The sequence below is a fragment of the Mustela putorius genome, unplaced genomic scaffold, assembly GCF_011764305.1.
Source record: "Mustela putorius furo isolate JIRA1106 unplaced genomic scaffold, ASM1176430v1.1 tig00000868_pilon_pilon_pilon, whole genome shotgun sequence".
NCBI classification, from domain to species: domain Eukaryota; kingdom Metazoa; phylum Chordata; class Mammalia; order Carnivora; family Mustelidae; genus Mustela; species Mustela putorius.
In genome coordinates this window covers 2037344-2159239 of record NW_025421502.1, presented here as the reverse complement: position 1 = coordinate 2159239, position 121896 = coordinate 2037344, and the positions used below count along the sequence as shown (strand labels likewise).

General features: G+C 37.2%; 1 protein-coding gene and 1 pseudogene across 3 annotated transcripts; both read right to left on the bottom strand.

Annotated features, from left to right (window-relative positions):
* Window positions 1–20260: 20260 nt before the first annotated feature.
* On the bottom strand, window positions 20261–114623 carry ARSJ (arylsulfatase family member J). Of its 3 annotated transcripts, XM_045085480.1 has the most exons (3): window positions 112950–113033; window positions 105730–105841; window positions 20261–24255 (listed from the first exon to the last, which is right to left on the bottom strand). In XM_045085480.1, exons 2-3 carry the CDS (start codon window positions 105750–105752, stop codon window positions 22851–22853), a joined length of 1428 nt encoding a protein of 475 aa, XP_044941415.1. In that variant the 5' UTR covers window positions 105753–105841; window positions 112950–113033; the 3' UTR covers window positions 20261–22850. The 3 variants fall into 3 exon arrangements, with proteins under 3 accessions (XP_044941415.1, XP_044941414.1, XP_012909405.1); XM_045085479.1 differs by lacking the exons at window positions 105730–105841; window positions 112950–113033 and adding an exon at window positions 26645–26877 and having other exon boundaries at window positions 20262–24255; XM_013053951.2 differs by lacking the exon at window positions 105730–105841 and having other exon boundaries at window positions 20263–24255; window positions 112950–114623.
* Window positions 114624–116241: 1618 nt separating this feature from the next.
* LOC101670101 lies at window positions 116242–116608 on the bottom strand (annotated as a pseudogene).
* Between the last annotated feature and the right edge of the window lie 5288 nt (window positions 116609–121896).

Here is a 121896-nt window from a genome sequence, read left to right as displayed (position 1 = left end):
AACAATCAAGCATAGTTGTCTCATGATAATAAAGTTGTAGTGTCAACTTTTTATTTTTTAGTAGTATCAGAACTTGAAAATGAATTGAGAAAATTAATTTGGTATTTAAATTGCAGCATTTAAATAACATCCTATGTAATTCAAATTTTATTTCCTGATAATAATTTATGGACTACACATTAATATTATTATCTAATATGTACAGAGTCTAATTTGGTTGGCTTTTGAAATGCTTTCTTACTGCCCATTTTAGAGGATATTGGATATTCAGAAGATAAGATCTATGGCTTCTATGTTCTAAGGTGAGCAAATAGGAAATTTTGATCTGTATGTTAAGAAATATTGATGTCTTTTACAAAAATAGTTTCAATATTGAAAAAGGAAGACAGATGTTTTCAGATTTTAAAATTAAATTTCAGATTGTGAGATATGAAGTCACCGGAAAGGTTTTCAATTTTTTAGAGAAAATAAAAATTACAAAACATTTAGCCAAAAATTCAAATAGCTTCACTTTCATGGCAATCGCTCAAAATGTACAAAACCATTTGAAAGCCTAAAAAAAATCCAAATTGAAATTTAATCAGTTACTATTTTAGAATTTTTTTTCTTGCTTTTAATAGAATTTAAGAATAACCTTTAACAAGCAAAGAGACATTAAAGGGTAAATCAAATAGTTTTTAAAAAAATATTTTATTATTTATTTATTTATGTTGGAGAAAGAGAGAGAGTGATTGGAGGGGAGAAACATTGAGTGAAGAAAAAGAATCTGAAGCAGACTCTGCCCTCAGAGCCCAAAAGTGAGATCAGGAATCATGACCTGAGCCTAAACAAACTGAGCAACCCAGGCACCCCAAAGACCTTAATTTTAGCAAAATATTTGACTAGTAAAGCAGAGAATGCCTGAAATAATGAATTAAATGTGGTAATATTTTAAAAATCATCGCTGATGTGGTAGTAAATTCAGAAAAATCATCAGAAGACAGAACTAACAACAACAAACCCCACATACCAGATTGTGATCAGTAGAGTCAGTGTTTGCCAGAGAGCCCCTGCTAATTCTTACTAACTTTGAGCCTGGATTTTTGAGGCCCATGTACCCACAGGGGCTGGAGGCAAACCACGGGCCTGAATTTCATAGAAGTCTGAGTCAGTGATAACTTTAAAAATCTGAGAGCCTGGTTCCCAGAGACCAATACCCTCAGTGACTGAACTTGAGGGGGAAACCCCCTTACAGAAGAAGATATGGAGAATACTTGCACATCTACCTTGGGTATTGTATTTGTTTATTAGTTTATTTTAAAATTGTGTAGTACTTGGTTATCTTGGTGCCTTGCTGATCTTTGGAAGACTACCCTTCCCAGGGCTATCTAATTCCTAGAGCTAGCTAAGGACTCGCCTGTGAGCATACCCTCATACGCAAACCAAGTAATCCTGAGTCCTTAAACTCAGCTGCCTCTTTTGTGTAACTCTCACACAAGCCGAGATTCTCTTTGCTTTAAATCACTTCAACACCAAGTACCCAATAATTAGGGACCACTTCATAGTCCAGAGCCCTCCCCACAGTTATTCAAACTATACAATACTAAGCTTGCTCAGCTTGCCCACCCCTCCCTTCTTACAAAAATCATGATAAAACCTCTGTCCATATTTTTCTCTTGCTCCTTCTGCCTTCTGACCAACCTTGGTGATTCCCCACATGGCTTTGCAAGGCATGCATGGCCCATTCTCTGGGAAATCGTGAGTAAGAAACGGAAGCAAATTGCTTCCACATCTGTCATTTTACCATACTTGATTAAAACAAACTCCAAGCACACATTAAAACACATTTGCTTTGGGTAGAACAGAGTATAAAATTAAAAACAAATACAAGAAGAACAAAAATCTTTTAAGAGTTTCTAACCAGGGGCGCCTGGGTGGCTCAGTGGGTTGAAGCCTCTGCCTTCGGCTCAGGTCATGGTCCCAGGGTCCTGGGATTGAGCCCCGCATCAGGCTCTCTACTCAGCAGGGAGCCTGCTTCCTCCTCTCTCTTTCTCTGACTGCCTCTCTGCCTAATTGTGATCTCTGTCTGTTAAATAAACAAATAAAATCTTTAAAAAAAAAAAAGAGTTTCTAACCAGAATTTTTCCTAACAAGGCTCCAAACCTAGCATGGAGCCCAGTGTGAGGCTTGAACTCACAACCCTGAGATCAAGACCTGAGCTGAGACCATGAGTTGGATACTTAACCGGCCGAGCCACCAAGGCAGCTCTCCAACCAGAATATTTAACATAAATGGAAATGTGGCATGAATTCACACTACTGTGTGACTTTAAAACCAAGCCAATAATTAGGTTAAAATGATTCTGGATTGGTAGTGGCCCCAAGAACCTGACAAAAGAAAACATAGATGTGTTATGGAAAAAAGAACTTCAGAAACAACTTTCAAACATTTCTCAGAATTCCAGTCAATATCATCTCCCAATAAGATGTCATTAAAAACATGAAGAAATAAGCCATAAGCAAAGGTAACAGAAATAAAACATGATGAACCTACCTGCAAAGCCTGTAGATGTAATAATCAGAAAAATGAGAATTTTTTAAATCTTTAAGAGTGAATAAAAAATATAAACAAGGACCAAATTACTATTAATAAAGAACCAAACAGAAGTTCTAAAAATTAAGATATAAAATTAGATTTAAACTGATCAATAGATAAAATAACACATTACACAGTCGAAGAAAGAATAACTCAGTGGAAAATTGATGCAAAGAAATTATCCAGGATCACCAAAGAGAGAGAAAGGCATGAAAATGTGAAAGAGAGGCTTGAGGGAAGAATTTCAGATACCCCAATGATAGTTCCAGAATAATAAAATAGAAAGGGTGGTGAAAAGGACATATTTGAAGAGATCATTGCCATTTCAGATGCTATAAAAGCACCAATGTACCAGTATCAAACTGAGAAAACTCAATGAATTCCAAGGAGATGAATTAAAACAAATATACACCTATGCATGAAAAAAGAAGAGTTACTTAAAGCATCAGGGAGTAAAATTGATTAACCACAAAGGAAGAACAATTAGATTAAAATTAGATTCCTCAATAGCAGAAACGGAAGCAGAAAACAGTAGAATAATATATTCTAAGTACTGACAGGAAATAATTGTTACCATGGAATTACAGATTAAACAGGTCTTTCTTTCACGAATGAGATGTACACAGGCATTTCCCATAAGAAAAAGAATACAAGTTACTGTGGTTATTAATAGATAGTCTATTTTAGAATGTAAATCTTATAACCAGTTTGAGCTCTCCTTTCTTTTCGAAGTCCAGCCTGGTGGTTCGGGACTTGTGTTGGTGGAAGTGGAGCAAACGCTCTTACAATCTTGTCGTTTTTCAACCTCTTAGTCCTCTGGTGTGGAGACAGAGAGGGAGAAGAGTCAAAACGTGTTTCCATGTACAGCTGCCTATGGATAATTGGCCAATGTTCCCTTTGTTAGTTGAAATGCTCTTCCATTACTTAACTCCACCGTGGCAATTTGTTCTGTCAGTTCCAGCTACTTCTCTGTGGTAGGCATCCAAATGCTTGTTTTCTATCGGGCAGAGGTTCCCTGGTTCTGTGGAAAGCCTTAATGGATTCTTACCCTTTACAGCCATGGCTTGGGAGAATCAGAGGAGACTTAACCACTTTCTCTCCCCATTTCTGTCACGGGGATTTCACTTCATTACCTCTTGTAGTTGGGGATTCTTGTTCTAGCTGATAGCTCTCTTGGAGAGTACGAGCAAAATTACTCAATTTCTAACCTATGCCCATTGTGCTTGTGGGAAACAGGAAATCTTGCCACATCCCACGGTGGGGATCCAGGCAATTCCCCCTGGTAGTTGTCTCTCCTCCTCTCTCTTGCCCCTCTCTTCTCTCATCAGTAGCTTTAAGTTTAGGGCAGCAAGTGCCCTGCTGTTCTGCATTTAGAAAATTTCACATGAAGATGATCAGCAGTCACAACTTAGTGGAAAGGGCAGTGTTTCTGACGTCCTCACCCATGTAGGATCAGAAAGAATATTTTATTTATTTATTTATTTATTTATTTATTCAGAACGAATATTTTAAATGCTCCTCCTCGCCTAGGGGAGGAGTATGGAAAGCTGCTCCACAAACTCTCATTCCCTTTAAGGATGACTTCTAGACTTCCTTCTTTGTGTATAGTTCAGGGGAAGTGGAGAAATGGAGAGTTGCTGTAATGGATGGTTCCAGCTGTGCTGAAATTGTGCCTTTCAGAAATCTTTTCAAAGTGGTTGGCCCTACTGCTGGTAGTTTTTGATTTTAGAATTTGATATTAGAATGTGGATTCTGGGCATCACTTCTGGGAAAACAAGAACACACTGGCATTACTTGGTGTCAGACTATGGACCTTTAGGCATTAATTCTGGGAAAGTATGAAAGTTTTTCATTGGTAATTCACAACATTGTGTTATAATAACATAACTTATTGAAGACACAAGTTGCCCACTACATAAATAGTATGCAGACATCATTGAAGATCATTGAATTCCCTGGTCTATATTTTAAAAATTGTGTTTGTAATAAAACAATCGTGTTTTAAAATATGGACAACTGTGGCTGTTGGAGATAACATCAAACTATAAATAGATTGGAAATAAACAATGAAGGTAAAATATGTAAAATATAGGTAAGAAAGCACTCTGGTTTGTGTAATTCTCCAGAATGAATCGTACACAGAGCCACTCAACCTGAGAACTTTAGGGTGCTAATTTCCTAGACAAATTCAATTTCATAATTTTGAGACTAATTCTGAATCCTAAACTATACTGTACTTGGAAGCAAAATTCATGTTCTATTCTCGTTTCTATTCCATTTCGCAGTCATATTAGTAAAATAATTAACAAATTTTGAGTGACTATGACTGTTAGTCTTTTACAAATTAGTACAAGAAAAAGACAGTTCTTGTCACATAAAACATTCAGCCAAAAGTATAAATTAATGAAAAATCCAGTTCAAGTCCTTGCATTCTCATCTGTTGGCCAAGTATTAGTAGGATTTGTTTTTATTTAATGTTTAGTTCTTTATGAACTCTTACTGATTTCATAGTAACAGTTAATTTCAGGTTTTGTCCTTCAATAAGCAAAGAGCAGTTATAATAAATGAAGATCAACCTCGAAGTAATGCTCAGCATATATCTATGAATGTATTCAGCAAACTTGTAGTTGATGTAATTAAGAAAAACAACAGCTCTTGGAAACACAGCTAAGCTTTATGAAACAACTCTTATCTGATGCAACACCTTAAGCTCTTGAGGGAGATTTGATCGCAAACATGTGCATCATAAGAATGGCTGCCAGCTGCAGGAAATTTGGCAATAATTAGTCTGTCCCTAAAGGTTCCAAATAACGTTAAAACAAAGGGCAATACTTTTCACAAATCCACAAAGCCACATCCTAAAAAAAAGAAATAATTTTTGAAGTTTCACTTTATGGAATGTATCTTCAGAATGTATTTCCAGAACTTCATTTTGAAAATGTCTGTTACTTTATATACTATTAAAGTACAAGCATACATGAAAATCATTTCAAGTTACTTTAAGTTTTCCTGTTTCCACTGGATATTTGGCCAGATAATTGATGTGATGGGGTGTCTAGATTTTAACCTTTAAGAGGTGGTAAAAACACAAGAGCTTATGTGTCCTTGTTGCGACATATGAATTACAGCCATGAAAAACCAAATTGTCATCTGAGATCTTGATTCTTTCATTTACAAATGAACAAAACAAAACAAATGCTGTTTTATTGAAAGTAATGAAATGATTAACATCAGAAGGTATAGGCCTTCTGACCTCTTTCCCAGGTCATCTATTTGAAAGCCCTATCATTCATAGAAAGAAACTAACTCCAGTTTAGTTTCCTCAAGTTGCATTCTTCAGTTCTGAATATGTAAGAGGATAAAGCAGAATTCTTTATATTCTACACTATTATAGCAAACACTATTTCTTAATTATTAATTAATTAATTGCTATTAATTAATTAATAGCAAACACTATTATTACTGATGGTCCATTCTCTTCCAGCAAATTCTAGTAGCTGCATATAACTTTTTACATTATGCTAAGAAAAACCAGTCACAAAATTTCACTTTTGTGAACTACTTTTGCCCTTTTAAATTTCCATAATTTTGAAAAGGCTACAATATTATACCTTTGTTATTCGTGAATAGACTTTTCTATTCCAGTATTCAGTGTGTGTAATAACACAAACAGGAACTTCTTGGGTTGGTTCTCTGGTGTCACTTTTCCTACCTCTTGTAATCACATGGAATAGTCTAATGTATGATCTAATGCCAACATATGGCTTCTACTATTTTTCTCCCCTAAAAGTAATGAGGGCAGCTGGGAGTAGAGCTGACTCCACTTAAAATTAGGAAAGTAAGAATAGACTTGAAATGTCTTGATGTTATAAAAAACAAGGACGCTCTCAGAAATACCTGAGGTAGTATGAAAAAGAGATAAAGAGGCTAGTTTGTCAGAGGGGTTCCAGAGGCCGAATATATCAATTTTAGCACCAAAAGGGGGAAAAAAAGTCAATTTAAACTTTTTTTTGAGTATCTTAAAGAAGATATGACTTTATGGTGCAACAAAAAATGCACAAGTTAAAAAGTGGTTGTAATGGGGCACCTGGGTGGCTCAGTGGGTTAAAGCCTCTGCCTTCGGCTCAGGCCATGATCTCAGGGTCCTGGGATCAAGCCCCGCATTCATCAGGCTCTCTGCTCAGCAGGGGGCCTGCTTCCTTTCCTCTCTCTCTGCCTGCCTCTCTGCCTGCTTGTGATCTATCTGTCAAATAAATAATAAAAAAATTTTTAAAAACGTATCACTTAAAAAAAGTGGTTGTTTATTATTTTATTATATATTATTTTATTTTTTGACTTATTATTTATTTGAATTATTATTTATTTTTTTATTTGACTTATTATTATAAGATTTTATTTATTTATTTGACACAGAAAGATGGTGAGAAAGGGAGCACAAGCAGGGGGAGTGGGAGAGGAAGAAGCAGGAAGCCCAATGTGAGGTGCAAACCCAGGACCCCAGGATCATGACCTGAACTGAAGGCAGATACTTAATGACTGAGTCACTCAGGCACCCCTAAAATATAGGTTTTTTTTAAATACGTAAGCTGACTTCTTTTTATTTTGCTTAATGGAGATGAAAAATTTGAGAGAAACATGTAAAAGATGCAAACAAAATCTTGTTTTTAATGTGGCAAAATGTATTTGAATTAGTTAATAAAAATAAAATGTCAGTGAATCAAAGGAAAAAGTGTATAGACCAACAAGACCTTGTGGAAAATGCCAAAATGAGAAGAGGGAAACTGCAGAATGCTTACATCTTAATGACACAAAAGTGAGACCAGACAGGAATACAGAGGGAGTTTGACAAGGTAGGTGTAGGTTTTAAGGAAACAATTGTGCTTTTAGGTTACCCTGGTAACAAGAGTGTCATATTATGCTTAAACATTATAATGAGAAAACCACGTGAATGTGAAGTAAATCATAATTAGAGTGGCCCTATTTTCCTTAGAGATAGGTTTGGAAAAGAATTTGGGACAGGTTTATGCCGTTGACAAAAGATGAAGTCATGAGTGAGAAAATTCGAGTGACATTCTTTTTTTTTTAATTTTTTATTATTTTTTTAAGATTTTATTTATTTATTTAACAGACAGACGTCACAAGTAGGCAGAGAGGCAGACAGAGAGAGAGGAAGCAGGCTCCCCGCTGTACAGAGAGCCTGATATGGGGCTCAATCCCAGGACCCTAGAATCATGACCTGAGTCAAAGGCAGAGGCTTTAACCCACTGTGCCACCCAGGTGTCCCTCGAGTGACATTCTAAAGAAGTTGAGCCTGCGTGCTCACAAGCTTCTGAATATGGCACAAATCTGTTGTTCTACTGATTTCAGTTAAGTCAGGGAAAACAAATAAATTATATACATATATATTCACATCAATTACTATATATTAGTTAGAATCACCCCTGGGAAGGAACACTGGGCTAGAGAAGCTATGGGAGCCATTTCTCAGGGTGCCTGTGGAAGGTGGTTTTGGACCCCAACTATTGTAGCAGTCTGGGCTGTGGACAAGTCTCCTGGCTCTTACTAACACAGAGTCTGGATATGTCCCTCCCATTTAGTGATTCCACTTCTGTTTATTTCCTTCAATAATAGGAAAGACAGGTAGACTTCTGGGTCTGCCATATTCCAGTGAAGGCAACGTTAATTGTTAGAACATTCTGTTTATAATGACCTAAAATTTACCTCTCTAATTTTGTCTGTTCATCCTAAGTTTGCTTTAGAGAGCCACTGAAGACAGTTTAAAAAAAACATTTTAATCTACTTCTGAGCTTTAATTAACTTAAGCTAATGCCTCTTATAATGAATTTAGTAATGATATATGTTTAAATATGGCCCTTAGTAACTGTAACTCTATTAGTAGCCATAATAAATAATAACATATGTCGATTACTAGCAATAATAATATTATTGTATTATTATGTGCAATTAGGTACACACTACTTTTTATTTTTATAAACAAATAGGAACAGCTACTTTCCCTGGATGTGAGTCTCTCTGGGCTGAAAAGTGAGTGTGAGGTACTGAGAGAAGATTGGCTGAACTCATCATTTGATTGATTTCAGGCTTTTGATTATTTGTTGCTCTGTTAACCACCTCTAGCCAAAGGATGATGTGAGGCTCAGGTGAGACCCCAAGTAATGTGTCAAGCTCAAGGGAATCAGTGCCATCTATTTTTAAACATTACGATTTGTGAAAAATCAATTTTGCCTTTTGTTGTCTTGCTTTGATTTAGCCCAACTTCCTTTTTTATAGAAAAATAAATACAAATAGCTGGTTGAAGAGAATGCAGTTTTCCTACAACTTTCTCATGGTTCTCGTCTTGGAAGCAAGAAGTAAATAAAAGATCTGAATTTAAGTGGTAGAATTCTTGTTTTCTCTGTAGAGGATATATAGCCAGCAATGTGAAGCCTCTCACTACCTAGTTCTCTTCCACTTATTTATCAACACTGGTAGTCTGATCCAGAGAAAGAGGGTAAAAAAGAAATGGAATGAAGTTAGTGATGTTTTTATAAAACAAGCATTCTCTCTCTTTTCATACACAGCTATAGGAAGTTCACTCATCAACACTGGTTTAATTTTTGACTCCTAGAGGATTTTAAAAATGACACATGTGAGGTAAGACTTGAGAGAATGAATTTAACCTGGCTAATGGGACTCTATTACTCATTATTTATAAGTGACATATATGAGGTAAATGATACTTCAATGTTCTCAAAGAGATATTAAATAATAATAATAACAATATTAATAATACATTTTTCTTTAGTATCTTTCCTAAGATAAAGAGATGTTAGTACATTTGAACAATAGTTGAAATCTATGTGTTTAAGTTCCTTCACTTCTCAAGGGTGAGATTAAAAAAATGGACTTTGGAAGTCAGTTTTCAGAAATGTATATTTTGTATGTAAATAATGTACATAATACTTTTTAGTGTAAGAGAAAAGACAAACCCTGACAGGCAAAATGTTCAAAGATCTACTTGGCCGTATTTCATGAGCGTGTACAGCATCCAAATCAGCTAATGAAATGCTTCAGCTCAGTAACTGGCTTCCTACAAAGAAATTTTAAGATAAATGTCAAAGAGAAAGACACTTTAAAGGGCAAATAAATTATGGAGTAAATTAGCATTAATAACAAGTTATAAGGAAATTACAGCATTTTCATACTGACAACACCCCCCCAAGATTTACTTAAGAATTATAAATGAAACAGAATAACTCAGTAGAAAAAAATGGTCAAATGATGGTTAGAGGGAAAAGGAGGAATATAATGTGTTAATAACCTGAAGTTTATCATAACTATCCCTTTGTTTTGAATTGAAATAAATCAAATTTAGAGATTGAATTATGTACCTCATAAAACACTATTGTTTTGTAAATGTATCAGTCAACTTATTTAACACAATTTAGAATAATTCAAAATATATTTTACTAAAATTACCCTACAATAAGCATGAGTTAGGTAATTTGACAAGTGCATAAATGCTGAATGTTAGTAGAATCTAATTTAAACTTTCTTGCTTGAATGGATTAATGCAGCTTAATAGAATATGGTGAGACATTCTTTGTTCACAAGTATTTAAAATTAAATCTTACATCAATTTTATTTAGAAAAGATCAAATGTATAAAAATAATCACATGCAAACAAATACAATACAAATACTAATACAAATACTAATAATTCACAATCCACAAAGTAGAGCCTTGTTTTTTGTTTTATTGTGCTGGGCAATAATGTGAATCCATTAAAATTAATTAACATCCTGTCAGCATACATGCCTTTTTCCACCAGGAAATATAATAAGACAAAGTTTTGAGCTACAAATACATTTTCTTATTTAATAGCCAATAACAGCTGTAATTACTTCTGAGAACCTTAATTCAAGCAAACATATGATTATAATTAAACACACAAATATATTCACAACGATATTTAAGAATCTGATAATAGTAAATAAAGTTCTTTTTTTTTTAGAAAGAGAGAGGGAAAGGCAGGTGAGGGGCAGAGGAAGAGGGAGGGAATTTTTATTTTATTTTATTTATTTGGTAGAGAGAGAAAGGGAGCATGAGTAGGGGTAGGGGCAGAGAGAGAGGAAGAAGCAGACTCCCTGCTGAGTAGGGAACCCAATGTGGGGCTTGATCCTGGAACCCTGAGATCATTGACCTGAGGCCAAGGTAGACACTTATCTGACTGAGCCACCCAGGTGCCCCAAGGAAGCAGGGGCATTCATATTTTCTCAGTAGAGTATCATATAACCAGAAAGCTATAAATGCATATAGGTATGGTTCTTTATTTCAAATTTACATTTGTTAGTACTTTTGATTAGAATTGAGTTTGAACTGTGATTATTAAAGATGAATCAGTTGTGAATGAAATGAAATGCATATACAGATAAAATTGCACTTACCATTTAATATGATTATTCACATTGCCCTAGTTTTATGATTTAATTTTAAAGGATTTGGATTTGAATAATTAAAAAAAATAAAATTAGTTACAGCTTCAATCAGTTGAAAGAAACCTGTTAGTATGATACCTGGAGGCCGTCATCTATAATGTAATGGGGGTGATATTTATTTAGTTCCCACTGATTGCTGCATGCTGGTTAACATGGTAAAAACATAATTAAAATACTAGGTGACTCTTTTAGGCCTTTTTTGTTCTGTGTTCCACGTTAATTTTATACCATAGTGTGTAAAATATTCTTCTGGTTACCTATTAGTTTTATCACCAGGTTTGGGCAAATATCTGGGAGTTGATACTGCTGTGTCATAGGGTAGGTACACAGTAGACATGCCTATTTTATACACATATTATATATATATATGATACACACACACACTCAGAGTAGACGTATATTATAGACTCTACATATACAATGAACTCTGGTAGTGGTGCGGTTGGTGTGAAGCATAACAAAAATAAAGTACACAAACCAAAAATGAGTAGCTTAGTAAATTTGTAAAAAATGAATGTACTCCCATAAGCAGCACCGAGATAATTAATAGAACCCCAAAGCTCCACTTGTGCCGATTCCCGCACACTCCTCTCCCTCTATGAAATAACATTCCACAGTATGGATGTGATACTGTGATATAATGAGAAGGGTGTTTTCGTCTTCCTCCAAGCTTCTGAACGAAGTTCCTCAAACCATAATGTTTTCCAAAGTGATAAGAGCCGTAGGAACATTGTTATAATATCGATTCTTGTTCCTGGCTTCTGAAATAGTCCTAGAACCATAAGGTGAAAAGAGCATCATTTTTTGTTCATAATAGGTTCCTTTCAACCACACCTAAATTTAAGTTAATATGTTAATGAGGTAACGTTTGGAAAGTCCCTAGGGATTAGGGCTTTTTGCCAGGGCACCAACATTATTAGTGGAACTTTCAGCCCCATCTCCTGACCTCTGGGGAGAAGTGAGGGACTCGAAGTTAGTTAATCACTAATGGCCAATGATTTAATCCACCATGTTTATGTAATAAAGCCTATATTTAAAAAAAAAAAAAAGAAGAAAGAAACCTAACCTAAGGGATTCAGAGAGCTTCTGAGATGCTGAACACATGAAGGTGTTTGGAGATACGGCACACCCGGGGAGAGCTTGCAAGCTTTGTGCTCTTCCCCGCACTTTGTCCTATGTATCTTTTCTGTCAGGCTGTTCCTGAATTGTTTCCTTTTATAGTAAACCAATACTCTAGTAAGTAAACCCTTTTTCTGAGTTCTGTGAGCTATTCTAGTAAATGATCAAACCTTAAGAGGGAGTCTTGGGAATTCCTGATTTATTGTTTGCCACCAGTCAGAAGTATGGGAGGCATAGACTTCTGAATGGAGTCAGAAGCAGGGAAAGGGCAGACTTGTTGGACTGAGCACTTAACCTGTGGGGTCTGTGCTAACTCCAGGCAGTTTGTGTCAGAACTGAGTTAAATTGGAGGATACCTAGTTGGCGTCCACCAAGAATTGGGGTACTTCTTGGTGTGGAAAATCCCACATATGTGGTGTCAGAAGTGTTGGTGAGAGTAGAAGAACAGAAGTGTTTTCTTTTTGTGAGTATACCATAATTTATTTATTCATTCTACTGTTGATGGACCCATTTGGGTGTTTTTCAGTGTTGACCTAGTATGAATCATGCTATATCCTTTTGTATGACTTCTGGTGAAACACACACACACACACACACACACACACACACTCTCTCTCACATTCTCTTGGGTATATACCCAGGAGTGATATTTCTGGGTCATAGGGATATATATGTTTAACTTTTACTGATAGACCAAAGTTTCTAACACAGTTACACCAATTTACACACCTATGAACAATCTCACCAAGTTGTTCAAGATAATTGTCAACACTTGGTTTTGTCTTTTTCATTTTAGCCTTTCTGGTGGGGGTGTAATGGTATAGTATTATGACTATAATTTGCATTTCCCTAATGTCTAAAGATTTTGAGCACATTTTCAAATATTTATTGGCCATTTGGGTGTGTCATCTTTCGTGAGGGAACTTTATTTCTTTTTTCTTATTGATTTGTAGGAGTTCCTTATATAACCTGGAAACTGATCTTTTGTTAAGTTATAGTTGTTATAAATAATCTTCCCAATCTATGGCTTATATTTAAAAGCTTTATTGAGGAATAATTTACATACTACACAATTTGCCCATTGTAAGTGTGATGTAGGCAGGTCCAGTCCAAGGACGCAGAGGGGGTCCCACAGGACCAGCCAAGAGGGTCCTTGGCTTCTTGTAGTATAGAAATCGAACGGAAGCCAGGAGGACATAAGAGGAGAGTTTATTGAAAATATAGAGAGAGTGCAGATTCAGACCGATTGCCCAGGAGACTTGGAAAGAGAGAGACTGTCATCTTTGCTTAGTGTCTGGGGGTTTTATTGAGGATGGCCATCTGGTGTACGTGTCCTCCCAAGCATCCAGGAACTGGTCAAAACAAGGACAAGTGCTCAGGTGCCCTCCGTAACTCACTTAGCCCTGAAGTCAAGAGTCTTAGCATCAAGGTGTCTGGAGTCAGTGGTGACCTCCTCCAGTTACTCCTTAGATGTTATCTATCATGGTGGAAGACTGCAAAGAAATCAGTAACTCCTTGACCTTCACGAGGAGGACATACATTAAGGCATGTGTAAGGTAGAGGTGTAGGCCCTCGTAAGAACAGGGGCAGCAAAAAAGCAGTCCTTCATGGGGTCCCTTCAATTTCCTACCTCAAGTGTACAGTTCAGTAAGTTTTAGTACAGTGTGCAGTTGTGAAATCATTTCCACAATTCAGCTTTTTATTAACATTATTTTAAATTTAATTTTTTTAATTACGATAGACATTTATTTAAAGTGGTATGTTTGCAGCCCAAATAGTTCTCAGTTGTACACTTCAGATTTACCCAACTTCTTACAAATATCTGAGGGCAGCTGCAACTATGGATTTCCACTCCATGATTTCTCCTTGCCCATTCTTCTCTCTGTTCTGTTTCCCAAAGAACTTCTTTCGGATGGGGTTCAAGGTAGAATTTACCTTCCTCGTATTGCGTCCGCTGCTCATTAGGCGAAATCTGTTTCCTCCTGGTTCTCAGGAAGCCTCATGGCCTCCTTCACGTCATCACTCTCACATATTGTATTACCTCACACTAACACTAGTTTCTTGAACTGCAGCACTGTGATACCATTTCTGAATACCCTCCAGCTCCCCGCTTAATGCTGCAACAGCAGGCCGTTCACCGTTTTGATCCTGAGACCCCATGGTTCAGTCTTAAAATTCTTCCCTCATCCCAGAAGGTTTTCTCCTACCTGTTTACTGTCAATCCTGCTCCAACATTCAGCCACAGGCACCCACTGATCTGTGTCAAGAAGTGGATATTTTCATGGTTCTGCAGAGTTAGGACTTTCAGAGAAAACATTACTGGCACCTGGGTGAAAGGACAAGCCTTGGAAGTTAAATGGTGCAGGTAAATGGTTAGGTAGACCTTGAACCATCTGCTCTCATTCAAAGGGTCATGAAACTTACCTCCTCCACAGCCAAATGTTTTGCATTCTGTGTGGAAGACTTCCTCCTCTCTTCTTGAGAGAATTCATTTACATTCCAAAGGATTGTGAAAGCCTGCAGAACAGAAATTTCTCTTTTTTTCTCAGGAGGGTTGGGGGAAGGTATCCTGCTCCTATATAAAACCACATTCCTAATCTCTGGGTTCCTTTCTTGTGATACAATTCCTGGACATGGAGTCCTAACCATGGGCTGTTATGAGGTCACCTCTGGGAAACTGGTGATGTCATCATGGGTAAATAATAATAATGACTCTGATCTCTAACACAGCAAGGTCAGGGTTTCTTGCAGGATAACTATGAAGAAATATAAATAGTAAAAAGGTATCGGCTTTGCTGAGAAGGATGGGAACCTTTTTGAAACCTGGTTTGCTGGAAGAGACACAGGCTGACTAACGGGATTTGAAAGATGTTAACAGAAACTAGAAGCTGCCATGTTGAAAGGATGGCTGAGGACCAGGAGGTAGGACTAGAACAAGCACCCAAATAGTGCTTTTGGTTTTTGTTTTCTCTTCCAGGCAAGGGAAGAAAAGGCTCAGGAATTCTCCAAATTGGGCTGTGGGTAGGTAGACAAGGTTAGAAGTCTCCATTGCTTTCTCCTCCAGGCTAGATGAGAAAGCACAGGAATTCCTAAAGATGGGCTTTGGGTAGACCCAAAGCAGTAGAAAATACTTTGTTTATTGCTGTCTACTGCAGACAGGAGATGAAAGCGCTAATTAGTTACCAAAAGTGAACTAAGGCTTTGGGCATTGCAGTGTAAGGACCTATTTTATATTTCTATTTTAGCCAAAGGTTTCCATTGAAGTTAAGCAATAACTTTGTTGTTTAACCCTTAAACTGTCCCTGCTCCCCTTTCCTCAGGGGACTTAAAAACAAGTCCCAGAAAACCAGCTCCAGGTGTGGAGGCCAAGAAAAACAAGGCTGTACCCACCTCGAGTCTAGCCCTGACATAAGTACAGCCATCTTGGCAAGGCAAAAGCGGGCACCTTGCACTGTAAGAGTGGGTTAGCATAAGAACGGCCATCCTGAAGGCTGGGAAGCCATTTTACTGAGCGTCCCTAACCAGCCCATGGGGCACATGTAACTTGAGATAAGAGAAAGTAGCTAAAACCTAAAAAACAACTTAATCATATACCACCAAGGCGGTTAGGCGATGGCGCCACAGGGACCAAATGTTAAAGAAAAACAAATCGTTAACTTGCAGAGATCACAATCCTGCAAGACAGGAATCTCCCTTGGTTTGCAAATGTCCTGGTGATTTACAACAAAAAGGGCTATCTCTTCAATGGCCTAATTTCCAGAGACAAATGGCTCAGTTCCTCGCCCTCCCCACCATCAAACGGAAGGGAGGCTGAGGCAGAAGGAAATGTAAATAAAGTTAAATTTCTTCTAAACCTAAATCTCACTTAACCGCCAGGATGGCGCCAGGGCGATGCTGGGGTGGCAAAAGGTTAAACAAAGTTAAACTGTCAAAGTGGGGCACAAGATATGTATGTAGCTATGGGAAAGTACCTTGCAAATGCTATATAAACCCTTGGCTTTGAGTGCTCAGGGTCCTTGTTGAAACCCGCTGTGCCGGGCGGATACTTTGACCCCAACTAGCTGGAAAAAAACCTTGCGGTGTGACTTGCATTATTGAGAGTGTTCTCTGTCTATTGAGGGGTGGTCGACTCCGTACCTTAACAGCAGCTGCTAAGCTGCTCAAACCTGAAGGGAGATGTATCTCACCTTATTCCTGTGGAAACCTTCTTCCTTCCCCCAACTCCCCTTCTACCATAATCTCTGCTGCTAAAGGTTAAGTGTGGGGCTTAGGACTTCCTGTCACCAGTGGGGATGAGGGCAGCTCTACACACTCATTTAAAAGGGGAGGAATCTGTTAGATTCCATAATCTGTTGGACACAAGTGTCTTTGTGCCTAGTTCTGTGGCAGGAAGTGGTGTGGGACTCAGGGATGGATAATGAAGGTACTAAAAATGTAAAATGTGGAGCCATAGAGGACAGAAAGAAACAGCTCAACCATAGCCCAGAAGCTAGGAAGTACACAGGCATGGAGCCAAAGGAAAAAAAAAAACAACAGGGGAAAAACCTCTCCACTTACCCGCTTACCTAGTCTGACTGTCACTGCAGCCACTTCTCCCAGCTGGGAAATAATAGCTTATCTTAGCAACTGTCACTGTAATCTTTGAAAGGCTAAGTTAACTCTTAGGTCTTTGAGCAAAACCTGAAGACAAGAAAGACAAGTTTAATAAAAAGACTGTATATTTTATTTTTACATGTACATGGGCACCTGTACAATTGCTTCACTAGAAAATGAAGACACAAAGAAGTAGCTAGAGGTGAACTCTATGTACTAGGTTAGACAAAGGTAGCAAATTGTGACAACATGACAAAACAAAGGGGTTTGGGGTAGGGTAGTTAAGTGTGGAAAAGTGACTAGAGAGATGTAGATCAGTTGAACAAGTTTGTACAGATTTCTCTCAGTACCCTTCTCTGGTGACAAGCATGTCTTCTTTCCTCTTGTATAGGGAGGGCACTTTTCATGGGAGTTTTATCTCCTCCTTCCAGAAAAAAAGAAAGGTCAGAGGTCCCTTTTTGCATCTGACATTTTAAACTTACCTTTAACTCACCCAAAGTAACCAATATGCCAAGGCAGCATATTTTGGGGTGATAAACTCTGAACCCTTATATTTTGTTGCTAAAATAAGTGTGACTGCAAAGTAGAGATAATGTGGATGATATATGCTTGTAATTCCCTATGTCCCAGGTGCTAGAGGGCATTGATACGCCAATCACAAAAAGCTACAAATAGAGAAATGTTAGTGGGCCATTAGAATGCATCTATCTTCATGACTGATGAATTATGCTATTTTTTTTTTTTTTTTTTTTTTTTTTTTTGCTGAAAAAGAGCCTCTGGAAGGTCTGTGATGGTGACATGAGAAAATACAGTTTCAGATGCTACATAAAAATCAAGGTTTTGTTTTTGTTAACCTTAGTTATAAATTTTTTTTTCTCATAGTTCTTTATGATTTAGAAGTTCAGTTGAAAGTATCCACCAGGCATTCACAACTCTCAAGGCTGAAGGAACATTAATTCTTTAAAGTATGGTTTCCAGAGAGATTAATATGTCCTCTTGAAAATTGTTTTTGGATTTTTATTCTGAAAGACAAATTTTACTTGATTCATAAGATGCTCCTCACTTAAAATTTTCAGCTAAAGAATTTCTGCAAAGAGTGACTATGAGGCATTTCTCATGAGCCTCTGTTGTGTTCTTGCTCCTTTGTGGTTGTAGGGATTAATTTCACACAAAATTGCATAAGCTAATCAACCAAGAATATAAGATTGTAGAAAAATTTGAGAGAAAGGAAATTTCTATCAAGTCATTCATATGAAATGGAAGGTTAAGTAATATGACCGCCTAACTCACAAGGACATTTTAGTGTCCTGGGTTTAATAATGCCATAAGTCAACAGACTTCATAGAGATACTACAGCCAGCTTAGGGAAAAACCTATCTTCCAAGAAGAATTCTGCTCTGCCAGATTGGAGAGGTTTGTAACAGAACACCCAAAGATAGAAGTAATAGTCCATGTGGCTTCATAATTCTATGAAGACATAGAGGTTTATTTGCTATTTATGTTTTTTTCCTTCTATCACTTGCTACAAAAAATTATTCCCAATAAAAGCCCCCACCTCTCCTTTCTGGAAACCCTCATTTCAGTTAATGAATTCTGTGATATTCAGTGTAGTGTTAGAATAATAGTATTCTGCCCTCTTAGGTAATAAAGATTATATAGATTAAAATTGGCTCTCAATTTTGTGTGAATTTTGCTTGGCTTTTGCTATAACACTCTTTTTACAACACACATTATCATAGTTACTTTTTTTATAGTGCTAGAAATGTCTGTATTTCACATTATTGCTATTATTATGAGGGAAAGTATTAGGGATGATGAGTTCTATTTTCAAAAGTAAAATCCCTATATAAGAAGAGAAAAGCAAAAAAAAAAATGGAAAATGGAAACTGAAGCAAATATAGCTGAACATATGGATATATGTGATTATTCATTCAAAATTATATATTGAATGCTGACTTTGAGGCAGGTATTGCTTTATATACTGGTGATACAGATGTAAACAGAGCAGACATAAACCACTTTTAAGAAGCTTATACCCTAGGGGCGCTTTGGTGGCTCAGTGGGTTAAAAACCTCTGCCTTCAGCTCAGGTCATGATCCTGGGGCCCTGGGATGGAGCCTCACAACAGGCTCTCTGCTCAGCGGGGAGCCTGCTTCCCCTTCTCTCTCTCTGCCTGCCTCTCTGTCTACTTGTGATCTCTGTCTGTCAAATAAATAAATAAAATCTATAAAAAAAAAAAAAGAAGCTTGTACTCTAGAGGAAAGAGTCAGAGGATAAAAAAAATATGTAAGTAAAACATGAAATATATTAAAGGGTAAGAAGTGCTGCAGAGAGAAATCAATTAGGGAAGAAGTGTGGGGGAGATGAGGCGGTTCGATTATTCAGTTCGTGTATGTCTCCCAGGAGAATGTACAAGACCTGAAGGCAGGAACTTTGTCTGATGATACTTGTCACCAGACCCTAGCAGATATCATTGCATATGGCGCTTCACAAACGTTGAACGAACAGGTGGATAAAATTGGCGGTGAATGAATCCTCCCCTTTTCCTGATCTACTTTTTCCTTTTCTTATTACTTTATATAGTACCTATATACGGTGGTCCCAAGACCTCCATGAGATGCCTGAAACTGCGAGTAATACCTAACTTGCAGGGTTAACTATATATATATTATATATATACTATGTTTTTTATTATACATACATACCTGTGATACGGCTTAATCTATAAATTAAGTACATTAAGAGATTAGCAGCAATAACTAATAAAAAATAATAATTATAACAACATGCTGTAATAAAAGTTGCTCGAATGTGCTCTCTTTTTCTCTCTCTCAAATATCTTATTGTACTGAACTCAGCCTTCTTGTGATGATGTGAGATGAAAAAAAATCCCAAAGTGTTGAAATGAAGCAAGGTGAATGACAGGCATAGGGACGGCTACTATTGACCTTAGATACAGAATAAGGAGGATCATCTACTTCGGGGCTACAGTGGACTTAGAGTAACTGAAACCACAGAGAGCAAAACTGTGCCTAAGGTGGGGGACTATGTATATAATTTGCTTATTACTTATGTTCATTATTTATTGTCTGCCTAACTTGGCAAAAGCACAAAGGTAAACATTTTTAATCCATTTGTTCATTGATCCGTCCCAAGCACCTAGAATTTTATCTGACAGATAGTAGGATTTAATAAATATTTGTTGAATGAATGTATAAATTTTGAGAAGTAATTTTCCCTAAGAGGGAACAATGGATTTATTAGCTTATGACATAGAATTTTGTGTGCTGCTTTTGGCAAGCCAGCTTATTTCTACCAGCATATTCTTTTTTTTTTTTTTTAAGATTTTATTTATTTATTTGACAGAGAGATATCACAAGTAGACAGAGAGGCAGGCAGAGAGAGGGAAGCAGGCTCCCTGCTGAGCAGAGAGCCTGATGTGGGACTCAACCCCAGGACCCTGAGATTCATGACCTGAGCTAAAGGCAGAGGCTTAACCCACTGAGCCACCCAGGTGCCCTCTACCAGCATATTCTGATGGCTACTGACAAATTCACGATTTGGGTGCTCATGAATCCTATGAATAAAATGCTTAAGAAGCTAATCCTGTTGCCAAATTCATGGACCTTTAGCAAATGCTAAAGTGTATTTACTGTATACTTACTTATTCAACTGTCAGTGGCACAGTGTTTTCTCTATCCTTAAGATTTTCAAAAACGGCCCAGTCAAGCAAACTAACAGTCACTCAATTTTTTGAAAAGTGAGGTTAGATTATGTAACTATAGATGAAACAACTCCTTTGGTAGACTTGACAGACCTGGGGTGGTGGTTTTCACTGGAAAGGCACCAAAAGTGGCTGCTGCCTTGCTATTTGTTGCTTTGTTGCTTTTTTATTTGAATTAACTATTTTATATCCTTTCTCACCCAAGACACATAGCTATATCCACAAACTGCTTTCTGACAAAACTAGTGGAAAACTCATTTTTCAGTCCAGGACTTTCTTTCAGTCTCCTAGTAAAAGGATGAGAGGTTTTAAAGAATTGCAGTTTACACTTGAAAGAGCCACAGACAGCTCTGGAAATGAAGCCTGAGAATCACAGTTCAGGAAAATGACACCCGAGACTAAATGCCCAGTATTAACACAGTTTTAATAATTAGGACGTGAAAGTCAACTGTATAGTATTTTCCTTCCTGGACATATTGAAATACCTAGAGATTTGCTGACAGTATTTTGAAAATATTTTTGTTCAATATTTTTACAGGATTATTATATTAGACTTTAGTTTCTTAAGGGCAAGGCAGACTTAAAAAAAAAAAGATTTTATTTATTTATTTGTGAGAGAGAGAGAGAGAGAGCCCAGCACCTGAGTGGGGGGAGGGGCAGAAGCATGCTGAGTCCCCGCTGAGCAGGGAGCCCAGGATCATGACCTGAGCCAAAGGCAGCTGCTTAAACAACGGAGACAGACTTCTCTTAAATCAGTCTACCTAGCATCATGTGCAGGTGGCAGGTATTCTTACAAATAGCTAATAACATCTGTGAAGCCATTTCCAGATAGAAGACTGTGAGCTAATTTATTCCAATTGAAAAAAGATATGGAAGGGGATGCTTGGGTGGCTCAGTCGGTTAAGCAGCTGCCTTTGGCTCAGGTCATGATCTCAGGGTTCTGGGATCGAGTTCCAGACTGGGCTCCTGGCTCAATGTGGAGTCTGCTTCTCCCTCTGTCTGCAGCTCCCCATGCTTGTGTGCTCTCTCTCGCCCTTTCTGACAAATAAATAAATAAAATCTTTTTTACAAAAGTTGTGGTCATTAATAGAGAGCTTAAAATCACATCCCATCATATCTACTTTATGTAAGAGGAGGATCATTATAAATGTTATAGATTAACAAAAATAATATTTTTGTCTCTGAAATAGCCAAGTGGAAACACCTCTTATTTGCAAAATCTGTATTATTTACTATGGTTGTTAGAAAATCATAGCTTCAATTGCGTTTTTGTAAAGATTTTTCTTGTTAAGATGAATAATATAATTTTGTCTAGAAATTGGATCAGGAAAACCACACTAAATTTGTTAGTGCTGTGAAATAAATCATTTAATAATAAAGACACATAAATAAAATATTTATGATAGGAACAATAAAGGTGTCTCTCAACCCCATACAACACTGAATTTCCAAGTAATTTGTAAGGAATATATTCATCTTTTTACATTCAAAATAATGGTTGAACAATGATGATTATCATTTTTTCTGACTAATTTTCTTTTTCTATTCTATGAATTCACACAGTATTACAGTAATTTATAGTATTACAGTGCTTGGTAATCTTAAAGACATGAAATAAACTTCTAACAGTATATAGAAAATAAAAATAAAAGTCATTTGTATAACTTTAATAAGAAAACAATATTTTTTTCTGTAAAATAAATTATGTACTTTATGTTGAAATGTCATTCTGTTAAAGTGTTTAGAAAATAGTTACATTCACGTTTTGGCAGTGTGCTCAAACATTCTTATTTGCCATTCCCTCATGCGTGATAAAATGAGGTGCAAGCTGTTTACACGGGAGGAAACAGCTTATTTTCACAGGAAAGGAAATGATACATGAAATGGAATTAATTTAGAAAAACCAAGTATCATAAGATAGAGATACAATAATTCACTAAGAAAAAATATTTTTCAAGGCCCTTTGAGGCAAGGCAACCTCAAAACTACTCAAAAGTAGTTTCATCACGCTACCCTGTAACTTCCATCAAATTAACATACTCACTGATTGCAGTTGAAAGCAAGGGTTTGGTCCCTTGACTGAAGCACAACAGCTGAAATCCTTAATGAGCACTTTATAAAGGAGCAAAAGGAATAAACGTCTCTATCCACCTCCAAGTGTGGCATGCAATGGTAGCACCTTTGGCACCAAATAGACCTGTTTTCCTTGTGACCATGACATGAAAATAAGTCTGGTGCTAATGGCAGTGATATTATTGAGCCAGATTTGCTAGTTTACCTAGAAAACAGCTAAAAGACTAAGACTGACTTAAATTTAACCAATTTTGGAAAAAAATGTGTACTTATCCACGATAATGGCAAACACCTGAATGGCAATTTGGAAATGAACCTGCTTTCTGCTGTTTCTTCTTTGTCTTGCTTTTCTTCTGCTTTTTCTCAGCCTTCTTTTTGCTTGGCTTCTTTTTCTTGTATTCCTCTTTATACCACGGTCCCCAGACTCCTCCATTGAGCCGAGGGTTACTTCTTGGGTCTTTGGGGGGGTACCTGACAGGCACTGCGGTTTTGTTGAATTGTGACAGCCTCCGTAGGAGCTGCTTCACAATTCCGGGATACCTGTGAGACAGGTCCACTCTTTCATATGGGTCAGCTGTGATGTTGAAGAGCCATACGCTTTTGCCAGTCGACAAGGTAATTCGTTCGTTATGCCACCGGTTGGGGCCCAGGTTGCTGAAAGACTGGGGGGGAACCCAGTCACTGTAGCCAGGGTTTCCTGTAAGCAGTTTCCAGTGCTGCACCCTGATGGCCGACTGGATGGCGGTGTTCCAGATCCCGTAGCCTGCTGCCCAGGAGCCATTTTTCGCTTTGGTATAAATGGGGTCAATGTTATGCAAAATATCGACCCGGGGCGAACGAAGGCCTTCACTTATGGTTTCCCAGACATCATAGCCATCCAGTTGAATGTCCTCATCAATTTGTCCTTCAGCCAGTGAAATCAGAGTGGGATACCAGTCAGTGATGTGCACAAGCTCCTTACACACTGTGCCCTTGTTTTTCAGAAGTGGACTATGCACAAAGCCAACAGCCCGAATGCCCCCTTCCCAGTATGTTCCTTTGCTACCTCTGAGAGGCCAGTTACTTCCTCCTGCTGTGGGCTGACCGCCATTATCTGAAGAGTATACGATAATGCTGTTGTTATAGAAACCGTATGTCTTCAGAGCCAGGGTCACATTGTTGATTGCTTCATCTAAGCAGGAAAGCATGGCAGCATACCTCCGCCTATTTATGTTGATAATGGATCTATAGTGTTCAAAATACCTTCCAGGGGCTTGCAGTGGTGAGTGAACAGCTTGGTAGGCAATATATAAAAATATAGGCTTTCTGGGGTCATGGGAAGCCAGGATTTGCTGAACTCTTTGAGTGTACATCTGTGTGGAGTAGATGCCATTGTCATAGTCCCAGGCAGCATTGTCATTTTCATACAAGTCATAGCCACACATTCCAGGACTGTCACATTTGTAGTGTGTGTAGTAATCACCACTTCCCAAGAGGGAACCAAAAAAGGTATCAAATCCTCTCTTGGTGGGCATACATTCTTTTCTATAAAAACCCAAGTGCCATTTTCCAACCATATGTGTTGAATAGCCAACCTCCTTCAGCTTCTGAGGTAGGGTTGCATTGTCCAGAGGTAAACAGTTGGGTTGGGTAGGTCTTATGATAGAATGTTGAAGTCCGGTGTGTATCTGATACCTTGACAAGAGTAAAAATTTTGTCAGTGCAGGATAAAAGAGATATTACAATCATTGTTAAATTAAACAATGTTTCTATGAAGAGAAACTTTACCTCAAGTAAAATATGACCAGTTCAGCATTTATATGGTTGACTCAGAAGTTTTATCCTAATTAGCTTCATATTTAACATTTGAAATACATTTGACTCTAAATCAGTACTTTTGAAACTAAGATTTCACCACTTATCTCAAAGCACTTTTGTTTTGTTTTGTTTTGAGAGAGAGTGTGAGTGGGACAGGGGAGGGGCAGAAGGAGAATCTTGAACTTGGAGCACGGAGCTCTACATAGGGCTCAATCTCATGACCCAGATCATAACCTAAGCCAAAATCAAGAGCTGGATGCTTAACCGATTGAGCCACCCAGGCACCCTTATCTCAAGTGTTTTTAAAGTTCTTCTAATGGAATTAATCTGAATAAACTTTAAACTCTTAATTAATTATATGACATAGAAAGCAAATGTGATGAGGGAAAGGATACAAATGTTAGAGGAGTATTATTAGTTTTTAGTCTGGGGATCTCACATTAGCTCCCGAATCATTTCCTGAGATCTATTTCAAGCTAATTCTGAAGCACTAAAAATACAAGCAAAAATTATATAAAAGTCTGCTGTTTGATTGTCAAAATATATTTTATAATTAGTCCCCAACCTGTTAGATCTCTGTAAAGAGAAAGGGAATTTTTCTGGTTCACAGTACATTATTCTGAAAAAACATTTTAGGGTAAGGGTTTTAGCTAATGCTAAAGAAGGATTACATTTTCCCCAAAACAGAAGGAAAAGAGTCTTTTCATATTTTTTCCAGTGTCTCAATTTAAGAAAAAATTAGATTTACTTATAGTCTAAGAAAATAAGGCAACACCTTCTATACGTTAAAATTAAGTGAATGTTAGTTTCCAGCATTGCTCTTGTCCCAAGGATATTTTGCCAAGGACTTTTCCTCAGAGAAGGGTTATCATCACATAAGTGTATGAATTTTCATTTGGGTCAAGATGTGCCTACTAGTTTACAACATTTAAAAGCAATTGATTCTATAGTCATTATATAAGTTCAAAAGGACCTTTAAAGTAGAAAATACAAAAATTCTGAGAAAATGAAGATTGCAGAAGGTTTTAAGGTAGATGTAAAAATATTCTTGGAATCAGGTTACAGAGAGTAATATTGAGATCAAAATTAAAAATTTTAAAAACTGATTGAACCTGAAAGGTCATCATGTCATACATACCTTGGGTGAATAGTGCAATTTATTTAAATTTTCATATGATGGGATAATGTAACTGTGGATTCTTTTGAAATATCAATTGCAGTAACATTGATGGTTTGGTAGGCCCCATAGGGAAATGTGATCACTAATGCAAAGCAGCATTCCACATGGACTTGTCTACTCTGCTGATCATTAAGCTGTCAAAGTTTCACAATGATCACAATTGTGATTTAAAATATAAAAACTCTCTTGGGACGCCTGGGTGGCTCAGTTGGTTGGACGACTGCCTTCGGCTCAGGTCATGATCCCAGAGTCCCGGGATCGAGTCCCGCATCGGGCTCCCAGCTCCACGGGGAGTCCGCTTCTCCCTCTGACCTTCTCCTTGCTCATGCTTTCTCTCACTGTCTCTCTCTCAAATAAATAAATAAAATCTTTAAAAAAAAAAAATAAAATAAAATATAAAAACTCTCAAAGAAATAAGCATTTCACAAGCATTATTTAACACCAAATTCAGAAAATATTGTTATTATCCTTGATAATTTTTGATGATCCAGTTCAGGATCCAAAACATTTACTTGTGAAACCATCGATTTTGTATGAGTACATGACAAATTGGTAACACCTATCAGTATAAGCGCTGAGTAAATTTAAAAATGGAAAAATCTGTATGGGTAAGAATTTTAATGAATTATGAACTAAATAATTCTATGCGGAAAATGTACTTGGTGAGAGTATCTATTCAATTCATTGAATGGCTGACCAATGCGTTTTTAATCAAACTGGGCATTTTCTCAGCTAGTACTAAAGGCAAAAGTAATTGAGCCTTTTGAAAAGCATGAAATACAGAAAACGCTCACATAAAAAAGAGTAGGAAAGAAGAGATCTGCTTCTTTCAGGAGAGGGTACAGTGTTAGCAGATAAATAAGAGACATTAGAACTATTAACTGTATGGTTTCCACAACCTAGAACAGTCTTCATATTGGAAAATTTAGAACCAACAACATTAAGGTTTGGCAGCAGCTCATAAACAGAAGAGAACTTTTCAGGACAGACTCATTAAATGGATTCAAGACTTTGGGGCCAAACTGGTGGAGTTTAGGGTAGAATTTGGGTCATGGGTTAATGGTAGAGTTTGGGGGTCAGACAGACCTGGGATTGAATTTGCTCCACTGCATATTAGCTGTGTGACTTTGGGCAGTACTTAACCTCTCTGATCCTCAGTTTCTTCATCTGTAAAATAGGGATAATAATACATATTGGGTTGTTGTAACATTGAAAGAGAACATAGAATCTGATAAGGAGAGTACATCGATAGATGACAGGTTTTGCTATTATTACCTCCAAGTTCTGAGTCATATGTTCCTTACATATTTGTACAAAGTTTTATTATTTATAGCATTCTTTCACATGCATTATTATGTTTAGTTCTCACTGTAACAGTGAGAAGTAGGACACTTTTATGTTAATTTTATAGATAGAATAGAGATATAGAGATGACCCACAACTCCTCCAGCCTGCCCCACCAACCTGTGAAATTGATTCTTGAATGACAGGAGTTAAATCTGATTCTCTCTCTATTCTTTTTAAGAGTTAAAATCAGTACTTCTTGGATGCCTGGGTGGCTCAGTTAGTTGAACATCTGCCTTGGGCTTGGGTCGTAATCCTGGGGTCCAGGGATCAAGTTCCACTTCAGGCTCCTTGCTCAGCAGGGAGCCTGCTTCTCCCTCTGCCTGCCTCTCCCCCTGCTTGTGCTCTCTCTCTCTATGACAAATAAATAACTAAAATCTTAAAAAAAAGTAAAATGAGTACTTTTTGAAAAATCAAAGAGCAGGGGAAAAAATGTCATCAGTTTTGAGAAGCAAATCTGTTCTAACTTTCTAATTAAAGAAAGGAAGGATTTTTGTAAATCAAATAGTGAGATTTATATTGATCCAAGAGAAATTTGAGAACAATTTTTGAGTAGATGATTTGTGAGTATTTCAAAAAGCTAAATTAGCTTCATTTTTTTTCTTCTCTATGTTACTTTATTAATTAAAAAAATTTTAAGCTCCATTTTCTTTTTAAAAAAATATCAGCATTAGGTAAACAGTTTAGGAAAATGATGGGCATTTCAAAAATCTGATCATTTTCTTAAAAAATAATGAAAAAAAAACCCATATGGTAACATTGTATATTTACCAAAAGAATGATAATATTATACTTTAATACCAATTAAGGCATACAGATAATTTTCATTTACATGAAAATTGTACAAGTCTGTGGATGAGGCAGGAGTGTTCCATTTATTATTTTCATCTAGTAACAACAAAAGCAAAAAACACTGAAACTCAGAGTAATTTAGTGGTTTGTCAAGTTTTACAGCTGTAAGCCTTGAAAAAAAAAATCTGGAATCCAGATTTTTGGCTTTAAAGGCTTTTCCATGAACACTCACAGATTATTGAACAGTTAGACCCATTTAAAATTTGGGTTAGTTTATTTGCATTTATTCATTTGCTCAATTAAGCAGTATACTGAGGTGGGTATTATGGAGGGCACATATTACATGGAGCACTGGGTGTGGTACATAAACAATGAATTCTCAAACACTGAAAAGAAATAAAATAAATTTTAAAAATTTATTTAAAAATTTTAAAAAATGCGTGCCAAGTACAAAGTTGTTGTTTGTTTTTGTCCACTACCTCCTGGTACCCAAAGCTTTGATATCTTTAAGTGAGCTCTAAGTCAAGATCAGTAATGGCAGTGACTTTTATGTATGAGTTCTCTGAACCTTGGGATCAGGTTGGGATGGAGTCAGTGCTTTTAGTCATGGAGAAGAGCACTGAATGTTAGCAAATTATTTTCTTTCAAGGAGAGGGTGCATGGGTGGCTCAGTGGGTTAAGCCTCTACCTTCGGCTCAGGTCATGATCTCCAGTCTTGGGATCAAGCCCCACATCAGGCTCTCTGCTCAGCAGGGAGCCTGTTTTTCCCCTCTCTCTCTGCCTGCCTCTCTGCCTACTTATGATCTCTCTCTGTCAAATAAATGAATAAATAAATCTTTAAAAAAAAACAAAAAAGAAGAAGAAGGAGATGATTGAAATCCAGGGAAGAATCTTTGGCTTGATAGTGACTTTAAGTAGGCAGCTGCAACTAGCTTGATGATCAATAATTCTTCAAAATACAAAATAGTGTATTGATCTATATCATATAGGAGGAAGAGTTGATATTATAAGTGGCCTAATCAAGACTCAAAGTAATAAAAATGGCCTGAAATGTCAAAACAAAGAAAGTGAAATATAGATCAAAAATTAAGGAGGTGCTCAAAGAGTGAAGGGAATACATCAAAAAGATGTAGAAGCCTGAATGAAGGGGATCTCACTGGCTGAATATGGGACAATGTGAGTATCAAAATAAATAGCGATAGTAAAAAATTTTACACACTGAATAAAATAGGGAAACCCTGAGTCCATACTATTATAAATAAATTGGCAAATAATAAAAATTTGCTATGGAATAGGATAATGGTATAGTCTCACAATACCTCCCACAAAACATGTGATAAGAGAGTAACTGTGCAGGGATGCCTGCGTGGCTTCGTCAGTTAAGCATCTGCCTTTGGCTCAGGTCATGATCCCAAGGTCCTGGGATCGAGTCCCACATCGGGCTCCTTGTTCAGTGGGGAGATGGCTTCTCTCTCTGTCTGCTGCTCCCTCTGCTTGTACTCTCTTTCTCTGACAAGTAGATAAATAAAATCTTTAAAAGAGTAGCTGTAAAGTGAAAGCACCTGATAAGCACCATATTAATCTAGTGATCAAAGTTAACATCACCAATAACTGGGACCAACTGTCATGTGCCTGCCGATAGGATGCAATGAGAAGAACACAACGTGGTGTGCCAGCCCAAGATGCAGAACCTGAATCGATGTGCATAACCTGAGAAGACAAGAGGCAAACCCGAATTGAAGGATATTCTACAAAATAACTGGTCTAAAATATTCAGAAGTGTCAAGGTGATGTAAATCAAAGAAAGAATGATTAATTTTTCCAGTTCAAAGAAGAATAAGGAAACACGACAAATAAGTATAACATGTAATTCTGAATTGGAATAGTTATGATAAAGGACATACTTTGAATACTGGCAAAATTTAAGTAGGGTCTAAGGATTAAATGGGATTAACAATGCTAATTTCCTGGTTTTCATAGTCTCGGGATCCAGCATAGAAAGAAATTTTGTTTGTAGGGAATATAAACAAAAGTATTAGAGATGATGGGGCATCAGGTTGGCAGTGAACTCTCAAAAGGTCCAGGAAAAAATGTTATTTGTGTTGTACATGTATGGTACTTGACTTTCTCTGGAATATGAGATTGTTTAAAAAATTTTTTAAAAAGTGTAAGAAAATCTAATTGGGAATAAATGGAAGGCACTGCATGGTAAAAAGCAATGATTTACATGTTTCTTATGGATCTGGGAAGTTGGATATATCAGACTATGAATTTGAAAAAAAGCAAAACAGAAAAGAGCTAAAATGCTAATAAGATCTTACATTATATAAGGGCAGTGTGCAAATTCTAAGAAGTAATAATCCTACTCTCTGCTAATCAGAATATATCTGGAATAGAGTACCCAATATTTAAACATGGTCCCCCAAATAAATGTACACTTATTTATTTATAAATGGCACACATGGACTACTGTACTAATTTTTGAACATTATAAGGATACACAAAACAGAAATGAAAAAGAATGGGATAAAAATAAATATAAATACTGGTATTTGTTCTTGTATCCTAATGAATGATCCTGCATTGCCCTGCGGTGTATGTATTCCAATATGGAGAGAGCTGGTACAGAAAGTTGACTGTGAAGAAATAACAACTGAAACACAGGGATTAATGAGAAGGCTATTACAGTAATGTAGGTCAAAGGGGTGGCTTGGACTACCACCTAGTGGCAGTAAAAATGGAAGTGGATAAATCAGATGTAAAATTTGAATTTAGAACTGATAGGACAAAATCAGTGAAGGGCATGTAGTGGGAAAGGAAAAGGAAAAAATCAAGGACTTCTGAATTTGTGGCTTTCATATTTTGGTGAACAGTGGATGGACCAGCTGATCTCTTTTCTGTTCCAGAGTATACAACTCCGACTAATGGATAACATTACAAAATGGTACATGGCAAGACGACAACACAAACAACAACTAAAAAAACCCCACAACTAAAAAAAGAAAAGAAAAGAAAAAAAAACAACAAAACAAACTATATGATCATCTTCCAGGGAGTCTGTAAAAGATGTATCTGAGGGGTGCCCTGGGTGGCTCGGTGGGTTAAAGCCTCTGTCATGATCAGGTCATGATCCTGGGGTCCTGGGATCGAGCCCCGCATCAGGCTCTCTGCTCAGTGGGGAGCCTGCTTCCTTCTCTCTCCCTGCCTGCCTCTCTACCTACTTGTGATATCTGTCTGTCAAATAAATAAATAAAATCTTTAAAAAAATTTTTTTTAATTTAAAATTTTAAAAAATAAAAAAGATGCATCTGAATTGGGAAAGGAGTGTTAGGTTACCTCTAAGGTGCCTTCTAACTCTAAAAATTCATGAATCAAGGATGACGGGTCAATGTTTCCTTAAAGAATGCTGTGCAACTTCAGAGCAGCTTTACATAAACAAGTTTATAATATTACGTACAGGTATTTGATAAAGAAGTTTCCACAATGGATCTGTATATATTTAAGTTCTTTCTTTGAATAATATAATGTAAGCTTAAAAAATAGCTTTTTCACAAAATATTCCTGAATGCAGTAATCATGACTAAAAAAATGAACTAATTTTGAAATTTAGTCTACTTTTTTTTTATTACCATCTGGGTACCATGTGAAGAAAATTCCATATGAACAATAGTAAATCTAGATTTGATGCCAAAACTGTTAAAATCAATGGCAATCATTCTCACTTCCCTGCTAAATTAAAAGACAAAAGCTAAGTGGGACTTTCAGCTTGCCATTAGAATGTATAAAGACTTTTGTAATCTTTTTAAATATTAATTTATATCACTAGGTTCTGGTAGCGGCAGTTGTTTTGAATTCCCTTTTTTCTAGGAATGTCTAATACAATATTGTTTTAATCCAATTACATAGTTAATGTACCCTTACAAATACAAGATACATATAAAGATAAAATATGAATCCTCATGGTCCCATGCAGACTCCAATGTCTAGTATTTTTGTAGAATACAAAATCAGCCAATAGTGCGGGAGAAATTGGTATTTGAAGGGAAGGAACCAGGTATAAGAGACTATAGCGTATGAATTAAATGTCACTCAGATATTTATAAATTAGAAAAATAAAACTAATTTTCCATATTCTGAAAGATGTTCTTTATCACTTCCTTCCAAAGGACTCTTTTATCTTGAAGACTGCTATTCTATTTATAGGCCTTAATTTCTTTTTTTTTTTTTATTGTGTTATGTTAGTCACAATAGGGTACATCATTAGTTTTTGATGTAGTGTTCCATGATTCATTGTTTGCATATAACACCCATTGCTGCACGCAATCTGTGCCCTTCTTAATACCTCTCACCAGATTCACCCATCCCCTGACCCCCACCCTTCTAAAACCCTCAGTTTGTTTCCGGGAAATAATAGTCTCTCATGGTTCATCTCCCGCCCTGATTTCTCCCCCTTCATAACGTCCTCCATACTATTCCTTATGTTCCACAAATAAACACAACCATATGATAATTGACCTTCTCTGTTTGACTTATTTCACTTAGCATAATCTCCTCCAGTCCCATCCATGTTGATGCAAAAGTTGGGCATTCAGCCTTTCTGAAAATTCCATTGTGTATATGGACCACAACTTCTTTACCCATTCATCTGTTGAAGGGCATCTCAGCTCTTTCGCAGTTTGTCTACGTGGACATTGCTGCTATGAACAGTGGGGTGCCTATCTCTCTTCTTTTCCCTACATCTGTATCTTTGGAGTAAATACCCAGTAGTGCAATTGCTGGGTTATGCAATAGCTCTATTTTTAATTTTTTGAGGAACTTCCACACTGTTTTCCGATGTGGCTGCATCAATTTGCATTCCCACTAACAGTGTAAAAGGGTTCCTCTTTCTCCACAACTTCTCCAACATTTGTTGTTTCTTGCCTTGTCAAATTTTGCCATTCTTACTGGTAGAAGGTAGCATCTCAGTGTGGTTTTGATTTGAATTTCCCTGATGGCTAATGATGATGAACACTTTTTCATCTGTCTGTTAGCCTTTTGTAGGTCTTATAGCCTTTGTAGGTTAATGTCTTCTGCCCATTTTTTTATTTGATTATCTGTTTTCTGGGTGTTGAGTTTGAGAAGTTCTTTATAGATCTTGGATATCAGCTATTTGTCTGTAGTGTCATTTGCAAATATCCTCTCCCATTCTGTGGGTTGCCTTTTTGTTTTGTTGACTGTTTCCTTTGCTACACAGAAGCTTTCTATGAGGCCAGCATTACCTTGATCCCAAAGCTAGGCAAGGACATCATTAAAAAGGAGAATTTCAGACCAATATCCCAGATGCCAAAATTCTCAACAAGATCCTAGCTAATAGGATTCAACAGTGCATTAAAAGGATTATCCATCGCAACCAGATGGGATTCATCCCTGAGGTGCAAGCACAATTCAACATTTGCAAATCAGTGTGATAGAACACATAAATAAGAGAAGAGACAAGAGCCACATGGTCCTCTCAATTGATGAAGAAAAAGCATTTGACAAAATACAGCATCCTTTCCTGAGAAAAACTCTTCAGAGAATAGGGATACGGAGAACATTCCTCAACTTCATAAAATCCATCTACGAAAAACCCACAGCAAATATCATTCTCAATGGTGAAAAGCTGAGACCCTTCCAACTGAGATCATGTGACAAGGATGCCCACTCTTGCCACTATTGTTCAACATAGTACTAGAAGTCCTAGCAACAGCAATCAGACAACAAAAGAAATAAAAGATACTCAAATTGGAAAAGAAGTTAAATTCTCTCTTCACAGATGACATGATACTCTATGTGGAAAATCCAAATGTCTCCACTCCCAAATTACTAGAACTCATACAGCAATGCAGTAATGTAGCAGGATAAAAAATCAGTGCAGAGAAATCAGTTGCTTTCTTATACACTAAAAATGAAACTGTAGAAACAGAAATTAGAGAATCGATTCCATGTATAATAGCACCAAAACCCATAAGATACCTTGGAATAAACCTAACCAAAGAGGTAAAGGATCTATACTCTAGGAATTACAAAACACTCATGAAAGAAATTGAAGACACAAAAAGATGGAAAAACATTCCATTCTCATGGATCAGAAGAACAAACATTATTTTTTTTTAAATTTTTAAATTTTTTATAAACATATATTTTTATCCCCAGGGGTACAGGTCTGTGAATCACCAGGTTTACACACTTCACAGCACTCACCAAAGCACATACCCTCCCCAATGTCCATAATCCCACCCCCTTCTCCCAAACCCCCTCCCCCTAGCAACCCTCAGTTTGTTTTTATTAAAATGTCTATTCTGCCCAGAGCAATCTATACTTTTCAACACCATCCCAATCAAAATATCAATAGCATTTTTCAAAATGTTGGAAAAAACAATCTTAAAATTTGTATAGAACCAGGAAAGACCCTGAATCACCAAGGAAATGTTGAAAAAAGAAAATCAAAGCTGGGTGCATTACATTGCCTAATTTCAAGCTATATTACAAAGCCACAATCACCAAGACAGTATGGTACTGGCACAAAAACTGACACATAGACCAATGGAAGAGAGTAGAGAGCCCACATATGGACCCTCAACTCTATGATAAAATGATCTTTGACAAAGCAGGAAAAAATATCTGATGGAAAAAAAAGTCTCTTCAATAAATGGTGCTGGGAAAATTGGACAGCTATATAGAGAAGAATGAAACTTGACCATTCCCTTACACCAGACACAAAGATAAACTAAATGGATGAAAGACCTCAACGTGAGACAGGAACCCATCAAAATCCTAGAGGAGAACATAGGTAGTAACCTCTTCAACATTGGCCACAGCAACTTCTTTCAAGACACATCTCCAAAGCAACGGAAACAAAAGTAAAAATGAACATTTGGGACTTCATCAAGATAAGGGCCTTAATTTTATCTTTCAGTTAATTATATCTTCTGACAAAGGGTATAAGTGGGAAATAGGTACCATAACAACTCAATGTCTAGATTTTTATCTCATTGATGAGATGAAAAACGAGTCATAGTTTGGAATGAGTTACTTATTTAAAACTCGTTCACCTACCTTTAGCCAGACACTGCTTACTTTGGGGGTCATAAATTTGAAGGAGATGATTCCTGCTCACAAGACACTCAGTTAGCAAGCCCTTTTGCTCAACCATAGACTCCACCAGTTAAAATCAGAAATAGAAAAGATAGCTTAACTCATGCTCTAACTAAAATCCATTGTGCTTATTTCTTATCAGACCTCCTTGAGGCATTAATGAAGCGGTCTGCACCCAAAATAAATTTCTCTCTCTTTTCCAAAACCCCCTTTCTTGAATTATTGGCTTCTCTTGTGACAAGTTTATCTGAGTTTGTTGGGCAACACTGTTGGCAAACCCAGCCAGGAGCTATGCTTTTGATTTGTTGGGATTCCTCGGGATGGAGCAGTTGGCATGGCAACACAACAGGGCTTCCCCTCATTTCCTGAATCCGGGCTATGATGGATAGTTAGGTAACAAGTCTAGTGACAGACAGTCTAGGGACAAGTCTAGGGACAGACAACAATTAGAGGATCATCATAACAGGAGTAAATACTGCAAGAAAGACAACCATAGCATTCTCTGAGTACTCATAGAGGGTTGAGAAATTCTCTCAAAAGGGGCCATGTTTGATCTGTAGTAGTATCTAGGTGAATATGGGGAAAAGGCAGATATAGTATCTAGGTGAATGGGGAAAAGGCAGATATTTGAAACACCTGGAACAATATGGACAAAAGCATGAAGTCACAAGGGAACATGAATCTGAGGTGATTCTTGAGGAAGGAGGTGTCAACCAGGTGAAGAGTTGAAGGGAAGGCAGATTATTTCAATGAGAGGAACAGAACATTCAAATGCACCAAGGGAGAGAATTTGGCCCTCTGTGGATCAACAGTTCCAAATATGAGAACGGAGATTTGGACATATCTTGATGCAAGATGAGACTACAGAGACAAGTAAGTGCCAAGTTACATAGAGTTGTATTATAGCATACAGCTGTACAAAGGTTTTTGTACTTAATGTGATGATCACAGAAAACCACTGAAAAACTTTTGAAAAGACTAATACATAACAAAAGTTCGCATTAGAAAAAACAATCTGTAGTGTGAAGGGTAGATTGTAGTGGAATAAGACAAAGGCAGGGGTGTTTGCCCTAGTGCTTGAGACACTTACAGTTGAAACATAGGCCTGTGACAATAAGAATGAAGAGAGGACTCTAACGAGGCACGTCTGAGAGAGCTACAGGCTGTGTGGAACATGGGACAGTGGATGTTAAAAATGAGTCCCAAGTGTCTGGGCTGGGGTGTGGGGTAAAAGGAGTTCTCTTGCATTAAGTTAAGAAAAGTAGGAAGAAGAACATGAATGAATAAGAAGATGATGAATCCTGCTCTGTGTTTGGTTGGATGCACCTGTAAGATACCCAGCTGGAGATGGAAAAGATGAAATAACTCCTAGATTTGAGACTCATTAACACAAAGGTGGCAGGTGAATTCATGTGAGTACATGAGACCATCTAAAGACAAGAAGGAGACTAAAGGCTAAAGATGGAGCCCAGGAAATATAATCACTCAGAAGAAAAGCAAGAGCACCAGTGAAAGAGTTTGAGATGAAATAGCTGCTGCCTGAATTAGAGTAGTAAAGGGAAGTTTTAGAGCTGACTGCATCACATACGGTAGAGAAGCCAAGAAGGTGAGAATTAAAAGACAACAACTGACTTGGCAATAAGCATTTATGACCTTGTAGGGGCCAAGAGGAGGCTGCCACAAGACAGGCTACTTTGGAAATTTATTTATTTATTTATTTATTTATTATGTTTGACTTATTTATTTATTTATTTTTATTTTTAGAATTTTTTGATTAACATATAGTGTACTATTAGCCCCCCACGGGTACAGGCCTGTGAATCACCAGGTTCACACTTCACAGCACTCAACACAGCACGTACCTTCCCCAATGTCCATAACCCAACTACCCTCTCTCTCCGCCCCCCTCCGCAACCCTCAGTGTGTTTCGTGAGATTAAGTGTCTCTTGTGGTTTGTCTACCTCCCAATCCTATCTTATTTCATTTATTCCTTTCCTACCCCCCAAGTCCCCCACATTGCCTCTCAACTTCCTCATATTGGAGATCATATGATGATTGTCTTTCTCTGATTGACTCATTTCGCTAAGCATAATACCCTCTAGTTCCATCCACATCATCGCAAATGGCAAGATTTCATTTCTTTTGATGGTTGCATAGTATTCCAGTGTGTGTGTGTGTGTGTGTGTGTGTGTGTGTGTGTGTATACCCCACATCTTCTTTATCCATTCATCTGTTGATGGACATCTAGGTTCTTTCCATACTTTGGCTATTGTGGACATTGCTGCTATAAATATTCGGGGGCACATGCCCCTTTGGATCACTACATTTGTATCTTTGGGGTAAATACCCCGAAGTGCAATTGTTGGGTCATAGGGTAGCTCTATTTTCAACTTTTTGAGGAACATCCATGCTGTTTTCCAGAGCGGTTGCACCAGCTTGCATTCCCAACAACAGTGTAGGAGGGCTCCCCTTTCTCCACATCCTCACCAGCATCTGTTATTCCCTGACTGTCAATTTTAGCCATTCTCACTGGTGTGAGGTGGTATCTCATTGTGCTTTTGATTTGTATTTCCCTGATGCCTAGTGATGTGAAGCACTTTTTCATTTGTCTGTTGGCCATCTGGATGTCTGTCTTTTTTCCATTGGACATTCTTTCCTGCTTTGTTGAAGATTAGCTGACCATAGAGTTGAGGGTCTATTACTTGGCTGTCTATTTTGTTCCATTGATCTATGTGTCTGTTTTTGTGCCAGTACCATACTGTCTTAATGACGACAGCTTTGTAATAGAGCTTGAAGTCTGGAATTATGATGCCACCAACTTTGGTTTCTTTTTCAACACTCCTCTGGCTATTCGAGGTCTTTTCTTGTTCCATATAAATTTTAGGGTTATTTGTTCCATTTCTTTGAAAAAAAAAGGATGGTATTTTAATAGGGATTGCATTAAATATGTACATTGCTTTAGGTAGCATAGACATTTTCACAATATTTGTTCTTCCATTCCATGAGCATGGAACATTTTTCCATTTCTTTGTGTCTTCCTCCATTTCTTTCATGAATACTTTATAGTTTTCTGAATACAGATTCTTTGCCTCTTTGGTTAGGTTTGTTTCTAGGTATCTTATGGTTTTGGGTGCAATTGTAAATGGGATTGACTCCTTAATTTCTATTTCTTCTGTCTTGTTCTGGTGTATAGAAATGCAACTGACTTTTGTGCATTGATTTTATATTCTGACACCTTACTGAATTCCTGAACAAGTTCTAGTGGATTTGGAATGGATCTTTTGGGTTTTCCACATAAAGTATCATATCATCTGCAGAGAGTGATAGTTTGATTTCATCGTTGCTGATTTGGGTGCCTTTAATTTCTTTTTGTTGTCTGATTGCTGAGGCTAGAACTTCTAGTACTATGTTGAATAGCAGTGGTGATAATGGTCATCCCTGCTGTGTTCCTGACCTTAGTGGAAAAGCTCTCAGTTTTTCTCCATTGAGAATGATATTCCCTGTGGGTTTTTCATAGATGGCTTTGATGATATTGAGGTATGTAACCTCTATCCCTTCACTTTGAAGAGCTTTTATCAAGAAAGGATGCTGTTCTTTGTCAAATGCCTTTTCAGCAGCTACTGAGTGTATCATATGGTTCTTGTTCTTTCTTTTATTAATGTATTGTATCACATTGATTGGTTTGCAGATGTTGAACCAATCTTGCAGCCCTGGAATAAATACCACTTGGTCATGGTGAATAATCCTTTTAATATACTGTTGGGTCAGTCCTATTGGCCAGTATTTTGGTGAGAATTTTTGCATCTGTGTTCATCAAGGATATTGGTCTGTAATTCTCTTTTTTGATGGGATTTTTGTCTGGTTTTGGGATCAAGGTAATGCTGGCTTCATAAAGTAAGTTGGAAGCTATCCTTCTATTTCTATTTTTTTTGGAACAGTTTCAGGAGATTAGGAATTAATTCTTCTTTAAACGTTTGGTATAATTCCCCTGAGAAGCCATCAGGCCCTGGGTTCTTGTTTGTTGGGAGATTTTTGATGACTGCTTCAATCTCTTTACTGGTTATGAGTCTGTTCAGGTTTTCTATTTCTTCTGGTTCAGTTGTGGCAGTTTATATGTCTCTAAGAATGCATCCATTTCTTCCAGATTGTCAAATTTGTTGGCGTAGAGTTGCTCATAGTATGTTCTTATAATTGTCTGTATTTCTTTGGTGTTAGTTGTGATCTCTCCTCTTTCATTCATGATTTTATTTATTTGGGTCCTTTCTCTTTTCTTTTTGATAAGTCGGGCCAGGGGTTATCAATCTTATTAATTCTTTCAAAGAACCAGCTCCTGGTTTCATTGATTTGTTCTACTTTTTTTTTTTTGGTTTCTATTTCAATGATTTCTGCTCTGATCTTTATTCTCTTCTTCTGCTGGGTTTAGGCTTTCTTTGTTGTTCTTTGTCAAGCTCCTTTAGGTGTAGGGTTAGGTTGTATATTTGAGACCTTTTATGTTTCTTGAGAAAGCCTTGTATGGCTATACATTTCCCTCAGAACCACTTTTGCTGTGTCCCACATATTTTGTACAGTTGTGTTTTCATTATCATTTGTTTCCATGAATTTTTTCAATTCTTCTTTAATTTCCTGGCTGGCCTATTCATTCTTTAGAGGGATGCTGTTTAGTCTCCATGTATTTGGTTTTTTTCCAAATTTCCTCTTGTGATTGAGTTCTAGCTTCAGAGCATTGTGGTCTGAAAATATGCAGGGAATGATCCCAATCTTTTGGTGCCAGTTGAGACCTGATTTAGGACCGAGGCTGTGATCTATTCTGGAGAATGTTCTATGTGCACTAGAGATGAATGTGTATTCTGTTGCTCTAGGATGGAATTTCTGAATATATCTGTGATGTCCATCTGGTCCAGTGTGTCATTTAAGGCCTTTATTTCCTTGTTGATCTTTTGCTTGGATGATCTGTCCATTTCAGTGAGGGAGGTGTTAAAGTCCCCCACTAATATTGAATTATTGTCAATGTGTTTCTTTGATTTTGTTATTTAATTGGCTTATATAGTTGGTTGCTCCCACGTTAGGGGCATAGATACTTAATATTGTTAGATCTTCTTGTTGGACAGACCCTTTGAGTATGATATAGTGTCCTTCCTTACCTCTGATTATAGTCTTTGGCTTAAAATCTAATTTATCTGATATAAGGATTGCCACCCCAGCTTTCTTTTGATGTCATTTAGCATGATAATTTGTTTTCCACCCCCTCACTTTAAATCTGGAGGTATCTTTGGGTCTAAAATGAGTTTCTTACAGACAGCATATTGATGGGTTTTGTTTTTTTGTCCATTATGATACCCTGTGTCTTTTGATTGGGGCATTTAGCCCATTTACATTCAGGATAACTATTGAGAGATATGACTTTAGTGCCATTGTATTGCCTGTAAGGTGACTGTTACTGTATATTGTCTCTGTTCCTTTCTGATCTACTACTTTTAGGCTCTCTCTTTGCTTAGAAAACCCCTTTCAATATTTCTGGTAGAGCTGGTTTGGTGTTTACAAATTCTTTTAGTTTTTGTTTGTCCTGGAAGCTTTTTATCTCTCCTTCTATTTTCCTGATAGCCTACCTGGATATAGGATTCTTGGCTGAATGTTTTTCTCATTTAGTGCTCTGAATATATCATGCCAGTTCTTTCTACCCTGCCAGGTCTCTGGATAAGTCCACTGCCAATCTAATATTTTTACCATTGTTTGTTACAGATTTCTTGTCCCAGGCTGCTTTCAGGATTTTCTCTCTGTCATTAAGACTTGTAAGTTTTACTATTAGGTGATGGGGTGTGGACCTATTCTTATTGATTTTGAGGGGGGGTTCTCTGTACCTCCTGAATTTTGATGCTTGTTCCCTTTGCCATATTAGGGAAATTCTTTACAATAATTCTCTCCAATATACCTTCTGCTCCACTTTCTCTTTCTTCTTCTTCAGGAATACCAATTATTTTAATGTTGTTTTGTCTTATGGTATCACTTATCTTTTGAATTTTCACCTCGTGGTCCAGTAATTGTTTGTCTCTCTTTTACTCAGCTTCTTTATTCTCCATCATTTGGTCTTCTATATCACTAATTTTCTCTTTTGCCTCATTTATCCTAGCTGTAAGAGCCTCCATTTTTTTTTAAGATTTTATTTATTTTTTTTAGAGAGAGAGAGAGAGACAGAGATCAAGCACAGGCAGACAGAGTGGCAAGAGCCTCCGTTTTTTATTGCACCTCATTAATAGCTTTTTAAATTTCAACTTGGTTAGATTTTAGTTCTTTTATTTCTCCATAAAGGGCTTTTATTTCTCAAGACAGGGTTTCTCTAATATCTTCCATGCCTTTTTTGAGCCCAGCTGGCACCTTGAGATAATCATTCTGAACTCTAGATGTGACATATTACCAATGCCCATATTGATTAGGTCTCTAGCCTTTGGTACTGCCTCTTGTTCTTTTTTTTTTTTGTGGTGAGTTTTTCTGCCTTGTCATTTTATCCAGATAAGAATATATGAAGAAGGGTGCCTGGGTGGCTCAGTGGGTTAAGCAGCTGCCTTCAGCTCAGGTCATGATTCCAGGGTCTTAGGATCAAGCCCCATATTGGAGGGGGGTCCCTGCTCAGCAGGGAGCCTGCTTCTCTCTCTCCCTCTGCCTGCCACTCTGCTTACTTGTGTTCTCTATATCTCTGTCAAATTAATAAATAAAATATTTTTTTAAAAAACTGTATATGAAGGAGAAAATAAAGTACTAAAAGGGTGGCAAAGACCCCAGAAAAATGTGTGTGAACCAAATCAGAAGAGCCCAAATCATGGGGAGAGGAAAGGGGGTAAAAAGAAGTTCAAAAAAAAAAAAAAGAAAAAGAAAAAGAAAAAAGGAAATATAGATATTAGACTGGTGAATAGAACAGAGCCACCCATTTAATTTTGGGAGTACTTTTTGTCTCTTAGAAGAAACTACCTCCCAAAACTTTAAAGAAAGAAAGATTATATACATACATACATACACACACATACATACACAAACACACATACAGAAAAAAATATATATGTATATATACAAATATGTGTATATATATAAATATAAAAGTAAAAGTAGACATGATGAAGAGATGGAATATGACTGTAAAGATGAAAAGTTTTTAAAAATTCTAAAAAAGGAGTTGATAAGATAAGTTGGTTGGGAAAAGAAAGAAAAAGAAAGTGGAGAGAATTTGCTCAGACTAGAACAAAGTCCTGTGCTAAATTTAGGGTATATTTTGATTTATTAGAAGAAGTTGTATCCCAAAAGTTTTTAGAAGAAAAAACCCCATGTGTATACAAAAAGTAAAGTTAGATACAATGAATGATAAAATATGACTATAATAATGAAGTTTCAAAAAGGTTTTTTAATGAAAGGTATTGTTAAGATATACTAGTTTAAAAAGATTAAAAGAGGAAAGAGTAAACGTTACAAAAACTAGAATAAGAAAAAAAATTAATTAGCTTTGCAAGACTAAAGAATCATGGGGAGAAAGCCATGAATTCCATGCTTTGCTTTCTCCTTCCCTGGAATTCAGCTGTTTCCTTGATAAGTGAGCTTGGTCTTGGCTGGATTTCTTGCTGATCTTCTGGGGGAGGGGCATGTTGTAGTGATTCTGAAGTGTCTTTGCCCCAAGGTGGAATTGCACTGCCCTTGCCAGGGCTAAGTAACCTGCTCTGGTTAGCTCTCAGGAGCTTTTGTTCTCTGATCACTTTCTGTAGAGTTCTGGTGGATGGGAATGAAAATGGCAGCCTCCCAATCTCCTGCCCAGAGGAGCGGAGAGCTCAGGGCCCCACTCCTCAGTGCCCCTTCGGAGAAAAGCACTCAATCACTTCCATCTCCCTGGCCTCGGGCTGCACATCGAGCTCACCCAGCCTGTGACCAAGCACCTCTGTCTCTGGCACACAGTCCCACATGGAGTCACCAAACCCTGCATATCCCTGCCGCTCTTCCGGGGAATCTCCTTGGTTCTGCCACTTGTGGGGTCCCTGCTCAAAGAGCAGTGGTCTGACTGTGCCACACATCACAGCTGAAGGTAACACTGAGCTGAGAGCTTACTCCTCGGCTCCATCTCTGTGACTAGCTTCCCTGCTCTAATACCTGCGACTTCTGTGATAATCAGAAACCCCTGATCCTTCGGTGATTCCACAGGACCTGAGACCACACTGTCCCCTTGAGGGTTCCACCCCCGCTTAGCCTCTGGAGTAATGTCCCTCAGTGGAGCAGACTATTAAAAGTTCAGATTTTGTGCTCCCATGCTCCACCGCTTTCTGGGAGCTGGCCACTCCCCCTGTCATCTATCTTCCCGTCACTTTGGATTCACTTCTCCACACGTCCTACCTTTCAGAAAGTGGTCAACTTTCTGTTTCTAGAATTGCTGCTCTTCTTCTCTTTGATCCCCTGTTGGATTTGTAGGGGTTTGGAATGGTTTGATAAACTATCTAGCTGATCTCCTGCTACCTGATGTCATCTCAGCCTGCTATTCCTCCCAGGTGAAATTTATTTTGAGTTAAATACAGCAAATTCAGAAAAAGCTCTTTACCTCCCCCACAACTTCCTGGATGTACCAGCAAGAGAGATAGTATCATAATTTCCTTTTTACCTAAGAAACTTTACCATATAAAGGGCAACCTTTATTTTCTAAACATCTCCCCTCACCTTCCTGCTAATCGACTTCCTTCTCTTTTTCCCCCCAACTGTTACCCCTCTCCTTAGCTCAGGAAGTCAAATAAACCTCATGTTGCCTGTCTCTGGAAGTTCATGTCTTGTATGAAACTAAATTTGATTTTTTCCTGTTAATCTGTCAATTTGATTCTTAGTTCAGCTAGAAGGACCTTGAAGGGAAGAGGAAATTCTTTCTTCCTGACAACATAGTAAACCATATTTTAGTAGAAGTCCAGATTTTAGTGACTTGAGACCTGAATGGAAAGTAGAAACTGTGAAATTATTAATTTTCCATGAAAGTGGATTTGGGAAGCTAGAAGGAGCTATACCACTCAACACCAGTTAGAGGAAGAATTGTCAATTATAGACCACAACAAAAGAATCTTCAACAGGAAAGAATGATCAGTTATAGGCCCTACCAGGAAAACATGTACACTGCATCTTCTAAAAGAAATCAAATACCCTGGTTTCTCAGCCAATGAGAAACCATCATCACCCTGAACTCTTACTTTTCTCTGGTGGACCTTAGTTCAGAGCAAACTTTCCCAACTTTCACCTTCTTCTCTATAAAGTAATCTTCCTCTTCTTTGTCTGTTGGATTTGCCTATCTGTGGTTTTGCTGTAGCTTGCAGTTCTTGAATTGTAATTCTTAACTATTCTTGAATAAACTCATTTTGCCAATAAAATAATTGGCTTTTTTAAAAAGATTTTATTTATTTATTTGACAGAGAGAGAAATCACAAGTAAGCAGAGAGGAGGCAGGCAGAAAGAGAGGGGGAAGCAGGCTCCTTGCTGAACCGAGAGCCCAATGCGGGGCTCGATCCCAGGACCCTGAGATCATGACCTGAGCCGAAGGCAGAGGCTTAACCCACTAGCCACCCAGGTGCCCCAATTGGCTTTTTTTTTTTTTGTTGGTTGACAAAATGTATATAGACGGTGAGTATAAACTTAATTTCAAGATGTATAAACAGGAAGAGAAGAGAAAAAAAAAAAGGAATACAGTGGGGTTCCAAGTGCTGATGTGGTGCAATGCTTATGATGTATTGTTGACTAAAAGAACATCTGGCTAAGACAGAATTTCTATTGTATTATTACATTTTTATAATGAAAAATGTGTACATTCCATGAGGGCAGGGACTATACACTGTTGTTCTGCATCACCTGAATTTAACAGGACATTGATAAATATTTATTGAATGAGTAAATGAATGAGAGTGAGTGTATATTCATAGAAAGAGAAAAATGTAAAGGTATTCTCCAAATAGTTAAACATGATTATTTCCAGGGAGATATTAATAAGAAGAGGTAGCTTTCACTTCCTGATATATAAATTTATATATAATTTATATGTAAGTGAAACTTAGGTGAATGGGTGTTAAAATTACATAATTACATATGGGACTAATTTTTAATTTAAAATAAAAAAGAAATTAAATTCTAAATGAATGAAAATGTTCCTCTCATCAAGGAATATTCTTCCTATTAGAGACATCTACTCAGGAGACCACCTTTAGACCAGAAGAAAGGAGATGGAATGAGCTAAATGAATTCTATAATTATCCCTTAGAAGCCAGAGAAGATGATCCATTTAACCAAAAAAAAAAAAAAAAAAAAAAAAAAAAAAAAAAAAAAAAAAGATTAACTTGTCAAGTAACTTAAAAATTCCTGGCTTTGAATGGTCTTTCCTCATCAGCAGCACCTGCTGTTCATCCTTGAAATTGCCTTGCTCATGTACAGTATGTTAACATTTACAATATCAAAGCTTTTGCTACACTGAATACAGTTTTCCTGGTCTCATTAGAAACATGGCTGCAAATAACATGTTAAGTGATTTCTTTCAGAAATTTTTCCTTTTAATCTTAAAGCCAGTATTCATTTTGTCAATTCAGATGAAAGAATGAATATGAGAGATCATATTGCTCCAGGCAGGGCTGGACTGACCAAGGAAACTGTGGGAATGCATCTCTACTCACCTTAAGGTATTAATCAGCACTACCTTAAAGATATAATCACCAGATTCCCCTCGTAACTCTCTAGCATACAGATTCCAAGTCTCTTGAGATGGAAAAGACCTCCAGGAAATCGGACATAGTGGCACCAGAGCACCTGCTAGCATGACTTCATGGGCCTAATCAACGGTGTCCCCCTTTTCAGGAGAACCCCACCCCAAATTTTGCCCTTAAAATCCTTCATTTGTAAGTCATCAAGGAATTTGGAACTTCAGAGTTTTAGCTCCAATTCTCCTGGGTGGAACCATACCAATAAATAGCCTGTCTTTCTTTACTGCAAAAGCTGAGTGTCAGTTTTTACTGGCTTGCTGCACATCAGGTGGATCAAACTTTTATTTGGTTTGGTTACAGTCTTATCTATAGTGTGTGTGTGAATTCTTGGTAGTGTCCATCAAAAGGCAAATTTACTTCCCAGCTAGACGGTCTTCTCCCTTTTTTTCCCCATGTTTTCTTTTCTTCTGAAATTATTCCTTTTGAAGACTGATACTTTCTACTTCACTAAAAAAAAAATAGCCAAGACATAAATAAAAGATTACCAAACACTTGTCTAAATGAATAATCACTTATATAGTTAGCATGTTCCTTTTCTGTAAAATTATTTACAGAGTAAAATTGAACTCCAGAGGTATATTTATAATTATTAAATTTATAGAGACTATTTTAAGACCATATATATTTCATAAAACAAAATGTAACCATACTGTCAAAATAAAATTTTCTAATTTTTTTTTTTTGCTATTCTCTTTACTACCACAGAGTATTATTAAATCATTTTTTAAATGTGCAAGTTCTAATGTCCTCCATTCTAAACAGAAAATTCAATTGAAGGTATGGACCAGAGAATACATAAATGTTAAACCACATTTTACATTATCAACTTTGCTCTAGAGACAGGATGGGTTAAAGAAAATATTCGTGACAGAGAGGGAGAAGCGGTCTCCTTGCTCAGCATGTAGCCTGATATGGGGCTTGATCCCAGTACCCTGAGATCATGACTTGAGGTCAGATGCTAAGCCACCCAGGTGCCCCAGGGCTGCCATATTTAAGTCCACCATTTTCTTTATAGTTCTAACTTTGAACACAAAAAATTATGAAGAGTTTGACATTTATGTTCACCATGTGGCTTCTCTAGGAATTAGCTCCACAAAAAGTGGTAACATTCTTGCAGTCTTGAAGAGAATTACTTCCTCTTAGCCATGGTTAGGAATTACTTTTCAAATAACTGAGTATCTTTGCACTGAAATTACCCACACATAGTGGGTAATTTCATACCCTACATGAAAGTATTTCATGTCAAACTCATGTGGAACTCATTAGTGTCTTAGCTGCAAGTCAGGTGAAAATAAACTCAAAGTAAAGATGGTTTAGCAGGGAATATGTAATCATTATATAATTGTTGGGGAATGTGACAAAAAAGACATGCCTGCCAATTGACCCTTGAGCTGGACATGGGCACTAGGAGGCTCCTCACTCTCTCCCTGGTCCTGGGAATGTGGGTTCCACTTGTCTTCCCTGTTCCCAGAGGCTGCTCCAATGACAGAGCCTGGAGATGGTGATGTGATATTGAAAGAACCTGCACCTTATAGGTGACTGAGTCCAGTTACGGCCTCTTTATAAGCTTTTAAGATTTTGGGGGAGGGTGTAGGGATCCATTCAACTTGCTGCCACCCAAGACAAGCCTTTTATGTAAATTCCTATTGCTACTATTAAAAATGTCACCCCAGCCCCCAAAAATGTCACCTACCAACATGGAGTGGCTGATTTTTTGGGTCTCTCCCTGCTGTCTGTGAATGAGGACAGGTTTCAGATTATACCAGGAAATCTATAGAGAGAGTTGTGAACTTACATTCTTCAAAGCCACTAGATTTACTAACACTTTCAGTTGATTAGCGTTATTTTTTAAAAGATGCTTATAATTCTATCCTACATAGTAGTTTCAACTAAAGAAAAAGAGAACTGTTGAATAAAAACTCCATTAATTGGTAATGACCAAATTCTCAAGGCTAGAGTCATGCATTTTCACACAGGCATCATTAGATTTAGCACTTAGGTGCCAAATGGTATGTATTAGATATTTTTTTTCCTAAAAGCTGAATTCATGGACTTCTGTCTGTGACTTGGCCATTTTATTGGTTTCTCTCTAAATTCTAACAGTGATGACTATTGATTCTATCTTGAATACAGATATTGAATTATTTTGAATAGCTTAGGATTTATTATTAAAATGGCAGCATTAATAAGCAATTAGTCCTGGCAGATAAGAATGTGGAACTGATATTTTATATTCTGAAGTGTTGAGCTTTATACATAGCTTTAAATGAGTGTAGGAAAATTAGCAAATTAGAATGGACCCCTCGTCCTAATAATTATTATAACTACTCCTTAATCAACTATATATATAACAGATGGCTATAGCTGTGTTAATTTTATATAATAATTCTTTTCATTCAACTTTTAAAAAAAAGATTTTATTTATTTATCTGAGAAAGAGGGAGAGAGTGAGTGAGCACAAGTGGGAGAGGAGCAGAGGCAGAGGGAGAAGCAGGCTCCCTGCTGAACAGGAAGCCCAATGTGGAATGTGGAGCTCGATCCCAGGACCTTGGGATCACCACCTGGGCCAAAGGCAGATGTTTGACTGATCCACCCAGGTGCGCCTCAACTTTCTTCTTTAAGTAGGAAAATGAGGGGTGCCTGGGAGGGTCAATGGGTTAAGCTTCTGCCTTCTGCTTAGCTCATGATCTCAGGGTCCTGGGATCAAGCCCCGCATCGGGCTCTCTGCTCAGCAGGGAGCCTGCTTCCCTCTCTCTCTCTCTGCCTGCCTCTCTGCCTACTTGTGATCTCTCTCTCTGTAAAATAAATAAATAAAATCTTAAAAAAAAAAGTAGAAAAATGACCAGAGTATTTGTCATAGTATTCTCGAAAATCTTTGATATGTTTGAAATGTTACACAGTGATAATAAAAATAATGTTTAAAACTAGAAATAAAAAGGAAAAATAAATACACGCTGAAGATCTCTAATAGATTAAAACCTATTGCCTTCTATTTTCAATGATAGCCTAGCTGGATATAGTATTCTTGGCTGCATGTTTTTCTCGTTTAGTGCTCTGAAAATATCATGCCAGCTCTTTCTGGCCTGCCAGGTCTCTGTGGACAAGTCAGCTGCCAATCTAATATTTTTACCATTGTATGTTACAGACTTCTTTTCCCGGGCTGCTTTCAGGATTTTCTCTTTGTCGTTGAGACTTGTAAATATTTCTATTAGGTGACGGGGTGTGGGCCTAGGCTATCATTGAAAATAGAAGGAGAGATTAAAAGCTTCCAGGACAAACAACAACTGAAAGAATTTGCAAATACCAAACCAGCTCTACAGGAAATATTGAAAGGGGTCCTCTAAGCAAAGAGAGAGACTACAAGTGGTAGATCAGAAAGGAACAGAGACCATATACAGTAACAGTCACCTTACAGGCAATACAATGGCACTAAATTCATATCTCTCAATAGTTACCCTGAATGTGAATGGGCTAAATGCCCCTGTCAAAAGACACAGGGTATCAGAATGGATAAAAAAACAAAACCCATCTATATGTTGCCTCCAAGAAACACATTTTAAGCCCGAAGACACCTCCAGATTTAAAGTGAGGGGGTGGAAAAGAATTTACCATGCTAATGGACATCAGAAGAAAGCAGGAGTGGCAATCCTTATATCAGATCAATTAGATTTTAAGCCAAAGACTATAATAAGAGAGGAGGAAGGACACTATATCATACTCAAAGGGTCTGTCCAACAAGAAGATTTAACAATTTTAAATATCTATGCCCCCAATGTGGGAGCAGCCAACTATATATAAACCAATTAATAACAAAATCAAAGAAACACATCAACAATAATACAATAATAGTAGGGGACTTTAACACTCCCCTCACTGAAATGGACAGGTCATCCAAGCAAAAGATCAGCAAGGAAATAAAGGCCTTAAATGACACACTGGACCAGATGGACATCACAGATATATTCAGAATATTTCATCCCAAAGCAACAGAATACACATTCTTCTCTAGTGCACATGGAACATTCTCCAGAATAGATCACATCCTCGGTCCTAAATCAGGACTCAACCGGTATCAAAAGATTGGGATCATTCCCTGCATATTTTCAGACCACAATGCTCTAAAGCTAGAACTCAACCACAAAAGGAAGTTTGGAAAGAACCCAAATACATGGAGACTAAACAGTATCCTTCTAAAGAATGAATGGGTCAACTGGGAAATTAAAGAAGAATTGAAAAAAATCATGGAAACAAATGATAATGAAAATACAACGGTTCAAAATCTGTGGGACACAACAAAGGCAGTCCTGAGAGGAAAATATATAGTGGTACAAGCCTTTCTCAAGAAACAAGAAAGGTCTCAGGTACACAACCTAACCCTACACCTAAAGGAGCTGGAGAAAGAACAAGAAAGAAACCCTAAGCCCAGCAGGAGAAGAGAAATCATAAAGATCAGAGCAGAAATCAATGAAATAGAAACCAAAAAAACAATAGAACAAATCAACGAAACTAGGAGCTGGTTCTTTGAAAGAATTAATAAAATTGATAAACCCCTGGCCCGACTTATCAAAAAGAAAAGAGAAAGGACCCAAATAAATAAAATCATGAATGAAAGAGGAGAGATCACAACTAACACCAAAGAAATACAAACTATTATAAGAACATACTATGAGCAACTCTACGGCAATAAATTTGACAATCTGGAAGAAATGGTTGCATTCCTAGAAACATATAAACTACCACAACTGAACCAGGAAGAAATAGAAAGCCTGAACAGACCCATAACCAGTAAGGAGATTGAAACAGTCATTAAAAATCTCCAAACAAACAAAAGCCCAGGGCCAGACGGCTTCCCGGGGGAATTCTACCAAACATTTAAAGAAGAACTAATTCCTATTCTCCTGAAACTGTTCCAAAAAATAGAAATGGAAGGAAAACTTCCAAACTCATTTTATGAGGCCAGCATCACCTTGATCCCAAAACCAGACAAGGATCCCACCAAAAAAGAGAGCTATAGACCGATATCCTTGATGAACACAGATGCGAAAATACTCAACAAAATACTAGCCAATAGGATTCAACAGTACATTAAAAAGATTATTCACCACGACCAAGTGGGATTTATTCCAGGGCTGCAAGGTTGGTTCAACATCCGCAAATCAGTCAATGTGATACAACACATCAATAAAAGAAAGAACAAGAACCATATGATACTCTCAATAGATGCTGAAAAAGCATTTGACAAAGTACAACATCCCTTCCTGATCAAAAACTCTTCAAAGTGTAGGGATAGAGGGCACATACCTCAATATCATCAAAGCCATCTATGAAAAACCCACCGCAAATATCATTCTCAATGGAGAAAAACTGAAAGCTTTTCCGCTAAGGTCAGGAACACGGCAGGGATGTCCATTATCACCACTGCTATTCAACATCGTACTAGAGGTCCTAGCCTCAGCAATCAGACAACAAAAGGAAATTAAAGGCATCCAAATCGGCAAAGAAGAAGTCAAATTATCACTCTTCGCAGATGATATGATACTATATGTGGAAAACCCAAAAGACTCCACTCCAAAACTGCTAGAACTTATACAGGAATTCAGTAAAGTGTCAGGATATAAAATCAATGCACAGAAATCAGTTGCATTTCTCTACACCAACAGCAAGCCAGAAGAAAGAGATATTAAGGAGTCAATCCCATTTACAATTGCATCCAAAACCATAAGATACCTAGGAATAAACCTAACCAAAGAGACACAGAATCTATACTCAGAAAACTATAAAGTACTCATGAAAGAAATTGAGGAAGACACAAAGAAATGGAAAAATGTTCCATGCTCCTGGATTGGAAGAATAAATATTGTGAAAATGTCTATGCTACCTAAAGCAATCTACACATTTAATGCAATTCATATCAAAGTACCATCCATCTTTTTCAAAGAAATGGAACAAATAATTCTAAAATTTATATGGAACCAGAAAAGACCTCGAATAGCCAAAGGGATATTGAAAAAGAAAGCCAACGTTGGTGGCATCACAATTCCGGACTTCAAGCTCTATTACAAAGCTGTCATCATCAAGACAGCATGGTACTGGCACAAAAACAGACACATAGATCAATGGAACAGAATAGAGAGCCCAGAAATAGACCCTCAAATCTATGGTCATCTAATCTTCGACAAAGCAGGAAAGAATGTCCAATGGAAAAAAGACAGCCTTTTCAATAAATGGTGCTGGGAAAATTGGACAGCCACATGCAGAAAAATGAAATTGGACCATTTCCTTACACCACACACAAAAATAGACTCAAAATGGATGAAGGACCTCAATGTACGAAAGGAATCCATCAAAATCCTTGAGGAGAACACGGGCAGCAACCTCTTCGACCTCTGCCGCAGCAACATCTTCCTAGGAACAACGCAAAAGGCAAGGGAAGCAAGGGAAAAAATGAACTACTGGGATTTCATCAAGATCAAAAGCTTTTGCACAGCAAAGGAAACAGTTAACAAAATCAAAAGACAACTGACAGAATGGGAGAAGATATTTGCAAACGACATATAAGATAAAGGACTAGTGTCCAGAATCTATAAAGAACTTAGCAAACTCAACATCCAAAGAACAAATAATCCAATCAAGAAATGGGCAGAGGACATGAACAGACATTTCTGCAAAGAAGACATCCAGATGGCCAACAGACACATGAAAAAGTGCTCCATATCACTCGGCATCAGGGAAATACAAATCAAAACCACAATGAGATATCACCTCACACCAGTCAGAATGGCTAAAATCAACAAGTCAGGAAATGACAGATGCTGGCGAGGATGCGGAGAAAGGGGAACCCTCCTACACTGTTGGTGGGAATGCAAGCTGGTGCAGCCACTCTGGAAAACAGCATGGAGGTTCCTCAAAATGTTGAAAATAGAACTGCCCTATGACCCAGCAATTGCACTATTGGGTATTTACCCTAAAGATACAAATGTAGTGATCCAAAGGGACACATGCACCCGAATGTTTATAGCAGCAATGTCCACAATAGCCAAATTATGGAAAGAACCTAGATGTCCATCAACAGATGAATGGATCAAGAAGATGTGGTATATATACACAATGGAATACTATGCAGCCATCAAAAGAAATGAAATCTTGCCATTTGCAACAACATGGATGGAACTAGAGCGTATCATGCTTAGCGAAATAAGTCAAGCAGAGAAAGACAACTATCATATGATCTCCCTGATATGAGGAAGTGGTGATGCAACATGGAGGCTTAAGTGGGTAGAAGAAGAATAAATGAAACAAGATGGGATTGGGAGGGAGACAAACCATAAGTGACTCTTAATCTCACAAAACAAACTGAGGGTTGCCGGGGGGAGGGGGTTTGGGAGAAGGGGGTGGGATTATGGACATTGGGGAGGGTATGTGATTTGGTGTGTGCTGTGAAGTGTGTAAACCTGGTGATTCACAGACCTGTACCCCTGGGGATAAAAATATATGTTTATAAAAAAAACCTATTGCCTTGAAACATACACCAGGGGAGGAGATTCTCCCCACTCTGGCTTACCATCAGAACAACGTTATCACAGTGAATCTTCATCCTTCTTGCTGCAGTTGCTCGTCAGCCCTCTATCCCCCCCCCCACCACCCCAGGAAACGTATCCAAACATTACAAGTAAAGTGGAAAGTAATCATTATACAGGCATATTATTTTCCTCAGGAGAGGGCTCACTGCTTATAGACTTAAAAGGGCACTAATGGTAAAGTTCACAGTGTTTATTTCACATGTGCTCTGGCAACAATCCTCTTTATTTTCTCCAAAGGGATTGCCCTGGTGGTCAGGGTTGGGTCTGCAGCCCCCGGTGTCTCATAGGACAACAGCCAGCCATTTCCTGAATAGTAAGTGGGAAAATGTATACCTTTCTATTTGTTAGAAATCAGGTTGGTGGAGGGCTTAGTAGAGGCCATATATTATCTCTGGATGTGGTGCCCAATGACCTGACATCAAAGATGTATTCCAGGATGTATTGTGGAAACAATCCAGCCTATGTGGTAGTACTGAGAAAAACGCACAGTCTTAGGAATCCCAGTGTCTGGATTTGAATCCTCCTCCTTACTGGCTATGTAGCCTTGGGACAGCCACTTAACCTGAACCTCAGTCTCTTCTTTTTTAACAGAGATATGAATACTAGCAATGTGTCAACTCCACAGGAGAGTCCACTCCCTTTTTGGTTAGGATTAAATAAAATGCTTAAAACATACTGTAAAATGTAAAATTTTATACAAATTCTCATTATACTAATTATTACTGCATCTTGTCTTTTCTTGTGCCCTTCCTGCCCATCATCTTTTCAACTCCATGTTCTCCTCCTCCACTGCCCTATTGTATGAAAGTGATCAAACCAAAACCAAACCAAAGCAAACACGTGATTCCATTGCTTGGAACTAGTGAACTAGTATCTTTCCCATTCTCTTTCTTCCCAGCATTTGGACTGGAATTTCCAATTGTCAGTTGTTTTCCCCACAGAGTTTCTTTCCTTTCCTTTTACTTGACAAATGTGTCAATTTCTCTAAATGTTTATGAGGACTTCAAAAAATACAATTCACATTGCTCTATAGTGAGACCCAAGTTCTTGCCAATTACTTAGCCTTATTTTTATGAAATAAATATTCTGAATGGAAATAGTTTGTGATAAGAATGGGTATTGAGTCTATAGGAATATTTACAATATGCTGAGTTATAATGACTTATAAACAAAAACCAACTTATCTATCAGTTGTCTGAGTCATAATTTCCACTATTAATTTAATATATACATCTTGACATATTTCAGAAGAGATAAACTAATTGCCCCAAATTCCATTTTGAGTACTTTAATAATAATTAATGTTTATTTTATCTATCTGAAGGAATATTTGATAGATAAATCTAAGGTGGGATACACTATCCAATTTTTTTCTTATTCTTTATTCACACCATAACAAATAGGCTTCCAACATATTATACAAATCTGCATTTATGACCTTGGGAAAGCACACTCATTATTGAGCATAGGTTTCTCAGTTGACTCTGTTCTGGAAATCTCCCAGAAGGGACCATTAATATTTGTTGCAGTAAAAACTGTTCCTTATGGTACTGCTTCTGCTAGTGCTCATTGCTCCTTTCCTGTGCTATTGAGAGGAATTATATGTCCTCATGCTATACTTTTCCTGACAACTCCTTTAAAAACTTGTATTATAAGATCCCAAACTGTTATCTCTATGTTCTTGAGATTTTACAATCCTAGAGAGCTACGTAAATCCTGAAAACCTATGTTGTTTTAGCTGTCTTCTTACTAGAATCCCAAACACAGATTCTTAAAATTAGATGAAGGTGTTTCTATAGCAATATAAGGGAAAGTGCACACAAAAGTGCAATGTGCTAGATTATATTCAAAAGTTCTATTAATGTAGTTCTTAGATGTCATACTCAGGAAAATAATGTATTAGAAAAAAGTTATCAAAAATAGATCATTCTACTTCAATAGATAATATAATTGGAAACATATTAAGGGAATAGTAAGGGATTTTGCTCTGCTAAAGGAGGGTTATGTTATCTCCCTTTGTAATTTACCAATGTATTATTAGTGTTCCATATGTCATACGCTTTTCAGAAACTTTGAAATTCTATTAATTATCCTTATCATAAATTTATTTTACTTTGAATTTACTATCCTGTGAAAACAACAGAACTGAGCAGAAACATGGAAATTTCATTTCAGAAATTCAGAGGCATCAGTTTCCTTATTTGTATAAAATGAGGTTAATAAACTTTTGTCATTGAGTTACCAAGACAATTAAATGAATTAGTAGATCTAAAGTGCTTAGAACAATTTCTAACAAATTGAAACACAATAGAAAAAAATTATAGAGTGCAATGAGGTTACTAGAATTTTGGCAGACTTAACACATTTTCCAACCTATCGGTTGTCTGATCTCACCTAACACAGTAAGACTTTCTAAGAAACTAGCATTTGTCAAATCTTTGATGTGGTATCAAAGAAGAATATCCGCATTTATCTGAAAACATGGCTCAAATACCTCTCCTTTTCTAACTATATGCCTCCATGAAGTTGAATTTTCTTCATATGCTTCAATAATAATAAGAGATAGCAACGAGAATCCAATTTCCTTCTATTAAACTAGCTGTTAAAGAGATTGGCAAAAGTAAAAAAATAGTGCTAATCTTCTCATTATTATTTTTTGGAAGACTACAGTTATAGAGCAGTCACCCTTTGATTGTAGTTGCACTTTCTGTGGTTTCATTTAGTCAAAGTCCACCATGGTCCAGAAGCTGATGATCTTCTTGAAGTATTGTCAGGTCAGTAGTAGCCTGACACTGCATCAGAACACCTGTGTCATTCACCTCTCTTCATGTTGTCCCATAGGTATTTTATCATCTTACATTATCACAAGAGGACAAATCCAGTATAATAAGATATTTTGAGGGAGAGAAACCATATTCACGTAACATTTTTATAACCTATTGTTATAATTATTTTATTTTATTATTAGTTATTGTTAATCTCTTAGAGAGTTTAATTTTTAAACTTTATATAGGAAAAATAGAATATATATAGGTTTTGGTACTTTCTGCAGTTTTAAGCATCGACTAGGAGGTCTTGGAATATAGTCTCTGTGGATGAGGGAGGACTATTGTACTCATAAAACAATCTTATTTATGTTAACATATAATTGGCTTATATTTTTTAATGAGTTAATAAGCAAATTTTTTTAAATTATCAGTTTTAAATTCTATTACGGTAAAAAAAAAAGTCAATTTATATAAACAAAAGTTCTTTGAGATCCTCAGTGATTTTTAAGAATGCAAGCAGGCCCGGAGGCCAAAAGTGAGGAACACTGATATCATAAAATTCTCTAAATTATTCTATGGTTAAAACTTTCTGAATAGATACATCATCATTCATTATCAAAGCTAAATAAGCAATAATTTTATGAAGCAGCATTTTATAATAAAAAGAATAACTAAAATTTCCAGTACTGAATCCATTATTAACTCTGTAGCAAAATGAAAAAAATATTTTTTTAGTAAGCTGATTGGCAAAATGTACATTAGTTGTGAATATTTTCCGTATCACTTCCTTTAGCTTCTAGATGCTTAAAAACTGAGCCACCCAGGCACCCCCCCTTTTTAATGTTCTATAATATTTATTAAATTGCTCTTAGAGTATTTGATTTTTTTAAGGTTATTTATTTATTTATTTGAAAGAGAGAGAGAGAGAGAGCGAGAGAGCATGAGTTGGGGGAGGGGCAAAGGGAGAGGGAGAAGCAGATTCCCCACTGAGCAGGGTATAGTTGGGTTTGGTTTTAATAAAAAGTTAAAAACAAATAAATAAAAAGGACTATTTTTCATATTTGGGTTGCAATGAAGCTGAGAGACATGAATATGAGACTAGAATATGAGATTCAGCTGACATCAAAGGCTATTGAAGGAAGTGACCATGAGACTGTGAGTTCCTAGTTATTAACAGAAATCCTTGGAAGGGTCTCTGGGGTAGCTCAATCAGTTGAGCCACCTACTCTTGATTTCTGCTCAGGTCAGGATCTCAGGGTTGTTGTGGGATTAAGCCCTGTGACAATGGTCTCCATGCTCAGCATGGAGCTTAGTTTGTGGAAGATTCTCTTTCCTTTTCCCTCTGTCCCTCCTCCCCAACCCAGCCTGTGGTCTTTCCAAGTAAATAAATAAATACGGTCTTTAAAAAAAGAAAAAGAAAAAAAGAAAGTAGTCCAGACTACTTTCAACTCCTAGGTTAGTAGTTGAAATCAATTATATGTAAGTGAAATCTCAAAGGAAAGGGTAAAGTTAAATAATAACAAACAGGCAGGTAAGACAATTTTGCATGTATCCATATCTGCTTCTGCAAAATGGAATAATAATACTCCCCTCATAGGTTTATTAAACAGATTAAAACATGTCAATGCAAATTAAATGTCTATGCAAACTGTAATGGCTGAACAAATGGTTACTGTTAATATTGTTGAAGTCATGACTGGAGCCCTAAATCTGTAATGAGACACAGGGCTTTCACATCGTGCTTCATCATTTGGATTCATCATTTACGCTTCTTAAACCTAACTTTCCCCATCTGTATGAGGTGGAGGGACATGTCTGAGGCTTGTGGACTTTGGGAAGGAGTAGTTTGTGAGGTGAAGAGCCAGGGAAATGGCAGAAACCTGTTGCTATGCAACATGACCCTGCATTTTCAGAAAAGTTAATCATGCCTCAGAAAAGCACTGGGGATCTTGTGGAGACAGGAGAAAGGCTGAGATTTATGGTTCAGTGCAACACAGAGAGGAATCTGGAATAATGGGGCAATGGAGGAGTGCAGGCTGAAAAAGGCAAAGAAAAACAATGGGAATGGCTTTTGCTTGTTCTGACTATGGAAGTAAACTGTGGACTATAGTTCAATCTCTACCTCCTGTGACACCTAACTTTCACTTACTGTGGTCACAATCATACACTTGCCTTTCTCTTCAGATTGTTGTGAAAATTAAATAAGATAAAATATATAAATAACCTCTTTGAAGAATGAAGTATTATGGAAGTTTAGTTATCATTATTAAGTAACAAGACCATGAAGCAAGACAGTCCTGTAGATCTCTCCTATAGAGATAATCTGGTTGTTGAAATAGCTTCATATTTAACAGGAAATCATGCTCTGTAAAATGAGTAGGGTTAAGATTTATTAGCAATTTCTGGTAGGAACTAGAAATGCACTATTTCTATTAAAATGAAGCACTTCCTTTTGAGTATCAAATACAGTGCTCTACATTCCTTTGAATTTCAATAAAAGAGAAGGCAGCTTGATAACCTTTGTGTAAAGCCAATAGCTAGTTTCTGAGAAAAATTAATACTACCATTGTGCCAAAGGTCATAATTACTCTCTATTTCTTGGAATAGGCTAGTTTCAGTGTGAATGAAAACAAAAAGGCTCTACAGAATATATATGTTTCCATGAATGTTGAAGTATCATAAAATATTCTCTAAAAGTGTTCAGTAGCTATTAGGTACAGGTTAACAGGCTTAAAGCACCCTTTCATAGCATAAAGCACCAAACAAAAATCATCCAGTATCACCTCACAACATCTTTGTACACCGTGAGCTATTCATACATTTGCAGGAACAGACCAGAATAACAATTGGCAATAAACTTAAAGAAGCACACTAACCAATATCAGGAAAAACTGTAAAATTTCATATATAAAAGGTGTAGAATTAGGGAGCCTCCAGGACTTTCAGTTCTAACATTCTATGAATAAATAATTTTTATGGGAGTTAAAAGCTGAAAGACGGATGAAATTCTCCTAAGATGAACACTTGTTTAAAGAGAGAAATCGCAAAGAATCCAGAGACCTATATGTCTCTTTAGAGGCTGACTAAAGAGAGTGGTTCATACTTAAATAAAAGTCCATGGAGGGTCATGGGGGGGTAGAAAGAAAAAATGAAACAAGATGGGATTGGGAGGGAGACAAACCATGAGACTCTTAATCTCAGAAAACGAACTGAGGGTTGCTAGACTATGGGGTGGGGATGGGATAGGGTGGCTGGGTTATGGATATTGGGGAGGGTATGTGCTATGATGAGTGCTGTGCATTGTGTAAAACTGATGATTCACCAACCTGTACCCCTGAAGCAAATAATATATTATATGTAAATTTTTTTAAAAGTCCATGGAGGGACATGACTTATGACAATTTACTTGTTTTAACTGCCTACTATGGGAAAGTCAATTGGGTATTTAATATGCGTTATCACATTTTAGAATAAAACTGAAGTTTTAGGATTTTTTAAAAAATATTTTATTTATTTATTTGACATACAGAGATCACAAGTAGGCAGAGAGACAGGCAGAGAGAGAGGCAAAGAGAGAGGAGGAAGCAGGCTCCCTGCTGAGTGGAGAGCCCAATGTGGGGCTGGATCCCAGGACCCTGGGATCATGACCTGAGCCAAAGGTAGAGGCTTTAACCCACTGAGTCACCCAGGCGCACCTGAAATTTTAGAATTTTTAAATAACCCAAAGGCCCGTGATAACTACAAAAGTCACATTTACATTCTTGAATGATTTAATCTGCGAAACTAACAAGGTTTGGAAAGTTCTAGATTAAGGGCAATGGTACCAACAATGACATACTGGAGCATTAACTGGGAATGAAATAGGATGACTGGATGGTGTAGGCACTGTATGGAGTTGAATGAGATTCATCAAAGAGCACAGAATGTTGCTTCAAGTTCTCTGAAATAGATATGCAGATACACATTTTAAATGACCATAACTGTGAAACCAGTGGGAAACCACAGTGTGGAAAGAAAAATTAGAAGCTTTAAACTTTGAGTCAGCTTTGCTTAAAATGAAAAGAAACTATATAGGAAACCATGGTATTTGATGACAAGTCTTGAGAGAAAAGAATCTTGTTGACACACATGTTCTGCAACTTCCATAAACTGTGTGGAGTATTACTCATTCCACCAACAGAAGGAAGAACACAAAGAGCCAGGCTGTTAGGAGACTGGATGGTGGGAGGTGTGTGCAAAAGATTTAAGAAAGATTCTTTTGGTTTTTACATACTCTTTTCCTTCTTATCTTAAATGACAGTTTTTCTGTTTAATGTTTGTTGAGGAGGGGCAAGAGGCTCTCAGAATTATTCACCTGAAACTGCAAAATGTGTTTAATCTACCAGGAATGCAGCTTTTTACCAAGAGCTGGGTTAAACATAAAGCTGATTAAACAGGTTTGCTCGTCCAGGATATAAATGAAGCCACCATCTTAGTAATTATTAACCCATAATTCTAGGAATGATCTCACCAGTCTTGTGTTCATTAAACTTGCCAAATGGCATAGCTTGTCCTGTTAGTCAGAGAGCTACAGTCACTTTGTATTTTGCAAACTACTAAAATAAAGGCTGTAACTCAGTATTTTCTAACCCAAATGCAGCACAGAAGTTCATCTTTCAAACAGCTACATGCAGAGACCTAGTGGACTACACCAGGAATGGGGTAAATTGGTGAAAACTATAGGTGGACAATGAGTCTAAACAAATAGGCAAATATCAATATCAATCAAAATATAAATATCAGTTCTCAAATAGTCCTAAGAATCAATCAAGTAACAGCCATCATGCTTGTACAACATGAACAGGAAAGATTTTTTTCATTGTGATTTATCTTCCCTATTCTAGTGGGAAAGAGAACAATATCAACACCACAATTGGTGAGGAAAGTAATGTCAACTACACAGAAAATCACTTAAAAATATAAGAAATAGGGGTTCTTGGGTGGCTCTCTCAGCTAAGTGTCTGCCTTCAGTTCGGGTCATGATCCCAGGGTTGTGGGCTGGAGGTCATAGGGGTTGGGCTCTCTGCTCAGAGGAGAGTCTGCTTCTCCCTCTCCTTTTGCTCCCCATCTCGCGCTCATGTTCTTTCTCTCCCTCTCTGTCTTACTCAAACACATAAACATTTTTTTTTTAAATACAGGAAATAGCTCTGTCTCTACTTCTGTTTCCAAGGGCAGTCCTCTGCTTAAGTAAAATAACATGTCTTAGTCAAAGATGCTATGTGTTGGAGGGGATGTGGAGAAAGGGGAACCCTCTTACACTGTTGGTAGGAATGCAAGTTGGTGCAGCCTCTTTGGAGAACAGTGTGGAGATTACTCAAGAAATTAAAAATAGAACTTCCCTATGACTCTGCAATTGCACTTCTGGGTATTTACCCCAAAGATACAGATGTAGTGTACCACATGCTTATAGCACAATGTTTATAGCAGCAATGGCCACAGACACCAAACTGTGGAAAGAAACAAGATGCCCTTCAACAGATGAATGGATAAGGAAGATGTCGTCCATATACACTATGGAGTATTATGCCTCCATCAGAAAGGATGAATACCCAACTGTTTGTATCAACATGGACGGGACTGGAAGAGATTATGCTGAGTGAAATAAGTCAAGCAGAGAGAGTCAATTATCATATGGTTTTGCTTATTTTTGGAGCTTAAGAACACAGAGGACATGGGAGATGGGGAGATGGAGAGGAGAAGGGAGTTGGGGGAAATTGGAAGGGGAGGTGAACCATGAGAGACTATGGACTCTGAAAAACAATCTGAGGGGTGTGAAGTGGTGGGGGGGAGTTGGGGGAACCAGGTGGTGGGTATTAGAGAGGGCACGGATTGCATGGAGTACTGGGTGTGGTGCAAAAATAATGAATACTGTTATGCTGAAAATAAATAAAAAATAAATTTAAAAAAAAGATGCTATGTTAGGAAAGTAATGAGCTGAAATCCTTGGTGTGAAATTAAAAACCAGACCAAATCAAATATTGCTATTAAATTTTAAATAGCTCCAATTACTAGGAATTTGTAATCAATGAAAAAATGTAATTTAACATTTAATTTTCATATTTGAAACATAAACAGGAAGATTATTAACAAATATTCTAATTATTCTTTTATGATTAGCTATTGTTCAGTGTTTAATTATAGTATGCATAACATAATATCATCCTATCAGCTTTATTGCTAAGTTTTTTTTTTCAAATATAGAACTATTCTAGATATGTTTTCTAGTTATTTGATGGAAGTAACAGTGGTTTCAACTCCCATCAATCACTCTTGTATTTTCACTATGAAGAAAATGATAACATTTAAAGCAGTCTTCATAATTTTACTCATATATTACAAAAAACAAAAAAGTCAAATTTGGCAATAATAAGACAGCAGCAAAGAGTTTTAGAATACCATGAGACAATGTAACATTAACTCAGAGTGCTCTATCTGGTGATTTATTAAACATGTCAAATTTGTTTGATTATATAAAAGCAACTTACTTCAGTACTAGTCAAATTCCTTTCCAGCATACACCATGGAACAATGTAATTTGTTGTACTGCATACAAAAGTATTCAGTGAACTTTGGGATATTAATTTTATATGTCAACTTGGAACCCAGATATTTGTTCAAACATTATTCTAGATGTTTCTGTGAAAATATTTTTGTTAGATGAGGTCAGCATTTAAATCAGCAGATTTGAATGAAGCAGATTACCCTCCTTCAGCTAAAGTCTGGATAGAAGAAGACTGATCTCCACTGAAGAACAAACTGAGGGTTTTAGAGGGAGAGGGTTGGGAGGGTGCGTTGTCCCCATGATGGGTATTAAGGGGGGCACATATTGCATGGAGCACTGGGTATTATATGTAAACAATGAATCTTGGAACACTACATCAAAAACTAATGATGTACTTACTGTATGGTGACTAACATAACACAATAAAAAAGAAAAAAAAAGAAAAGGAAAAGACAATTCTCCTTTTGGACTTACTGTAACATCAACCATTCCCTGGGTCTCAAGCCTGATGACTTATTTTGCAGATTTTGGACTTGCCAATCATATGAGCCAATTCTTTACAATGAATCTCTCTCTCTTCCTTTCTCTACGTACCCACACTATACCCCTCCCACACACCCCTCTCTGTGCATTTAGTTTCCTTGTATGTAATATGATAATAATAGTAGATTTACTACCTGGGGTTATTTTGAGAATTAAATATTATAATGTATGTGAAGTACTTGGTATTTTGTAAGCATTCAGTATCTATTAGATTTTACTGTTATTGAGGAGGGGCAAGAGGTTATATTACTATAGTCCTTAATCCTAAAATACACATTTTTCATAACTTAACAACTCCCAAATTATGAAGTATTTTATAACTGACTTAATATTTTATGTGGTTTTATATAATATATTGGGTTCTCCACTATTAATGGCATCCTATAATCAATAAAATATGAAATATATTCCCAGAGCAAAACATGGATCTAACATTTGCATATCAAAGTGATATAAAATTCTAAAAGAATCATAAGAAGTAAATTAGGCAGAAACATTGAGATGAATAGCTCAGAACAAAGATAATTTGTTTTATTTTATGCCATAACTATAAAACTTCAGATTTATGTCCCTATCCTTCATCTTATGAAGGTTTTCCAGCAAATATTTACTTTTGTCTGTTTAAAGGTAGAAGAAAAGACCCATAGCTCTTTAGGCTTCTTTAGTTGTATAACTAACTTCTTCCTTCCCTCTTTTACTTATCCCCTCCCTCCCTTCTCCAAAAGCATGCTGCTCAAACAAAGGTGAACAAGACATAGCGCTTTATCTTAAGGAGTTTGTAGCCAAACAATCCAGTGTGTTAGGTGCTTAAAAAGGGGTAATGACAGTGTGATATGAGGACTCAAATGTTTGCAGATCAAGGAAGTTTAAGGAAATGTTCCCTGGGAATATTTAAGCACAGACCAAATGTAGAATGGAAAGGTGAAAAAGGGTGGGAAAGAACCTTTCAGAACAGAGGCTAAATGATGTGAATAAGTGCAGTGGCTGAATTTTAAGTGGTTCAATATGGTAGACAAGTGCCAGGACTGGGGATGGGGGTAAGGGCCTTGCATGGCAAAAGCTTAGGTAAAACTAGCTTACTAGGGAGCTCCTGGGTGGTTCAGTGGGTTAAAGCTTCTGCCTTTGGCTCAGGTCATGATCTCAGGGTCCTGGGATCGAGCCCCACATTGGGCTCTCTGCTTGGCAGGGAGCCTGCTTCCCTCTCTCTCTCTCTCTGCCTGCTTGTGATCTCTTTCTCTGTGTCAAATAAATAAAATATTAAAAAAAAAAAACTAGCTAACTAGGATGTCTGCAGCTATGACTTTGCCAGTAGAACTCTATAGTCTTCAAGATGCTCTAGCTTTCAAGTTACAGCAAATAGAGAGTACATCTACTAAGGAATGCAGAACCATAAAGTTTCAAAAAAATGGAATCTGGAAGAGACAGGTATGGAGCCATGAGGCTATCCACAAAATGAAGTATGAGGCAACGAGGTATACCAGAAGAGTACTGTGCAATGAGGCAATGGATCTTAGTTACAAGGGAGGGAAATGCTGCAATAGAAAATGAGAGCTCTAGAAGCCAACTTCATATACCTTGTTTTTCACAATGTCCAGTTAATCAAAGAAAGTTCCATAGGATGAGGACTAGCATCACTGTAGACAATACAACAGTGTTGGGGGGCACCTGGGTGGCTCAGTGGATTAGAGCCTCTGCCTTCGGCTCAGGTCATGATCCCAGGGTCTTGGGATTGAGCCCCACATAGGGTTCTCTGCAGGGAGCCTGCTTCTTCCTCTCTCTCTGCCTGCCTCTCTGCCTATTTGTGATCTCTGTCAAATAAATAAATAAAATCTTAAAAAAAAATTACAACAGTGTGGGTTACTGTGAAGGGGTGTGTGAAAACAGCATCTTCACAAACTCAGAAGGGGAAAAAAGGAATGAACCCGGTCGAGAACTAAACTACAAAATTAACATGTTAGGCAATAATTGTGGTATATGTAAATCATTTGGTGGGGACTGTTAACTTTACCAATGGCCTTAGCACATATACACAAAAGAATGAATTTGTAACTCAGAATGAGGAACAATGATTTGCAAGTCATCCAAAAAATAAATCAAAGGTGCAGTCTTTACTTTTGTGTCTTTGAGACTGCTCTGTCATTTGGATGCCTCATTTATTGGACTCTTTAATCTGTCCAGTTCCTGAGACAAGTTTATCCCAACAGCAAAAATATGAGTACTTTATCTTATGATCCTGGTTATTAAGAATCTAATAATGATCTAATAATATCAGAAAAAGTTTCATTTTCAATGTAGCGGCTGAAAAATACCACACCTGATCAAGGAAACTTAAAAAGTTAAATATCATCCAGTTAAGTATCAACAATTAAGTACTGCTTTTTAATTTGATTTTTCAATATGGTCCGCACATGTTTCTAAGTCTGCTAACTGTAGCCAATAGAAGTATAAATAAATACGCATAAAAATAAAGACTGTTAATGGCTCAGCTTTCTCTGCTTTGGCCCAAATTCAACATTTTGAGCAAGAAGAAAAATAGTAAGTATGAATTTTTCCTCTTCACTAACAACTTTACACTCCTTTTGGACCTGCCATGATCCAAGATTAAGTGAAGAGGAGAAAAGAATTAATGAGATAACCAAAGCAAGAAAGGGTAGTGGAGGAGGTCAAATTGAGTGAAGAATGGAGTGGTTATTATTTCCACCTGTTTAGAAGAGAGGACAACAACCCCCAAGAAAGAACAGATGTACTCTCCCCAGCTGCATCCCTGATTTTATTATGTTAGTGAACTTTGTTTAAAGTAAATGTCTTCAAGAAAGTATTTTTACCTACTCATGATTAAAAAGAATTTTTAGACTATTTTGGAATTACCAATGTCTTCCCTTTGCAGAAGCTTTGCGTGCAAGCAAGAACTTATGTCAAGAGGCTCAAAAGATTTGTAAGAATAAAAGTAATAATCATAAGAACAAATGAAAAGTAAAAATTAGAATTAAATTGAGAAGAAAAAAATATCTTGATCCAGGAGAAATTCAAATAAACTTTAATGTCAAGACAAACTGAAATGCAAACAAGAGAACAATGAAATTATTAATCTCAATCAGGAAAAAGTGATAAGAAACCAACAGAGACAGAAACTGAACATCATAGCCTCAAAAATGGCAATGAAGAGAATCTGCTAAAAAGTCAGAAAAGGATGCAAGAAATGAAAGAAAAGTTAAATAGTTCAAAGACTTAAACAGTTTGCTATTATTTAGTTGGCAATTTCCTGGTTTTTATTCATAAGCATAAATGTATTTTTTAAGATTTTATTGTTTAAATGATCTCCATACCCAATGTGGGGTTCAAACCTACAGCCCTGAGATTGAAAGTCACCCATTCCACCTGAGACACCAGGTGCCCCATAGTATATATGTGTTTTTAGAGTAATTAAATCTGATGCATGGACCAGAAAATTGGTTTGCTCAGAGAACAAAGTTCCTTTTACCACAATAAAGCTAAATATTATTAGACTCTGGAGAACTGAAGGAAAGTATGGAGAAAAAAATCATATTACGTGAAACTCCAGATTTTCCCATGAAGTCAATGTCAAAACATATGTGAATTTTTGAAACCACAATTATCAGCCTAGATCTGAAAAAACTCATAAAAGACAATCCCTAAAAGGCCTTTTCTTTTATAAGCTAAGACCAGCTTAGGCTAAATTTCTACAGAATATCATCAATTTGCAAATGATCTAAAGCAGAATTTCCTAGCAAAAAGTTAGACTCTATTCTTTTTTTTTCTTTTTTTTTAGTTAGACCCTATTCTTATTCACATTCTACCTTTCCACTTATGAACATCAAACATCATTTGTTAAACATGTTTATTTCCCAACAGTATATTCTTAGTTCTGCAGGCCATATACAAGTCACTCTCCCATACCACTGACAGGTCTCCTCTACTCTCCTGCTCAGCACCAGTCCTTTTTGTCACACCCCAGGGAAAACCTGGGCCTCTCAATGTCTCAGTCTCCAATTTTCAGAAGGCCCTGTATATTCATCTTTCTGTTCCCATCCCGGACTCCCCCGTAGGACACTGTGCCCTCTGGAGCTCTCAACCAGTCATAAGCATAGTCCCCTTTATCTTCAGTCTCCTCTTGAATGTGACCTTTATCTTCTGGTTTCCACGGAAAATTGGCTCTCTTGTGAAGACACTCTATCCCCTATAACCTTCTCAAGTGGTGGCTCTTCTCTTTTTGACACCTCTCATACCACTGGGCCTGGAAGTACCCTGGAATGCAAATACCCAACTTGCACTTCATTACCACTTCCAAATAATTCTCTTTCTTCTCCCTGAAACCCTAAACTTTGAATCCCGTGTTATCAGACTGTAGAATCTACTGTAATCACATTTTTCTAGCACCCCCTCTCCATATCATTCTTCCCTTTAAGTTCTTGAAAATTTTGGCTCTTATCATACCGTGAAACATTCTTCATTCTACTTCAGTATCCACACAAATGTTTCTTACAATGCCTTGGACTCTTGATTGCTTGACTTCCTCTCTTCCCATGGTCTTTTCACCCAGCTACCAACTCCAGTGATCGTCTCACTATCATTTATGGAAACCCCACTCTAACCACAATTTTAAGCATCTCATTCTCTAGTCATAGTTTCCAATTTTTTTCCTGTTCATTCCTTCTAATATCCTAACTAATAAAAAATTGTTCTCTTTGAGACTAGTAACCCATTTATTATATTACCTTTCTATCACCCCTATACCTAATTGCCTAGTTTAAATTCCACGTGCCATCGTTGTAATTACCTTCTTACACACGTGTACCACTCTCTTTCCTTCCCTCTAACTTTATCATACTCTATTGGTAAAACTCCAATTCTGATTAAATCCAGCTCTGCTTAAACCATTTCCAGAGAACAACCTAAAATAGAGAGTACTGGTCTAATGTTAAAGTCATGCTCACTAATCTCAAGTGGGTCCTGATGCTGGCCCTCGTCTTACTTTATTTTCCTCCTTCCTTGCCTCTCACTTTCCTAGATACATATTTCATACCATTCCCTTCACCTCAGATCTCTAATGGCTCCTCCCTCTACCTCCCCATCACTGGCAAAGTTAATTATTTCCCAAAGGAAACAGGGTCACTCAGATTCTATTTAAACTTTCGTAAATTACTCAATCCAATCTACCACCTCCTTGCTTCTGTATTCATAATGCACTTGTCTTCCTTCCTACGTTCATGGCTTATGCCAATCCTTCACCTTGTGCAATAGATCTCATTCTCTCTTACCTGCTCGACAATATCTTTCTATATTCAGCAACAGCAAATTTTGCCTCTCTGTTGAACCATTCCCATCAGCTACCATATGCTATTGCCATTATTTATTCCAACTCACAACTCAACTTTCTCTTGACACTGTTTACTTTTCCAGGAGATTATTCTCTTTTTCTCTTCACTTTCATATCAAAATTCCTTGAAATACTTGTTGATACCTGTTGTCTCCATCTAGTTTTCTCTTCTTTTGCACATATTCTAGTAAGTTTTTCTATTTACCATTCAACTACAAGAACACCACTGACCTCTGTGTTGTTAAATCCAATGATCAATATTCAGCCTTCCTCTCACTTGACCCATGAGTAGCTTTTGACAAAGCTGACCATTTCCCTCTCCTTTATACATTTTCTTCACTTGACTTCAAGAATACACTCTCTTGGTTTTCCCTCTAACTCACTGGCTGACTCTTTTCAGTATACTTTTGGAAATCCCCCTCATCCACTGACCTCTTAACTCTAGAGTGCTTAGGGTTCATCTCTGGATTCCATATAATCTCATAGCTTTTAATGTCTTTCATGTATGTCTTCAGATATAATCTCTTTTCCAAAGCCCAGTTTCTTGTATTTAATTGCACATGGTTTATAATTTATTGGAAGGTACAGTCTGAGTCTTATCATCCTGGTTTCCCATTTTGTACAAGCACAATGAAATAAAGGTGTCACTTTAAAGGTTATTGAATAAATGAGGGAATGAATAAATGAATGAATGTTCATGAATCAGATTGGCAATCAAAAGAAAGAGAATATATTTTTGCCTTAAAAGAAGATATTTAGAAGTAGACAGCAGTAGACCAGATGCATTCTAAAAGGGGATTCTGGTTTAACCAGTAAACATATTGGATGAACATCTGAAAGTACATCTACAGCTTCCATTGGGTTGCTGCCTTACACACTTCACACACGGACACTTGAGTTTGTAATTTCTTGTGTATATACTAGTTACATAACAAGTAAATGAATTGGATGAATACATGTGTGAATAAAACTTGAATGTTAAATAGTATCCTCAAATTAACCTGTTTATTTCCTGTTTAGAATAATCTGAAATTATCTTACTCACTGAGTTATTACGGTCCCCTTCTCCCTGCTTACTAGAAAGAGTAAGTTAAGTTCCAAGCAGGTGAAGGCCTTTTCTGACTTCTTCATTACATTATTATTGGTACATTATACAATGCCTAATGTATAATACCACTGAAATAGTACAGTATGTGTGTTTTAATGTAGAGTCATGGTGGAATGGAGAAGGGAATAAAGTTAGCTTTTACAAATGAAGAAATTTACCATGAAAAAGGACTCATCATTAACAACTGGTACTTCTTGAATATTCACAGTTTATTTTTGGACAGAATGCTATATGGGATTCACCTACTAAATATTAGGCAAGGAATATAAAAAAATTATAGTGTCTTTAACTCCTAGTTCATAAAGACAGTAATACTGTCTTCTTCACTATAACCCATAAACATAGAATAACATTTTTTTCCTTAAATGTAAAAAATTATTTAGAGAATATTACTACATAAAGATATATTTTTTAATATCTAGGATTAAAAATAGTGACTTTTTAAAAAATATTTTGGTTGCTACTTTTTATACTATATTTAAATAATCTAACTATAAAAGTAGTTCTTAAAATTTTTATTTATTTATCTTAGTTTCAAGTTTTTATTTAAATTCCAATTAGTTAACATATAGTATAATATTAGTTTCAGGAGTATAATTTAGTGATTCATCACTTACATGAAACACCCTGTGCTCATCACACTTGTATTAATTTTTTTTTTAAAAGCTAGAATGTATTCCTTTAGAATCAGAATCAGATTCACTGTAGGCTTTCCTTAATCGAAAAATAATTAGAGAGGCACTGTCATTAATCATAGAGGAGAATATATTTTATTATAGCTCAAATACCAAAACTTTTATTTTGTAGTTCATAAAAGCAGAATAATAATGAAGCAAAATAAATAAAAACACACTTCTAAGAATTTGATTATTTCAAATAAATATTAACATATCTTTAATGTTTTCTATTCATTGGTTTATGCCAGCACTTTTATTTATATTGCATTGAAGTCTATGAACACAAGAAAATTAGTGAGTCTAAAAGTCACTAAAACCTCAGTGAGATGGGGTGCCTGGGTGGCTCAGTGGGTTAAGCCGCTGCCTTCGGCTCAGGTCATGATCTCAGGGTCCTGGGATCGAGTCCCGCATTGGGCTCTCTGCTCAGCGGGGAGCCTGCTTCCCTCTCTCTCTCTCTCTCTCTGCCAGCCTCTCTACCTACCTGTGATCTCTCTGTCAAATAAATAAATAAAATCTTAAAAAAAAAAAAAAACCTCAGTGAGAATTAAAAGCAACAGGAATATCCTGAATGCCTAGAAAATGTGAATGAAGATAGAAGACGCAGAGAAGGAGGTAGAGTTACCAAAGATAGATTCCACCCACTTTAAAACTTGGCCTAAAATTGGCTCTAAGAAAGAGTTAAAGAATAAATTCAAAATGGATTATAAATTTGAATATGAGAAATTTTTAATGTTAGATCTAAATATTTTGACAGATGGCAAGCATATTTCTTGAATCTTGGCATATATGTTTAAAGCAAGGCTCTTAAGAGTCCCTTACACAGCTGATTTCCTTGTTCTCTTCCAGTTTCTACAATACCTTTCTGAATTCAACATCTAGGTTACAGTGATAAAGAGCCTTTTCATCTAAGTAGCTTTTGAGGGGTTATCAACAGAAAGTTAATAAATCTTTCCATTTGGTTCCACATCTGAACTTCAGAGCTCCTGACAGAGCCAGAAACAGTGTAGAGGCTCATAAATATTTCTAGAAAGAATGAATGACTTCTTTCTTGATGTAAATGTGATATACACAGTAACATGTGAACAGACCATATTCTGAAAATAAGATACACTTGTTAAGAGTTTCTAGGGACTTTAACATTTAAAAAAACTCACTTCTCAATTATATAAATAAGCAAGTCATAGTAGGTTGCTTTTTGACATCTTAGAGAATTTAAAGAATATAAGAGTCACTTCCTTTATGTTCATGTTTTGATTCAGTGACTATTTACTTGGTTTCTACCATATGGTTTCTTCTAAATGGTAGGAAGAAAATCTACTAGGAATGTAATAGGACAGTGCAAAGTTGAGAAGGCATGGGGATGTCTGGGTGGCTCAGTTGGTTAAGCATCTGACTTTGGCTTGGGTCATGATCTCAGGGCACTGGGACTGAACTCTGCATTGAGCTCTGTGCTCAGAGGGGAGTCTACTTGAGATTTTTTCTCTCTCTTCCTCTGCTCCTCCCCCTGCTTGTGCTCTCTCTTTCAGTCTCTCCTTCTCTCAAATAAATAAAATCTTTAAAAGAAAGATAAAAAGACATGGTCTATAGGCTTTCAAATGGCTTGCAACAAACTAAAGTGTCTGATACTGGCATGTATTGTCCAGAAACCCCCAATAATCATAACTCAAGATTGGTGTGCTGTTAACAACTATAAAATGTCACTTAATTCAAACTGAAAACACAAATATCCAATGTATAAGGCACCATAATAAACCTTGGTGAAAACAAAAATAATATGCAATTTCTACTTTCAATTAAATTAGAACCTAGATGAAACAATAAATCATGTATATAAATTATTATATAGCAAGACAAAATGTTAAATTAATATTGCCAAGTTAGAACTGCAAAATTTAAAAATAAGAATGCTCAAAACCTTTTATTATTTACTTTGGCACAAGTTTGAGGTGGATACTATTGTTATGACAGATTAAAAGTTAGGGTTTTAGAGAAGGAGGGAATGTATTTAGGTCATGGTTTCCGAAAGGGGAGTTGCAGGGATGCTGGTGAGAGCAGGTTAGGGAATGACCTTCCTTAAGTATGACTAAACTGAAGGAGGAAAACTGAATACCAGTTACAAGGAAACTTGTTAGGTAAATGTGTTGAATTTCAAGAGTACAAGAACTGTCAAGTTTTGCTGGAATGGATAAGATGAGAAGTGAGCAAGAAACTCAAAGGAACATCAGTTCACGGGATTACTTGAAGACCTAGTCAAACTATGGATGCAGTTAATGAATTCACATCTCCACCTTTTCTTCTTGCCTCCTATCCCTTTATCCTCAAATTAATTTTTCAGACAGTTTTCAATTCCGTATTTTATAGATATATCACAGTAATAAAATCTTGCTGCTAAAAATCAGTTACCTGCAAAGTACATAGTATAGACAATTCAGTATGTGGCCTTTAAAATTATGGCTGCAAATTTTCACAGACCCAGGTAACTAGCACTCACGTCCTCACTATTCTAAATAAACACAAACAACATTACTCCTGAGATTTAACTTGATATAAATCTTTGTTTTGGAACCAATTCCATATTTAAAGGCCCATTTCATATGCCACTTCTGCCATGAAGCTTTCCTCCTCCCACTAAGGTACAAAGCAAGCGCAATCAACAATGACTAGGGAATGTTCTTAGATTTTGGCAAGCAGTGGATATGAGTGATCTTTTAAGATTTTCATTTTAATTTGGCACATACACAATGCACAATTCTGCTAGAATTTTGGAACTTTTTCTTAAAATGGAAACGTCATAAAAATATGAAAAAAAATACATCACATGTTTACTTAAATAGCACCCAAGTCGTATGTTCAATCATAGCCTAAAATAATTAACTGGTGCAACTAATAAATATATGTGAAGAAAAGTTCTTGCCTAATGAGTCAGAAATGTATCTAGATACTATAATAATAATAATAACAATAATAATAGTGATAATAGCAGTACAAAGCATCACAAGACAGTTATTTACAAAGGTAGGCTTTGAATCTCTTTGGCTGATTCTAACACATATTTTGAAACCCAAACAGGATTTATCTGGGGGCCGCTGACCTCCTTTTGGCCAACATTTATCATGTGAGCCCAGAGCTGCTCAGCTACTTTTTAAAAGTTGACAGAGAGGAGTCAGCATCTTCCACAGACTCCCATTTCAACTTTCCCTGCTCTTATTCCTATCATGGGGCTCCCATGATCCCTGCATCTCTCCTTTACTCCTTGGCTCACATCTGAGGACTTGTACCTCCCAGTCCTAAAGTACCTACAAATGCCCTATGCAGGAATCTTTGCTGCTCTTATGTTCCACGGTACCATGGAGGACTAGACTATTACTGTCCTGAGCCCCATTCCATGATGTTCTCTCACATCACATGTAGCAGTTTAGATTCCTAAACAAAGCAGAAATTCCCAAGTACATATTGCAAATGTATTTTACTAGGGTTTACCTATGCTTTAACAAATATTAATTGAACGCCACTACAGGTATACTAGAGCATATGAACCACAGCTCTGTTCTCCCCATTGGGGAGTCAGATAATAAACAAGCCAAAAGAAAATAAGAAAATTCAGGTAGTAATAACTTCTATGGAAAAAATTAAAACAAGCAATTGGTAGAGTGACTGAAGAAAGGTACATTAGAGAGGGAGCAAGGGAAGTCTTCTTTGAGGCTGTAGCTTTTGAACTGACACCTGAATGAAAAGATGAAGTCAAGTAAGGATATGGGGGAAAGACATTTAAGCAAATGGAGTGATAAAAGTAAGGGTCCTGAGCTGGGAATCAGATAGATGTGTCCATGAATAGAGGGAAAGACAGTGAGGCTGGAACTCAGTTAAGTAGAGAAGATAGTAGGTAACGAGGCCAGGGATGTGGACCAGAATGTGTTGGGCCTTGTAGGCCATGTCCTAAAATTTTTATTTTATTCTAACTGAAATGGTAAAGCCACTGGAAAACTTTAAGCAGAAAAGTAATATGACCCAATTGAAGTTTTTCAAAATCTCTCTGCTGACTTATAGAAAAGGCAATTTTAGTGACAAAAGAGGAAACAGTATGAAGGTTGCTGCACTAGCCCAGGCAAGTGCTGTTTGTGGTTTAGAACCAGGAGACTCCGAGAACTGACACTCAGGGAAGGGAATGATTTGCTCATAGGTCCGACAAGGCTAGAGAAAGGATACATGTTTATGTAGGCTCTGTATGTATATATCTGTGTAGCTTTATGCATTTGAGATGAGGGAGATGGATAAGCAGAAGTCAAAAAGATTCCTAGGATTTGGGATTAAATAACTGTGGACAATAGGAAAACTAGGAAAGGAACACACTATTATATTAATGTCATCGCTCCTCATCAGGTAGGTGAGGCTTCATAAAATGGTCTCATAATTTTAAAGTTATCTAGTCACCAAAAGAGATCCATGACCTAAAACAAAAGCAAAAACAAAAAACAGTGATCAAAACCAATTATGTTTAATAAAATTATATATAGTGAAGGAACTATTTCTCAAGAACAGGAAAGAGGTTTCCAAATGTCCTTTCAGGGTTATGCAGGGAGGTAGCGTGTTCTACCAGATCCTCTGGGGATTATCAATTCTTTAAGAATGTGAGTCTGATTATTGGCTAGGCTATTTTACAGTTCTGTAGGGGTTAGAAGTCAAGTGTCAAAAAACCAAGGGTAATACAAATGATTCTCAGTGTTAGCAACACAAATGAATTTTGTCTGATAGAGGTAGAACTGATGTCTGCTCTACAGAAAAGATGACTCCAAACACTATTGCTCCATGAATACTAACAAGTTTTGTACTTACTAACAAATTCATTTCAGTATTCGCGATTGCTTATTTATCTTCTTCAAATTCTCATTTAAATTAATATTGACATCTCAATAGTGTTCTCCTTAATGAATCTTTCTCCTTAATGAATTTAATAAAATAAATCTTTGACATGTTTATTTTATAGTTGAATGACAGTAGTATTTTTAATTTTTGAAATTATATGTTTTTTTTTCTTTTTTTTTAATATAATTTTTTATTTTTTATAAACATGTATTTTTATCCCCAGTGGTACAGGTCTGTGAATCACCAGGTTTACACACTTCACAGCACTCACCAAAGCACATACCCTCCCCAATGTCCATAATCCCACCCCCTTCTCCCAAACCCCCTCCCCCCAGCAACCCTCAGTTTGTTTTGTGAGATTAAGAGTCACTTATGGTTTGTCTCCCTCCCAATCCCATCTTCCTTCATTTATTCTTCTCGTACCCACTTAAGCCCCCATGTTGCAACACCACTTCCTCATATCAGGGAGATCATATGATAGTTGTCTTTCTCCGCCTGACTTATTTCGCTAAGCATGATACGCTCTAGTTCCATCCATGTTGTCGCAAATGGCAAGATTTCATTTCTTTTGATGGCTGCATAGTATTCCATTGTGTATATATACCACTTCTTCTTGATCCATTCATCTGTTGATGGACATCTAGGTTCTTTCCATAGTTTGGCTATTGTGGACATTGCTGCTATAAACATTCGAGTACACGTGCCCCTTTGGATCACTACGTTTGTATCTTTAGGGTAAATACCCAATAGTGCAATTGCTGGGTCATAGGGCAGTTCTATTTTCAACATTTTGAGGAACCTCCATGCTGTTTTCCAGAGAGGTTGCACCAGCTTGCATTCCCACCAACAGTGTAGGAGGGTTCCCCTTTCTCCGCATCCTCGCCAGCATCTGTCATTTCCTGACTTGTTGATTTTAGCCATTCTGACTGGTGTGAGGTGATATGTTAATAAGAGTAACAATAATGCAGTAAAAAAATCAAAGGGGCATTTTTGAATTCCGAATAAGAAGTGATTTGCTGTGATTAGTTCTTTGGTGGTCTCTCCTAAAATGTCCACTTCTGACATTTAAAGAGGAGATAACAGAAATTAGTAAACTTTGAATAGTTGGAATTATAATTGACCAGTCGAGATGCGGGTAATGTCTTTATTGTGATTGTTATATTATTATTTATTACATCATTGTTGTGATTTATATCAATATTGTTAATTAGTATTAATTATAAATCAATAATTAATAAAATAAATATTATTATTGTTATATATGTGTGTATATATATACAGTTGTTCCTAAGATACTTACATTCCAAAGGATTTTTTTTCATTCTCTCAAAAAGCTATTACGAACAACTATGAGAAAACCAGTTTAATTGCCATTATAAATCCCATTTCTTCAATTTCATAGTATTTTTTTAAAGGAAGGTAACTTTTTTTTAAAGATTTTATTTATTTATTTGAGGGAGAGAGATAGTGAAAGAGAGGATGAGCGGAGGCAGGGGGCGGTGGTGTGCAAAAGGAAAGAGAAGCAGCTCCCTGCTGAGCAGGGAGCCAGACATGAGCCTCAATCCCAGGACCCTGGGATAATGACCTAAGTGAGGCATATGCTTAACCGACTGAGCCAACCGGGCAATTTTCCATTTTCATAAAAAAATCCTTGATGCGGTTTCCCTTTATGGATCTAACATTGATACAAATAGATGAAAGAACTATTGTTTAGAAGAAACTTATATACCTGCATTTTGCCCACTCTTTGATTCTTCTTACTCTCATCCTAATGAAAAGAAAAATAATTCTCCCAGTAATTTCCACATACCTTCTTTTCTGATTTGAACCCATAATCCTCATTGTTGGTAGAGGATACTGGTAGCTTCAAAATATCAATCTGTTTATAGGTTGCAGGCAGCGTCATCTAGGAAAGCAATGTCACACAAACTACTTCTCTTCCACACTTTAAATTTCTTTCCCATAAGAATCACTTTTCCCCCTTGGTATAAAAATAATGTGCCTGTTGTTATTGTGAAGAGTTTTAAGCCTAAAATAAAGGAGGTATAGGTAACTTCTGTGTTCCCTGGGTTGACTAAAAGGAAATAAATAAAATAGTGAGCCAGAACTTACTCCTTCACTCTTCTAGATGTCTTTTTCACAGATTTCTTTTCTGTCTCCTTTACACTTTCTTAAAACTGGAAACAATAGGAACTATGCTCCAAAATTAAAGTGAAAACAAATCCTAAATGTAATCACCATCTTTTAATGACTTGCAAATCATTATGCATAAATATAATAATGCAGACACACATGGAAGTTTCACATAGAGAAGACTCTTTTGCACTTCAAGTGGCATTTTTAGAAGCATTAAAAAAATGTACCTGAGAGAAAAGAATATTCATATTCTAAAGATAATTTAAATATGTTTTACAGTGGATCAGCATTCCAGATTTTGCACATGGGCTCCAACAAACATTTCAGAGTAAAAAGGAAATAAAGAAAGTTTACATTAGGGACACCTGGGTGGCTCAGTTGGTTAAGCATCTGCCTTTGGCTCAGGTCATGATCTCAGGGTCTTGGGATCAAGTCCCTCAATGGGCTCCTTGCTCAGCGGGGAGCCTGCTTCTCCCTCTGTTTGCGCTCTCTCTCTCTGACAAATAAATAAATAAAATCTTTTTAAAAAAGGTTGCATTATATACACACTGTACACAAACACACCCCCACACACATGCATGCACACTCAAACATGCCAGTTTATATGATTTATATATTAAATATGTCAAACTCTCCAACTTCTATTTTAATTTACATAAATTTTTGCATTTCTCCTTGACCTTAATAATAGCAATAATAATCCATTTATAATATTTTGTATTTTGTATAAATAATATAATTTTACTTTCACATACATTATTCCAATTGAGTCCAGTGGGTAGTCCAGAAGGAAAAAAACGTAGTATTAAAATTATTTTAGTGATTTGAATTATAGCTGATTTGTTTTCCTATACAGTTGATTCTAGGTTCTTACTGTTTTTTCCTAAACATAGTTATAATTTTTTTAATTATACAAATTTTAAGAATATTATAATAACAGTTAAAAGTCATTTATGCAATTTAAAATGCAACATAATTAAATTTTCATTTATTAGAAGTGAGGCATCAGCAAAATGAGTGGTGTTTAACATTTGATGACTATGAACTAAAGAAATTGATGAATATCGCTTCTCACCCATTCCATGAACTACATGGAAAACATTTGACTTTCTTTTTCTCAATAAGGTATTTTGACATGTTGACGTATATTCAAAATTTTCAAATTGTGATATGTAAGTATTTTAACTGTGATTTATAAGTAAAAAATGGCTTTTTTCTTTATCCAGTAGAGAATAAACTGCCTTGACAATTAAATAAGGAAATTATACAAACTGCATTTTTAATTAATTTTGCTTTTTGCTTTTGATCATTTAGCTTGAGATACTTTGTGCTTTCTTTAGATAAGTGTAATAGGGCAAAAACATATTACCAAACATATCAGAATACAGAGTATTTTCTTTAACTAAAACATTTGGAAAGTAAGCCTTTAAACTTTGTTATCTAATGAAAATATTTTAAAATATAGTATTTTATTATATTATGAAGTGATGGAATTTAGGACACACTACTCTAAATTATGACACCTTGACATACTGAATGTCCTAAGCTGAAGGAGTCTGAGAAAACAGCAGCAGTAGGAAGGTCATTCTAACTAACACCCCTTCTCAAAAAGCAGGAGAGAAACCTCCCATGCGGAAGGCTCTCTCCCTGTACTAGAAGGAAAAAGGCATCCTAATCACTAGGAATTTAGGGCCAAGAAGGCCATATAAAGAAACCTTGTTATTTCTTTACCATTCTTCCCAAATGTATTCTGTCTTTCTTTAAAAGGTATTTAAAGCTTCCTGGTCTGGTTACTTCTTTGGGTCTTCATTCTCTTGTGGAGCTTCCACGTCTATGTAAAAATTCAATACAATTTGCATGCTTTTCTCCTGTCCCCGCTGGAGATTCAAAGAGGCTGGAGAAGAATGTTTCTAACAAAAGTAATATGCTTGTGAGTTATTTATGGCTTCATTCTACTGTCTTATCTACGAGCCCAGGTAAGGAGTTACTTCTCACAATTTATATTCTTTCGTAAGTACAGATCAGTAAACCAAATAGTTTACAATCACCAAGAAATTTAAACCATGAAAAACTTTAAAATTATTACTCTTTTCTTCAGAAACTTCCTTACAGTTAACAAAGATTTGAACATTCCCTGGAACCTTACAGCCATATGAAAGGTCATATTTTATAATAGCTAAGCATTTTTATTTATTTTAAAAACAAACTCTTATACTTTATTATTTCCTGATAATATCTGCAAACATGCCGAATTCTAGAATTCTTTTTTCCAAGCATATTATTAATGTTATCCTTATAGCTTTGATTTTTATTGCACTTCATGGATTTTTTTCTATGTCTAGACAATCATATTTTAGAACCACATTCTAAAGCACATACAAAGAAATAAAGCACATATTGGCAAACATAACAATTCTATACTACAGAAGCACAAAGAGAAGGGTGCAGTCCTGTGCCACGAACGGACTGGATATAGCTATTCCACATCCTCTTCTATGCTTCTTAGATGGTATTTGGCTTTGCTCTTAGAATTTCCTTTCTGGGTTTTGGGTTTTTTAAAAGATTTTATTTTTAAGCACTCACTACCCCCAGCACAGAGCTTGAACTTGCAGCCCCAAGATCAAGAGTTACATGCTGTTCTACCGACTACGTCTGCCAGGCAGCCTTGCTCTTAGAATTTTCTCTATCTCTTTATCTCAACAGATGCTCAAAGAGTTTCTTAAAACCCACCTTTAAAGGTAACCCATGGAATGGGAGAAGATAATTGCCAATGACACTACAGAAAAAGGGCTGATATCCAAGATCTATAAAGAACTCCTCAAACTCAACACACATAAAACAGATAATCATGTCAAAAAATGGGCAGAAGACGACACTTCTCCAAAGAAGACATACAAATGGCTAACAGACACATAAAAACATGTTCATCATCATTAGCCATCAGGGAGACTCAAATCAAAACCACATTGAGATACCATCTTACACCAGTTAGAATGGCCAAAATTAACAAGACAGTAAACAACAAGTGTTGGAGAGACTGTGGAGAAAGGGGAACCCTCTTACACTATTGGTGGGAAGGCAATTTGGTGTAGCCACTTTGGAAAACAGGGTGGAGATTCCTTAAGAAATTAAAAATAGGGGCCCCTGGGTGGCTCAGTGGGTTGAGCCTCTGCCTTTGGCTCTGGTCATGATCCCAGGTTTTTGGGATGGAGCCCTGTGTTGGGCTCTCTGCTCAGCAGGGAGCCTGCTTCCTCTCTCTCTGCCTGCTTCTCTGCCTACTTATGATCTCTATCTGTCAAATGAATAAATAAAATCTTTAAAAAAATGCAATCTTAAAAAAAAAAGAAATTAAAAATAGAGCAACCTTATGACTCTGCAATTGCACTACTGGGTATTTACCCCAAAGATATAGACATAGTGGAAAAAAAGGCCATCTGTACCTCACTGTTCATAGCAGCAGTGGCCACAGTTGCCAAACTGTGGAAAGAACCAAGATGCCCTTCAACAGATGAACGGATAAAGAAGATATGGTCCATATATACAATGGAATATTATGCCTCCATCAGAAAGGATGAATACCCAACTTTTGTAACAACATGGATGGGACTGGAAGAGATTATGCTGAATGAAATAAGTCAAACAGAGAGAGTCAATTATTATATGGTTTCACTTACTTATGGAGCATAAGGGATAACACAGAGGACATTGGGAGATGGAGAAGAGAAGAGAGATGGGGCAAATTGGAGGGGGAGACAAACCACGAGGTACTGTGGATTCTGAGAAACAAACTGAGGGTTTTGGAGGGGAGCGGGGTAGTGGGTTGAGTGAGCCTGGTGCTGGGTATTACGGAGGGCACGTATTGTATGGAGAACTGAGTGTGGTGCATAAACAATGAATTTTGGAATACTGAAAAGAAATAAAAGAAAATAAAATAGAAAAAAAAAACACCTTTAAGATATGTGCTACCTCACCAATGACACTTTCTTTTGTTGGTTAGAATTGAAGGTACAGTGAATGCCAGAGACAGCCTTTTCCCTTTCTGTTTGACTTTCATCAGAGGAGGAAAAGGAAGCACATGAACAGGAGCTGAGGAAGCACACTCGAGAAGTCATTTCTGAATGCAGCTCAAGATCTGCACATACTGAACTAACACTGGTATTCCATGGTCCCCGCCTTCATTCCTCGGGTATTTACTGATGGTTCCCTCACTACCCAACTTAAAAATAGACAGGAATGATGTTAATAGCCGAGCGTTATTGAGGATTTACCCTGTGCCAGTCCCTATGCTAAGGGTTTTGCCTCCTTCCTGTTTTCTTCTCATAATTACCCCATGGAATAGGTATATTAGTGTCATTTTAAACATGGAGAAATGAAGGCATAAAGAAATGAAACAGTGGCCTCATCACTAATAATATGCTTTTGAAATCTGTACTCGGCTCCCTAAGTGTCGAATTAGCTCCTGACACCTCCCAGCGCCCCTGTACAGCAGGAGATCCTTGTTATTAATGTTCCCAGCCTCTCTTTCACTTGACAGTAGAGACTCTGGAGGGAAAAGAGAAGTGTGGAGATTTTCTTTCCTAGGTTTTCCCAACTTTTAACCCAGGAATGGAGTCAGACACTGTAAATGCAGGATTCTAGGCATCCACAGAAATGCATGCTATACAGATGCAAGAAGCTTGGTTTCTCGGGAAATAAAAACAGCTTCTAATAAAATGTACTGAAAAGTAATTACATAGGGGTAGTAAATATTGGGCCATCTGATAGGAGAAACCTGCTTCTGAAAGAATAGCTTCTCTGTCTCCCTCCCCTTGAAGAGATTTCCGCTGCCTAGAGCTGCCCTGAAGGAAATCCATCACAGAGAAGAAAGGACATTTCTGTTCTACACCCTCCCCATTCTTTTGATGCTCTTCCCAAACCTGCTGCCCTGTGTACCCTCATGGCGGCTTTACTGCCAGCTGGTGAAGAGGAAGCTATTCCTAGCGCCACGGATGTAGGAGGCAGTAGCCAGATGAGCCCTGGACTGGGCAGTCAATTTGGTTTGGTAATAAGGAAACAGCTCAAGAGAAACAAAGGAATGGGACACTCAATCATTCTGCTGAGAAACCCTGTGCAACAGCTATGAGATAAATCTTGGAAGAGAGAAAGAGAAAGAGAGAGAAAAGAGGCAAGAATGGAAAGAAGGAATGACGGAGAGAAAGAGAATTGATTTTATTTTGAAAGACCTGCAAATTCTGAAGTTATATAAACTCTGCTTGGTTCTGTAATGTGAATATCAAAATGCTGCACATAAGCTCCTTAGGCTTATGCTAAAGTGACTGTGTTCTCTTTATTTTCATGGCCACTGAATATAACGGCTTACACGTTAAGAAGCTATGCTTTTCTGATTATACCATAACTGGGAGTAGGAATGGAAATTATTTTCTCTGGAGTCTGGTCTGAGACAGCATCTTATTTCTCAAAGAAATCAGCATACAGTTGAAGCACTGGCATTCGGCCTTGGCCATGATATGCTGTAATTCTGTTAATGGCACTGCCTTATCCAACTCTGCACGTTTGGGAGGAGGGATTGGAGAGTAAAAGAAAATAAATGAGGGTTTCTGGGTGTGAAGAAACAAATGTAAAGAGAGGGAAAGGAAATACAGATCCTAAAAGTTAAAGGTTTATAAGCAAGGCATTAACTACCCCGAACAGTAAAGTTCTAAAAAGCCATACTTGTTTCTTAGTCCTATGGCTTTTTCTAGAACGCTTCTAGTGGCAGAGAGTTCAATTTCTCATCAGACAGCTCATTTTGTTTCTGAAGAGTTTTCTAATAGAAGGTTCTTATTTGGATTGATCCAGGTTCGACTCGTCTGGAATCTTAATAAATGCAGACTCTCTTCTACGTTACAGTTCTTCTAATTCGTGAAGACAGCTACCATGTTTCTGAGTCATCTCAGTGATTTCAGCCAGTCCATGCTCTCTGCACTTGCCAGATCTCCTTGGCACGAGGTTCAGTTTGTCAGTGTCCCTCTTAAAATCTGGCACTTTAAATTGAACATAATACTCCAGATGTGGTATGAACAGTGCAAAATTCAATGGGACTATTACTTTCCTTGATCTCAACTCTACACTTATTAGGACTCACATTAGCTTATTTGGCAGCTTGTCACAGTGTTGGCACACGATGAGCATGCAGGCAGCTGAAGCCCAAGATGATTTTTTTTCATGTGTACTTTCCTTAAGCCAGGTTTCCTGTGTTTTGTCGAAGAACAGTTTAATTTGTGGGTCTACAGAGAATTTTCCATTTCTGGATACTTTCTGTCATTCTTCCTGCCATTTAGGGACCCAGCGGATACTTAATTTTGTCGTCCAATACTTCAGTACTTCCTCCCAAATTAGTTTTGACAACATATGTCTTCATGAGAATCACATGTTAAAGATTTTGAGGGGACAACACTAACTCAGATCAAAGCCTTAGAAAGTGGAGACCTGGAGACCTGCCCTCAGGTTAACTTTGGTTTTTTATTACTCAATCCACTTTGAATGGCTCAAAGTTTTACTTGTCAATATAATTTTTTTTAATTAAAAGGATCATCTTTTCAATAAGCTTTGTTGAAACTAAGATATAGTATATCTATAGTCTCCACTGATACTGACATGCATGCCAAAAGAAAAGTAAAAGTAAATGATTTTGGGGACATAACTTCTTCCTCAATGAATCTAAAATAGATTCTATTGATCACTGATTCCTTTACTAACTTTCTCAATTACAATCATTTCCTAGTCAGGTAGAATTTTTTTTTTTTTAATCAGGGCACTATAACCAAGTAATCAGTCTTGTTTCTAAAATCTAGACTTTTTTTGTCGCTGAGATCCTACATATCTTCAGTATTCTGATACCTTCTCTTTTCAGGAGTCTACTGTGGCTGTTTTTCAATTTTTTCATACATATATAAATGTTTAAAATATGGAATGTAATTTCATCCACTGTGGATTCTCAAATCAGCTGACTTTTCTTACAATCTGAACCCAGGTTAACATGAGTCAGTACGAGGATAAACCACCAAATGAGGTAGTGCTGAAAGCAATCACTAGAGGGCATTAGAGAGCTGAGAAATAGGGACCTCAGTGCGTGACACTTGGTTAAAAGGACCAAGAGACCTACAGGTTGGAGATGGCCCACCCTCTGTAGGAAAGGTAAATCTTTTAGGCTATCCATAAGTTGCAGTTTAGATACGGCTCACATAAGAACTGGGTTAGAACTGTGACATGACCAGTTGGAGGACACAGCAATGACAACATTTTTAGAAAGTTTGATACCAGTGTCAAAAAATAGCTTTGACACCAGGAATCTTGGTGCCACAGTTGAAGTCTGTATTGAAAACTAAGATCAAAATAGTACAGATTCAGCAAAGATACCTACAATTTATTGACCACTATATCATCTAGCAATAACCAACAACATCTCTCATTTTTGGAACAACCTTTGGAAAGTAACAGCATCCGAGCTTTAGACAAAGGATTCCGGGGATTAACCAAACTGAAGTATCAGACATGGGATCTAGAGTGAGGCCTGCTGAGCTCTGAAACTTGTGTTCTCTATGCTGAAAGACTGTACAGTCTCCTGATTAAGGAAATTGGAGCTCTGGGAAGACAGCATGGTAGAAGCTGTGACAATCAGCCATCTCTCTTAGAATCTTTGGGGAGCAGACAGACACCTCTCATTTGTCTCCTGCTACTATTTGCTGGTAATTGTACTTCATCAGTCCCTCAGTTTGAAGTTCATTCTGCTTTTTAAAAAGGATGTAAAACAAAACACATTCTCTTATTACATTCTATTTTCTTTAAAGTCTTGAGATGAACATAAACTTTCATAAAGACAACATATGGCTCTTTGGTTTAGTACAATGGAGTTAAGACAAATGTAATGCAATGAGCATCCTCAATAAAAATTTTAATTTCAAATAGGACCTGCACCTTTTGACCCCAAATACCAGCTCTACATATGTGGTACCAGATCAACCTAGTGGAAATGCTAACTCATTAATTAAGGGAGAAAATATTTTAAAGGATAAAAAAAGATTTTCAATTTAGTATCTATAAAAATCAAAAGAAATGATCAGTGGTAGGACAAGAAAAGAATTTTAGAAGTGCTGAATGTTAAATAACTTAGATGGAAGTAAAGATAAAGTGCTCTGGGGTAAAAAGGATAAAAAAAGTAGCAGGAGTAATGATAAAGTCATTTATATCAAAGGTGCATGACATAAGTTTAAATAAAATTATTTCAAGAAATGTGAGATTCAAAAGGCAATATTTCTATGTATATTAGAATATATTCTAGAATGAGGCATAAAACTAAGTAGTGAGTGTGATCTTTATAGCTTTATTGTTTTGGGTTTCTAATGGTTTTCTCAGACAAGAAGTAATTAAAATAATATATTATCACCAAGATCTATTTTAGGTTTTCTGAAGGGATGGATATCCTCTGGTTTCTTGGTGTCACTGACATCTCATTAGATATGTGAAAATATCCATTACATATGTGAATGTATAGAAATCTATTAGCCATGGCCTGCCTCCTCTTTGCCTCCCTCCTTCCTGGTATATGTAAAATATTCTTTGCAATAACACAGAATTTTCACTGAAAGTAATAAATAATGTTTCCATAATAGCTTTCTCTGATCTTAAAATATATAATCTGTAAGGAGTGTGAAATAGAACAAAATTTTAGGGCTATATGCTTGTTTATGTTTTCATTCTATACGAAAATACAGCTTTTAAATACTTGTAAAAGAAAATAAATGAAATGTTTATTTCAAATTCTGCCTCAGACAAAATACCTAAGAACCACTGCTTCCAAAAATTAAATATCTTCCCTTATTTCATTTAAAGTTAAACAGAGATTGTACTTTAGAAGTCCACATCTATCTCCTTTAACTCTCACTGCACAAACTGTCCCCAGGACAAAGATTTCCAAAGTCATTGTAGGCATTTTTTGATGTATGGTTATTGCCAATAGGTGGGAATTTATCTCATAGCAGTGGGACAGATGAAGCCAGATCACACTGGGCAGCGATCCACCAAAGGCCCACTTGCTGAAAATAGAGCCATGCCTTTTACATTTGCACTGTTTCCGAAAAGGTCTATGGATCTTCAACCCCCAAGCCCCAGGAGCCAGATATCTGGAACCTCTTAGAAAGGATTTTCAATTTGTTCTAATGCAGTAATGCTTCCCCTTTGCTATTCTCTGTGCATTTATCTGTTTTGTGTTATTTTGGTCCCATTCTTTACCCCTACAAACAGAGCTGTGTTCTTTTTTATTCCTCCTCTCAATTTCTTGACTGTTTTCTTTAGCATATGTGAACACACAGCATCTGCTTCTGAGTCTATGCCAGATGGATGAAATTAATTATTGGAGAAATCTGAGGAAAGGGAGATCAAGGTACTTTTAACACAGGAAGGAGATAATGGAAGGATAGAAGTGAAAAACAGAGACACTCATTGTCAGGAACACACTAAACTACCTCTCAAAGTTTTGGCAGATGTGTGCAGTGACACAGCATACATCTAGCTTGAGCAACTGGAAGATATACTATATTTCTCTCCCCCTCGCCCAAATTCTCATCAATGTCCATCAAAGTAAGTGGGCAGACTGGTAATTCTCTACACATTAACTCAACCAATTAACAACTTCTTTTAGGTCCTAAATCTGCATGGACTCATGGTAATCTAAACAATTACATAATTAAACAGAAAACTCAGGAAAAAAAAATCAACAGAATTACTTGGAAGCCCAGGTTCTGCGCCACCGTGCAGGAGTTGCGTCATAGTTTTTATTATAACAGAGAGTACAAGGATGCAGTCCATTTGGTGTTTTCAAACACCAAATTCATATGGGTACAACTTGATAAATACCAAGAAAATAATAATGACTAATATCTGTATAATGCTTTCTGTTCTGTATGTTGCTTTGGCACTAGAATCCTCATTGACAGGTAAGGCAACTAAGGCTTAAGAAGCTAAGATGAGGCCCATTATGATCACATAGCAAAAGACAATGGTTTAAGCCATAACTTTTGATTCCAAAATGAGGTTTGGTTTTTTTGTTTTTTTGTTTGTTTTTTAAATTCTAAATCCAGCCTAAATTCTGCTGTGGTGTGCTGCCTGTCTCTAAAACATTTTATCAAATTCTTCATTGTAAGAACAATAATGTTGTGATTAAACTTTTTAATGTTACTTTTGGAAAAAGTTGTCTTTTAGTATATTTTAATGGTAGGGGTTATGGACTAATAAAATTTGTGAAGATAATATTTCTGAGCCATTTGTACTATGGAAACAGAATTTTTAAGCTGAAAATTGGGAAATACTACTGAAAGTGTTTTAATATTTTAATTTGGATCCACTTGTGACCAAATATATATTTTTTTCTATGTATTGAAATTTGCAGTTTGGGTAGATTGCAGCCATAGAGAAGCCCTAGAACCTCACTGAGGGGTCCTCATTGTTACTGACATGTGCTCTGCACAAATGGGCCAACAATTAGGAGCAATGTAATACCTCCGAAGAAAGAGCACCAATTTAAAACAAAGTGTGCTAAGAACAGAAAGTTTCAAGTCACACTAAATTTGATCACCTTTGATAAAGTTCCTGTCCCTTTTATCAGTGTTTCTAGACTAAAGATGAAGGATATATTCCCTCAGAAGAGGGAAGAATAGATAGCCATGTCTTTAATTATAAAATGTTAATTGCTATAGAGTTTGATGTTAAGCATGTTTGAGCTCACACTTAAAAAACAAAACAAAAAAAAAAAAAAAAAAAAACAGAACCCTGAAATGTTTCTATAGTATAAACATTCCAGGAAAGTTGAAGACAATTATCTCAAATTTTAAGCAAATATATTCACTTTAGTTTGGGGCCAAATGTAAAAATGTTTGATTGAAATAAGGAATAGTTTTATAAAGTTCTGAGCAGCTAAAATAAGAATGCTATTCTTTAAACATTTGCAAATGGAAATTCAGTTATTTTAAGAGAAACAAAGAATGCAATTAACAATTCTGTTTCTTTATAGATTTTGATCTTGTCCAGAGGCCAAAATAAATGTGCTCTTCAGTCATCATCAAACCCCTGGTGGTTTCCCTCCGTGAAAGGTCCAAAAATGACCTAGATAGCTGCCTTTTTACGACACTGCCAAATTCTTCCACTAGGGCACTGGCATCAGGGACAAAGCCCCACACTCACTAGCTGGCCAATGTTAAGGTGAATAAGCCACGGAGGCTCCTGCAGCCTGTGATGACCCGCGGTGGTGCTCCCTGCTTCTGAACACTTGGGCTGGGCTCCAGCCAGGAGTGGGGAAGCCTGCCTTGGAAGCATGGGGAGTCACACTGCATTTGTGCAGGTGTGTGAGTTCACATTTTACAGTAGAGTTTGACGGTCAAAATTTACTTCTGTGGACCTGCTCCTCTCGAACTAGCTCAAAATCCCAAGTGGCTCTAAGTAAGGAAAACTAATTCCATTCTATCCTGGGAGATACACCATTCTTTATTCTGGGAGGCTATAGCCCTCTGTGTCACAGCCTGACTGAAGTACTGAGAGCTACAAAAAATAATTCTGAAATATAAATTAAATCATGCCATACTTCTGTGCAAAACCTTTCAGCAGCATCTCCTCACCCTTAGGTTAAGTTTCAAAATCTTTACCACAGGTTGCAAGGCAGAATCTGTCTCTGTTCTCATTTCCGTCCGTGCTCTGTTCATTCATTGCACACTTCTCAAACATGCCAAGGCAGCTTCAATCCCAACACCTTTGCCACTGCTGCTTCCTTAGCCAGCCCACTTGGACATTTTTTTTTTTTGCTTTTTTTGTTTTTGCTTCATTTCATTAAGGCTGCAAATGTTTCCTCCTCACAGATACTTTTCTTTGGTGCCTTATAGAAATAGGGCAATTCCTTTTATTCTCTTTTTCCTTAAGTTGCCTTATTTTTCTTCATAGTATCTGACACTTCTTGGCATTGTATCATCATTTTAGTAATGTATTAGGTACGAAAGTACCATTTTCATCGGTTAAGATAGGCCCAAATATTCAGGAACTTAATCTAGTAGATATACATATAACCTGTTTATTTTCACTGGTATATTTTTCCTCTACCTGAAAAAATTTCATTTAAATCCACTTCTACTAGAAGAATGCAATGCTGGTTGGATTCGTGTGTTCTATTTTGTCTTTTCTATTCTACCCTGTTTAAATTGAGAGATTATCTAGTGTCACAAAATTTTTGTGTGCGTATCACATATAAACTATAACATAAATATACCTTTATACACCATTTTATAATTTATGAAAACTAAAGTACTTAGTAAACATTTACTTCACATCAGGCTCTCATTGCATGTGTGATCCAGTCATGATGACACAGAAAACACTCTGCGAAAACAAAAGGTCAAGGAAATGAAGGCCAAGGAATGAATTAAGGCATTTATAAGTTCTGAAAATGATAGCTTAAAATTTTGTTTATTTATTTGACAGGGAGAGAGAGAGAGAGCACAAGCAGGCGGAACAGCAGGCAGAGGGAGAGGGAGAAGCAGGCTCCCTGCAAAGTAAGAAGCCCGACATGGGGCTCAATCCCAGGACCCTGGGATCATGTTGTGAGCTGAAGGCAGAGACTTAACCAACTAAGCCACTGAGGCACCCTGAAAATAATAGCTTGGAAGTATTCTAATTCCATTGAATATGAAGAAGGATAGAAGAAGCTTAACTGGAATTCACAACTGGTTACAAAGGAAAACTTACATGCCTGTGTGGTTGAAAATAACCATGAGTTTTTTAAAGAAGGCTTTAGAATTTTCTTCTGTAGAATTTTTTTTTTTTTTAATGAGAATTTTCCCTTGTGGGGATTGTTCAGCTATCACGTAACTCTAGCCTATCATAAGCAAATGGACTATATCCAAAACTACTAAAGAAGGAAATAAAACTTACTATCTAATTATTCGAGGTAATAACATATCTTACTTATAAGAAGACAGAAGATAATCCAACCTCTGCTTATTATATCCTATTTTAATTGGAAAATTAATATATTAGGGGAATACAGCAAATAATTTATGTTATTTAATTTCTATTTAAATAATAATTTATAATAAGTAAGATTAGTGGGTTTCATTCAGGAAGGACAAAACAATTTTATAACTTTAAAAGATTTTTTTTGAAATTTATGGTAGAGGTATAGGATAACTTTTCTCAACAGGATATATGAATGATCAAACCTGAATAGATATAAAATGTCTAAAAAAAATACAGCACATATTTATACCTCTTTGACAACTGTACCCAAATGGTAGATGTTTAGTTTGCAGTTGGATCATTTCTTTTTCCCTTTCTCTTCCCTTTGTCTTTATATCTCCAGTTGACTTGACATAAGCTACACTTTCACTAGCTGTAACCAAAATGCAAATGAGAACCAAGTATTCATTGAACTCCATCTCTTTACCAAGACTGGATAATTCGTAGATGGAAAAACTTAACAAAAAAACTTGTATGGAAATATAATAATTTTTCAAACCAGCACTGGAGAAGTTAAATATTCATTCAAGCAATATGCCCAAGCTGAAAAATAATTATAATATAGTATTTAATTTCTTTGTCTAAAAATATGAGGATAGCATTGAGGATACAGCTTGTACTGATTTTGAAAAAAAGTGAAGCAAAGCCTTCTTTATGAAAACATATATTTAGAATAAAAAATTAGGATCCAAATTATTCATAATAATTAAGGCGCCTCCTCTTCTTACAGGGTGTGGTTAATACATTATTCCCTTAGAACATAAAGAAATACTTATTAGTCATTTGACAGAAAAAATAAAGAGAAAAGGATCTAGGACATTAAAAAATACTAAGAAATACTATAAATATGCTAGAATCAGTGGGAACACACATTCACTTAATAAATATTTATTAACTGTTTGCTATATATGCCGTGTAATCCTACAAGGTGAATTTAAATATCTGAGACAAGGCCTATGCCTTTGAAGAGCTCAGCGTACAACGGAGAATATGGCAATGAGTGCTACAATCCTGGCAAGTAGAAATAAAATCTATGAATTAAAAAAAGGGAAACTCATCTATAGGAATAAGTGAAGGAAGTAAAATTTGATTTGAGTTCTGAAGGATAAATCACATACAAACTGAGAAAAGAGTAAAGAACACCTCAATAGGAACAGCCTGTGGAAAGACAAAGAGGCATGTAAAAGAGGGAAGTTCACAAAATGAAAAGTTCACATGATCAGTCTATCTGGTCATTTACAAAGACAATTCCAGGGGCTTATGGGAGGGATAATGGTGAGAAGAAGAGACTGGTGGCAGTGGACCATTTCATAGGCGATTGTAGTTGTATGGGCAAGATGACCCTACATAATGATATATGTTATCATAAATTAGAGATTCATTTTACTTTAGAACAATTACTGATTTTAGTAATTGTGGGCAGCTCATAAATATGAAATGTTTTGAGGTAAGGCTAGGTTTGGGGAGGAGGGTCTTGAGGAAGATTCATTACATAATAAGTTAATAGCAATGAAGTCTTCAGTGTGACGTCTGATGCCTTGGGATGGTGACAGTTCTTTTATATTCAGTTCTCCAAAAGGTATTACCACCATTTCATTTACTTTATCTTTTTTGTTTTGTTTTGTTTTTTTTTAAATTTTATTTTTTTATTTGAGAGAGAGAAAATGAGCAGGGGAAAGTGACATAGGAGAGGGAGCAGACTCCCTGCTGAGTAGGGAACTGATACAGTCTGGATCCCAGTATCCTTGGTGTCCCCATTCCAATGTCCTTGGATCCAGCATCTCATGGAGCCCGGCATCCCACATCATGCTTCTGTCCTGCAGGGAGCCTGCTTCTCCCTCTGCCTGCCGCTCCCCCTGCTTGTACTCTCTCTCTCTGATGGATAAACAAAATCTTAAAAAAATCTTAAGGAGTGCAGTCAAAGCGCCTGACTTTGGTTTGGGATCAAATCATGATCTCAGGATTGTGAGATGGAGCCCAGGATTGGGCTCTGCACTCTGTGTGGAGTCCACTTAAGACTTTTCTCTCCCTTTGCTCCTCGCAGCCCTCAAATAAATAAATAATCCTTTTTTTTTTTTAAGTTAATTTCAGATACCTCTCCGGAGAATGCAAATACAAAAATGAATCCTTCATAAGTAAAAAACTAATAAGCAATAAATTCTACTAGAGAATTTAAAATCTAAAATTAAGTGGATTCATCATTTATTTGAGAATAGTAATGGGTCTTTAAAGTTCTTCTGCAACAAATATAACTTTTAACTTCCTTGAGAAGGGAAATTTTAACTCAATCTCTCCAGGACAGAATGCTAAAAAAATAAAACACAACCACTCCAAACCTCTCTACCATTGAGCACAACACTATAATCACAAATCCACAACACATGTTTCATAGTTCATGGCCACCGATTTGTTTGTATATTGAACACAATGGTTTGCTTCTTTTGTGTTTCTTAAAAAAAACAGTAACTTACAAGAGAGACCTCAAATCACATACATGAGAGAAAAAACTTAAAAGTCAGAATTTCATCTGCTAGGCTTATATCTTTTAATTTTATGAGGTAATGGAAGTCTTAAAACTTTTATGAATAAATAACAAATGAGTCAAGCACACAGACCTCCTAAGACATCCTTTCTGGATACCATCTTCTAACTTAGCATTCAGTGATTACCATTCTATGTTCCATGCTAAGGTGCTCAAGGAAAACAACTTCTTATTGAGTGAAATATACAAGGACAGCAAATCTTTTAAAATTTGCATGTTGTTTTGGGAACCTTTTTAAAAGGAACTGTAAGCCAGCATATGGAAAGTTATAAATGTGGCCCAACTCTGCCTGGAATCTAATTAGAGATGCCTTCCAGCTGTTGCCACTGCCTGGAGCCTCTACTTCCTTTTACTCGCTCCTTCCAAAACACCATGGAAAAGAAACTGAACAACAGCACTCCTGATGCAACTTGGACTCAGTGAGGTGGCTCAGTGAAAAAAGAGATGACAGATCAGCCACCTTATTGAATGCCCCTGTACATAAAGCATTGCTCTATGAAAATCCAGTCTAATTAGGGAGAGAGCTATAGCACCAAAATTAGGGTTAAATTAAAAATTACATGCATAACCGGTAGTACAATATTATCAATGCTATGACTAAAGATAAAATGTGGTCTAAGGTTTCCCTATGTGTACAGAAATTAAGAAATCCATTAGTAATTTTTCCATTTGTACCATTTTCCCCAAACCAAACACCTGTGATAATTATAGATGGTCTGTAAACCATTTACTCTGACAAATATCAGGCCCCTATGTCACAGATTTTATATATTTTTGCTCTATGGATTTTAACCTGAATATCTCATTGGTAGCTGTAACATATATACAAATGCATGCATAACAGTGCTTAAGGTGAGGAGGGTTTGGAGTAAGGCAGACGGACATTGATCTGGATCTTCAAGGATAAGACTTAAATAGGCAAGAGAAGAGGGCAATTGTGATAAAAATGTACCACTTCCAATTTTTTAAAGATTTCCTTTCCCCTAAATCCCATTTTATTTTCTGCTATATCTTCACCCACATCCTCAAGCACATGTCTCACTATCTTGAAAATACCCTCTCTTTGAATCTGCTACTTTTTAAATCACCAGAGTATTTCTCTCTTGCCTTTGTTTCAAAGTCAAACTTCTCTCACAAATTACACACCTCTCTTATTCCTATTTCACCAGCCCTTTTAGTAACCTCTCCAAAATCAAAGCCATTCATGGTTTTAGTTTTTTTGGGGGGGCGTGTGATAAAAATGATGTTTTTCTTCTTAAAATAGCAACTTAAAAGCACTATAAATTTTTTAAAATAATAACTAGAACTGTCTAAAAAGAACATTTCTTTCCAGGCAAATGTTAAATTAAGTAATGTGCCTGAAATTGCTGTAGACATCTTTCTGAGTGGTTCACACAGAACATAAACCTTATAAGCCAACAGCTCACTGTGGGGGAAAATAATTTCTGTTCACCCTCAATCCAGTGTTCTGTTAACAGCTTTACTTCTAAATACACATAACATTTCCTTTAAAAAACCTTCTGTTTAATATTTCAAATGCACAGACTAGTTCTGATCTAGTGAACTGATTCCCTAATATTGAATCATTCTGGCCAAACATGAGTCAGAGTTATAAAGCTTTCTGAGACAGTTAGCTATTAAAATGTTAGGGACATATGTGAACCTGTGAACAATTTCACAGTCTCAAAGGAGACAGAATTTTTAGCTTTTATGAAAGACCAGAGTAAGAGGGAAGTAAGATTTTACTGTTTTCATGTCTTAGTTTTTCTGAATTTCAACATTTACTAGAGGAACCTCAGTTTGCTATAATTTTTTTATATAGGATTTACAGTGATCATGTGTAGCATTTATACAAAAATTTTACAGACATGTGCTATGTTTTAGTTTATATTTATTTACCATGATATTTTTAGACCACTTGGCAACTACAATGGGATGGCAATGTGTGGGATTAATTATTTCACAGAATGTGTTTATATGGTTGCATTTTATCAAAAGGCATTTGGTTTCTGGAAGCAGAATGCAAATATAAAGACAAGCAGCACAGTTTAAAGTCAGAATATTTGCCCCCTTCCATTTTGATTAATGTCTACTTTGATTAATGGTATATGATCTACCAGCCACCCAAACAGACCTTTCCTGAAGTCTTATAGCTTCTCTTCTTTCATTTCAAGCTATGTTCTTTTGGGGATTCAGCAATATCCATTCTAATACGGATTATCTCTTGAAGTTTTGCTCTCTTTTCCATTCTTATTACTATGTCTTTCCAACTTCTCATTTCTCATTTTTGCAACTTCCCACTGATTTCATTACTACAGAATTACAGACATAATAATGAGGCAGTAGAGTCATAGTAGGCATTTCATAGACTATATAGAAGGAGGAAAAACTTTAAGTACTAGTTCTCAATAAAAGTTCTTCAACACGCTTACCTATAACTTAATAATTAAATAATAGCGTCCTGGTACTCTTTATTGGGCTACTGAAATGGCATTTGCAGACAAGAAAAGAAAAACACCTTGAAAGTCTGATATTACTTGGAAAATCTTCTCTATCCTACAGATATTGTTGCTTCATTATTATTTTCCTTGTACTTCCATGTTCCCTAATAGGATATGAAAGGCTTTCATGCCCCTGCACTATAGCATCATGATACCCAGGATGCTGGGATCATGACCTGAGCTGAAGGCAGCCACTTAACCAACTGAGCCACCCAGGCGTCCCTATTCTCTATTCTTGAGAATGACTGAATTGTCCACAAAGTACTCATTTGTAGCACTAAGTTAGTCACATATCTTTCTTGACCTCTTGGGAAATAACTCCCAGAGTAGATAAAATAGGCCTGAATATCTCAAACCATGACCCAGGAACCCTGGAGATTGGGCAGAGGGGCTCTGAGCCTGCCTTCGAAGGAAGGGGTTGAGGCTAGGAAACTACCAGGCTCTCTACTCTCATCTGTTTTATATACTGAGCTTTTCCATCAAAGGCCTCACTTGAATAAAAAGTTCCACCACAGAAAAAGAGTTTGTAAGTCACAGAACAAGTTTCAAGTCCAACAAGGAAATAAGTCAATTTACATGTGGCTGATAAACCTGTGAATTGGCCAGTTCCTTGAGGTCAAAAGGAAGCCCTGGAACAAAGCAGGGACTATGTGGATCCTACGTAGACCACTGAAGGCGTGAGGCTACAGCCCTGATTCCAGGCCCAGAAAGGCCAGGAAAGTCCTCAGCAATGGGAAGTGAGGCAACTCCTACAGGACAGGACAACATGGCTTCACTGAAGTTTCCCATAAATATTTAAAATAAGGGGATTTTTGAGGAGAAATTTCAGATTGTAAAAGACTCGAGATCAGTGTTCTTTAAGAAATAATTTTAAGGGGCGCCTGGGTGGCTCAGTGGGTTGAAGCCTCTGCCTTCAGCTCAGGTCATGATCCCAGGGTCCTGGGATGGCGCCCCACGTCTGGCTCTCTGCTCCGCAGGGAGCCTGCTTCCTCCTCTCTCTCTCTGCCTGCCTCTCTGCCTACTTGTGATTTCTCTCTCTCTGTCAAATAAATAAAATCTTTAAATAAAATAAAATAAAATAATTTTTAAAATTTCTCTTGCCTCAGTATTAAATTTTTTACAGTGCTTATCCTTCAAAATCCAAGAAAGGGAAAGTGAGGGCTCACTGTTAGGTCAGATGGAGGGTGGACCTCTCAGTCTTTTTTTTTTTTTTTTAAGATTTTATTTATTTATTTGACAGAGATCACAAGCAGGCAGAGAAGAAGGCAGAGAGAGTAGAGGAAGCAGGCTCCCTAATGAGAGAGAGCCTGATGCCTATGCCACTGGATCCCAGGACCCTGAGATCATGACCTGAGCCAAGGGCAGAGGCTTTAACCCACCCAGGTGCCCCTGGACCTTTCAGTCTTAATACTAGGGGGTAACTGAGGTGAATGAACATACTGAAACAAACATTTATCTCACTAAAGATTTATCTCTGTAGCTGCACAGCTTCTAACTCTTTGCCCCAGGAAACAACACAGAAGCCAGCATACAACTTACTCAGGGTGGTTCATAGTTATTTAGAGAACAATTTTATTAACTCAGAGAACAAAAAGAATAGATCAGCAACATGGAAAAAATTTTTTAAATGACTTTTCTAAATATAAAACAGTTGTTCTGTTTTTAACTATTTGTAAACTAGGAGACAAAAGAAGCACACCTGAAATTAAAAAAAAAAAAAAAAAATCTTACCAGAAATAAATCCTTAAAAGTCATAACTCCATAAATGCAGGTGAAGATTCAACCACCAAGTGCCACTCAGACAACTCTGGCCTTGACATTAATCCAAGAGAAAAAAATGAGAATCATGAGTGTGCGCACGTGTGTGTGTTTGTGGTGTATACACCTGACATTTAATCTGTCTGAAGTAGCAGCATTTTCAGTGTAATAGCAATAGAGAGGAGCGTCCAGTTTTTACATTGGCTGTGCTTGTTGGTTTCCTTTCTTCAGCAACCATCTGAGCAACTCTCATACTAGTAATATGTTCTGTACTAATAATGGTAGGGTTTGTGTCTTCAAATCTGAGGTGGCAAAGTGATGGGAAGGGCGGCTTCACCTAGTTAATGCCATTCTGGGCAACTTTGGGGCCAAAGGAGGTCCTGTTGTAGTTCTTGTCGTAACAGAGCCACCTCCTCCACATTCCCCTGTACTGCTTTATCTTTCCTTTGAAATGTTAGTAAGTGGCTGAGCTGGAATTCAAATGCAGATCTTCTAACTCCACCTACTCTGCCCTTCCGCAGACCTACTGCTAAGTGAAAAAATGCGATGTTCCGGCATGCCTTCATAATGTGAAAACTCAGAGTCTGGCGAAGGAGAAGGGAGAACAAAGGCTCTCATGTACTGGTGGGCTTTGAAGTGTAAAATGTAACTGCTGAAGGCATTCCTGCAATTTGTAATCGGTAGTAACTTCACCTGCTTGAGTGAGCCCCCCCTTTTTTTTCTGCTAATAGCGAAATGAACGACCTTACAGTTGTCCTCAACTCCTCTTTTTTTCTCCCAAACTATCTGTACTCCATGAAAATATTTTATCTGCTCTACCTGTGGAGATTCTGTATACTCAGAATCTACTGCTTTCCATCACCCCTCTCCACAGCCTGTCATTTCCCCACACACGGTAATGGATAATCGCTTACCAGGGCTTCCTATTACAAACCTTAAACTTACTTCTACAATCTATCCTCAACACAAGCACTGAAGCAATTCAGTTAAAACCAAGTTAGGTCATGTCACGCCTCCGCTCCAAGCCTTCCATGGCTCCCATTTTGCTCACAGTCCCTATCCTGCCCAGGCCTGCGCTGCATTACAGAATCTGGCTCCTTTAATGACCTGGGCCCCACCTCCTCTAATTGTCCCCTATCCTCCCTCTGACCAGTCTAGCTAGATGGGCTTCTTAATGGCACCAAAGGTGCTCCTACCCCAGGGCCTATGCCTATGCCTCTGCCCTTCTGTCTGCCCAGAGCACCAACACAACAAGACTCCCTCTATTACTTTTTTTTTTTTTTTTAAGATTTTGTTTATTTATTTGACAGAGAGAGAGATCACAAGTAGGCAGAGAGGCAGGTAGAGAGAGAGGAGGAAGCAGGCTCCCTGACAAGCAGAGAGCCCCATGCGGAACTCGATCCCAGGACTCTGGGATCATGACCTGAGCCGAACACAGCGGCTTAACCCACTGAGCCACCCAGGCGCCCCCCTCTTTTACTTTCTTAATGAGGCCTTCCATGACCTCCACAACACTGCCCTCTTAACTTCCATCCCCTTTCCTGTCGCGTTTTCCTTCACAGAGCATAGCGTCCTCTAGCACACTATATATTTCACTTCTTTGTATCGATCTCCTTGTACTAAAATATAAAAGTCATGAGAACAGGGATTTTTGTAGATTTGTGTTGACTGATACATCTCCCGGTGCCTGGAATGGTATCTGGCAAAGAGTAGGTACTCAGTATTTAATGAATGAATGCTAAATGAATCTTGGTGAAATAAAAACAAGAAGCCCGATTACATCAAGGGTGATTACCTCCAGAACCATTAACTGGTAACGGAAAGCTTCATGAAGGTTTACACATGAATGTGACTAGTCAATGCGTAGTTTTCTCCTGTATAAGAACTTCTAAGGGTACGTATTTAACCTTGGGAGACTCCTTTGTAAGACTGAGAAATATTAACGTTCACCTTCCTCATAGATTTGTGGTGAGGCTTAACATTTGTCTTATAAAATTTAAAAAAAAACCTCTCTATTTTAAATTATGTATTTATTTTGTTTTATTATTTTGGCATCTGTGATCACTCAGAGCTACATCAGGAAAGAGATCTGAGAAGTTCTATTGTTAAAACCAAATCACTGAATTATTTTAGCAAATTTCAGACTGTTGACCCAAGTGACCTAATTTCATTTAAAGGTAAATGATGACAATGAATTCCTCAACTAATTCAAACCAGTTAGAACACTTAAAAAAAAATCAGGATATGTCTGAACTCATCCTGAACCTGATGCAAACTAGATCAAATTCTTAATGTATTGATTTAAACAAGACCTCAAAATAAATGTCCATTTTCTCCAAGTTGGCATTGTGATAGAAAGGTTCTAAAAGAGAACAATGTGCTAAAATATCTATATCTCCTAGCACCTTTAATTTCGCGATTTAGTTCTCAGAAATTCGGTTGCTTTTGCTCTTGAGCCAATTGCTTTGCCCAAAATAGGAATCTTTTTTATCATTCATTTTGTGGGAGAGCTGAAAGCACATTAATAGAGAAGCTGTCTCTTCCAGGAGCCAGATCCACATAACCTGAAACAAGTCTTCAGCTACAGAGGATATAAAGAAAACTGCACGAATTAACTACATTTGCTACTTGGATGGCATTTAAATTAAACAGTCTTATGCATATAGTGGCTGTTAAATGGTGGAAAAGAAAAAAGAAAGAAGATGGTAATAAACAATCATGGAGTCTTCGAGACCAAAATTGTATTGCACTGTAACTCCGCACTCATTGTGGTCTCCAGACCAGCAACTTTGTTATCACCAGGCTGTTTACTGGCAATGAGGAATCTCGGGCCCCATCCAGGACCTTTTGAAACAAAATTTCTGGGTGGAGCACAGAGGAATGATGGCTTTAATAAGCTCTCCAGGTAATTATTAGGCATTGCATTATTATGTACATCTTACAGTTCTAAATGTATAATTGTTTATATTTAAGAGGTTAGGGTCGATAATACACATGAAATAAATCCTTACATCTTCCCAAAGTCAAATTTAAACAACATTTTATAGGAGGTAGGTCTCTATTACTTCAAAACATAGTAACAAAAACAGAGCTGGGATTATTTTAAATCCCTTTGGACCATTTAAATTCTTTGTTTCATCTCATTATGAGAAAGTATAGTTTGATTAACAATTTAAGCATTACTAATGTTGAAAGGCAAACTAATAGCGTCATCCTTAATTTAGATATGAAACAAGTGAATAATAAGAACTTATTCCAATTTCTCCAAATTGTATGAGAAAACCAGTTTGAAAATGAGTTTCTGCTTTTTAGAATAGCTATATTTATTTTAGCCCGTTGTGGCTTTACTTGAATAAAATGTTTATTAATTTCCATTCAAAAGAGTAGCTATGCAGCTATACTAAACCCATCTTGTCAACGATCTGAGTAATGTAATGGAACAATCACAGTGTTAGGGTTGGAATTCTAGCCTCATTACTTACTATGGGATTTTGGCCAAGATATTTTACTTCTGTGAGCTTGATTTCTTCATATATAAAATGTGGGTAATAATAATTACCCTTGAGTTATGAGGTCTATATACATATTGGAAGAAAGAGAGATATATACATAAACATATTAGAGAATATATATTATAGAATGATATATATGTGTGTGTATATATATATACACACACACATATATATAATTTCTTAACACTTGTTAAGTGCCAAATAAATGTTACATCTCTATTCCCAAGATTTTATCTTCAACTAAACCTTTTAGTTAGAAAAATTTATGATTAAATTATACTTCAGAGCATTGAAAGACAACCAAACTAGAACCAAAGCAAAAAAAGAAAAAAGAAACCCAACCTGATTTCAAGTATTTGGGATTATATTTTCAAATATGTTAAAAATTATCTAAACTAACAAAACTTTCTTTATTTTTTTCCCTATTGTGAGGGGAGGGGCAGAGCGAGACAGAATCTTAAGCATGCTCAATGCCCAGTGTGCAGTGCGATGTGGGGCTCAATCTCACGACCCTGAGATTATGACATGAACTGAAATCAAAGGTCTTACACTTAATCGGCTGAGCCAGCCAAGTGCCCTAAACTAAAACATTTTAAATTTGATAAGTTCAATACACTCAGTTCACATACTTTTATTACAGCCTTATTCTGTCCAAAAACATGGTGTGTTCAAAGTATATAATACAGTCTTTAATCTTATTCTATTCAACCCTGAAGATAATCTTTTAAAGTCTGATAAAACAATTAAAAAATTCTAGAAGTCTTCAGATCCAAGATTATGACAAATCTTTTTATAAATTTCTAATAAATCACAGATTTATTAAAAATGTTAAAATTATCAATAATTTATAGTATACATTAACATTGTGCTATAGATTATTCATTATTATTTCTGTCAATGGAATTTTGAAGTAAGGTAATGAGCCCATGATTGGCAGTTTGAGGAGATGAGAAATTTTGAAATAGTAGTTCTAAAGAATGCAACATATACTAAAGGAAGTTAAAAAAATCACTGGGCATTTTTGAGTGCCTATTTTGGATTTGTGGTCATGAATTTAATCCAATATTGATTGCCACTCATCTTCCTGATGCAATGTATCTCTTGGCTGGACCTTATTAGAAAGTGAATGCTGCCAAACCATGCTCACAAAGCCTGTGTGGATACTGTACATAGAAGAATCCAATAATCCCATATGGTCCAGTTAGTTTCCTCAGCATCTTTCTCATCTAGGTCTGGTTCCCTTACCCTCTCCAATGACGTCGGAGAACAACCAAGTATTGAGAAAAGCACAAATTATATCCTCAGCAAGGGGACAATGACCTCGTGATTATTTCTGGCTTGTCTTCCCTACGAGGCTCAGATGGTTAGTAGATTGGTGTTGGTGTTATGATAGCGATGTATTATTATTGATTCTATTTGATCAGTGGAAAGAATTCCTATCCATTGTCATAAAATTAAGGGATTGGAAAAAATTACATGTGATATCCCTTTGAATTCTAAGAGTTCTAGCACTGTGTTGGCTGTCACAATCATACCCAAGAAAAGGTGTATAAAGCCTACAAAAGGTAAACCCAAAAGGTTCATGAATATTGTCAGAGTTTTTGGTAAGGCTCTACATATCCCCAATTTGGAAAAAAAAATTTTTTTAAAGTACTTGAAACTTTGGAAATATTTTTGCTTTTCTGTTCAAAATAAATGCCCTGTAGAATTCAGTTATACCTAAAACCAGAATGTATATATTATGTATTATATGTCCTCTATACATTTTCACCAACATGATCTTGTTTAATAGGATAACCAAACCAGAAAGTAATAGTCTGTTAGCTCCTATCCCTCTCATTTGATGAGACTCACCAGGCATGAAGTAACCTATCTAAGGTTTCACTGTAGGAGGGAACTGGTGTTTAGACCCAGGTCTTCCATCCTATGCCTACTGTCCTTCCCAGATAGCACACTGCTCCTCAAATAACTTCTACTTAACATGGTTGCTTTCTCTGAACATGATAAAGTTAAAATTATAGTTGAGCAATTGCTTAAAGTTCTTACCAATCTGAATATTTGTGTCTACCTAACTCTATGAAATATAGTATCAAATCTCAGTTGATCAGCAATGGTGATTCAGTAAAATTATTGAAGAAATATTGATTGAGAGTCTGTTTATCAATAGTCATTATCTGTGGGATAGCTTAAAGTTATCCAGCATGAAGATAATAACCAAGATGATTAAGATTTATATAAATAAATAAATATATTTATTTGTATGTGATAGGTTTCTATTCTCTATGTTCTATGTACAGAATGCCACTTAATCCTCACAATAAACCCTTTGACGTAGGTACTGTAATTATCATGGTCATTTTCCCATGAGAAAATGAGGCATATATAGCTTAAGTTATATGGCTGGTATCTTACAGAATCCTTCCTTTTAATCAGTAGGAATTTGTGTGTGTGTGTGTGTGTGTGTGTGTGTGTGTGTGTGTGTTTTAATAGACTATGTTGTAAGAAGTTTAGAGTTCAGGGGCACCTTGATGGCTCAGTTGGTTAAGCATCTGACTCTCGGTTTCACCTCACAGGTTGTGATCTCAGGGTGGTGAGATCAAGCCCCACACTGGGCTCCATGCTCAGTGCAGAGTCTGATTGAGAGTCTCTGCCTCTTTCTCTCCCTTTGCCCCTCCCTGCTTAAATAAATAAATAAATAAAATCTTTAAAGAGACAGAAGTTTACAGTTTAATGTATTGTGCATTTTGGAATTGGAAGGAAATAGGTGCATAAATAATTACAAATATTATAAAGATATAAAGAGGATAGGCTGTAGGGAAAGAGAAGAATGCATTTGATTCTGCCTGGACGAGGGTAAGAAAATGATCAGAGAAGGATTGGAGAAGATAGGAAAGTAGTAGAGGATCTGGAGGGATGCAACAAATTGGAGAATTAAGGATAGTCTATCAAAGGGAAACCTGCTTAGGTGGAAACAGGGGGGCTGGGAGACATAGCCCTTGTGGGAAAGTATAAGTACCTTGGCCATGATAATCCAGAGAAGGTATAAATGGGAATGTGTTGGGAGATTGTACAAGAATTTTATCAGAAGCTATATTTTGAAGGTCCTTATATAGAAATCTTAGGAATAAGGCTTTAGCCTATAGGTAATGGAAGTTTCTAGAAGATTTTAACCAGGGGAGTGGTGTGATTTTGATCGTGTTGAATTTTACCCGGGTCCTAATATTAGAGGCAGATGCTGCAGGGAATATAGTCATTTAGAAGGTGACTGAAATAGTGGTCACAGAGCATAAAAAATTTCAATTCCCATGAAGCCAAGAGCAATGTCTTAATTCAAAACAACTTATTGAGGACCTACTGAGCTGTAAACCCTGGGTGAACTGGCATTCAAAGCTGAATGAGATATGTTAATGATATTCAGTAAAATTTTAAAGTTGTTTTTGATCGAAGGAATTTGAAATAATTAATCATCAGCCTTTCCATTACCCTATTTCCATTTCTTCTCATTTAGTGTTGTACTCTTAATGTCATTGTTTAAATATGCATCTGCTTTCAGTTGTCACAAGCTTAGCAGGGTTCCATCACATTCTCCAAGTGCAGAAATTGAAAAAGTATATGTCCCTAATCATCTTCCTGAACATCTCAGAACTAATAATATCATGCAAAAAAACTCCTGTATAGAAATGAAAGCATATGAGATTTCATTTTAACTCTTTGCACTGATAGACTGAAATTGGAAGAGATATGACTGTATCACAGAAAACTTAAAAAAAAAACAAACTATTCCTTTAAAGTTTGCATATGCTTAAAAATTATAGAGCTGTAGCTCTAAATTTAAAATAATTTTTACTTAAAAGCTATATCATACTTAAAAGTTCTCACACTGTTTTCATATATTAACTCAATTGATCAGTTTAAGGTTGGCAATATATATATAATAACATTATTCCTTTTTTTTTTCACAGGTGAAATCATGGAATCCTAGAGAGATTAAACTACTTGTTCAAGTTCAGTCAGGAATTTGTTCATTAAATCAGCACTGTAATTCAGATTTCCTCACTATAAATTCTATGCTATTTCTGCTCTATTTGCCTGCTAGAAGGAAATAATCATTTATTCATCTATTCATTCATTTGTTCATTCACTCATTCTTTACACATACACTTAGTGCCTATTAGTAGAAAGCACTGTGAGATTTATGGAGCTTATAAACCAGAGGTATGAGGTCCAGTGACAGCTATGAATGAGGTAGAAATCATGTGTAATAAGACAGTAATAGAAAGGATTATGAAAGGTCATCACTGGAATAAATTATTTCTGGCTAAGGAATCATGGAAAGCTATACAGGAAAGGTAGTATTTTAGGTGAGTCTGAGTGGCTGGCATTTAGGCAAAGAGAGATAGGGCATGAATTCCAAGGGGTGGAAACAGTATGTGCAAAAGAAGGAAGAAAGTGAAGTATGGAATGTGCTCAAGAAACAGTGAATCATCCTTTTTGCTTGAGGGGAGTGTGAAGCTTGAGAGAGGAAAATAAGGCTAAAAACTATTTTAAAGACTAGACTAATATGCTTACAATTTTCATATCAGGCAGAATGAGGTTATGAAAACAGCAAGGGTCTTGTTGAAGATACCCAAGTTTAGGTTCAAATACAGGCTCTGTTGTTTAGAAGCTGTGTGACTGTGATCAACTTACATAATTTCTCTATAACTTTCATATATCATCCATGAAAGGAAGACATCTGTTAAATATTTCAGAACTATTTTTTCAAAATAATAAAAATAGTTTACTTTCAGGATAGGTGTGAAGATCAAATGACAGGATATTTGAAAAGTGACTGGTACAATAAGGTGGTCAGTAAAAATTAATTTCTGGTCCAATGCTGTGGTAGTCAGGGCAACCCAGGGAGGGTGTTTGCTGAGGCTGGTGATGTAATGAGAGTCATGGTGGAATAAAGCAAATATGCTGAGTGAATCAGAAGAGAGAGGGAGTAAATGATTAGAGGAAAAAGTCTTTTCTGCAACAGAGCACAGAGGGAATGAATGTCTCAATGAGGTAACACTACTGGGAATATTTACTATCTAGAATGATAAAAGAACATTGCAACACACTCTAATTAAATCAAAGTAAAATACAGAAAAAGATTGTAGTGAAATTAATTCTGGAATATTGCTGTGGGATAAAAATCTGAATGAAACCAAACTTTGAAATAAAAGAGGCTTTCATACTGAGCTCATATTAGAATCAGGGGCTCTAAGTCTTTCGCTTCTCTCACCTTTGATCTCTGGGAGAGGTCATCTGGATGAAACGAAATGTTCTCAACTCTCCACACCTGGATAAATGTCCACCTTTCAGAACAGCCACTCAGGAAACTCACCCAGGATTACCTGAATAGAAATTCATTTCAGAGGGAACCTTTTTTAAGAGACTCATTTAAAATTAGGGACTTTGATCACAAGAGTGTGCCAATAGCTTACTTGACCATGATTCTACTGTCAGAAAAACCTATGAGGTCAAACAGGAAGAGGCAGCTATTTGTTGAATGGCCTTCTCTGTTGAGCTGTTCTTTTTGAAATGGATATGTGAGGCTTTAAAGCTACCCTCTTCTTTGTTGTTACAGTCATTTTCCAAAGCCAAAGTGAGGCTTGGAAGAAAAATTCTGTTTCTTCTAAACTTCTAACCATAAACATTTTTCTAGATGTTTATGCATTAACTAAATATTTACAAATGTAATAAGCAAACTCTTAGCAACTGATATTTATTGTGTATTCTCAGTATGTGGAACACTACTTAAAACTAGGCTTTGGATAAAAGAAGTGGATGGAAGAGAAAGCATGTATGACTCTTGATGTTATGTTTACAATAGAAGCAGAGGGGAAATGTATGTGGATCCACATACCTACAAAATGGAATCACTAAACCCTACTCTCCTTAGCTTCTGTGTCTCTTCCTCCTGTGAGAGTGGCTGAAAGAATTCAATTACTTTTTCAGGGTTTTCAACATAGCATAATTGTTGACTGATAATCTCGTACCTAGAAACAATACTCTGTAAACTCCCAAGAGACATGTTTCCCTGCCAGTACAGTCCATTGCAGTCTACAGAAGAGGCCTACATGGATCCTATCTTCCTGGACCAGATGAGGCGCCCAGAGTTCCTGACTTGTGTGTCTGACTATATACAGTATGGCTGTAGTAGTTGCTGATGAAGGGTCAGGAGCTCATTCAATCTCCAGAATGAGACTAAAATTAAAACTGAACACTTATCATTTCCTAGGAGATAGTGTAGAAAAAATCCTACCATGCCTTTTGGCACCATTTGTGTTTTCACTCTAACTCCAGTTTTCCCAATGTATTGTCTTTCACACGGATTCTAATCTCTATATATCTCTATACATCTCTACTCTGATTCGACCAATCCCTCTCCACTGCTATCTCCCTAATTTTTGCCAAGAAGCCTTCTGTTACTGAAAGTCTGACATTAGCAAAATGTCCTCCTAGTTCCTCACTGGCACTTTCAGACAATTTTGGCTCTTGCCTTCATTTAAAAGCTCAACTTATTTGAAAAGCAAGGCAACAGGTCATAGACTACCTTTCCTATTTGACTCCTTCACCTACCCAGTTCCAGGCCCTGCACTCATAAATGATTCCAGCACCTGGTTCCCCATCCTCTTGAATGTTGCTTCTCTCACTGATGTTAATGATTTCAATATCTGCTGAAGTGATCTATCCAATAGCTTGCCCTTCTAAAACTGTGCCTTCCTCATGTCTGAAGATGTTTTCTTCCACCTCACCTTAGCATCCATGCCCCTGACATTTCCCAAAACTGTACTACTCACACAATTTTGATCCCAAGCTCAAATTTCTCCATCTAACAATATTTATCTAGCTTTCCAAGTTTATTACAGTATCCTCACTTCAACCACAGCAAGACAGTCAATTCATCGACCCTGGTGATTTCTTAGAGAATATTAGCTCCTTATTGTCTTCCTCTTTTCCTTGCCAATTTAGAGTCCGTGATCACATTATCTGCCAAAGCCCCAAATCTAGTTAAATCTATCTTTTTAAATTTTATTTATTTATTTGACAGAGAGAGAGAGATCACAAGTAGATAGGCAGGAGTTGGGGGGAAGCAGGCTCCCTGCTGATCAGAGAGCCAGATTCATGGCTCCATCCCAGGACCCTGAGATCATGACAGGAGCCAAAGGCAGAGGCTTAACCCACTAAGCCACCCAGGTGCCCCTTAAGTCTACCTTTTCAATGGCACTTCTTCTGCACATCAGCACCGGGCCATGGCACAGGAAAAACAAACAAACGATGACCGATCTCTGTTTAAATTTATGACCGCAAATCTCAAGTGGGCTCAGTTGAATGCCCTGTATTTGTATAGCATTTCTCTACTTAATTCACTTTTTCATTCTTTTAGAAGAATATTTTTCTATTTCTGTCTTTAAACCTCCAGATCTTTATTCTCAGCTAATGACCTCATTTGTTATTTCACTTAGAGAGTAGAATAATTGAGAAAAGAACTACTCCCTATTCCAAAACCAAATCTCCCAACCTATTTGCATTTGTACATTCATATTTTCCCTTCTCCCATATTAAAATGAATGAACCGTTAAAGAAGAGCTAAGGCAAGTCAGATAACTTACATTCCAGATATCAGTATTATAAAGCTGTAAGAGTTAAGAATGTAGAATTGGCAAAAGGATAGACAAAGAAACTACTGGAACAGAATAGAGTCCACTGCAGTGTAGTGGAGAAAGTACGGCTTTTTTAATAAATAGTGTGGGTCCAATGGAGATACACATGGGAAAAAATAGTTTTGAACCCTGACTTATACCATAACAGAAAATTAATTTCAGATGAATTATAGATCTAAATATTAAAAAAAAAACAATAAAACTTTTAGAAAAAAAGATCTTGATTTAGTCAAAGATACCTTAAATAGGATATAAAAAGAAAAAGAGTCTTAACTAGGCTACATTAAAATTAAAACCTTCTGTTCATCAAAAACACTATTAAGAGTGAAAAAGTAAGCCATGGAGTGGAGGAAGACATCTGCAGTACAAATATCTGACAAAGAAACAGAATATATAAATAACTATCACAAATCAATAAGAAAGAACAATCACCTAATGAGAAAATAGACAAAGACTTTAAAAGATACTTCTTAAAAGGGAGTATTTAAATAGTCCATAAAAATATAAAAGGATGTCCAAATTCATTACTCACCTGAGAAATGCAAATTTAAGCCATAATGGTATACCGTGTGTAACAACCAGAATGACTAAATTGAAAAAAAAAAAAATCAAATGTTGACAAAGATACGAAATAACTAGAACTCTCCATACATTGCTAGGAGTGTGAACTGGTAAGAGTGTAAACTGCTGGAAACACTTTGCGAAACTATCCACAGAAAATGAATACACGCATAACCCAGTAATCTAAGTTCTTGATAGATGTCCAAAAAGATCATATACATATGTTCATCAACAAACACATACAAATACATTTATGGCAGCACTATTTATAATGCCCCAACGCTGGAAACCACCTTAATGTCTGTCAGCAGTAGAATGGATGAATAAATTGTCATATATTTATACAAAAGAACACTGTTCAGTAATGAGGATGAATGAATTAATTACATCTACGGGCAACAACATGGAAAAGTTTTACTAATGTAATGTTAAAAGAAAGAAGGCAGACATGAAAGAGTACATTTTCTATAATTCCATTAAGATACAGTTCAAACACAAGGCAAAAATTAACCTGAGGTGTTAGAAGTCAGGAGAATGACTACCCTTGGCAAGAAGAAGGAGTTTTTTTTAGCACAAAATGAATTTATCAAATATCCTATTACAAATACACATTTGAGTTACCTTTGCAATTTATAAAAATCATCATCATGGCACTTCAAATAGAAAAATTAACAACAAAATAGTAAAAAAACAAAATTATTGCCAATGATATAAATTTAGTTCAGGTTGTCAATTTTTCCTAAAGTCTGCATAAAATGCATGTCTAAATTTTGCAGAACTTTTCTTTTTTTAAGATTTAGTCATTTATTTGAGAGAGAGAGAGAGAGATTGAGACAGCACACAGCAGAGGTGGGGAGAGGCAGAGGGAGAGACAAAATCCTCAGGCAGACTCTGCACAGAGCCAAAAATCAAGAGTCAGACACTTAATGGACTGAGCCACTCGGGTACCTCTAAATTTTGCAAAACTTTTAATTCTCTTTCTGAAGCCTTCATTATATTCTTTTAAGAAGAAATGATGTCACGGGGTGCCTGGGTGGCTCAGTGGGTTAAGCATCTGCCTTCGGTTCAGGTCATGATCTCAGTGTCCTGGGAATGAGCCCCTCATCAGCCTGCCTGCTCTGCAAGAAACCTGCTTCTCCCTCTCCCTCTACCCCTCCTCCATTCTTGAGTTTTCTCTCTCTTACATGAATAAATAAAATCTTTTAAAAAAGAAAAAATGATGTCATTTAGCCATGTCTTTATTTGTAAAACTGTGAAAAACAAAACAAAAGGTGAGAAAATTACTTCGAAATAAATCAAACATAGACAGCCACTTTCTCAATCGAACTTTTTTATCACCAGGCCAACTCTGAACACATACAGTGCTGTTTCAGGAAGTCCCATGTACAGAGCCCCTGCATTACTACGTCTCTTGAAATTTTTTTTGCCATAACTATAATACAATGAACATAACAACAGCAATTATCTCATAGGGTGTTATAAAGATTAAGTGAGACAAAAATGCATTACCCTGGAACAACGGATGTTAGTACTTAATAATTACACCCTTAATTTGTATTGATATTGTTAACATCAGAATAACCTGAAGTGTTTGCTAAATAACTACGGATTTCTGGGCTCAACCCCAGACCTACTGAAGCCAGATTGCTAGCTAGGCCTGGAAATCTGCATTTTAACTAGCTTTTTGAGTGATTCTTTTCATAGATTTAAATTTGAAGACCACTATCCAGAGATTAAGGCTTATTTCTTACTTATTCCTCAGAGCTCCAATACAGGGATCTGTCTGTGCACAGTAAATGCTTGCTGACAGTCTAACTGATATTTAATATTACCAGATGGGTATGATATAAATTATTAAAGCAATCTGGAATTTGCAGCACATTTATGCAGTATAGGGGAATAGATTTTTACATTTTGAACTTCAGCAAAACCTAAAAGGAGGCTTGATTTGTTAATAGTATTAAAAGTAGCCTCAGTTTTAATCATCTTAACTTTCTTTATGAAAGATTTGAATCCTCTCATATTTTGCATAACACATTTTTCACTTTAATTCAGGACAGTTAGGTTTTTATTGCTCTTCGTTCTTATTTTGATTTACTTTAGAAGATCCAGAGAGTATACACATGTGCTCATGGAAAGGACAAATGACCATAATCCCTGAGTTCTGCACTATTAACATTAGGCCCACAACTAGGCTTCTGTCACTACTTTCTTTCTTATATTTGTGTTCATTACAAGGAAGCTTCCAGTCTAAAAGGAGAACTGCAAATGAAAATGTCTTCAACTGTTTGAATCAAACAAAAATTTAAATCAAGTACAGTATCTATTTAAACTTCTCGTCTATAGACTATTTACACAATTGGTTGCACTGAATAGAAAATTTTAATAGGAGAATGAATCTTTTCATTACTTATTTGATTGCATTGAAAGAACAAGAGAGTCAACCTTTGACAAAAGGAAAATTAGCTATCCTCTGGTGAGCATAGCATAATATATAGAGTTGTTGAATCAATATGTTGTATGCCAAAATAAATGAAACATTGTATATTATCTTCAATTAAAAAAAGAGAAAAAAGTTAGGAATTATTCTAGCTTCATTTCTGTTTCATGTCATTAAGTAAACATAAAGATTGAAAGATAAAGCCAGATATTTTATCCATGCAAGAAAATGTTTAGGAGCTAAATGTTCTTACTTGGTGAAAAGCCTTATAGCATATGCTCTATTGTGAAAGATAAAATTCACATGATTCATGTACATATTTTCAACTACTATCAGCTATCTCAGTAAATCTAAATTCTCTAAATTCGCTGAAGAGATTTAGCGAGCTTTTATGACACATTTATATCATAAGCCAAATGTAAGAGTGTTTGGGATTAGACATGAAGAACTTGACCAGTCCACCAGATGGACTTATTTTCCAGCCAAAAATCTGATCCTTTATAAATATCAAACACCCTTGACTTTCTGATGCTACAGATAACCTTTAAAATGACTCTGAAGAACAGTGAGACTTTTTTAAATCTCTCATTCTCAGGAAAGGAAAGGATGGGATTTTTTTTCTTTTTTTTCTTCTGGCAGTGATGCTACATTCTGACAGTTTGCTAAGCAGTGGAAATCATGTTATAAGCAAAAGTCTCTGCAAGACAGAGATTCTTACAAAATAATCTTTTTTTTTTTTTTCCCCAATGGATACTGGCTACTTTGAGAGGATCCAATTCCAAGAACAACTTCCATGAAGCAGGGTTCCCTGACACTGAAAGTGCAGGACACATATACTGAACCACTAGGCTTCTCTTCTACCACTGTCCAGTGATGGCTTGACCTCCAGACCTCCTAGTCTATCTCTGTGGCACAGGCTGACTTCAGACATACAAATCAGTAACAGTAACCTACCTTCTAATAGGATAGAATAAACTTTGAAAATGAATGACTGTCTTAAACAGAAGGTTTAGCGATTTAGGAAAGCAACAAATTAAAAATGCTTTACTTAAGCATCCAAATAATCTGATTTTTCTTAGAGTTAACCAGAAAATTCCGAGACATGTGAGGAGCAGTAGAAAACTTCAGATGAAATTTGACTCCTGTTGAACATTCATCATTGAATTTCCTTGCATTTTGAGAATCACCTTGGTAATCACACATGGCCCTTGTTATTGACCCAGTTAGAGAAAGTTACCTACCAAAGACCCAAACAGTCATTTGTACACTGATTTTACATTGTTTTCCATCTGTTTCCTTGACCTCTTTTATGTCCATGAGAACTTACAGCTTTGAGTATTCAATTCTAGATTTAAGAACAAACTGAGTTGCAGAACATTTTTCATCTGTCTTTCTTATCAGTAATGGCGATGGTGAATTCTGTTGCGACGCCTGAAACAAATCTGAGCATGCTCAAAAAACAAAATAGATTTGGAGAAGGAGACCCCTTCTGGAGACATGTGGTTGGTAGGTGAGACTTCACAAGTACTAACCTCATTTAAAAACTTGGAGGACACTTCCCAGCAGGCTCTGAGAGTAAGAAAATGAGCCTAACTAGAGAGGAGACGTTCAAGATCATTAACAAGGTATCCAATTTAATACTCACCGTAACTCAATACCACATTTCATTCATTCACTCGTTTGCTATGTGTTTTTTTTTTTTTTTTCCTGTCACTCCTTAAAATTAGGAGCTCGGTCTTAATTAAATGCATAAAATTTCTCCAAGGAATAAATATACGAAGTGGTAACACTTACTTTCCAGTAATAAACTGACTCCTGGACGGTGTGCAAATAGGCTGGACATAGTAGTTCTCCAGTTTAACGCCTTCGGCAGCGAGCCTGTCAAGAGTGGGAGTCTTGATCTCCGAGCCGTGGTAACCCACATCTCTGAATCCCTGATCATCCGCTAGGATGAAAATGAGATGGGGTTGGGAGGTGGCAGCTGTACTGGGCTCCGGTCTCTCTCCAGACTGAGCTCGAAAGGTCGCTTCCTCCTCCTCCTCCAAGCCCTGGCCCCAGGATAGGTAACCGTAGGTCAGGAGGCTGAGCACCCAGAAGCCTGCCAGCGCCCCCATGGCTAGCATCTTTCCCGGCCAGACCCAGGCTCGAGGAGGCGGGGGAGGCGGAGGCCCCGCACAGCCCCTGGGGGCCATTCACTCGGGTCCCGGCTGAGAGTCCACTCGCAGAACCACGCACCGCGCGCCGCCGCCGCCGCCCACATGCACGCGGGAGGGGTCGACCGAGCAGGCGGTGGACCGTCTCCACTTGGAAAGAAGTCCTGCGCCCCTCTCAGCTGTCACCACATCCAACAACGTCAACCTTGTAGAAGTGGTGAGACGTCGGAAAAACAAGGAGTCGCTCTTCTCCTCCAGTTTTCACTTTCTCCTCCTCCCCGCTCCCCCGAGCGAGCGGCTTCCGCACAAAGTTAATGCTTCCATCCACCCAAAAGCTGTCGGGAGAAAAAGTCTAGTAAGGCATTGAGAGCCCCCTTCTGTGGGGGCTTCCCCTGCCAGAGCGCCCTGGACGCTGCGGGGCGAGGCTCTCGCGGGCGCGCGCGGGTCGCTGGGACCCGCCGTCCGGCGTCCCCGCACCTGGAAAGCCCTGGAAGTCGGGCCGCCACGCCTCGCCGCGGCTCTAGCAGATAAACAGCTGCCTGAAGGGGACTGACTTCCTGACCACTCTCTCCACTTTTCCAGGGCTCGTTCTCCCGGTCCTCTCCAGAGCGTTTGCCAATCTCCCCGACACTAGGCGGCGAAGCGAGGGGGGGAAAAAGCCCAGTTTCCTGATTTCTTTCCGCGCCTAACCCCCCTTTTCCTCCAGGAACGTCGGGCACCGAGTCTCCGGGCCGCTGGAGCGCGTGGGGGCGCGAAGCGGGGTCCCCGCCCCGGTGGCCGTTCCACGCCGAGCCCACCAGTCTCCGCGGAGTTGGTGCACCCGGCCGAGGCGCGGAAAGACGGGTGCGTTTTGTCAGCCAACTTACTTAGTTTGGGCACCAGGCGTTCTTTGCCGCCTCCTCCCTCTTTTCTGTCCAGTGAATCACGGAACGGTACTTTCTGCTTTAGCGCCTCCAGGAAGAGGGGGAGGGGTAAGGTTGGTGTAGAGGTTAGGTCTCTCCTTTTTCCTTTCCGGGAGGAGGAGGAGGGAGGGGAGGCTTTGCGGGACGGAGGGAAAGCCGCGCGCCTCTGCACGGCCCCTGCAGGATCCAGGGGGGTCCGCCAGGGCTAACTCCTCTCTGGGTTTCCCCGGCTGCCCTCCGTCATCCGGACAAGGGGCAGACCGCGGCGGCGCGGAGCGGTTGGGGTGAAGCGGGCGCTTCTTTTCGTGGGTCCATAAATGAAGAGCTCTCTCGCCCATCCCGAACGTTGCGCTTGCAAACTTTTTCTAGCTTCGGAGGGAGTGCGAGAGAAGAGCAGGAGAAACAACAAACTGCGTGGCATACTTTCTTCCTCTTCTAGTTTTCCTTTAATAGTCTCTTTCCTCCACCCCCCCCCCATTTTTCCTACTCCTTTATCCCCGCCTCCCCCCCCCGTTTTTTTTTTTTTTTTTTAACAGTCGCGACTACAAGTTTTTAAATTGAATTTCCTTTCCCTTTTGCTGGCCTTGACAGCCTGACTTCCTCAAGAGGTTCTCCCTACGTGAAGATATTGAAATTGTCCCCTTATTCTTACCACTCCCCAAACTTACCCACAGGGCATCTCCAGCCAAGAATGTGGGGCGAGAAGGAGTTACACATTTCACCCTCGGGAACTGAGAGCCCAGTCTGCACTCCTGCAGTAAGGAAACCATTTCCCATATAATAGTTCCAGGAACTTCATCATTTTTTTTTTTTTTTAACTGTGTGGAGTGAAAGTATTTTAAAAGCTTGTCCTGACTAGGAAGATATGCCTGCTTTTACTAGAATCACAGGTTTTTAAAGCCCTGCTCCATCAGGAAAGGAATTTGTGGTACCTATAGAGGAGGCAATCAATGCCAAGAGCCATTGAGACATGTTTTTCTTTTCCAAAATTTGTTCAAGTTATTTATTGAACACCTACTATGGGCTGGCACATAAAAAGCCAGATTCTCCCAATTGCCTAAGCATAAATCTACGTTTCACTTAGCCATTTGTTTTTAATTCCTTTTTGTTGCTAAAGTTCCTGTTTAGTTTCTAGGCAAAACCTTCGTAAAATGGAAACTTAGCACCTGTGAAACTTGCCGTGGGCTCCGTATAGGTAATTTTGCTAATGTGTGTGGGCTTCTACTAGTTTATTTTCTTCCATGAGGCCATTCTGATTAGTCTGTGGAGAGATGAGCCGTGTTAGAAGTCCTATTTGGAAATATGATCTTAACAATTCTGTAAGGTAAATCACCAAATATCTAATGACTGAACTGAATATTGCACTGAGGTAAGGTTCCCAGCCTTGTAGGCCCAACAAGGTTCTTGAGTGTCAACAGGCATTCAGATGGATTGACTGCTTTTAGTTGGGGTTAGTCAATGACGTAGCACAAGAAGTGTCCGTGTTGCTCTGCAAGAAAGAGTGTACTTTTCAGTTCAGATTTCAAGTAAGAGTAGATAATAATAATAATATTAACATTTATGACTTACCATGTGATAACCATAGTGTTCTATATACCGATTATATACCATATATACATATATACATACATATGACTTACAGTGTTTATACAGTGCTTTACATACTTTATTACTTTTCTTTCTCTACCAATTTTATGACATACTTTTCCATTCAACAAATATCTGAAGAGCTGGGCCAATGCAAGTAGCAAGGGAAAGTAATGTTTAACTAAATCAGGCACAGCATCTGCTCTTGTGGAACTTACATTGATGGAAAGAGATAAGCCGATCAATGAATCATCCCCAGACTCCAAATATTACCTACTATTCTGTAGTATTCTGAAGCAAAGGAACAAATTTAAGAGAAATTTTAAAACAAAGAAATCTGACTTAGACTGGGTGTGGTTAGTGGGTGAGGTGGTGCAGGGAAGTAACCTTTAAACTGAGAGAAATGTTTTGTTTGGTATCCACCCCTCGTTCTTTTTTAACAGTTTAGCTTTTTATTGAACAGATTACAGAAGTTTCGTCAAAAAGACCAAAGCTCAGACTCTTCTGATTCTTCTTTCTTTGCTTCTACTTTCTTCTTAGCTGGGGCAGCAGTGGTGGAAGGAGCAGGACCTTCTGCTGGTGCTGCACCAGCTCCTGGGACATGTCCATCAGGCCCTACTTTGCAGATAAGGCTTCTGATGCTCACATTGGCCAGAGCCTTTGCACACAAGTCCAGCTAGGAAGGTTCAACATTTACACCCACGGAAGGCTCAACATTTACACCAGCTGCTCTATCCTCTGTGACCCAGACCTCATCGTTGTGCAGGATGAGGGTTGAATAGAAGCAGACAAGCTCCCAGAAGGAGGCCATGGTGCAGGTGAATGCTGAATGGATGCTACCAGGCAAGGTGCTAATCACAGGATGAAATGAGGGCCTCACCCCTCCCTGGCCTTAGCTTCTGCAGAACAGAGCACCTTAGTGGCGCTGAGGAAAAGCTGTTATCTCCTTTTACAGGAAACTTAGACTTGCAAATCCGTCTTCAAAACCCATGTTTTTCAAAAAATAATCTTCCCGCAAGTGGGTATTAAGATATTTTCTAGCCACATAGCACAGAGAGAACACAGCTGCCAGAGTTAGAGAATTCTAATCTTCACACAAGGCATGCATCCTCTCCACATTGAGGATAGAAAGGCAGAACTTTGGCCCTAAAAATGCCATTTCTGGAGTAAATAGTACAAGTATTAAGGGAAACTAAGAACTATTTACAATTAGCAGTAAAAGCCAAGAAACAAGAATAGTCATGCTACAGCAGGCCAAATGAGATGTGAGTCAAAGGGAAAATCCATTGGTTGGGTGCCCTAGCCAAAGTGGGAAATGGATAATGGTTATTCCCACATCCACAAGAAATACCTTGAGAATGAAATCAGAAGCTGTTGAGTGCCCTATCCTTTACTGTACATACGCTGGTATTATAAGCACATAAACTTCACATTTCTCATAACAAGATTGGGTTTCATGCACTCTAAGCAGTAGAGTCTTTAATCCCAGATTAAAGACCCTGTATAATTTAACTGTTTTTTCCTGACTTTAAAGCCAGCATTTTGGGTGTTCAGGACTTAGCTTCACTTACAGAACAACACCATAGGTTTATTTTAGCCTAGATAGAGTCATATTACACAGTCATGGGATGACATTACAAAAGTTAAAGGTACTATTTGATTCAGTAAAGAGAGAGAGAGGAAATAGAATTGCCTCGAGATGAAATTAGTGCAGACTGATTATTCAGGTGAGGTTTAATCAGGAGATGGGACTGTAGCTCTGCCTTAAACGACAATCAAAATTTGGGAAAGAAGAGAGGAAGTTAAAGGAAGGACATTTCAGGTAAAAGGAAAGGGAAGACCAACTGCTCGAAACACTTTTTGACTGGGGTCGTATGGTATATGATGTTAGGAAGTTCAGATCACACCAGATATTGAGAAGATTTGAAAAGGTATAAAGCACTGGAACTTGATTTGAGGGCATTAGGGTGATGAGGTCCTGTGAGAAGGACGTAACATGAGAAAGTACTTAAGTAAGTCGTATTAAGGTCCTTCCTGGTATAGATTTATAGACACAGAAGACATAGACATAGAAGCAACAAATAAGGGCTTCAGTTTAAAAAATTTGAAGAATTGAATTTTACCCTAAGAGCACTAAGTCTATCCAAGTTTTTTTTTTGATTAGGGCAAGACATGATAAAAATATAGGAAGAGATATCCCAGGACATTTTTAGGGAATGATTTGAAGGAACAAAGACTAGAATCACACATCTGCCACAGTGTGAAATTTCTACAGCAATATACTCTTTAAATTAAATAACTATGCTATGACTACATCATTTTCTGGGAGAGGGGCATTTGTTAAAAGTTTAGAAAGAAGTAATTAATCACTTAAGAGCAAAACAAGTGGCAAAGGAATCAGGGACCCAGTAAAGGACCTTCTTTGACTGGAAGATGGAAAAGGAAAATAATAGAAGGTATTGTCAAAAAGGTCACCATCAGAGGGGAGATCAGAGTAAGACAACACAGAGTGGCCTGGGGCTCTTTAGGGGACCACATGGGTGGTGGATGCCAGGGTGGAATTCAGGAGTGCATATGAAAAGCCTATCAGTAAATAGAGAAGTTAAGAAAATCATCAAAAACACTAAAATGGATAGTTGCACAAATTTCTTTGAAACATTCATGTTAATCCTTGCCATAAAGGCATTTCCCATAGCCCCCAGTATGCATGAGCGGAAATGCCCTAGCTTACTATTGATAAGTAGTTGTTCTAGTTACACCTAGATAAGTCATTGTTGTTATTTTGCTTAGTAAGAGAGCATGCCTGCTACCCTATTTCCCTTTCTTCTATACACACTTATTTTCAACTAAACATGTAATTAGATGCTTAAAAGATACAGCTGATGTTTAAATGTAGGCTTAAAAAGTTGTGAAAATAGTCACTCCAGAGATTTGTAGACTATTAAAAAGATTTAAAAGTCGGTTACTGCTTGTTTAGGTTTATAAGCACAGTAAGTACTTAAAAATGAAGGAGTAGTCACCAAGTTTAAATTCATGCACAGTCTAAAAGAAACATTTGTCCTAATATGGCCATTTCGATATGCTTTCTATATAATCAACTCCCTATTCATCTTTATTAACTCTTCATTAGACTCCAGAATGAAGGCTGCTTTGAGCTATTGTCTCAAGAAACAAGAGCTCTCTGATTAGGGTGGTTAAGTAACTGATTCAGTAATTGTTAAGTAAAGATCACTTCTCTTTCTTGGGAAGTCTCTGTTGAAATAAGCTGTAACAATTTGAATAATGTGAGGGACACTAAAATTTCAACAGTGTATAAACAAAGCTACCCAAAAGTAACAAGGTTTTTGACATTAGGAACTCAGAAAATCTGAACTGTCGAAGACAAGATCTTTCATTCAACAAATGTGCAAAAGCAGACTTTTAAACAGAGTTTGTACAGTGGAATTTTAAGTAAAATTCTTTATTATTTGCATAGCAATGTAGCATTTCAATTTCTAGACCTGGCTGCCCATCAGATTCTTTTAGGGCTATTTATTTATTTATTTATTTATTTATTTTAAATAGGAAATTCCACCCAAGACTGAAATCAAAATATCCAGAGCTTGGGGATATCTATGTTAAGAAAACCTCTCCAGGTGATTGTGGTATGTATAGAATTTTGAAAAACCACTGATTTAGAAGCCAAATCATCGAAGTTTTGATAGGATTATTTAATGGATGATGTTGGTGCCATCTATCAATACAATATGGGAAACACAGCTGAAAAAGGGGTGGATAAATCTAGAGTCAGAACATCTGAGGGCTGAACAATGAGTTTCTGTTAGATGGTAGGAAGAATTAAAGTTGGGATATAGCCAAGCCACCAGGATCAAGAAAAGAAGGGAAAGGCATTAAAGCTTAAGTGGGTGAGTGACAGGGGCAATAGACCGTGCAGGCACTGCTGGATTCAGATACACTGAAAGGAAAGACTGGAAGGAAAGGCCGAATTCTAAACCCAGCTCATCTGGCAGGATCTGTAGTATTCTTCCTGTGGCACGAGCCAAAGGTCTGTCCTGTTCAAAGGTACTGACCTCCCAAGGTTGAAATGTGCTAGTTTCTGGTCTCAATGAGGCTAGTGAAATCTAGAGTCAAGGCTACTCAGTAAGACTAAGTGCCCGATCTGGCATCCAGAAAGTAGCGTGTTCCCAATTTTGGACTGCATGAATTTATAAAAATCATATGTTTTAAAGACTATATGAATCATGTAAATCTTAAGAGTAAAAATCATATGAATGTATAAGATATAGTGGTGAAACTAATAGAAGTTGGTGATTGGAGAATAAAAATGAGGGAGGAATAAGTGATTATACCTAGTTTCAGGTTTAGGGAAATTGCCTGAATGGTAGTACCATTTATAATGGTAGAAGTCTTGAAAGGACTAGCAGTTTGAAGACTAAATGGAAAAACTTGCTCTGGTTGTTGAACTTGAGATATGTGAAGCATCTCAATGGAGGAGTGCAGTTGATAGGTGGATATATGGGTCTGGACCTCAGAGAACAAGGGAGGAGAGAAAATTGTATCCACATCTAGACAGGGTAGGTAAAATTTCCCAAGGGAATTTGGAGAATACGTAGTGAGAAAGGAGCCTAGGACAGAGCTATTTAGGATAGGGAAGATGAAATAGAGTCCACAGGGAAACCAAGAAGTAGCAAGAGAAATGTAACTGCAAAGATGGCAAGTTTTATTGCACATTACTCAATAAGGGCATGGTGCCAGCACTATGCTAAGTGGTTTCTCATGAACTATCCCAGTACTCTTCACAGCCTCTGCAGATAGATGCTATTATTACCATTTTACATGTGAAAAAACCTAGGTTAAGTTACATCAGATGGTTGTACCAAGAGAAAACAAGAGAATGACATCATAAGAGAACAGAGTATCAAATAGCTAAGAAGAAGAGAACTAACACACAAGGAAGTGAGAAAGGTCAATAAAGTCAAGAGTGAAGAGAACAGTGAGATGAGGAACATAGTAGGTGTTAATTCATTGGAACAAGCTCTCTACAAAGAACTTACTAAAGCTCTTCTTATCAGACAATGACAGAGCTCTATAGTATTGAAGTGTTGATGAACAAAGTAGGTTTGAAAAGAAAACAGGGTTTTATTTTAACTCAAAATCTATTAAAATAAATTGATAATCATCAAATCATATAAATGTTAGAGGAGCCAGATAAGACGTGCAAAGCCTTTATAAGGAAAAGTATATATTTATATTGGTAGTTGAAAATATTTGAATACACAGTTTTGAATAAACTGTTTTCTAAACTAAGGACTCAGTGTTATAAAGTTGATCAGAAAGGTGCACCAAAGAATCATACTTCCCCCTTGCTAGCTGATAAGTTACTGAGCCTCTCTTTGCCTCATTTTTCTTATCTGCAAAATATGGATAATAACAATACCTATTTCATAGTGTGTCATGTTACTTATCTATCACCAAACAATGCTGCGTAACAAACTACTCCTGAAATTCAAAGGCTTAAAGCAAAGGATTTGAGGATTTGCTGGGCCAGATCTGCTCCAACTGTTTCCCATCTCCTCCTCGGATCAGTGGGATGGACACAAATTCTTGTTGGGGCATAGGTGAAGCACAAGAGATCAAGCTGAACCAAACAAACACATATCAAGGCTCCGTTTACCTGTTTACATCTCACTGACCAGTGCAAATCTTGTAACTAAGCTCAGAGTCAAGGAGTGGGAAATATGTCCTTCCCTGAATGAGGCTATAAAAAAGTTGTTGATGCCAGAAGAGGTGATGAAATGGAGCAAAAAATTAAGTCGACCACAGTTGTTTTGAGACTTAAATGAGTTAATTCATGAAAGCACATAGAATAGCCTTTGCCGTTGCAAGTAGTATTAAGGCTTGTTTTAATTTTTATTCCTATTATAATTATTCTTAAATTAATTTATAGTGTAATGTCATTCCAATAAAACCTCAGACAGATGATAATTCAGAACTCAACAAATGATAATATTTGTAAGAAGAATAAGAGTTAAAACAAGCTGTTCCCCTAAATTGGCATGAGGTAATCACTTTTAACCTATCACTAAGGAAAGTCCAGTG

Coding starts and splice junctions, on each gene's coding strand:
- ARSJ (XM_013053951.2), bottom strand. CDS start 113,347: ATGGCCCCCAGGGGCTGTGCGGGGCCTCCGCCTCCCCCGCCTCCTCGA. Junction 24,256..112,949: donor AGTCAGTTTATTACTGGAAA/GTAAGTGTTACC, acceptor ACTCTTGTCAAG/GTATCAGATACACACCGGAC.